Raw genomic sequence first — 144179 nt, forward strand, 5'->3', positions numbered from 1 at the left:
AGACCTCCAAGATGCAGGCCAGCCCTTAAAAAGTGCAGGTTAACCGTTAAAAGAAACTCAGTAAGTCGAAGGCGACGTAAAGTCAGTAGGTCTGGACCAAAAACGACAAAAAGAATACTCAGAAGTATTTTCTAAAAGAACAAGCAACATGTCTCTTTTGCACCGCATGTCCTCTGAAGCTATAAAGACAGAGCTCGATCTTTTCACGGCCCCCTTAACCCAACATTCAATAGATAGCCCCATTCTTGGCCATTACAGACAACGGTCCTACAGAATTTTTCATACCAGGCCACGGTGACAACTACCTGGACCTCAACAACACCTTGGTGCATTTACAAATCAAATCAAATCAAATTGTATTTGTCACATACACATGGTTAACAGATGTTAATGCGAGTGTAGCGAAATGCTTGTGCTTCTAGTTCCGACAATGCAGTAATAACCAACAAGTAATCTATCTAACAATTCCAAAACTACTGTCTTATACACACAAGTGTAAGGGGATAAAGAATATGTACATAAAGATATATGAATGAGTGATGGTACAGAGCGGCATAGGCAAGATACAGTAGATGGTATCGAGTACAGTATATACATATGAGATGAGTATGTAAACAAAGTGGCATAGTTAAAGTGGCTAGTGATACATGTATTACATAAAGATGCAGTAGATTATATAGAGTACAGTATATACGTATACATATGAGATTAATAATGTAGGGTATGTAAACATTATATTAGGTAGCATTGTTTAAAGTGGCTAGTGATATATTTTACATCATTTCCCATCAATTCCCATTATTAAATTGGCTGGAGTTGAGTCAGTGTGTTGGCAGCAGCCACTCAATGTTAGTGGTGGCTGTTTAACAGTCTGATGTTCTTGAGATAGAAGCTGTTTTTCAGTCCCTCGGTCCCAGCTTTGATGCACCTGTACTGACCTCGCCTTCTGGATGATAGCGGGGTGAACAGGCAGTGGCTCGGGTGGTTATTGTCCTTGATGATCTTTATGGCCTTCCTGTAACATCGGGTGGTGTAGGTGTCCTGGAGGGCAGGTAGTTTACCCCCGGTGATGCGTTGTGCAGACCTCACTACCCTCTGGAGAGCCTTACGGTTGTGGGCGGAGCAGTTGCCTTACCAGGCGGTGATACAGCCCGCCAGGATGCTCTCGATTGTGCATCTGTAGAAGTTTGTGAGTGCTTTTGGTGACAAGCCGAATTTCTTCAGCCTCCTGAGGTTGAAGAGGCGCTGCTCCGCCTTCTTCACGATGCTGTCTGTGTGGGTGGACCAATTCAGTTTGTCTGTGATGTGTATGCCGAGGAACTTAAAACTTGCTACCCTCTCCACTACTGTTCCATCGATGTGGATAGGGGGTGTTCCCTCTGCTGTTTCCTGAAGTCCACAATCATCTCCTTAGTTTTGTTGAAGTTGAGTGTGAGGTTATTTTCCTGACACCACACTCCGAGGGCCCTCACCTCCTCCCTGTAGGCCGTCTCGTCGTTGTTGGTAATCAAGCCCACCACTGTTGTGTCGTCTGCAAACTTGATGATTGAGTTGGAGGTGTGCGTGGCCACGCAGTCGTGGGTGAACAGGGAGTACAGGAGAGGGCTCAGAACGCACCCTTGTGGGGCCCCAGTGTTGAGGATCAGCAGGGTGGAGATGTTGTTGCCTACCCTCACCACCTGGGGACGGCCCGTCAGGAAGTCCAGTACCCAGTTGCACAGGGCGGGGTCGAGACCCAGGGTCTCGAGCTTGATGACGAGCTTGGAGGGTACTATGGTGTTAAATGCCGAGCTGTAGTCGATGAACAGCATTCTCACATAGGTATTCCTCTTGTCCAGATGGGTTAGGGCAGTGTGCAGTGTGGTTGAGATTGCATCGTCTGTGGACCTATTTGGGTGGTAAGCAAATTGGAGTGGGTCTAGGGTGTCAGGTAGGGTGGAGGTGATATGGTCCTTGACTAGTCTCTCAAAGCACTTCATGATGACGGAAGTGAGTGCTACGGGGCAGTAGTCGTTTAGCTCAGTTACCTTAGCTTTCTTGGGAACAGGAACAATGGTGGCCCTCTTGAAGCATGTGGGAACAGCAGACTGGGATAGGGATTGATTGAATATGTCCGTAAACACACCAGCCAGCTGGTCTGCGCATGCTCTGAGGGCGCGGCTGGGGATGCCGTCTGGGCCTGCAGCCTTGCGAGGCTTAACACGTTTAAATGTTTTACTCACCTCGGCTGCAGTGAAGGAGAGGCCGCATGTTTTGGTTGCCGGCCGTGTCAGTGGCACTGTATTGTCCTCAAAGTGGGCAAAAAAGTTATTTAGTCTGCCTGGGAGCAAGACATCCTGGTCCGTGACGGGGCTGGTTTTCTTTTTGTAATCCGTGATTGACTGTAGACCCTGCCACATACCTCTTGTGTCTGAGCCGTTGAATTGAGATTCTACTTTGTCTCTATACTGACGCTTAGCTTGTTTGATTGCCTTGCGGAGGGAATAGCTACACTGTTTGTATTCGGTCATGTTACCAGTCACCTTGCCCTGATTAAAAGCAGTGGTTCGCGCTTTCAATTTCACACGAATGCTGCCATCAATCCACGGTTTCTGGTTTGGGAATGTTTTAATCGTTGCTATGGGAACGACATCTTCAACGCACGTTCTAATGAACTCGCACACCGAATCAGCGTATTCGTCAATGTTGTTGTCTGACGCAATACGAAACATATCCCAGTCCACGTGATGGAAGCAGTCTTGGAGCGTGGAATCAGATTGGTCGGACCAGCGTTGAACAGACCTCAGCGTGGGAGCTTCTTGTTTTAGTTTCTGTCTGTAGGCAGGGATCAACAAAATGGAGTCGTGGTCAGCTTTTCCGAAAGGCGGGCGGGGCAGGGCCTTATATGCGTCGCGGAAGTTAGAATAGCAGTGATCCAAGGTTTTGCCAGCCCTGGTTGCGCAATCGATATGCTAATACAATTTAGGGAGTCTTGTTTTCAGATTAGCCTTGTTAAAATCCCCAGCTACAATGAATGCAGCCTCAGGATGTATGGATTCCAGTTTGCAAAGAGTTTAAATAAAGTTTGTTCAGAGCCATCGATGTGTCTGCTTGGGGGTGAATATATACAGCTGTGATTATAATCAAAGAGAATTCCCTTGGTAGATAATGCGGTCGACATTTGTTTGTGAGGAATTCTAAATCAAGTGAACAGAAGGACTTGAGTTCCTGTATGCTTTCGTGACCACACCACGTCTCGTTAGCCATAAGGCATACACACCCGCCCCTCTTCTTACCAGAAAGATGTTTGTTTCTGTCGGCGCGATGCGTGGAGAAACCAGCTGGCTGCACCGACTCCGATAGCGTCTCTCCAGTGAGCCATGTTTCCGTGAAGCAAAGAACGTTACAGTCTCTGATGTCCCTCTGGAATGCTACCCTTGCTCGGATTTCATCAACCTTGTTGTCAAGAGACTGGACATTGGCGAGAAGTATACTGGGGAGTGGTGCACGATGTGCCCGTCTCCGGAGTCTGACCAGAAGACCGCTACGTTTCCCTCTTTTACGAAGTCGTTTTTTTTGGGTCGACGGCTGGGATCCATTCCGTTGTCCTGGGTGAAAGGCAGAACACAGGATCCGCTTCGGGAAAGTCATATTCTTGGTCGTACTGATGGTGAGTTGACGCTGCTCTTATATTCAGTAGTTCTTCTCGACTGTATGTAATGAAACCTAAGATGACCTGGGGTACTAATGTAGGAAATAACACGTAAAAAAAAAAAAAAAAAAAAAAACTGCATAGTTTTCTAGGAACGCGAAGCGAGGCGGCCATCTCTGTCGGCGCCGGTCTCAAAGTCACCAAAAGAGATGGTACTAATATTGCAAACGATGCCAAAGTGTGTCTCATTAATTACCCCTTGGCGCCCATCTTCTCCCAAGTGGATGTGACTTTGGGTGAACGCCTAATCAGTCAAATCAGTGCCACCTATCCTTATAGGGCTATCCTGGAATGTTTACTAAACTACTCCGAAGACACTCTGAAGACACAGTTCAGCCCCGGGCTGTTTAGCAAGGATACTGCAGGAGCATCTATGGAAGACATAGACCCCAGCACAGGTGAAAACAAAGGACTGGAGGCATGTGCTCGCTACTGTGCTGAATCTCGAGAGTTTCATCTGAACGTTTACTCTTAAATTCGGTTGATTTAATGCTAAAATTAACCAGGGCCAAGGATGAGTTTTGTCTGATGTCTGCCCAAGACGGTAACTTTAGAGTAAAAGTGTTGGGGGCTACGCTTTTTATTAAAAAAGTGTCTGTATCTCTGGCCGTTCGTCTGGGTCATTCACAGGCTTTGATGAAAGGAAATTCCCTTTCCCCTCTCCAGAGAATTACCATGAAAATATTTAGCATACCAGTGGGAAGTAGAATCTGTAGTCAAGAATCTGTTTCTAGGCCCTTTACCCCACTACATCGTTATAGGCTTGATTGATCATGACTCTAATACGGGCAGCTTACATAAAAAAAACTTTTCATTTTCAACATTTCAATGCAGAGTATGTAGGTCTCTGTCAGGACGGTCGGCAGGTCCCTGCTAAGGGACATATCATGTGAGAATTTTACAATCTATTCCTGGCTACCGCGAGGCATCTAAAAGATCTCTCTTTACCTATTGTCAGAAATTATTTTGCAGAGGGTTACACATTGTATGTGTTCAATTTCTCACCTGATGACACCTCAGGATATCTGTCTGTGGTGTCCCAAGGTAACCTCAGGCTGGAAATAAGTTTCTGTACACCTTTAGCTTGTACAGTTAGTATGATTGTTTATGCATGCTCTGATTCAATCTTGGAAGTGAATACCCAAATACAAGTCTTAGTGGATTATTATTAAGGATTGTTGAGCAAAGACATGAATACCCAAGAGTTAGAAGGTCTAATGAGCCGCTTGATTGGAAAACAATTTTGTGGAGTATGGGCTTGTGATGAACTACCTATTGAGAAATGGAAGGAGCGACCCGGCCATGTTTATTGTCAGTACCCATCCTAAACACATGCCGGGTGAACATTGGCTAGCTGTGACATTGGAAGACGAAGGAGGAAGACAAATCTAAACTTTTTTTGATTCCTACGGCTTTCCCCCCGGTTTTTCACATTTCCCCAAATCTATTAAACAGTTTTTGACCAAAAACGGCTCAAAGATCTACTACAGCATCAAACAAGTACAAGATAACCTTTCCACTACATGTGGTCAACACTGTGTTTTCTTCCTATGCCATTGAGCCCGTGGAGTTTTGAAGATGATATGTCTCTTTATAATGATAATTTATGAAGTAATGATAGCGTCGTAGATTGTTTTGTTAGAAAATATCAAGTATGTTCAAGTATGTGTCCTTTAAGACCCTGTAATCAAGGCGTATGCTCACGTCAAATGTTTCAAGAATGTCACAAATGTTAAATTCAACTAAAATGTATTGAATTTGATCAAAAGTCATTCAAAAGTCATTCAAAAGTCTAACCACCCTGAGAGATCAGGAAAAGGTCCGGAGACGTTCAGGGGTGAGGACTCATCCATAAATGAGTTATCATCAGTCCTTTCAAAGGGGGGAGGGGTTGCTAGAACATCATTAGGGGTGCTGTAGCTCTTTGAAGGGTTTTGTTTTAACCTCTTATGGCTGCGATCAACATCAGGGGAAATTTCATTGTGACAACTAAAAATACAACGTTGTAACATTAAACATTCTTGAAAATGCAAGTGTCTTACATCCTTCAAAAGATTAGGATCTTGGTAATCAAACTACATTTTCCGATTTAACATAGCTATTACAGAGAACAAATACCATGCTTTTGTTTGAGAAGAGCAATCAACAACAAATACATTTTCCACCATGACAGTTTTTACACATTCACATCTGAAGGTAAAATTATGACTTACATTCTGATATCTTGCTCTTATTTCTCTTCCTGAGGGTCCCAGTGATCAAATTAAGTGCCGTTTTCTTTGATAGAATCCATTTTTATAGCCTAAATCGAAACATTTTGTAACCCTTTTGTGCCGTGATGGGTTAGATGGAATGATATATGTGTAAATGTATCTGTAGCAGGAGGCGAGGTACACAAGGCCTGTGGTTGAGACAGAATGTTTAGATAAGGCTGTTAAGTGGTATGGAATGTGACTGGGGTGGAGATCTGTGGGGGCTCATAAATTAAGGTTGTGGTGAATGAGTGGTATCATTCCCAGAGACTATGTATATTGTTACAGGAGTAGGAGAGGGAGGACAGCTAACTGTGCACAATATAGGGACAATTATGATATTGGGGCGGCAGGGTAGCCTAGTGGTTAGAGCGTTGGACTAGTAACCGAAAGGTTGCAAGTTCTAATCCCCGAGCTGACAAGGTACAAATCTGTCGTTCTGCCCCTGAACAGGCAGTTAACCCACTGTTCCTAGGCTGTCATTGAAAATAAGAATTTGTTCTTAACTGACTTGCCTAGTAAAATAAATTAAAAAAATTAAATTGAATGTTACACATGCCCAGACCATGGTGAAAGTAGCAGAGATAGTGTTGGCATTTCAGACACTATTGTCAACTTTCAAGAAACCTGTGACTCAGAGTTTTGTTAGGTTGGATATTATTTCAATGTCATTAATCTTTCCCAATTTCAAACAGCCAGTGAACCCTTTGACAGATTCCATACAGTAGTTAGTCACGGCAGTCGCTGTAGGGACAGTAATTAAAGGAGGCTATGGTAATAGCATGGAATTGGACTACGGCACAAATGAGGGAGTTTGAGGTATGTGTCATGGGCAGTGTCAGTGGTAGCAGGGGTTAATTTAGTGCCATTGTTGGGAAATCATTTTATGAGGACTTGTGCCACATGGCTTGGTAGCTGGTAATTAGGAGACCGATGGGAGTACAAGGGGCTGTTATTCACGTCACAAATTAGTAATCTGGCCATACTGGGAGTTTTTGTTGTACTGTTGTCAGGAAATGACCCATGCGTTGCAGTGTGTGTATATACCCAGGTGGAAGCAGCACATGAGGAGCAGGAGATAACTGAGGGCACAGGCTGAATTCTGGAGATTGAGTGTACATCCAGATACACCAGGCCGGGGTGTTGGGACAGCGTTGGTCTGGTCCACACACCGTACTCCTTACAGCACCTGCAGAGGTAAAGATCGTCATGTCTCTCCTTGGTGGGTTCACAGTTCTCACGTGAAGTGAGGTCCAGCTGCATAATGGGTGAGCTTGAAGACGCCATGACAGAGGAAGCAGAGCTAAAGAGTGAAAGGAAGACTAGATTCCACTGTAGACATGCAGATGGGGTTGGGTCTAGGAGCTACTTTAACCACCATAGTTGTGTTGGGTTAGCTGCTTTATTGGTTAATGCATCATATGAAAGGATAGATGTTGGGGTAATTGTGCTCTAAACATTTTGGTGGCATTGATGTGAAAGTCTATACCTTGCTGGGTTACCTCATGAGTATGTAGCGTTGATTAGGGATATGCACTTGCTTATCAGGTGACGTGCCTAACAGGTGACAAAGAAGGAGATGTGGAGCAAAGTGATAATGCCATGGCTTGGGAACACCTCTTGGATCCTGTGGTCTGACGGGGAACTGGGCGAAAGCATGAGGAGGCTTTTTAGGGCTTCCATCTTTACCAAACTCAGTAGAAAAGTGTCCTGAAGGCATAGTAACGTGAATAGAGTGGGAATTGTCATGTTATCAAACTTTGGGTTTTCATGCATATATAATTATGCATAGCTTACCACATTGTTAATACTGTTATGTTTTGTGTTTCTCGTTGCTTTTCAAGTCTTGTGCTATCACTCTCTTAGGAACCAGAAGGAGAAAGGTGAAATGAAAGGAGTCAACGGCTCCAGCGGACATAATATCAGTGTTCTATGAGAAATGGAAATAAGATTGTGTGTGGTGTGATCATATAACAGAGGCCATAAGTCTCTGAGTTTGTAAACCTCATGGTGAAGGTTAATCATGTTTAGGTTAATTTTGTGTTTATATATTATAATCATTGTTTGTCCATTTTTAAGTACTTTCCAAGTGTATGTAACGTTGAACAGTATGATATCAGGTGTTCAAAAAGGGGGGACTGATAGGTTTGGATCTGAGGGGTGCCATAGCCGAGGGGCTACACCAGAGGTTAATGGTTATCTGTAGGAAGAAGGTATATGGGGGGTGCAATTAAGCTTGGAATGTACTGAGTGTAGAGAAAGCGATCACATGTGGCAGGCATTGATATGGGGGGAAGAGAGCCATGGATTAGTGATGAAGGGGGTCGAGGACAGGTCAGGTCACGTTAAGGGAGAAGAAAAGTTTATTACCAGTATCACTTAGTTTCCTGCCTACCAATAAAGATACAATGTTTAGTGAGGAGACTCCACCCAAAGTGGGGTACATATACCACAACTATTGTAAACATGTTTTTGTCTAATGTAGCTGTATTGACCCTTTGGGAAGAATAAACTTAGTTTAAAACCTCTCTGGGATATGTGGGACGCTAGTGTCCCACCTGGCCAAAAGCCAGAGAAAATGCAGAGCACCAAATTCAAATAAATTACTATAAAAATCAAACTTTCATGAAATCACACATGTAAGATACCAAATTAAAGCTACACGTGTTGTGAATCCAGCCAACATGTCAGATTTCAAAAAGGCTTTTCGTCGAAAGCAAACAAGGCTATTATCTGAGGATAGCACCATAGTAAACCAAGAGAGAAAACATATTTCAACCCTGCAGGCGTGACACAAAACGCAGAAATAAAAATATAAATCATGCCTTACCTTTGATGAGCTTCTTCTGTTGGCACTCCAATATGTCCCATAAACATCACAAATGGTCCTTTTGTTCGATTAATTCCGTCGATATATATCCAAAATGTCCTTTATTTGGCGCGTTTGATCCAGAAAAACACTGGTTCCAACTTGCGCAACTTGACTACAAAATATCTCAAAAGTTATCTGTAAACTTTGCCAAAACATTTCAAACTACTTTTGTAATACAACTTTAGGTATTTTTTAAAGTAAATAATTGATAAAATTGAAGACGGAATGATCTGTGTTCAATACAGGAAAAAAACAAACTGTAGCTAGCTTTCTGGGCATGCGCCTCTATCTAACAGTACACTTGAAGTAACCCTCGTTTTGAACAGGGCTACTTCTTCATTACACAAAGGAAAAAGCTCAACCAATTTCTAAAGACTGGTGACATCCAGTGGAAGTGGTAGGAACTGCAAGAAGGTCCCTTAGAAATCTGGATTCCCAATGAAAACCCATTGAAAAGAGAGTGACCTCAAAAAAACAAAAAAATCGGAATGGTTTTTCCTTGGGGTTTCGCCTGCTACATTCATTCTGTTATACTCACAGACATGATTCAAACAGTTTAAGAAACTTCAGTGTTTTCTATCCAAATCTACTAATAATATGCATATCTTATCTTCTAGGGATGAGTAGCAGGCAGTTGAATTTGGGCATGTATTTCATCCGGACGTGAAAATACTGCCCCATCACCAAGAAGTTATTAAGTTTTCATGGTTCTAATTCTCAGAGTAAAAACTTAACAGTTTTAAATTGGTTTATATGTAGGATAATGTTTTAATGGTTTGTCAGTCTATTTTTAAATCATATTTAATGATTTCATATATTTGACATGTGTTAAGGCCACACAGAGGGCCAGAGATGATTACAGACACCTGTGATAATCTGAAGTTCCAAAATGGGCCACTAGATGTTTTGTGACAGATTACATAAAACCCTTGAAAGATACAGTACCAAAACTATGGTATTCAAAAGGTAAACTTAAAAAGTTTCTAGTAATATACCCTCCCTTTGTAACCTTATATAAAACACAGGAAATCACATTTTTGACTGCACTGGGCCTTTAATGTCATTGCAACATTATATTATTTTGCGCCGTGAAGTGTGCTGTTACTTCAAAATGGATGTGCAATAGAGTTGCGTGTCGAGGTTGCCGACAACATGACATATTTCTTGTACACCCATCATCTCGCTGTCAGAAGCACGTTACAGCAGACGTAATAAACAGTCATGGCAGCTGATGTGAATAAACTATATTACATTCATGACACAAACCCTTATTTTACACTAAGCATATGGCTAGCCAGCTAGCATTACTACACTACTGCTTGTGTCATGACTGTGTAACGTCAGTCGTCGTAAGCCAATGCTGTTGTCGTTGTTGACGTCTGTAATGTCCGGCTTGACAGCTGTAAAACTTGGAACATACTTAACGCGTTAAGACGTCTAGTGACATCATCAAGAGCTGACAGTTGGTGAACCTAAAAAAACAAGAACATGGGAGCTTGTTTGCTGCAAATTGTGATGCCAAATGGATCGGTAACATTTCTTCACGTGAGCCTATGCTTAACAAAGTTCGGGAAGCACGTAGAACTTGGTTGCTTTTGTTCATGTTCACCAACTGTATACTTTTTATCATGTCACTAGACATATTTGCATTGAGTATGTTCCTGGCTTTAGCCTTCAGATGGTGGGTTCCAGGAGGTTCTCTGCATCACAAGCCTATGATGGACTCATCCCATAGCTTTTCCTCCTCTGTCCTGGTGTCCACTTTCTCCTTGGTCTTCTTCTTGTCTTTCCTGTGTTTGGCCTTGGTCTCCTTGGCCTGCTCCCTCTCTTCTATCTCTTCCTGAATCTCAGCCTGAATATGCACCTCCTTCTCCTCTCCTCTTCCCACCCTTTCCTCTGTACTCTCTTCTTTCTCCTCCTTCCTTCCTTCTTTTTCTTCATCCTCTTCCCGGCGTTTCTTTGCTCTGTGTCCCTCCCTGTGACTCCTGCTACTATAGTGCAGTCTTTTTCTCTTCCTCTTACTCTCTTCCTCCGCTTCTTCGTCATGCTCTCTTCCTCTTCTCCCTTCTGTGTCATCATCTCTTAGACTCTTCCCCCTCCTCCTCCTCTTCCTCTCCTCTGAGTCCTCCTCTCTCGCCCTCCTCCCTCTCTCCTTCCTCATCTTCCTCTTCCTCCTCTTCCTCTCTCTGTGCCTGTAGTCACTGTCACTGCTGTCACTGCTGCTGCTGTAGGAAGAGGAGGAGCTTGTGTAGGAAGAGGAGGAGCTTGAACATTCATTGTCCCTCCCCCTGGCTTTAGGCCAGCCAATAAAGCCTGCCGGAGCAGATCCTGGGGGGAAGGGCTGAGGGAAAGTGTGGCCCCAGGCCGTTTGCTCATAGGTGCCTCCCTTGAACCCAAAGTGAGTGGGAGGAGCCTGATAGGGCGGGCACCAAAGTGGAGGAGGATAAAAGGCAGCAGCAGGATGCAGAGGAAGAGAGGTGAGAGGAAGAGGAGGGCGGGAAGAAGGAGGAAGGCCCAAGGTGGTTTTATTTTGGCCGTCAACCTTGCTGAGGTTCGCTTCTCCTTCTCCCTCTTCCTCCTCCTCTTCCCCGGTAGCCCCGAAGCTGGTTTTTGGGGCTATACCACGGGCCTTCTGCACGTGGATGTAGTCGGCCAATTCATCTGCGAACGAATCATACACCTTCTTCTGAGACTTGCATAGGTCAACAACCTTCTTCTCTCTGATGGGACACAGGGTGAGAGCCAAAGGGTTACATACTTTGACATAGTGCAGAGCTGGGAACTTAGTGAAAATGATCTGTTTTGGGGAAACAAAGTGTGTTCTTCATGAAATGTATGAGGTCAAAATGAATGTGGCTGTCCTCTTACTTGATCTGGTGCTTGTTTCCTTGCATGTGAGCGTGGTACATTTCCACAGAGTCAAGCTTAATGTTACACACCGGACATGTGAAGGAGTTGGCTGCAAACAGGAATAGTGGACAGAATATTATAATTACTCCTCAGAGGAGACAGAAACCTTGTTTTTGCATTTTGGGAGAAGATGGAGCTATTTGAGGGATTAAAAACCTTGGCCAATTACTTCCTTTCCTCTCCAGGCATGCTTTCCTTTCCACCCATTTCACTGACCGGTCTATTACCACAGACAGACAGACAGCGTAGGGCATGGGTACCTTGTGCAGGGTCCTCTCCTAGGTCTTTGAGCAGCTGCTGGCGGGAGTGGTTCCTCTGGTGCTTGCGGCCGGCGTAGTGCTGCTGGGCCATGTGGGGGTTGTTGAAGGAGGCGGCACACAGGCGGCATTGCTTGTTAGGGTCACTCAGGTCCACAGTCTCTGAGGTGTTCTGGGGTCCCTTCCCCCCCTCCTCGACCATTCCCTGGTCAATGCCAGAGGCCTGGAGTGGGCCTGGTATGGCCAACCCGGGGCCCCTTTGAGGGAGAATGTCTGATAGCGAAAGAGAGATGTGTGGGTTCAGTTTTAACCACTGACTATAATAGTATTAGATTAATTGTATTAACCTGCCTTTAGGCAGAGTGAAATAAACTTAAACACAATGAACACACTACAGTCATATAAGCAGTACTTACCTGTCTATTAAACAGAGTGAAATAGGCTGTAATTACCTGTCTATTAGACAGTGTGATATAGGCTCAACCAACCTGTCAATTAGACAGAGTGATATAGGCAGTACTAACATGTCTATTAGACACGAGTGATATAGGCAGTACTAACCTATCTATTAGACAGTGTGATATTAGCTGTACTAACCTGGCTATTACAGTGTGATATAGGCTGTACTAACCTGTCTATTACAGTGTGATATAGGCAGTACTAACCTGTCTATAAGACAGAGTGATATAGGCTGTACTAACCTGGCTATTACAGTGTGATATAGGCTGTACTAACCTGTCTATTACAGTGTGATATAGGCTGTACTAACCAGCCTATTAGAAAGTGTGATTAGGCAGCACTAACCTGTCTATTACATTGTCATATAGGCTGTAATTACCTGTCTATTAGACAGAGTGATATAGGCTGTACTAACCTGTCTATTAGACAGTGATATAGGCTGTACTAACCTGTCTATTAGACAGTGTGATATAGGCTTTACTAACTTTCCTATTAGACAGTGTGATTAGGCTGTACTAACCTGTCTATTACAGTGTGATATAGGCTGTACTAACCTGTCTATTAGACATAATGATATAGTCTGTACTAACCTGTCTATTACAGTGTGATATAGGCTGTACTAAACTGTCTATTAGACAGTGTGATATAGGCAGTACTAACCTGTCTATTAGACAAAGGGAAATAGGCAGTACTAACATTTATATTAGACAGTGTGATATAGGCTTTACTAACTTTCCTATTAGACAGTGTGCTGTACTAACCTGTCTATTACAGTGTGATAGGCTGTACTAACCTGTCAATAAGACAGTGTGATAGGCTGTACTAACCTGTCTATTCCAGTGTCATATAGGCTGTACTAACCTGTCTATTAGACAGTGTGATATAGGCAGTACTAACCTGTGTATTAGACAGTGTGATATAGGCAGTACTAACCTGTCTATTAGACAGAGTGATATAGGCTGTACTAACCAGTCTATTAGACAGTGTGATTAGGCTATACTAACCTGTCTATTAGACAGTGTGATTAGGCTATACTAACCTATCAATAAGACAGTGTGATATAGGCAGTACTAACCTGTCTATTAGACAAGAGTGATATAGGCCGTACTAACCTGTCTATTAGACAGTGTGATTAGGCTGTACTAACCTGTCTATTACAGTGTTATTTTGGCTGTACTAACCTGTCTATTAGACAGTGCGATATAGGCTGTACTAACCTGTCTATTAGACAGAGTGATATAGGCTATACTAACCTGTCTATTAGACAGTGTGATTTAGGCTATACTAACCTGTCTATTAGACAGAGTGATATAGGCTATATTAACCTGTCTATTAGACAGAGTGATATAGGCTATACTAACCTGTCTATTAGACAGTGTGATATAGGCTATAGTAACCTGTGTATAAGACAGTGTGATATAGGCTGTACTAACCTGTCTATTACAGTGTGATATAGGCTGTGCTAACCTGTCTATTAGACAGAGTGATACAGGCAGTACTAACCTGTCTATTAGACAGAGGGAACTAGGCCGTACTAACATGTCTATTAGACAGTGTGATACAGGCAGTACTAACCTGTCTATTAGACAGTGTGATATAGGCTGTACTAACCTGTCTATTAGACAGTGTGATATAGGCAGTACTAGAGTGTCTATTAGACAGAGTGATATAGGCTGTACTAACCTGTCTATTAGACAGTGTGATATAGGCAGTACTAACCTGTCTATTAGACAGAGGGAAATAGGCAGTACTAACCTGTCTATTAGACAGTGTGATACAGGCCGTACTAACCTGTGTATTACACAGTGTGATAGGCTGTACTAACCTGTCTATTAGACAGTGTGATATAGGCTATACTAACCTGTCTATTAGACAGTGTGATTAGGCTGTACTAACCTGTCTATTACAGTGTGATATTGGCTGTACTAACCTGTCTATTAGACAGTGCGATATAGGCTGTACTAACCTGTCTATTAGACAGTGTGATATAGGCTGTACTAACCTGTCTATTAGACAGTGTGATATAGGCTATAGTAACCTGTGTATAAGACAGTGTGATATAGGCTGTACTAACCTGTCTATTAGACAGTGTGATATAGGCTGTACTAACCTGTATATTACAGTGTGATATAGGCTGTACTAACCTGTCAGACAGTGTGATATAGACCGTACTAACCTGCTGGCTGGGTGGTGGGATAGAGGGCCTGTTTTCTCAGGTTCTTGGCATGGACCTTGCCGTCGTAGTGGGAGCGGGCCACCACCGGAGAACTGAACACCATGCTGCACAGCTCACAGAAGCGGTCCTTGTCCATAGTGATTCCTCTCTGCTCAACACAACATCAGACACCCATACTCATAACGGTAACAATAACATGATAGTCTACAACCTTTCAGAGGTTAATGCTCTCTAGAAGCTTATTGATTTCACCTGGATCGGGTTGGAACGCATTGGACCATGTCGGACCCATTACAACAACACTTTAGGGATGTGATCATGGCATTCACTGCAGGTAGCCTAGTGTTTAGAGCGTTGGGCAAGTAACCGAAAGGTTGCTGGATCAAATCCCCGAGCTGACAAGGTAAAAATCTGTCGTTCTGCCCTTGAGCAAGCCAGTTAACCCACTGTTCCCTGGGCGCCGAAGACGTGGATGTTGATTAAGGCAGCCCTCCGCCCCTCTCTGACTCAGAGGGGTTGGGTTAAATGCGGAAGACACATTTCAGTTGAAGGCATTCAGTTGTACAACAGACTAGGTATCCCCCCTTTCCCCTTCTGATGGTTGGAATGTCAACACGTCTAATTTTGATTTCATCGGGATTGGGTTCATACAATTGCTACAGAAGCTGGATTTACACACACACACACACACACACACACACACACACACACACACACACACACACACACACACACACACACACACACACACACACACACACACACACACACACACACACACACACACACACACACACACACACACACACACACACACACACACACACACACACAACTTGCCTAGTTAAATAAAAATAAATAAATAAATGCAAATAACATTTTGTCCAGGCATCTGTTCCATCAAAGTCTTACCTGGAAGTCTTTACTTCGTTTCTCATCTTTCTTGGTCTGCACGTAGAGTCTCACTTTCTGAGCATGCTTCTTTCCCTGCAGTCAGAGGGCATTATCAGTTTTTTTCTCTAGCTTCTTTGCAGAGCTCAAACTGTACAGTTGGCTAACATTAAGACATTCAGCTCGTAAAATGAACACACTAAAATATGATGAGGAAGATGGTATCTGTTGAATTAAACTTGGGTTGGTGGGTAGACAGACACATTGGTGGTGGGTGGAGCGAGTTACCCCCAAACAATGTCAAGTGCGTTGAGACCTAAAGGAATGTACTGTTTAAATGTTATTGGTTATCATAATTACAACACAAGTGTTGAGACGTGGAAGACGGACACACACTCACATACCTCGTAGTGTGCGATCCTCTGGGACTCGAACAGCAGAGAAGCCTCACACACATGGCAGTGGCTGTCTGTGAAGAGACCCTTCAGGTCACTTTCTCCCAAGTCTGCTGGGAACAGGGAACGCTCCTTTAACATTTTTGAATGTTCAGAGAACGTTCTGAACAAAAGACTGCCTGGATGAAAGACAAAATACACAATACAAATGAAATCCTCAAAACAGAAGATAAATACTTGCACCATGCTGTGAAAAATAGAGTACATCTGTTGTTGTTGTGATTGCATGAATCCCTGTGTGAAATGGATAATAAAGTTGAAAGAAAACACAAAAGAGAGAACCTGGGACATCGACCCACATGTGTACTGTACATAACCAAGACAAAAATAAAATAACTATGAAACATTGAGCTTATTGAAAGCAGCATCTGAGTTAAGAGCGACCATAGGTCTTCACTCAAGTCAACATCTTAGTCCACGTGTGCAGATGAATGAGAAAATGTTTGGACATTTGACAAAATGGAGAGGGCAAGTTGTAAGAGTAAGGAAATGTGACCATTTCGTTGGAAGAAACAATATGAAGTACAACTATAAAGAACCAACCTCACTACTCAGATTCAATTTTCTCGACCCAATGACTGCCAAACCTGAGTCTTGCAATAAATCAATGTCAGTCTTTGTTGCAAGTGAATTTCCCCACTGATGTTTAAAATGTTTATATGTGATCTACAGTAACACTAATGCACTATTTTGATTCATATTAGATTGATAAGATGTAATCTAATTTGGGGGTCATTAGGACCTTTTCTACTGATCATTTTGACAACAGAACAGACAAATCACTGTTCGCACATAATGTAGACACTGATATGATGCTGGAGATCATGAATGTGAGGTTAGAAAGTGCCCCTTTAATGTGATAAACTGGTATGAAAATCACTGATTCTAACCTACTGTGTCGATTGTGTAGGGTGAAAGCTCAGTTCATTACATGTACACTATCTACTTCACTACATAATGTATTCCAAGTATCAGATGTCTGAAGCCATAACACACTTACTATCACTTTTACTGAATTGATCATTCCAAATACTGTCAAGGCTCATTCTGAAATATAATAACAGAAAGCAACACATACTGTAATCTCTTGCATGCAGACGGTGTATCATGTACACTACCATCTTTCTGTAGAAGGAAGGACTAAAATTGAATTCACAGATGTGGCTGAAACTTTGGGTGAGGACAATGCACTGCTCCTCTGCCTAATCACAAATACTTTTAACTGCACCCCAATCATAAACCGTAAAGTAGGCCTTAAAAACACTACTCAATGTTACTGATAACTTATCTGTCTTGATTATAAAGTGCCCATATTTTGCCTTGACTACACCCTGTAATATTAATTTAGAAATCAACTGTTTCCTTTCCCACTTGTTTGCTCTCGTAATTTTGAGAGGACTCCATGGAGAATAATTCACCGGCAGGCTACATACTAGGTTCATTGATGCATGCCCATGCTTGAATCTTGGGTGTTATAAATCATTGTTTCAAAACCATCTACAATTGAGAATGCACTTCGTGCTATTGCTAGAACTCAAAATGGCTATTGCTTCCACCTTTACTTTCAAAATGTCCCATAAAGAAACTGGATTTCTACACACATATACTACTTTAAAGTACAGTACTTACCAAATGTTAACCGCACCCTTTAGTGATGGTAAACAAGATAGCAGAAATAGAACTGAACTTGATGTTCAGAAGGTTTGAACACCAGTGTGTGGGCATTTTCAATATGGCTGATGTGAATTGACAGAATTGGCATACAAGTCCCTTACTACTACACAAGTTATAGTTATATTAAGTATAGCAATGAACTGAAAACAACTGTTTGTTGATGTTGACAACCTATTGGTATTGCATACTCTCTCCAGACAGTCATGTTGAGCACTGTGTAGAGATAGCCTATGCCTAATAATGGAATTGAATGTAATACTAGACAAGTCAAAAAGTTTCACAAGAGGTAACACACTGTAACAATGTTTAGCTAGTTAGGCAGCAGTTTTGAATAAATTAGCAAAGACCCTATTTCAAGACTGGTGACCCAGGTAAGACAAAAACAATGTGCCTTGCTGTGTATAGCTAGTTTCTTAACCCAGGCACCGGTTCTGATTGAATAGGAGTTGAATAACTAGTCAATAATTTCGTGCTAACCCATCCAATGTGACAGCAACTGTAGTGGGGGGATTGTGCTAGCAAATTGGCTTCAATGCAATGGCAGCTACTTTAGGGCCTCCCAGTCAAGTGTTTATACGTATTAGCTAACGTATAGCTAATAGTTAGCTAGCTGGCAGTGATTACAAGGATATGCGAAAACGACGTTCACATGGGAAAGACACGATTGTTAACCGACAGAAAGTGGTCATATCGGATAACTAGCTCGCTAAAGTTGATCCTATCATAGGCAAAAGTGCCTAATTCGACATTTAACAGTTAGCTAACTTGCTAACTTTGAGAACGCCCTTGGCTAACGTCAGCATTGCTAGCTAGCTTGCTACGAACTGGGCATCCATTCACCAGACGCTGTAATTTCGCGTTCTTAATGAACTCACCTTCAATCTGTGAACTATTGGTATTATTAGTGTTTATTACTGTGTCAGCATCTGATACAGAAGCCACGTTATGAGTAGAAATAATGTTATTTTCAGTATCTGACTCCGCTAGCAGCGGAGCACAGATACTTCCCTTCTCCATCTTTCTTCCTATCTGAGCAACGCAGGCGCAATGTGTCGACACATGTTAGCAGAACATGATTACTAAGATTACGTATTTAACCACGGTTATGTGAGCTATATCGATCACTCCAATCCAATATAGTGAAACATAACAAAATTTACTCTCTGTAAAGTTAAAGTTTTGTTTTGACTTGGTTGGGAATTCTGTGTGCTCAACTTGCATATAATAACGGAGAACCTTTTACTGTATTGTTTATGTTTTTCTGCTCAATTGTATTTTCAAATCTGAACAAAAATATAAAGGCAACATGCAACAATTTCCAAATGTTTACTGAGTTATAGTTCATATAAGGAAATCGGTCAATTTAAATAAATTGGATTTCACGGTGGCGCAGCCATGGATGGGCCTGGGAGGGCATAGGCCCACCCACTTGGCAGCCAGGTCGATCCACGGGGAGCCAGGCCCAGCCAATCAGGATGAGTTTGTCCCCACAAAAGGGCTTTATTACAGACAGAAATACTCCTCAGCACCTCAAAATAGTGGAGATATGAACATGACATTTTCTGGGAACAGCTCTGGTGGACCTTCAGCATGCCAATTACATGTCTAGCATTGTGTTGTGTAACAAAACGGCACATTTTGGAGTGGACTTTTATTTTTCCAAGCACAAGGTGCACCTGTGTAACACTGTTTAATCAGCTTCATGATATGCCACACCTGTCAGGTGGATGGATTATGTTGGCAAAGGAGAAACTCTCACGAACAGGGATGTAAACAAATGTGTGCACAACATTTTAGAGAAATAACATTTTTGTGCGTGTGGAAAATGTATGGTATTTCAGCTCATGAAACATGGGACCAACACTTTGCATTATACGTTTATATTTTTGTTCAGTATATTTCTATACCTATTCTTTCTTTGGATCAAATTAAATGAAGAGGACAAAGATGAAGACATGAATAACAAAATAGATACTTTATTACAGGAAATGGCATGTGCATGATGCTACATCTGTAATTGAGTCTAAAGGGACAATAAAGGGGGTGCAAGGGTGAGTGATGGAGGGATGTGACATATTATCAAAATTGATAAACAATCAAATTGGATCAAAGGACACAAGATTAGAATAGCGGTCATTTGAAATAAACAGATAGACAAGGAAGGATTTAAGTCAGCTTCAGTTGTAAGGTTACTTTATCTTCTCGAATTCTTTGGCCAGGGCATCCAACTGCAAAGAGAGTAACACCATATGAATTACAGGTGCAATCCCCCCCCAGTGCTGCATTCAGCAGGGCACAACAATAAAGGGTGGCAGGTAGCCTATCGGTTAGTTAGAGCATTGGACCAGTAACTGTAAGTTCACTGGTTAAAATACCTGAGCAGTTAAGGTGAAAATATGTCCATATGCCCTTGAAAACAACACATTTAACTGCACCTATCTGGTGTATGTGACAATGAAACATTATTATGGAACGTTCATATAAAAATACATTATGTACAACAAACAATCCTCTCTGACACATTGAATGAGGATTAGAATATGCAATGTTCCACAACGGTTGGCTACGGAATATGGCTCTCAGGCTCTGAGTGGCCAATCAGTGAAAATTAAACTAGCAGTATTCCAGCCTCCCAGGCTCAGATTTGAGGTACTGAATCCCTGGCCTATGTGAATGCCACCTGATACATTGACTGTGTTATTTTGGATGCAGCATAACTGCAGTATTATATTGCACTCTAACTGCAGTTACACTGCAAATTTACTGCTGTTATTTACAGTTATTTTGGATGTAGTATTTGCTGCATAAGGCAGTTATACTGCACTCTGACTGCAATATTTTTCATAAGGGTGCCCCTGCACTCACAAGAATGTTCCTAAGGATGTTCCTTCGCTGTGGTCTCAGGTAGCTGCATTCTCCTGCCTCACAGAGTTTAATCTCCTCTGAAATCTGAGAGAGAGAGAGAGAGATAGATAGATAGATAGATAGATAGATAGATAGATAGATAGATAGATAGATAGATAGATAGATAGATAGATAGATAGATAGATAGATAGATAGATAGATAGATAGATAATAGAATGATGGTGACACAAATGGCTACTGTGTATTTTACACATGCATCATATCCATTTGAGTCATTGTGATTGTAGTACTGTGACCCACCTCAGAGGTGGTAAATGAGTCCAGTTCCCGCTTGCCTCCTGGGTACCAGCCATGGGACCAGTGTTGGGAGGAGGACAGCTGGGCTCCCAGACACAGCAGCAGCCCCAGCATCAACACCAGCCTAGCCACACTCACCATCACTGGAGCTGGAGAGATGTAAGGAGAGGGAGGGTGTGGGTAAGAGAGCATGAGACACCTGTCAGGCTTGCACACCTTTCACAAGGAAAGAAAGGGTGGGATGGGGGATCGTTATACAATTCACGCCACGGGAATGAGAGAAAGTGCGAGAAGGGGGAGAATACTGTGATGACCCTAGAGCTCTCAAGGGAGTACATTCTCTTGGGATTGCATGCTTGCCTTAGTCTCGTAAACCCGACCCTAGGCAACAGTAGCATTGGATACATTGTGGGAGGCAACCGACTGCCTAGGAAGACTATGCTTGCCTTGGGGTTAGACAACTGGGGTTGAACATCCCCATGTGGCCATACCTACTGCTACATGGTCGCTACATTGGTGTTAGAAGTGTGATGGCGGCGTCTGATCTGCCAGGCAAATGAAGGTAATTATTCAAATATTGGTGAGGAGGCACAATTGGAGAAACAAAAAGCTATAAGCCTGAAAGTTTTTTTGTGTTCAGCTCATAACTTAATTTTATGCAGGATAAATATTTAATACAATACATTAATAATATTTATACACAGGGAAAAATCTCCACAAACAGAAACAGTACGTTTACAGTGGGTTTCAAAGATCCGTTTCTCATAGGCAATTGTTGTGGAAATTTCTTCTCAAGATTCCACTTAGAAAGGCAGGATTGAAAATAAAGAGCATATTAAACGTAATTTTAGGTTGTTAATTCCAAAATATATACTGGTACTGCCACCATTGATTCACCATACAATGGAACCAAAAAATGTAGCTATCTATGGGTTTAATGTATACTTCATAGAAAGCATAAAACCTAAAGCAAATGCAAAAATTCTCTCAGAGCTCACTTTTTAACCCATTGATATCCAATAGCAAAAATCATAGCAATTCTTACCTTAGATCCTTAGTCTGATAATACTTGTTGTATGGAATCGGTTATCACTGTTGATGTCCACCAAGTCAGTCTATGTGCGCTGCTCACTTCTATTACTTTCAAACCTGTTGGTATACAGCAACTCAGTGTCAAATCACTTTCCCAAGGCGACGATGAGTGTTGTAGAGCTGCTTTCTGATGATATCTCTGAAGCCTCCTCTATTTATGTCCCCACCTCAAATGCCCCCCGCCACCTCCCTCCCTCACCCTACCCCACCTCGTCCTCATTGCTCCTTTCCCTCCCAGCGGTCAGCTCAGAGGTGTTTAGGGACGCGGGGTGTGCGTAAGATCCACTCAATTCCAATTATCATCTCTAAATAGTCCTGACCTCCCCTGGGATGTTCATCCTGTCTGTACCTAATACCCACCCCCTTCCATTACACTCCCCAGCCACCCTGCTCCCAGCCACCAAAATCAATAGGTTGACATGGTTTACTATAAACATCCTGTGGCTGGATGAATCCAGTTCTGTCACTTCATGATGTTCTTACATTTCTTCACACATCACGTTCATGGAAAAATGTACTGGACGGGTTCAGATTTTGTCAGTTGCGTTGAGATTTCAGAACTGTGGAGGACACATAGACAACCTGACAAAACCTGAAACTAACAAAGATTGAACACATTGAATCTTCAATGTTTCTCAACCTTGTAATATCAGGGACCGGCATGCTACGGTCCTTACTTTACCAAGGACTGGCAACCGGTTGTCCTTCCCGCTTAGACACCTACAACTAGCACTTGAGAACTGTAATTTCGCTAACAGTCTGTGGGTCAACAACATTCCAGGATCCTGTGTTGGTCTTCAGACCGGGGTTGAGGATCACTGACCTAGGCAAAATCTAATTTCCTCTGTATTTTCCCCTGCTTAAAGTGGTGCAGTGGCCTGTCTCAAACCCTCCATCACACCCGAGTGACCGCCAGAACACTTTGACCATGGGGACACTGGATGACAAGCAAACACGAGCACGGGCAAACACACCAGCTGCCAACATCTCTCTTAATTCCAGTCTGACAGGCCTTTTGGCTTGGGTGAGGGGGTATCAATTGGGGACTGGCAAATGTTCATGTTTAAAATGCATAGGGGGAGTTCCTATCTGGCGGTTGATTGACAGCATGTCTTCTCGCTGTTGACTTAGTTAATCTGCTGACTGACACGGGGCTACCAGCGCGAGGAGGGCGCAGGAAGCAGGAGGACATGACGGAACGCTGCATGAGTCACCGAGGAGAATTCATCTCGCCTGCCAAACCTTCCTGAGACACGGCCCGCGAACGGAAGCAGAGAACTTGGGCCGTATCCACAAAACGTCTTAGAGTAGAATGTAGGATCAGTTCATCTAGGATCAATTTAGCCTTTTAAACCATAATGAAGAGGTGGGACCTGATCCTAGATCAGCACTCCTACTCTTAGACGATGTGAATAGGGGCCTTGGATCTTATCAAGGGTGTGGGACCGTCGATTTGGATCTCGCAGAGATGGAAAATTGCAGTCCTGGAGAGAGCTATAGCAGATTGTGCAGGCTTTTGTTCCAGCCCAGCACTAACACACCTGATTTAGCTAATCACTAATCCTGATCTTCAGATTAGACCATGATTAGTTGGATCAGGTGTGTTAGTGCCGGAACAAAATCCTGCACTGAGTGGACTTCCCAGGAAGGGGCGTCATGAACCCCAAATAATGTATGGGTGTACAAAGTACGTTCGGATAGCTGGGTGGTGGAAGTTGGACAATTTGGAAATTTTCTAACACCTGAATTTTTTTCTTCTTCCTGCAACCTAGAGCCATAATCATTATGCTTATGTTTATTTTTCTGCATATCTAGGCATATCTCATGCTGTCTATCTTACTGACTGGTTATTTTTTTAAGGAAAAGAAAAATGATTCTTTGCATCTCTGCTAAAATCTGGGTAAGAGATGGAAAGGAATGCATGTCTTATTCAATACATGTAACAATTGCTTGCCAGCAGGCATGCCAGCTAAAATAGACAAGCTAGCTACTCTAACTTGATAGCATGAAATGGCTGCTTGGTAGCTAGTTATGAGGTTATAAGATTGGGAACCTATCTGGGCTCGCTAAAGCCAACATCATAAAATTGCTAGGTGGCTAGTAGTATTAAAGAGAAACAAAATCAAAACATAGATTTGTCCTGTTTAAAAATATGATGGGGCACCTGCCCCTGTGGGCATGACACTCTGCTTCCAGGTCCAGAATCCTCCCATTCCTGCAGGAGTAGCTTCAATCAAGTGCTTACTCCAAGCTGTAGATTCTAGATAATGTATTATCTGGTTATGGACCACAGGAGGTTGGTGGAATCTTCATTTGGGAGGATGGGCTCGTGGTAATGGCTTGAGCGGAATTAGTGGAATGGTATCAAATACATCAAACACATGGTTTCCATGTGTTTGGTGCCATTCCATTCACTCTGTTCCAGCCATTATTAGGTGAAGTCTTCCCCTCAGCAGCCTCAACTATTATGGACTACTATAATGTTCAAATACAAATAAACATATTGCTTCACACACATTTCACCACAACCCCTGCTGCAGTGTGTAATGTAATGTGTGTTTTGTCCTATATTTTTAATCCCAGCCCCCGTCCCTGCAGGAGGCCTTTTGCCTTTTGGTAGGCCGTCATTGTAAATAAGAATTTGTTCTTAACTGACTTGCCTAGTTAAATAAAGGTTAAATAAAAACATATATAAAAAAAGAAAAATTTGAACTCTTTTAAACTCTTAACTGAAAAGCCAGTCCAGACAAACTCAATAACAGTGCATGACCTGGATGTGCATTGGGGCACATAATCATCATCATGCAGTGTAAATAGTCTCAGAAGAGGGTTATGTTCAGTGGGGAGAAAACGTTTCGAAATGGAATTAAAAAGGAGAGGCCTGTAATGTTACTTATCAAAACACAGATTTCCATTTTCCATTATAAAAAGTTTAGCTGTGGATTGCCCTACTGAACAGAATGCAGGTTAGAGAACTTGGTTCAATTCCAGTATTGAAGATTATAGTATTGATGTTGGGATTGGTGTTAACACTGAACATTTGTAACAATTGCAAATTTCATCAGATAATGCTGTAGCTAACAAACAAATAACACAAAATCTCAAGCCTTTTATTAGGTTTAAACATCTTGCTTAGAAAGGCCATTTGGCATTATATAATTATATATCATTTTATCATATATATATAATTATATATACATATATTCAACATTTTAATAAAACACTAGAAAACAAAACAGATGCAAATAAAAAATATGATTTTCTTAAGACAATAATAATAACAAATAAAAACAATAGCAAGAAAAACCAAATATCTAATATATTTCTAAATTGTCCCAGTACAGCTCATGTACATTTTCTTAAAAAAGGCAAAGAAAAAAAAGCAAGGCAGCAGACAGGAATTAAATATAAATAACCCTACATTATGTACAGAAGGGAATGGGGCAGTGACCGGTTATCGATGAGACAAATCCAGCCCAAGGGGCAAATTGAACAAGAAAGGAAGGAAATATGAGTTAATTAAGGGAAGGAAGGAAAGAAAGAAAGAAAGGAGAGAGAGGAGAGAGAAAGTGACAGACCTACAGAGTGAAATAGACAGACCGACAGAGAGAGAGACAGACATCCAAGGGACAGCTAAACAGGATCAGGAGGAGAGAGACAGGTTAAAGAGGTGGGATCGCTAGAGAGAGACAGGTTAAAGAGGTGGGGTCGCCAGAGAGAGACAGGTTTAAGAGGTGGGGTCGCTAGAGAGAGACAGGTTAAAGAGGTGGGGTCGCCAGAGAGAGACAGGTTAAAGAGGTGGGGTCGCCAGAGAGAGAGGTGGGGTCGCCAGAGAGACAGGTTAAAGAGGTGGGGTCGCTAGAGAGAGACAGGTTAAAGAGGTGGGGTTCGCCAGAGAGAGAGACAGGTTTAAGAGGTGGGGTCGCCAGAGAGAGACAGGTTTAAGAGGTGGGGTCGCCAGAGAGAGACAGGTTTAGGGGTGAGAGAGTTTTAGGCGTGGGCAAGAGAGACTTGTTTAAGGCTGGGAGAGACAGGTTTAGAGGTGGGAGAGACAGAGAGACTGGTTGAACCCTAAGAAGCCCCACTCTGTCTAGCTCTCTTTCTCCATCTCTGAAGGAAGGTGTGCCCTGTTGCTCAGACAGGGACATTACATTACTGGGATGTTGCATCACATTTCTATCGGCAGCCAGCAGGGGTGTGGAACAAGGGCCCGGATGCACCTGGCTGTCCTCTGTAATAATCAGTAAACAATGTCATTGTGATTTGTGGTTGGAATAACTCAGGGCAATGTATTTTACCCACTATAGTAGGTGAAGGTTAGGTAGAGGACCTGCCTAGGGGACATAATGAAGGAATAGTCAAGGGTCCAGCACTTCAGTGGAATGGAATGAAGACATGGAGCCAAGACAAAGCTAGTTCAAAACAAAGCATGGAGTTTGATTGGAATGGAACCCGGCGTTACAGCATGAAATGGAAAGGAGGCTGGTGGATTATGAACTTGAACAGGATAATAAAAGGCCCTGATCTTGGTCTCAGTGTTACAAAGCCAAGGGTCAGCTACAGCTTTGGGGCTTTGTACAGAGGTGCTTTGTCGATAAAGTTATCTACAATGGCTCAAAAATAGTAGTGGGAAGGGGCCAAATAGATGTACTAATCTGTAGGATGATACTGGTTTACCAAGAGTCTATACACCTACACTCAATCAACTCACTGAGGGAGAGGTGCAGTGAACATATTTTCTATATAAATCAACCTGTGAGGCACTTTCTAGAGTAAAGCCTTAAGTCACTAGGGTTGGGGGTTGGCACAGTGTTGTTGGGGACAGGTGATTACATTCAGCAAACCTTCTGGCTCAAAAGAAGACTTAAAGCCTCTCCTCACCAACGCCCACCCTGACGATTACTAAGATCCAACACAACCAAACATCCGTAAGGAAAATAAAATGGCACCAATTGTAACACACAGGCCTTTGAGATGCTTTGGAATGGAACACGGTCTGAAATGACATTGACAGTATTTTTTAAAGTGACTGGTCTAAGTGAGACATCCGGTTTGAAGATCTCTACCTAGCTATCTATGTCCTGTGGTTTAACCTAATAGAACTAGTCAGAACTAGAGGCCATAACCAGTCTTTAAAAAGGCCTCTTCAATGCTGACATCAGGGTTGCAAAATATTTTTTTTAAAGACTAAAATCTTTTTTTCCCACCAGAAATCCTGTAATCAGAAGGGAATAAACTGTGAGGGAAGCCTCACATTTACTATCTCAGGGTCATGTTACTCATCTGGCCTTTGCATCACCGGTTCTGATTTTTATTTTGGCGCAATTTTTTAAAATTTAAAATTTGATTTGATTTTCAAATAGTACAAGCATTCGAACAATCAACGATAGCAACAATTTGTCAATACTGGTGCTTTTTTTGGTAGAGTTTCAGATACTATTTCTAATTTCCTGATCCCATATGATTCAATCATGACGGAGTTGAATTGTGCTCCTTCCTTTCGACCTATAAAAATATAGAAAAGGGAGAAGCTAAAGCAATCCATTCTAACTCCTAAACAGTATAGGTTGTGCAGGTATTTTTCTACAGACTGTGGGCTTTCCTTATATCCTAATGACAAAACAACGGTTCACCTTTATGACCGGACAAATAGGGCCATCTGTGTATAAGAGAATGCGTTTGGCATCAACTAGGCTTGGCAGATCTTCATGGCTGTCTAGCATACACATCAACCACAGGAGGTTGGTGGCACCTAAATTGGGAGGGACGGGCTCGTGGGAATGGCTGGAGCGGAATTGGGGGAATGCTATTTAATACATGGTTTCCAGGTGTTTGATGCCATTCCATTTGCTCCATTCCGGCCATTATTATGAGCCATCCTCCCATCAGCAGCCCCCTGTGCTGTCAACTCCACAGACCAATGAAGAAACTGGGATCAAAATGGCAGCTCTTATAATTGACCAATAATCCCCGATCACAATTGACAGCTAAAACCTCATGTCAGTTACCCCTCATACACTCAAACCTTGCAGATATCAAGTGAGTGGGGTGGTTGGGTTTGTGGCGAAGTGGGTGAGAATCTCTTACGCACACGCTGTTTATTATAATCCTTTGAGGGCAATTAGTAGCTGTGATTGGCTATCGGACCAGGGGTGGGGTCAATTCCATTTGCACTCAACCAACTAAGTAGACAAACTGAAATTAACTGTATATACATTGAAAGAACCCGTACAGGACCCCCCCAAACTTTAAGTCATTTCCTGAGTTGACCAAGCAGAGATGGAATTGACCTCAACCTTGTTGCTAGCTAACTGACATCATTTATCTTGCATTACAATCTCTATTGAAGACTGAGGTACGCCCGAGGGTGGCCTCATCCACAAACCCATAGCGTGTGTTTCTAGACAAACTGTCCTTATAGGCAGCCATTCTGAAGAGAGAAAAAAATCACTGCAAACATTCCATCATGTCACACATTTCAACATTAAAATGAACAATTTATCCATTTGAGGGTGGGAGTATCAAAGCAACAGCATTAAAGTATAACAAATTCTCAGTATGTGACATCGGAGTTGAATTCTATTTCAATAAAACAGAAAGACATTCTAAATGGTGCAGATAGAAATATAATGAAGAGCTGACAATTTCTATTCTATATGACAACCATATATGTTCTACACAATACATTTCTATCTGAACATTCTGTAATGTTTCATCACCCTGAACAGGCCACAGTTGAAAAACAGAGAGGGATCTTCACATTTTGACGCCATCTTCTCAACCAACCTATACCGAAAAAAAATATACAAACAAGTAAATGGACAAACAAGTAAATGGAATGACACGTAAATAATAGATAGGAAATGTTTTCCCCCATTCCAACTGTAAGCAATTAAATATGAAAACAAACATAAGAATTGGTTCATTTCCATGATGCAACAAAGTATAGGAAATGCACAGTAATTGCATGGTTACTATATGTTGAGATATATGGACATACACCCAAAATCAACTGTTTTATACAGGGTAATTCTGAAATAATCATTATATTGTGGCAACATATCGACCTCATACTCATCATTATTATGCAAAGGCTATTTTGAATGCATTGCTGGCCAAATCTTCAACACGCTCCTTACATTTCAATATATTTGACGTTTGATATTTGATTTATTTTCAGTATGGGAAACTTCCCTAAACGTTCTACACACATATAATCCACTGTGACACCCAGCATGTGCAAGACCACCTAAATTACAGCGTTTCCTAGGTCCTTAAACACAAACACAGCAAAGCCACAATATGTTGGAGATATGTGGCTAGCTACGCCCTTAGTTCTGCCATGATTCATTGACCTCTGTGTGAACTGTGAACTCAATGGGAAACTAGTCAAAAGAGTTTGGACCATGTGATTAGCAAAGCCATCGTGGCCAATTCTGGATGTGCTCCTGGCCAGCTGTAGCGTGTGTGCGTTCGTGTGAACAGAAGAATTCTGATTGGCTGTGTAAATCTATTCCTCTGAGGTCGACCTATCAGCTTTAAGCTGCAGCCTGAATCAGATGAAGCCATCAACCACGTAAGTCTCAGTCACTGAACCGTAAAAAACAAAAGACAAGAGAAATAAAAAAACACCAACATCATTCCCTCAATTCTCAACTTTTGACATAAGCCTCTAAAGTGTCCGATTTATATTCATATATATTTATATAAACCAATAAAATACATTATAAATGTCACCCTAAAATTGCAGCAAAAAAGGTCTTAAAAACAAAACAACAAAATGTGACAGGCTAAGTATATGTACATGATTGGGGGATGTCTGGATGGGGCAAGATTGGGACAAAGGGGCCGTATTAACAAGATCAATATTACAAAATATTCAAGAAGGCATCTCTGATATTCACTCCCTCCCTCCGGTACACTGCAGCGCTGCACTTTGCTCTGTCACAAGACTTCCCTTCCATTTTCCTTCTTGCACACAGGCTGTCCAGTCATCTAAGCCGTGACCAGTTTCTTTGCTTCCGTCAGGTACACGTGTGTTTGCTTTGTTTTTATGACTGTATATGGATGTCCGTCCCCTGTGTGGGTCTGTCCCTACTTGAAGTTGGCATAGTCAGAAAAGGCATCAATATACTCCTGGACCACTTTGTAGCAGAACTCGTACTGCTCCTAAAACAGAGAGGAGAACATCACAATAATGATTCAAAAGGATACTACTAAATACACAACCAAGATCAATTCATTTGCACACAAATGGAATTGCAAAACTATTCTGAGTCACTGAATAAGTTGTGTTTTAAATGCTGTCCAAAAAGACAGTAGAGAAAATTGTGTATGTGAAGTATCTTATATGGCGGCGGTCACATAAAGAGGAAAGAAGTATGGGGGAAAAAGAAAACGTGGACAGAGGTGAGTTTCTGACGTGGTGAGTCAAGAGCTCGTTGATGAGCTCATATAATCTTGTTTGTGTTTACATTTGTTGTTGACAACAAAGCTGGTATGGTAGAAATGGAGTCAAACCTATATTGTTGGTCGATATTGGCCGTTTACTGCTATATCGGTATCGGCCCATAATTCAACCGATATTCAATGAATAAGATGAATAAAGGGAATCTCATGCTTATCTGAACATTTGCGACATTCATGATGTGTCATTATTGGGCTCCCGAGTGCTAGAGGTGTGCTAGAGGCGTCACTACAGATCCTGGTTCGATTCCAGGCTGTATCACAACCGGCCGTGATTTGGAGTCTCATAGGGCGGCGCACAATTGGCCCAGTGTCATCCGGGTTTGGCCGGGGGTAGGCCACCCTTTTAATTAAGAATTGCCTAGTTAAATAAAAGGTTAAATAAAAAATATTGCAGGTAGCCTAGCACTTAAGAGCGTTGGGCCAGTAACTGAAAGGCCGCTGGTTCGAATCCCCAAGGCGACTAGGTGAAAAAACTGCCGATATCGCTCTGGATAAGAGTGTCTGCCAATTTTTTTTATAAACACCACAATGTATGAAATCAACATTTGAAGCATAGTTATTGGACAATTGCTCTTTTCAAATCAAATGTTATTTGTTACATGCGCCGAATACAACCTTACCGTTAAATGCTTACTTACAATCCTGTAACCAACAATGCAGTTCAAGAAAGGGAAAATATTTACTAAATAAACTAAAGTAAAAAAAAGTAACAATAAAATAAGGCTTTTTACAGGGGGTACCAGTACCAAGTCAATGTGTGGGGGTAGAGGTTAGTCGAGATAATATGTACATGTAGGTAGGGTTAAAGTGATTGTGCATAGATAATAAACAGCGAGTCCAAAAACAAAGGGGAGGGGGGTAGGGGGGGCAATTTAAATAGTCCAGGTCGCCATTTGATTAATTGTTCTGCAGTCTTATGACTTGGGGCTAGAAGCTGTTAAGGTGCCTTTTGGACCTAGACTTGGCAGTCTAGAACCGCTTGCTGTGCGGTAGCAGAGAGATGTCTGACATTTTTTGGGGCCTTCCTCTGACACCGCCTAGTATATAGGTCCTAGATGGCAGGTAGCTTGGCCCCAGTGATGTACTAGGTCATATGCACTGCCCTCTGTAGCGCCTTATGGTCGGATGCCGAGGAGTTGCCATACCAGGTGGTGATGCAACCAGTTAGGATGCTCTCGATGGTGCAGCTGTAGAACTTGAGGATCTGGGGACCCATGCCAAATCTTTTCAGTCTCCTAAGGGGGAAAAGATGTTGTTGTGCCCTCTTCACGACTGTCTTGGTGTGTTTGAACAATCATAGTTTGTTGGTGATGTGGACACCAAGGATCTTGAACTCTCGACCCGCTCCACTACAGCCCCGTCGATGTGAATGGGGGTGTGTTCGGCCCTCTTTTTCCTGTAGGGCATGATCAGCTCCTTTGTCTTGCTCACGTTGAGGGAGAGGTTGTTGTCCTGGCACCACACTGCCAGTTATGGGTGAACAGGGAGTACAGGAGGGGACTAAGAACGCACCCCTGAGGGGCCCCTGTCTTGAGGATCAGCATGGCAGATGTGTTGTAGCCTACCCTTACCACCTGGGGGTGGCCCGTCAGGAAGTCCAGGATCCAGTTGCAGAGGGAAGTGTTAAGTCCCAAGGTCCTCAGCTTAGTGATGAGCTTTTTGGGCACTATGGTGCTGAACGCTGAGCTGTAGTCAATGAACAGCATTCTCACATAGGTGTTCCTTTTGTCCAGGTGGGAAGGTGATTGAGTCATTGTGGATCTGTTGGGGTGCTATGCGAATTGGAGTGGGTCTAGGGTTTCCAGGATGATGGTGTTGATGTGAGCCATGAACAGCCTTTCAAAGCACTTCATGGTTACCAAATTTCCAAAATACAGGAAGGCATATTTATTCAATGCAAGTTCTTAAGCTTGCAACTCGCAATTGCATCACGTGCATCCCATGCATTGTACAGTTGGCTAAACTCAGGTTGAATAATTGCATTATTATAAAGCATATCATTAAAGCTGGAATCCTTAAATGGTGAAACTGCAACATCCATTTGAGATAGTGTAACAAACAGTCTGCATCATGTATGTCGGTGTCGTGTAACATAGCATGTCCTCACCAGTGTCTGCACCATGTGGGGTCTCTGCAGCCGGAGGCTCTTGACGGTCTGGAAGACGTCAAGGATGGCCTCAGCTTTCACCCGCTCCAGGACCGTGCTCAGGGCACAGAAGGTCCCCGTCCGCCCCGCGCCCGCACTGACACACACACACACACACACACAGGTTAGCTGTGGTTAGGCACACACACAAGATATGATAAATTGTTAAAACATTAGATGTAGGTTACCTGCAGTGGACAGTGATTGGGTGGTTGCCAGATTGTTGCTGCTGTTTCTGGACAGCAGCAATGATGTTGATCATTCCCTTCCCGTCACTGGGAATGCCCACTTCTGGCCAGCCATGGAAATGAAACTGTCTCACCGTACGAGCCTTGTTCTCCTAAAGAGTGAGAAAGGAAAGAGTAAGACAGGAAGAGACACGCCCAACACCAGTGTTTCCCAAAGGGATATTTTCAGCAGCGGTGGCAAAGTTAGCCTAGCGGGGTAGTGGCAGTCTTATGCTATCTGAGTGACTCAAATATTATTAGAAATCTATGACGGCCCCATGCCATGCTGAACATTTTTCCAATTCTCCCGGTCTGTCTAGTTTTTATTTTGGCAGTATTGGTTCTTAAAGATGATGTAAAATTATGATTTTTGGGTGAAGGGGTAAACACTGCCCACACATACAAACACACACTGAAGACCCATAGACGTGACTAATCAAATCTTGTTGACATTTGCTTGGGGTGTGCGTGTGCGTGTAGATTTTTGAATGGGTTATGTTGACTGCTAGTGTTTTTTGAGGCGGCCTCTGTCCTCACCCTGTTGTTGGTGACCAGGAGGTCTCTAACAGTGTAGCTCTCACTCTCCTCCTCCTTCTTCAGCTCGATGGAGATGTCCCCACACACCATCACCCCATCACTGGGCCAGTACTGGGCACACTTCTCCTACAGAGAGAGGGGGGAAGAAAGCGAGAGAGAGGTAGATAGAGGGAGATATTAGCAAGAGACAGACACTCACAGACAGACAGACAAAGGTAGCCTGGCGGGTTGGAGTGTTGGGCCAGTATCAAAGGCTGATGGATCGAATCCCTGAGCTGACAAGGTAAATATCTGTCCTTCTGCCCCTGAGCAAAGCAGTTAACCCACTGTTCCCTGGGTGCCGAAGACGGGGATGTCGATTAAGGCAGCCCACCGCACCTCTCTGATTCAGAGGTATTGGGTAAAATGCGGAAGACACATTTCAGTTGAATGCATTCAGTTGTACAACTGACTAGGTATCCCCTTTCCCAAAGATAAACAAAGAGAGAGAGAGAGAGAGAGAGGCAGACAAAGATCTGATGGCACTCTGCAATCAGCTCCAGGAAGTATTTAAACTAACAGAGAACGATCCTCTAATCACGAGACAGAACCAGGAAACAGACCAATAAGGAGACATTTCTCTTCCAATCATTGTTCTCAGTAATAACATACTTTACTGGAATGACTGAGCTTAGCGAACACACTGTCATCAGATTAGTTCAATGGCCCCCATCCTTCACTGTGCTCTCTCCTTTCTGCCCATCTCCTCCTTCCTATGGCCTCCATGCTCCCTCTCACACTGCTCCATCCCTCTCTACATGTTGTCTCTCTGTTGTGTCCTCCCTCCATACCTGTCCTCTCTCCTCCAGCTCAGTGAGCATGACTATGGAGCAGCTCCTCCACTCCCAGATCATCCTCCAGAAGTCTTCGATGGTGTGCTGCAGCGGGCCCTGGCTGGCCATGTACGAGTCCTTCTGACGGTACCCCTGGGCCAGACACAGGTAGAGATACGCAGAAGTTAGATGTGTACGCACACGCACACACACACACACACGGGTTTGTCTTTATTTGTACTATTATTTTCTACATTGTACAATACTAGTGAAGACATCAAAACTATTAAATAACACATATGGAATATTGTAGTTACCAAAAAAACGTTAAACAAATCAAAATGTATTTTATATTTGAGATACTTCAAAGTAGCCACCCTTTGCCTCGATGACAGCTTTGCACATGGCATTCTCTCAAACAGCTTTGTGAGGTAGTCACCTGGAATGCATTTCAATTAACAATTAAATGTTACTTTGTGGAATTTTTTTCCTTCTCAATGCGTTTGAGCCAATCTGTTGTGTTGTGAGATGGTAGGGGTGATATACAGAAGATATCCATATCATGGCAAGAACAGCTCAAATAAGCAAAGAAAAACAACAGTTTATCATTAATTTAAGAACTTTGAAAGTTTCTTCAAGTGCAGTTGAAAAATCATCAAGTGCTATGATGAAACTGACTCTCATGAGGACCGCCACAGGAAAGGAAGACCCAGAGTTACCTCTGCTGCAGAGGATAAGTTCATTAGAGTTACTAGCCTCAGAAATTGCAGCCCAAATAAATGCTTCAGAGTTCAGGTAACATACACATCTCAACATCAACCGTTCAGAGGAGTGAATCAGGCCTTCAGAGTCAAATTGCTGCAAATAAATTACTAATAAAGGACACCAATAATAATAAGAGACTTGCTTGGGCCAAGAAACACGAGCAATGGACATTAGACCGGTGGAAATCTCACCTTTGGTCTGAGGAGTCCAAATGTGAGATTTTTGGTTCCAACCGCAGTGTTTTTGTGAGATGCATAGTAGGTGAATGGATAATCTCCGCATGTGTGGTTCCCACCGTGAAGTGTGGAGGAGGTGGTGTGATGGTGACACTGTCAGTGATTTATTTAGAATTCAAGGCATACTTAACCAGCATGGCTACCACAGCATTCTGCAGCGATACGCCATCCCATCTGGTTTGCGCTTAGTGGGACTATCATTTGTTTTTCAACAGGACAATGCCCCGAAACACCTCCTTGCTGTGTAAGGGCTATTTGACCAAGAAGGAGAGTGATGGTGTGCTGCATCAGATGACCTGGCCTCCACAACCATCCGACATCAACCCAATTGAGATGATTTGGGATGAGTTGGACCGAAGAGTGAAGGAAAAGCAGCCAACAAGTGCTCAGCATATGTGGGAACTCCTTCAAGACTGTTGAGAAAGCATTCCAGGTGATGCTGGTTGATAGAATGCCAAGCATTTCTCTACACCCGCAACAACATCTGCTAAACACATTTTTGGTCACTACATGATTCCATGTGTTATTTCATAGTTATGATATCTTCACTATTATTCTACAATGTAGAAAATAGTAAAATGAAGATAAACCCTTGAATAAGTAGGTGTGTCCAAACTTTTGACTGGGACTGTACATAGGCACACACACACGGCAGCTTAGACATACACACAACAACCACTATAGGATCCATTTCTGCCCGTCTTAGACTAATCTCCTGTGTTGTGTAGATGTCTGTATTTGGATGTTTCTGTACACTAGGGGTCTACCCTTCCCAAAGGTCTCTACTGTATCATCACTATCATATCTCTTGATAGGCATCTCCTTACATTCACATTTGAGTTATTTAGCAGACACTCTTATCCAGAGCAACTTACAATAGTGAGTGCATACATCTTCGTACTGGTCCCCCATGGGAATCAAACCCACAACCCTGGCATTGCAAGCGCCACGCTGTACCAACTGAGACACACGGGACCATCTTGTCACCTTTTATGTGAAGACGAACTTGTATCTGTGCTAATGTTTTGTTAATTTGTCTCATTTTAAAAACACTCGTAACACAGGTGAAGTGAGCCATAATATGGTGTCGGTTTCACAGTTGTTTCGTCTACTCACGTCAATGAAGGAGGCGTTGACATAGTCCGTGTTCTCCTCCCCTCTCTTGACTGGGATGATCACTCTGTTGAACTCATCTACGAGACACCAACAAACAGGTTACATTACATGGAGTTATGTGACCGACGAGGTTTGAATACCAGACTGCATTAATCTGTGGAGCTAAAGCCTAGGAATTAGCTCAGGGAGGTTTGGAGCCATGACTCACATGGGATGATCTGGAGAACTCGGTTCTTCTTCATGTTAGCTGGCAGGTTGCCTGTTCTCATCTTGTCGTTCTGGATCTTGATGGAAGTCAGCTTCTGTGTGGGGAGACAAAACCACTGGCTTGGCTCTCATACTCAGGGGAAAAAACACAACTAACAATTTAGCTCTCAGAGTGCTACTTCAATGGTTTAGATCTGGGTCATATTCATTGGTCAACACCAAAGCAAAACATGTGGCAAGGAAAACAAAAACAAGCATTTTCAGGTAGTCCCTCCCTGTTTCAATTTCAATGTATCAATTTCTTCCGCTTGGTGCTAAATAAATATGATCCAGAGTCAAACGGATAGGCTGTCAAACATTTAAGCGTAGCTGAAGTGAGCTTGCTTAAGCTTTGTACTTTTGGGACTATTCCATTAGTTCCATTGTACCAGGCAAACTAAATCACCTTGAACTCCGCTTCCATGCCCCCACAGCCGGCGGCGGAGGGGGCGTAGAGCTTGGCCAGGTGGGACTCCAGGGAGGTCACCTCCAGCTCGGTGTCCCCATACAGATAGTGCTCCAGCATGGCCTGGAAGATGAACACGTACTGCATCTGTGGAGAGGGAGGGGGAATAGAGAGAGGGTGGAGAAGAGATAAAGAGAGAGGGGGAGGAGAGAGGGGGTGGGAGAGAAAGGGGGGGGTAGGGGGGATAGAGAGTGGGTGAAAGAGAAATCGCTAAGACTTTTAGTGCACTTGTTATGCCCATATCATACATCCAGAAGAGGAGTCAGATGACAACACAACATAAATGGGAAATAACCACATACCCTGAACACTGCCAGTATTGAGATTTGAATGGAAACCTGTTCATATGGTATATTGATATGAGTGTGTGATCTATTTCAGGTCAAGGTAATGTGGTCTTAGTCAGGTCAGGGTAATCATGTTATGTGATCTTGTTGTGATCTTGTGTTAGTCAGGGTTATAATGTTATGCGATTTTGTTGCAGTCTGAGTACTTTGTGGTCTTGTGTTGGTCAGGGTACTAATGAGTAATGGTTTGGGTCAAGGGTAAAAATGTGTACTGATTTGAGTCAGGGTACTAATGAGTACTGGTTTGGGTCAGGATAATAATGAGTACTGGTTTGGGTCAGGATAATAATGAGTACTGGTTTGGGTCATGATAATAATGAGTACTGGTTTGGGTCATGATAATAATGAGTACTGGTTTGGGTCATGATAATAATGAGTACTGGTTTGGGTCAGGGTAATAATGAGTACTGGTTTGGGTCAGGGTAATAATGAGTACTGGTTTGGGTCAGGGTAATAATGAGTACTGGTTTGGGTCAGGGTAATAATGAGTACTGGTGTGGGTCAGGGTAATAATGAGTACTGGTGTGGGTCAGGGTAATAATGAATACTGGTTTGGGTCAGGGTAATAATGAGTACTGGTTTGGGTCAGGGTAATAATGAGTACTGGTTTGGGTCAGGGTAATAATGAGTACTGGTTTGGGTCAGGGTAATAATGAGTACTGGTTTGGGTCAGGGTAATAATGAGTACTGGTTTGGGTCAGGGTAATGCTGTGGTTAGTGCTTGTTGCGGTCAGTTCAACTTACGTCTGTCTGGACCATTTGGCAGCGCTGGGCTCTGATACGTGTGACAAAGCCAAAGACGTCCACCTTTCTCTCGGTGTTCATCATGTCCAACATGGCATCTATCACTATGAAGGTACCTGTCCTCCCCACCCCCGCACTGAGAGAGAGGGAGAGACAGACAGGCAGACGGAGAGAGAGAGAGAGAGAGAGAGAGAGAGAGAGAGAGAGAGAGAGTCAGAAAAGAGCACGCACTTAAAGATAGTATGTGGTATGGGACTGAACCTAGGGCGTGTTAGCCCACCAAGCTTAAGCCTAGGCATTAGCTTGGCATCTAAGCATCACAGAACCACCTACACCAATAACACACTCACCTGCAGTGGACCACGATGGGGCCAGCGTACTGGGGGTTGCAGGTTTTGACCTTCTTGAGGAACTTGAGCATGCCGATGGGCGTGAAGGGGACGCCAAAGTCTGGCCAGCTGGTGAAGTGGAACTGGGTCACCAGCCGCTGAGGCTTCTTACCCCCCACATCCCCCACCTAGAGAGAGCGAGAGGTAGAGAAGGAGGGGTGTAGATGTAGAGACAGAGACACCATTAGTTTAACTGTTTTGGAGCATTATTCAAGACTAATGTTATCTTCAAATAATTTTTTGTTTTTACATTTTCACATGCTTTGCCATCAGTGTACCTGCTTGGTGTACATCCATATCACATGGGTTTGATAGATGGTGTTGTGAGAGGAGAAAACAAAACAAGAAAAAGAGAGGGGAAAGAGAACAGTCCCCGAGGAGAAAGAGGTGAGAAGACAAGTCCAGAGAAGACAGGAGAAGGAGAGAGGAAAAGGGAAGAGCAGGGTACCTGTTGGATGCAGAACTTGCGGATGGTGTAGTCCACCAGCACCATCATGTCCTCCACAGAGACCCGGATGTTGCCGTAGGTCCAGCAGCCCTGGTCTGGCCAGTACTGGGCACACTTACACTGAGACACACAGAGAGATTGCCGCTGTATGGATTTCTTTCAAATGAAAAGAAACAAACACTCATAGTCGTACATTCATATGCCTTTTCACATTGCAAATTTGACATGCTTAACATACCCAATCTTTGTCATATAGCAAGGTCTGTTCAGAAGGGTGGAACATTACACAACAGTTCCAATAGATTTTGTACTGTGAAGAACATATTTTAAATGCATTTCATGTTGAGTAGGCAGTTTTGTCAATTGTTTTAATGAACTTTCTATCTGCAAAATTCTGAACCTTCCACCTTCCTGAACACACCTGTTGTCACCCCTCCCCCGCTCTTCCCTCCTTCTCCCCTACCTCTTTTCTTTCCTTCAGGTTGGTCACCATGACAATGGTGGCTGTGTTCTGTTCCCAGATCATTCTCCAGAAGTCGTTCACCGTCTCCTCCTTTGGCCCTGAGAGAGAGGGAGACAGAAGATATTATAATCCACTGTTTATTATCATCATTGATTTAATAAGTTCCTATATGTTTGCACAGGCAATGATATATGTGGTAATATTAACATGGCAATCACCACATTAGACTATCCCAGTGGCTAGAGTAGCCTCTTTACCTTGAGCTGCAATGAACTTGTTCTTCTCTTGGTAACCCTGTGAACAAGAGGAAGGCAGAAGAGGAAGAGTGTGAGAAAAATGTTTGATCGCTGAATAGGTGTAATGACTGTGTCTGTAATGTTAGGTAATGTTCTGCTGTATCATCGATGTTTAATGACCAGGTCTTGCATTGTTAGGTAATGTTCTGCTGTATCATCGATGTTTAATGACCAGGTCTTGCATTGTTAGGTAATGTTCTGCTGTATCATCGATGTTTAATGACCAGGTCTTGCATTGTTAGGTAATGTTCTGCTGTATCATCGATGTTTAATGACCTTGTCTTGCATTGTTAGGTAATGTTCTGATGTATCATCAATGTTTAATGACCAGGTCTTGCATTGTTAGGTAATGTTCTGCTGTATCATCGATGTTTAATGACCTTGTCTTGCATTGTTAGGTAATGTTCTGCTGTATCATCGATGTTTAATGACCAGGTCTTGCATTGTTAGGTAATGTTCTGCTGTATCATCGATGTTTAATGACCAGGTCTTGCATTGTTAGGTAATGTTCTGCTGTATCATCGATGTTTAATGACCTTGTCTTGCATTGTTAGGTAATGTTCTGCTGTATCATCGATGTTTAATGACCAGGTCTTGCATTGTTAGGTAATGTTCTGCTGTATCATCAATGTTTAATGACCAGGTCTTGCATTGTTATTGTTAGGTAATGTTCTGCTGTAGGTAATGTTCTGCTGTATCATCGATGTTTAATGACCAGGTCTTGCATTGTTAGGTAATGTTCTGCTGTATCATCGATGTTTAATGACCAGGTCTTGCATTGTTAGGTAATGTTCTGCTGTATCATCGATGTTTAATGACCAGGTCTTGCATTGTTAGGTAATGTTCTGCTGTATCATCGATGTTTAATGACCAGGTCTTGCATTGTTAGGTAATGTTCTGCTGTATCATCGATGTTTAATGACCTTGTCTTGCATTGTTAGGTAATGTTCTGCTGTATCATCGATGTTTAATGACCAGGTCTTGCATTGTTAGGTAATGTTCTGCTGTATCATCGATGTTTAATGACCAGGTCTTGCATTGTTAGGTAATGTTCTGCTGTATCATCGATGTTTAATGACCAGGTCTTGCATTGTTAGGTAATGTTCTGCTGTATCATCGATGTTTAATGACCAGGTCTTGCATTGTTAGGTAATGTTCTGCTGTATCATCGATGTTTAATGACCAGGTCTTGCATTGTTAGGTAATGTTCTGCTGTATCATCGATGTTTAATGACCAGGTCTTGCATTGTTAGGTAATGTTCTGCTGTATCATCAATGTTTAATGACCAGGTCTTGCATTGTTAGGTAATGTTCTTGCTGTATCATCATCGATGTTTAATGACCAGGTCTTGCATTGTTAGGTAATGTTCTGCTGTATCATCGATGTTTAATGACCAGGTCTTGCATTGTTAGGTAATGTTCTGCTGTATCATCGATGTTTAATGACCAGGTCTTGCATTGTTAGGTAATGTTCTGCTGTATCATCGATGTTTAATGACCAGGTCTTGCATTGTTAGGTAATGTTCTGCTGTATCATCGATGTTTAATGACCAGGTCTTGCATTGTTAGGTAATGTTCTGCTGTATCATCGATGTTTAATGACCAGGTCTTGCATTGTTAGGTAATGTTCTGCTGTATCATCGATGTTAGTCTACTTTTTGATGTATTGATGTTGTTTCTACTTCATGTGCATTTAGCGTGGGACCTGCGTTCTACAAATGAATTATTTTTATTTTGTAAAAAAAGAGAGAAAGAACAAAGGAGAGAGAGGGACGGAGAGCGAGAGTGATGAAAAAGACTATTCTAAGGCAACCTTTTATTTATTTATTTTACCAGGAAGTTAAATTAAGGTCAAAATACCTCTTTTACAAGGGAGACCTGGCCAAGGAGTAGCTAAAAAAAACAATTCAGAGCCTGTCATTGATGCCAATGGCTTGTGGCGTCACTCACGTTGATGAAGGATGCGTTAATGAAGTCGGAGTCTGGAACTCCCTCTAGTGATGACAAATGCACCCTGGAGTGATCATCTGAAACAACAGAATCTTGATTAGCTGAATGGCCAGCATGTTTTAAAGGAGCTACATGTAACATTTACACTACCGTTCAAAAGTTTGGGGTCACTTAGAAATGTCCTTGTTTTTTTAAAAGAAAAGCACATTTTTTGTCCATTAAAATAACATCAAATTGATCAGAAATACAGTGTAGACATTGCTAATGTCCATTAGAAGCCCATTATCAGCAACCGTCACTCCTGTGTTCCAATGGCACGTTGTGTTAGCTCATCCAAGTTTAGCATTTTAAAAAGGCTAATTGATCATTCGAAAACCCTTTAGCAATTATGTTAGCTTAGCTGAACACTGTTGTTCTGATTAAAGAATAAATAAAACTGGCCTTCTTTAGACTAGTTGAGTATCTGGAGCATCAGCATTTGTGGGTTCGATTACAGGCTCAAAATGGACAGAAACAAATAACTTTCTTCTGAAAGTATTACGTCTTTGCAAATGGTAAGAAGCCACCATGAGATGTTAGGCATTATTAAGCAGTGTCCTTAAAAAAAAGAATTATGGCTAAAACATTAAATGTAGCTCATTTAAAGTCTGTTCCAGGAAGAGTAATATGACAGACTAGTGCCCGATTCAGACTATTGGGCCGAACTGATCCAAGCTATACTGGCGGTGTTACGCATCCGCCATAGATGCTGGAACAGTGCTGGAAAGGAAACATACAAGCCAGCACAGTACGCTTCCAAAGGTTGAATCAGGCTTTAGCGCCATGTTGAGGACTCACATGGCAGGATGTTGACGTAGCGGTTTTTATCCTTGTTCTCCTCTTTAGAGGCCGCGTCGCACGACGCCTGAATGGGACACACCGGCAACGCCTGGACACAGAGCATTAGACACACAGACAGGTAACAGTGATATTAGCTGAATTCCCAGTGATGCGTTTCTATGGGTGATATTCTTATTCCCAAAACCAGCCCTGCTGGACACCAAAATAAAGCAAACAAGGGAAGAACGGGAAAGGGAATTAGGAAGTATTGGAACACAGCCATAGGCTCTGTGTAAGTTAGTACCTCTCCAATCTGAGTCAGTAGCTAGAATCACAAACATAGAGGGTTCTAGTTGCAAGTACGATCTGCCCATTGTCCTGATATGGCCCATAGACGACTAAAATGTGTGTGTATAAATGTAAATGTGTGAGTATGTGTGAGAGTATGAGAATATGTATATATGTGTGTGCGTGCATAAGGACTTCATACGTTGAACTCCTCCCGGAAGAGCTTGTTGTCGTCAGCCATGCGACGATTCATCTCCTCCTCCAGCTTGTCGACAACAAGGGGAGGGTACTTCCTGTTGGTGCTGGGTGAACGGGCCAATAGTGGCACACTCTGGAGCTCTGCGAGAGCAGGAAGCAGGAAGGGAGGGAAGAGGGAGAGGAAAGAGAGGAGGGAAGGAATGGGTTGAGAGAGTTCCACAGGAGATAGACAGAGACAGAAAGATAGAGACATAAACCCTTTGTTGTGACACTGCCAACAATAAATTATACAAATACAATTAATTATATACACTATACATAGTATTTCAATAACTTTTACAGTAAAATACAATAACAAAAACCTGTTGTAAGAGCCAGATAGTGACACATTCACCAACCAATGATTATAAACTAAATCAATACACTGTAGAAAAATATATTATATATTACATGTCCTAAACATTACATTCCAATCTGCACACGCAATGTCTCCAAACTGACTGTCTGTTCTGTAACAAAAGCCCACAAGGGGGCGCTGTAAACCAATCCAACGCTGCTACTGAACCACAAGTGGAACAACAGCATAGGCCGAGAACCAGTAAATGACTACAAAACCAATGTGATCTTATCCAAACAGAGAACAATGCAGAAAGTTGGCGATGATATAGATTACAAGTCCCTGTATTTGTGCTACCACAGGTAAAACGTGTGTTCACACAACTACAGTGATTTTACCTGTATCGTCTGATCTACCGTTGGTCAGCCTGAAGGAGTTGGAATGGCTGCCGGCCTGCTTGTACTTCTTAAACCTGTCAATCACACGACATGCATGAATAGATATATCCAGAATGACACACACTGCCATTGCCATGGTAACGTCTGTAACACTTAGTTCATCAATAGTCCTCAATAGGGTGTGAGTGTATGAAAGGTGACAAGAAAGCCATTTCCTGCTCTGCCCTTTAAAAACGGTAATGAATTGTGTGAGTAGGTTTGTGTGTACAAGACAGTTAGCGTTTTACGTGGGTCTCATGTCTCAATATTGTAATGCTCTACACACTTTTCTTTTCAGTTTAAATATGCCAGCCTAAGATGAGGCTGAAGACACTTCTGTCAGGCAGAAAACCAGGGATGTATTCATTATGGCGCACCATAGCAAAACATAGTACTTGTTTATTTTTGGACAAAACAAGCATTTTTTATTGGACAAGTTCGGGGAGCCCTCCTGGTGTTAGTACGTTTTTTTCTCTTTGGCGCCTCATGAACAGGACCCAGGGGCAAGTCCCCGTAAAGCTTCGTAGCTAATGCGGCACTATTTTCACCCTGACTTAGAGTATAGACCCAGGCCCCTTGCAGAACAGCAAAAGGCTTAATTTTGAGAACTTTGCTCGCTTCAAACGAAGAAGATGGATTGTCAAACATAAGATTGAACCATTCTGACTCTCTCACTGCTGTGGGGCATGGTCGTCATTTTAGCCACAAAGCTTTCAGGGAACCCACCCCATGGTTGTGTTCAGCATGGAGACAACATTTGAAAAGGACAGGTACAAGCTGAACTCAGCCAAGGTACAAGCTGAACTCAGCCAAGGTACAAGCTGAACTCAGCCAAGGTACTAGCTGAACTCAGCCAAGGTACTAGCTGAACTCAGCCAAGGTACTAGCTGAACTCAGCCAAGGTACTAGCTGAACTCAGCCAAGGTACTAGCTGAACTCAGCCAAGGTACTAGCTGAACTCAGCCAAGGTACTAGCTGAACTCAGCCAAGGTACAAGCTGAACTCAGCCAAGGTACAAGCTGAACTCAGCCAAGGTACTAGCTGAACTCAGCCAAGGTACTAGCTGAACTCAGCCAAGGTACTAGCTGAACTCAGCCAAGGTACTAGCTGAACTCAGCCAAGGTACTAGCTGAACTCAGCCAAGGTACTAGCTGAACTCTCTCTCACTTTGTTGAAAATTGTTTTGTTACCGTGTGCTCTAATGAACAGGAACCAGGTGAGCAGTGTGGGTCCGAGTTAGCGGTGTGTGTCAGGGTTAGCAGCGTGGGTGGTTTTTACCTGAGTGAGTGACTGACCTGAGCATGTAGAGGATGATGATGATGAAGACAATGACGAGCAGGGACGACAGAGCCACCATCACCGCAATGATGGGTGTGTCATCTGAGAGAGACAGGAGAGAGATAATTCACAACATATTTTTAAAAAGTGTATCTATCCATTGTACAATGACTACTTGTCTTATGTTGGTCACATTACAAGACTCAACACACAAACACACGACAGGCTGGGAGCAGCACAGGGTCAGCCTCAGAGCAGCGCCCCTGGAGCACATTGCCTCGCACAAGGGCACAACGGTAGTAGGTGGCGGCCCGGGCACAAGAGACACCAGAAACCCCCTGGTTGCCGGTTCACTAGCCTACATTTTCATGTCAGCACTGGGATTCCCTTTGGCAAGGCAACTTCTTTCATTCCCAGTACCTACAAAAGCAAGATGGTGAAGGTGGCTGGTGTGGTAATATTTGGTTTGCTCTCTATGAAAAATAACCGTGCTGAGCGTACACGTGGACACTGTCCTTGAGAGTGTAGATACATCACTATTTAATTGGCAGGCAGAGTAAACCTTTCACATGATAGGCTACAAAACAGGAGGCTGGCGTCAGGCTTGTGTTCAAACTGTATTTGACTGATTTGACAAATGATTGAGCCTGTCTGGAGTGACAAATTGGGTTTGGGTTGGCACTTTGCGCTAAGCAAGCTTGATCAAGTGCACAAATTAAGTATTTGAAAAGAAAAACAATTATGTTTAATATGGTTAATGGTAAACATGTTAGACAGGCTATATGCAACTCTGGCTGCTTTGTGACTTCTACACTGATTACAGGAGCTCCTAACTAAGGACATCATGGTGACAGTTAAACTGGGCAGCTTCGTTATGTCTTACGTAAAATTTTCATCCCAGTGACATGAGAGGTCCTTAACCGTCATTACAGAGACGTCATTAACCATCGTTATAGAGACGTCATTAACCGTTGTTATAGAGACGTTATTAACTATTAAGAGTCTAAGCCAGGGGGAAGGGGGATCTACTAAGCTATATTAAATTGTATGAATAAGGTCATACTAAGGATCATTTAGCTATTTGATTTTGAATTTCAAGACCCCTTGAAGGATACATTTTCTAAATAATAATTTAAAGAAATTATTTTTGGCCTTACTGCTATTAGCCAATACAAACGCATAGAATAACAGATTCACTACCAAAAGACAAGTCATGTGAGGTCTGTGGGTGTCCTAGAGCAAAAAACAACCAACATTTACATTTTATTGTCCATTAAAATAACATCAAATTGATCAGAAATACAGTGTAGATATTGCTAATGTTGTAAATGACTATTGTAGCTGGAAACGGCAGATTTTTAATGGAATATCTACATAGGCGTACAGAGGAGAACTTTGCTTGCTTACAGAGGCCAATTATCAGCAACCATAACTCCTGTGTTCCAATGACACGTTGTGTTAGCTAATCCAAGTTTATCATTTTAAAAAGGCTAATTGATCATTTGAAAACCCTTTTGCAATTATGTTAGCACAGCTGAAAACTGTGGTGCTGATTAAAGAAGCAATAAAACTGACCTTCTTTAGACTAGTTGAGTATCTGGAGCATCAGCATTTGTGAGTTTGATTACAGGCTCAAAATGGCCAGAAACAAAGGACTTTCTTCTGAAACTCATCAGTTTATTCCTGTTCTGCGAAATTAAGGCTATTCCATGTAACCAGAATAGGAAGAGGAGTGGGAGGCCCCAGTGCACAACTGAGCAAGAGGACAAGTACATTAGTGTCTTGTTTGAGAAACAGATGCCTCACAAGTCCTCAACTGGCAGTTTCACTGGCAGACTCAACGTCAACAGCGAAGAGGCGACTCCGGGATGCTGGCCTTCTAGGCAGAGTTCCTCTGTCCAGTGTCTGTGTTATTTTTCCCATCTTAATCTTTTTTTTGGGCCAGTCTGAGACATGGCTTTTTCTTTGCAATTCTGCCTAGAAGGCCAGCATCCCGGAGTCGCCTCTTCACTGTTGAAGTTGAGACTGGTGTTTTGCAGGTTGGATAAAATCAACAGTAAGTGATAGTGATCCCAGTGGGAATCGAACCCAAAACCCTGGCATTGCTAGCACTAAGCTACTCTTACCAACTGAGCCACACGGGCCACATTTGATTTCATGTGGTTCAAACTGCCATCTTGGCTATTTCAGCTAATTGTTGTTCATTTTTCATTATTCTGTGGAATTTTCAGTGTTCTCTGAGGGACAATGTACACATTGAATGGTGCTGCACCACGTTGTTAGGAAGGTAATTGAAACTGAGAAGAGGGACTATTCGGTCCATTTAATTTCAATGTCTCATACCATGGGCATAGAGGATGGACAGAAACCACAGACAGAGGAGAGATACTGGAGGGCTTGAATACTGCGTGTGTTCGACAGGCCAGTTAAATTATTGGCACATCGCTACCACGACTGCCTATGACATCTGTCATGCTATCATAAATTGTCAGCGCGGTTGTATGACCGCTTGGCATGCCATTGTAATGAGACATCAAAACCTCACACACAGTCTTACCGGTGTCTTCTTCTCCACCACCTGAGGAGGATAAAACAAGAGTCATTATTATCAAACCTAAAAAAACCATACAACAACCCCCCCCGCACTTAAATTCTCGACTTTCACTCTCACACACTCCACTATCAATCAAATGTCAATCAAATGTAATTATAAAGCCCTTATTACATCAGCAGATGTCACAAAGTGCTGCAACCAACATACAGTTAACACACAGACACACACCTGGAACAGTAGCACCGCTAGTGGCCGACGTGGCTTCCACCGTTGGTTTTGTGTCTGTGTTGGTGGCGGTGTCTGGTGACTGAGTCTCTGGAACAGAGGTCCCATTCTCCCCACCCCCTACCTGACTGATTGTGGTTGGAGCAGGGGGTGGCTGCGGAGTGGAGTTCACCCCTGTGGGGATTTTGGGGGCTTCAGTTGGGCCAGGGGGTGGTGGAGGGGGGACGGGTGCAGGGGTGGCACCACTGGGGCCTGCAGTCAATATGACACCATCCACGGTTGTGGTAGTTGTCATTGTTGTCACGGCAACCTTCGGGGCTGTGGTTGTTTGAGGGGGAGGAGGGGGGGCGATGGTTGTTGTCAAGGGAACATTGGGGAGGGTGGTGGCGGGAGGGTCCTTGGATTTGGCAGTGGGGACTGGACCTCCTAGGGATGAAAGGTAAGGTGTGAGAGAGGAGAGAGAAGAAAGACAGAGAGAGAGGAGCGAGAGAGAGCGAGATATTCAGTTTATTTAGGCTATTTCTGTTGAGTCAATTTGCAGCTTCATGAGAGGTGCAGTAAACAATAGCGTTGAATATGTCAAATGGTGTCAGAGGTGGGATCCGGCTGTTCAGGTGATGATGTCATGTGGGTCCTTCTTACCTGTGGGGGTGGGAGGTGGTACCTGGGCCGAGATGGAGACCCCGAGGGCCACACTGAGCAACAGGAGCAGGACACACACACCCATACTGCCCTGGGAGAATCGGGGCACATGCCTTATTACCCTTTCACAGTGCAAACAGATGATTGGATTATTAATCCAGATGTGTTGTAGTTGTAACTGGAGGCTAATCCTGGGTGATTACTTTTACATAATAATCCAACTAAATGTAGGTACTTACAATTTTTTTTTTTTGGGGGTGGGGGGTGATATATATATATTTTTACAAGTGAATATAAAACTTCTTAAATGCATTTATTATCATGATTTGAGTGGAACAAGGAGTTGACCTCTTACCTTAAGAAGCGAAGTTGGCATCAATCACTCATTCGCACAGTGTGGTCCTGGATCCAAACAGAAAGGAACTGTTAGAACCGCACACTGCTCTTGATAGTATCACTGATCTTTAATAAGCTTACGTATCGGCCTCACGGCCTTCGTCAGAGCATTTGCGAGTTTAAAAAAAATGAGCACCCTTATGTAGACCTAGCCCCACCCACATCCGTTCCACTTATCGAAATGGGTTGGAGGCAAAGGAAAAATAAATAAGTGCTACCAAATATAACAATATGCATTTCATAAATATTAGAATAAAGTGTGTAAATAAGACATATAAAACACACCTGTAAAACCACAATGAGACCAATGAGACCTATCATTAATCATTGGGTACATTGCACGAAAAACATCAGAGTGATCTTAAATGGGGGTATAATTCATGTTCAAATTCACAACATAACATACATAGGCATTTCATCCTTAAGACCGTTAGGAAATAATGTCTGTAGGGTGAAAATCCCAAAACATTCTCTTTTACTCAGAGTATTATTAATATCACCTCCCCTGTCTGATATCTTAACTTTCTCTATGCCACAAAATCTAAAAGGTAGAAATGTTATGCTTTAGGTCATTAAAATGTACTGCGACTGGATAATCCCTGTCGTTTCTCCTGATTGAACTTTTATGTTCCCTGATTCTCTGTTTGAGAGAACGTGAGGTTTTATCTACACAGCACAGCCCAAAGTGGACATGATATAATGAAGATAACATGGGTGGTGGAACACGTAATAATGTCATTTATTTGGAACCGTTTTCCTGTATGTGGGTGGCAGAAATATTCACACTTCATCACATTGTTGTACTGTGCGCATCCTCTGCCTTTTTAATTAGGGACGGTCAAGGTCAAATATTTTTCCCAGGAGGATTGACTGATCCCAAACTTGCTAGGTGTGATTTATCCCCAAAATATCTGACCATCTCCTCAGTTTAAAAAAAACAATACTGAATGCACTACATATTCTGCAGTTAGGTTATCAAACAATGCCTGCATAATTTATTTGATCTGCTTACTTAGCAGCAGCTTTTAAATGATGTGATTTACAGTTAGTTTAACACATACAAGCTCACAGAACGGGACCGCCGAGTACTGAAGCACGTAAAAATCGTCTGTCCTGGGTTGCAACACTCACTACCGACTTCCGAACTGCCTCTGGAAGCAACATCAGCACAAGAACTGTTAGTTGGGAGCTTCATGAAATGTGTTTCTATGGCCGCGCAGCCGCACACATGCCTAAGATCACCAGTCGCAATGCTAAGCGTTAGCTGGAGTGGCGTGAAGCTCGCCGCCATTAGACTCTGGAGCAGTGGAAATGGGTTCTCTGGAGTGATAAATCATGCTTCACCATCTGGCAGTCCGACGGACGAATCTGGGTTTGGTGGATGTCAGGAGAACGCTACCTGCCCGAATGCATAGTGCCAACTGAGAAGTTTGGTGGAGGAGGAATAATGGTCTGGGGCTGTTTGTCATGGTTCGGGCTAGACCCCTTAGTTCCAGTGAAGGGAAATCTTAATGCTACAGCATACAATGACATTCTAGACAATTCTGTGCTTCCAACTTTGTGGCAACAGTTTGATGAAGCCCCTTCCCTGCTTCAGCATGACAATGCCCCCGTGCACAAAGTGAGGTACATACAGAAATAGTTTGTTGGGATAGGTGTGGAAGAAGTTGACTGGCCTGCAGAGCCCTGACCTCAATCCTATGGAACACCTTTGGGCTGAATAGGGACGCCGACTGCGAGCCAGTCCTAATCGCCCAACATCAGTGCCCGACCTCACTAATGCTCGTGGCTGAATGGAAGCAAGTTCTCGCTGCTGTGTTCCAGCATCAGGTGGAAAGCCTTTTCCAGAAGAGTGGAGGCTGTTACAGCAGCAAAGGGGGGACCAACTCCATATTAATTTTGGAATGAGATGTTCGACGAGCAGCACATACTTATGCCATGTCGTGTATATATCGTAAATAGCCCACCAATAAATAAATACATTAAAAATATGATTTTTTTTAGGCCATATCGCCCAAACCTACTATGACCCATGCGGGCATCGAACCCACAACCCCATTTTTGCAAGCTCCGTGCTCCAACCAACTGAGCCATCGGACGCACATAGAAGCCCACCATTCTGTGTGCTAAATCCCCGTCACTCTCTCCCTCTTGTTCTGGATGTGTCTTGTATCCAGGTGGTGCATCGTAACATGAATAATAAACGACCACATAGTGGGACACGGTGAAGGAAACGGAATCTGGGAAAAAAGCATGTTATGTATGCATTTCAGCTTGGGCCTAGCCCTATGTGCAAGATGGGACATAGTTAACCTACTTTTGGAAATAAATCGAGAAGTTAGGGACTGCGAAGGACCCACGAGTCGGGATTGAGACAATTTTTTCAGATTTTGAATTTGGACATGGCAAAATTGCTTGTATTGTGTAATAGCTTTCTGCATTGACTGCAGTGGGGCTCACCTCAAACAACAATGAAGGGGATTCAGTTGAAATGTGTGTGTAGGGAAGGGCCTAGAGAGCGCCGGCATGGTGGGCTGACTGTCTAATGTTATCCCACCAGTCCTCTGGGTGCGGTTTTACTGACTGAGCTGTGATAATCCCTGGCCTAATCCCATGGTTCTGACCCAGGAATAATCCAGCCCGTCTGGCTCTCTTTATTGCAATCTAGCCACACACACACGCACAGGGATGACTGCAGACAGACACACAAATCCTGGTTATCAGGAATTTGCTGCTAGAACCTCCGAATTGGGTGCAAAAAACAGCTACTGTGCCACTTCTATCTAGGGGGAAAGGCTGTGATTCTTACAGTTTAGAGCAGTATTTCCCAGCCCTGGTCTTCAATCAGTTGGACACTTCCAAATGGGGACCTGTTGGCCTACTCATCCACTATCAAATGTATGATATTAAATGCCCACACCGGTAGAAATGCACTTTTTTGAGCTGATAGACGACGGCCAGAGCTTACCCATTATGTTGCACATCGACGCAAGTCAATAAATCATCATCAGTAAGTCAAAGTATGATATTTGGGCTTGAAGTGCCAGATCCGAATGTGTGACTTCGGATGTTACCATGAGTCTTAAATGTCTTTTCCTATGAGATGACAAGCACATTTATTTCAGCCTACGTTTTGTTTCAGGGTGGGTTTTATTTAAAATGGTACCAGCCACCAGCAAGGCAATGTTTATTAATCAGAAACACCTGCTGCAAATGTCTTCCTATTCGTGAGTAGTCTGAGCCAAACAGCTTTTCTCTGTAGCCTACACTTGGATTTCCACTAGATAAAAACAGCCACAAAGTCAAAATTGGCTATATCATACAAATTGAACAAAAATTAGCGCGTTGGTCTTAATTAAAAGGTTAGGGTAGGGCTAAGGCTAGCGGTGTGGTTAAGGTGACAGTAAGGTTTAAAATATGATTTTAAGAAGAGAAAATGTATTAATAGTTGCCCTTACAAAAAATATGACAGTTTTGAAACTGCAGTAAATGTGCAGTAACTGCAGTCGACTGGTATTTTGGACGCAGTATTTGCAGCATACTGTAGTTATACTGCACTCTGACTGCTATCTTTTTCAAATGGGTGGTTTTATGACTTTGCGGCAGGTAGCCTAGCGGTTAAGAGTGTTGGGCCAGTAACCAAAAGGTTGCTAGTTCGAATCCCTGAGACGACTAGGTGAATAATATGCCGATGTGCCCTTAACTTCTTATGGCTGCAGGGGCAGTATTGAGTAGCTTGGATGAAAGGTGCCCAGAGTAAACTGCCTGCTCCTCAGTCCCAGTTGCTAATATATGCATATTATTAGTAGTATTGGATAGAAAACACTCTGACATTTCTAAAACTGTTTGAATAATGGCTGTGAATATAACAGAACTCGTATGGCAGGCAAAAACCTGAGAAGAAATCCAAACACAAGAAGTGGGAAATCTGAGTTTGGTTGATTTTCAACCCAGCCCCTATTGAATACACAGTGTGATATTGGTTATGTTGCACTTCCTAAGGCTTCCACTAGATGTCAACCGTCTTTAGAAACTTGTTTGAGGATTCTACTGTGAAGTGAGACCAAATGAGAGAGGAATGAGTCAGAGGTCTGCCAGCAGTCACGCGCTGGTCACGCGCATTTCACATGAGAGGTAGCCGCATTCCTTTGCTTTTCTGAAGACAAAGGAATTCTCCGGGTGGAATATTATTGAAGTTATGTTAAAAACATCCTAAAGATTGATTCCATACATCGTTTGACATGTTTCTACGGACAATAACAGAATTTTTGGACATTTCGTCTGCAACTAGGGAACACGCTTCATGACTTTGGATTTGTTTACCAAATGTGCTAACAAAAGTAGCTCTTTGGACAAAAATTATGGACATTATCGAACAAATCAAACATTTAATGTGGAACTGGTATTCCTGGGAGTGTATTCTGATGAAGATCATTAAAAGGTAAGTGAATATTTATAATGCTATTTATGACTAATGTTGACTACCCAATATGGCGGATATCTTTTTGGCTGCTTTGGTGTCAAAGCTGTACTCAGATTATTGCATGTTTGCTTCCGTAAAGCTTTTTTAAATCTGACACAGTGGTTGCATTAAGGAGAAGTGTATCTATATTTTCATGTCTAACACTTGTATTTTCATCGCCATTTATAATGAGTATTTCTGTAAAATGATGGGGCTCTCTGCAATATCACCGGATGTTTTTGGAACTAGTGAACATAACGCGCCAATGTATACTGAGATTTTTTTATATAAATATGCACTTTATCGAACAAAACATATACAGTGGGGCAAAAAAGTATTTAGTCAGCCACCAATTGTGCAAGTTCTCTCACTTAAAAAGATGAGAGGTCTGTAATTTTCATCATAGGTACACTTCAACTATGACAGACAAAATGAGAAGAAAAAAAATCCAGAAAATCACATGGTAGGATTTTTAATGAATTTATTTGCAAATTATGGTGGAAAATAAGTATTTGGTCACCTACAAACAAGCAAGATTTCTGGCTCTCACAGACCTGTAACTTCTTCTTTAAGAGGCTCCTCTGTCCTCCACTCTTTACCTGTATTAATGGCACCTGTTTGAACTTGTTATCAGTATAAAAGACACCTGTCCACAACTTCAAACAGTCACACTCCAAATTCCACTATGGCCAAGACCAAAGAGCTGACAAAGGACACCAGAAACAAAATTGTAGACCTGCACCAGGCTGGGAAGACTGAATCTGCAATAGGTAAGCAGCTTGGTTTGAAGAAATCAACTGTGGGAGTAATTATTAGGAAATGGAAGACATACAAGACCACTGATAATCTCCCTCGATCTGGGGCTCCACGCAAGATCTCACCTCGTGGGGTCAAAATGATCACAAGAACGGTGAGCAAAAATCCCAGAACCACACGGGGGGACCTAGTGAATGACCTGCAGAGAGCTGGGACCAAGCTGGGACCAAAGTAACAAAGCCTACCATCAGTAACACACTACACCGCCAGGGACTCAAATACTGCAGTGCCAGTACATGTCCAGGCCCGTCTGAAGTTTGCTAGAGAGCATTTGGATGATCCAGAAGAAGATTGCGAGAATGTCATATGGTCAGATCAAACCAAAATATACGTTTTTGGTAAAAACGCAACTCGTCGTGTTTGGAGGACAAAGAATGCTGAGTTGCATCCAAAGAACACCATACCTACTGTGAAGCATGGGGGTGGAAACATCATGCTTTGGGGCTGTTTTTCTGCAAAGGGACCAGGACGACTGATCCGTGTAAAGGAAAGAATGAATGGGGCCATGTATCGTGAGATTTTGAGTGAAAACCTCCTTCCATCAGCAAGGGCATTGAAGATGAAACATGGCTGGGTCTTTCAGCATGACACTGATCCCAAACACACCGCCCGGGCAACGAAGGAGTGGCTTCGTAAGAAGCATTTCAAGGTCCTGGAGTGGCCTAGCCAGTCTCCAGATCTCAACCCCATAGAAAATCTTTGGAGGGAGTTGAAAGTCCGTGTTGCCCAGCAACAGCCCCAAAACATCACTGCTCTAGAGGAGATCTGCATGGAGGAATGGGCCAAAATACCAGCAACAGTGTGTGAAAACCTTGTGAAGACTTACAGTTAACGTTTGACCTCTGTTATATACCTTTGTTGGCAATGACAAAGTGTTGAGATAAACTTTTGTTATTGACCAAATACTTATTTTCCACCATAATTTGAAAATAAATTCATTAAAAATCCTACAATGTGATTTTCTGGATTTTTTTTCTCATTTTGTATGTCATAGTTGAAGTGTACCTATGATGAAAATTACAGGCCTCTCTCATCTTTTAAGTGGGAGAACTTGCACAATTGGTGGCTGACTAAATACTTTTTTGCCCCACTGTATTTATTGTGTAACATGAAGTCCTACGAGTGTCATCTGACGAAGATCATCAAAGGTCAGTGATTAATTTTCTCTATTTGTGCTTTTTGTGACTCCTCTCTTTGGCTGGAAAAATGGCAGAGTTTTTCTGTGGCTTGGCTCTGACCTAACATAATCATTTGTGGTGCTTTCGCTGTAAAGCCTATTTGAAAACAGACACTTTAGGTGGGATTAACAACAATATTACCTTTTAAATGGTAAAAGATACATGTATGTTTGAGGAATCTTAATTCTGAGATTTCTGTTGTTTGAATTTGGCGCTCTGCACTTTCACTGGCTGTTGTCATATCAATCCCGTTAACGGGATTGCAGCCCTAAGAAGTTTTAAGGAAGGCACTTAACCCTAACCGTTCCTAAAATGTAAACATAAATGTTTGACTTTGCCGTTTTCTATCCCTAAACAAGTACAGAGAATGAGGGTTCATCCCTGTGCTAAATTTAGAAGAGGTGTTTCTAAATTTAAATAGTGGCCTTGTGCATTGTGAGTGTTTCACTTGACTTTGCTCTTAAAGCAGACTAATCACTGCAGAGCTGAATCCAGGATAGAACTAAAAGGAAAACAAGCAACATACCGACAAAGAGGCCTACACACTAAACACACTTAATATAGTAGATTATGCATTTCATACTAAAATTTTATTGAGCAAATTTCCTTCCTTCTTAAAATGGCGTTTTGCTTCATTTAAAAGTTGCCACAATAACTTAACGAGCAGAAACAAAGCATGGAAAGCAGACAAAAAAATGTATCGCCTTTTATCTGCTTTTCTCCCTCCCAGGTAGACCATCTCTCTTGCTGATTCAGACTCCAGGAAAGTCGTAAAACAGCAAGAGCCTAGACCATTGCTTCCTTCCCCTGCAGTCTGTCTGCCTGCTAGTCCCCTAAACCCCATGCTCATCCAAAACCAGCCTCTGACCCTTTAACTCTTCCTGTCGAATGCCCCAGCCTCCCCTCACCTGACCCACAGAACAACCATCCTCACAACCAATGATTTAGCTATGACACCACCATCCCCATTAACATTAGCGACTATAAATTAATGTTAGACCGATTGAAAGAGCAGCATCCTCTTTAAATTTGGCATGGTTGCATCAGCTGTCTTGTATGAATCAGCCTTTGCACTTGAAATCGGCTTGCAACACTGGGAGCCTAAATGACCTTTTTGGACACCATATGATTGGGCGTGTTTATGGTGGTGAGGTGAAGCACACCGATGCTAACCGGAGCTAGTAGCTCCGTAACTGATAGTAAACTGATGCAGTTAGTGAGTGTAGTGTACAAGTGTAGCCTACCAGTCTGATCTATAGGTCTGAGTGCATTAGTCTATGGGGATCCAGATAGATGTATTTTGTCCACCTAAGCAGTCCCCAAACCCTTTCTCTGAGTGTGTGTGTGTGTCCACAGAGAGGTGTGGGTGCTGTGAGAGGCATGTCCCAGTGACTTAAGTGTAGAGAGGAAATTATTAATTCAAGAGGCACTAGTCAAGTGTTTCTACTTCATAGGCCTACCTAGGCTACACTCACTCAACACAACAACAAAGTGCTTTCTTTGCTCTCTTTTATAGTCAAGTAAGAGAACAAAACACCCTTTGGAGTGATGGCTCTTATAGGCCTATTTGTAGCAGAGACCGTAGAGAAAGCTTACTGAACAATCTCTGGTTGTAGTAGCAGTAGAATGTGAGGGACTCGGAATCATGCACATCCATCCATATGAGAATATTCAGCCTCATCACTCAAAGCTTATAGTAAATATAGCCTAGCACCCCCCATAAAATCTATGTTTGACAACACAAACATCTTCTAACCCTAGTATGCCATGATACTCTGTACTATACAGCAAACGTACAATGTTCTCCTCTTGCTCAGTTTCCTGTTGCGAAAGCTTTGTTGACAGCTATACCTGATCAAGATATTCTGCTACCCCAGAGAACAAAGACGTGGTCCAGTGGCTTCCTCTCAATGCTTCATTTCGGATCGCAATCTTCCGATATCTAATGCTTAGTTCCAAACAGGCAAATCCAATTGATTAAGGCCATGTCTATAATGTTCTAGCCAGCTCATGAGAACTAAAAACATTTTTATCAATGTTAGTCCACCTGGTTCTGCTTGGCCCAGAACGTGCATAACTTTTCCAAAAGTGCCCCATTTCTCACTTCCTATGTTTTGATATCTTGCTGCATTATCCTCCATTTTCATCACAGCAACCCCCTGAGATGAGCTGTCTCATCAAACGCCCTATTTCCAGGGAGATAAACAATTCAGGCAGAGATATGTTGTTGTTCTACTACAGGACTGACTAATAAGGTGTTCAACAGGGCTAATGTTTTATTGTTTTGACTCCGAACCACAAATCAGGGACGAACCACAAACGTGGTAATAGTAAGTATTGTGGCAAGGAAACAAAATACAAAAGAGGATTTCTCTTCTTTAGGATAACAGTCCTAATATCGGAAACAAACATCATTATGTTATCATCGAGTGACATTTATTTATTTTCCAAGCACACAATATTTTCCATATATCAGGTTAACGGACCGACGAGTTAAGTCTACATCGTGTTTTCATTTTTGCCTTGGGGGAAAATAAAAGTGATACTGGGATCATCCCGGCCCTAACATGACTGGAACCAATTGCAAAAATCGCTGAAGTTGGAGACTTATCTCCCTCACCAACTTTAAACATCTGCTATCTGAGCAGCTAACCGATCGCTGCAGCTGTACATAGTCCATCGGTAAATAGCCCACCCAATTTACCTACCTCATCCCCATTCTGTTTTTATTTATTTACTTTTCTGCTCTTTTGCACACCAGTATCTCTACCTGCACATGACCATCTGATCATTTATCACTCCAGTCTTAATCTGCTAAATTGTAATTATTCGCCTACCTCCTCATGCCTTTTGCACACAATGTATATAGACTCTCTTTTTCTACTGTGTTATTGACTTGTTTATTGTTTACTCCATGTGTAACTCTGTGTTGTTGTCTGTTCACACTGCTATGCTTTATCTTGGCCAGGTCGCAGTTGTAAATGAGAACTTGTTCTCAACTAGCCTACCTGGTTAAATAAAGGTGAAATAAAAAATACAAATAAAACATAAGTGTAGACTTAGACGACATTGGAGAAAATGTTTTATAACTAGCCTAACCTTCATGTCACTGCATTAATAGCCACACAGGGCTCTGCATGCGACCATTATACTCACGTATGCACCCAAACATTTCGCTGTGTGACCTGGTTTCTCTTTTTTTTTTAGCACTAGTGCACCTAGAAAAATAAATAAGGATTCTAGCTTTAATATCTCAATTATTTCTCATTGTGCTCCTAAATTTCTTTGTGTACGCCTACATTTTTCAACTTATGCACACGTGCTCCTTATAAAAAAGGTCTTCGTTAAAGCCCCTTCACAATTGCTATAATGCAGCAGTTCACAAAACACATTCAGTTCGATACTGCGAAGGCCTGTTTTTCAGTATTTTTCCTCACGCTTTGTTTAGTTGCCATCTGATCTCAAATGGATCAAAATAGGTGAACAATTTAAAAGAAAGGCCTTAATTTCAACGTCGCCATTTGTCGGTAAGACAGGTAAGGTATTTAAGTGCAGAAGGGCGCGGGCTCAAACGTCATAATGTTCATGTGCCTCCTTATAAACAGCAACAGTGGTGCATACATACACAACCTATTCAGAACAGCGAATCCAGTGCAAACGCTGCATTCTATCTGATTGCCAAGATATTCCAAAAGCATCATGCATGTTAGTCACTGGTGTTGACTGTTGCCTCATGAACAATACACTCCTGTCCAACACAAGGCTCAATCTTACAGGGAAAATGTCTTCCAAGCCTGAACTCAAATCGGCAAAAGTCTTGCTGGATTTAGGCTTCTTGAGATCAGGACGCTGCAGGATAACGATGCCAATGTGCATTAGGCCTAACCGTATAAGCAAAGACCCAAAAAGCACACAAGATCCTGTCCAAGTGTGACAGTGGTTCAGTTCATTATAAAAGATACATTCCTCACACACGATTACCTTTGCATGTTGTTTAGCCTATTGTAATTGTGTGTGATGGATATTTTATAATCCGTTACATTTTGGGTTTATAATTCCCTGCGCCACATAGGCCTATATAAAACAGTGGTGGCGTTAACGTTCATATTTAAAAGCATGAAGTGTGACAGAACATAGGTTAACCACTGCACTTACGCTGCTTTTTTTGTGCAAAACAGTGAGTTTTCTACCTGACCCCTTAGCTGTGGCTGGTGGTTTATCAAGCCTCTGATCCTTTTCTTTCGCACCAACTATGCCTAGGCTAATACTTATTATAAAACAACAACACAGAGTTACACATGGCATAAACAAATGTACAGTCAATAACACAATAGAAGAAGTCTATATACAGTGTGTGCAAATGAAGTAAAATTAGGGAGGTAAGGCAATAAATAGGCTGTAGTGGCGAAATAATTACAATTTAGCATTAACACTGGAGTGATAGATGTGCAGAAGATGAATGTGCAAGTAGAGATGAAAAGTAGAGATGAAAAATGGTAATTTAACAAATTTGTCACACATAATATGCACGCAGGTCTCGCTCCTATACTCTCCTTTTTTCTTGATCTCCTTCTTATTGTTATTACAATTATTATTATGATCATTATAAAAAGTAATGTCATTATCATTATCATGCTTTGTATAGTGTCCTATAACCACCTTTGAGCTGTAGGCCTAAGAGCGTATCCTGTTTAGTCTTAATACCATAACTTACATTAGCCTGTATATTGAAATATAGAGCTAAGTTGCATCATTCCTTCATGCCATTACACGAGACATGCATGCTCTGAAATTCAAACAAGCATTTTAGTTTTAAAATTAAATAACAAAAGGGAGCTTTGAATAGTTAGGCCCAAAAAATAAATAAACCACTATTCACCAATGCATGCAACTGTTTAAGTCTTATACACACACACAACCAGTCAAAAGTTTGGACACCTACTCATGCAAGGCTTTTCCTTTATTTTTTACCATTTGTATAAAGAAATATATATAATATTTGTACGATAATAGTGAAGACCTGTAGTAACCAAATTTGTTAAGCAAATCAAAATATATTTTATATTTGAGATTCTTCAAAGTAGCCACCCTTTGCCTTGATGACAGCTTTGCATACTCTTGGCATTCTCTCAACCAGCTTCATGAGGTAGTCACCTGGAATGCTTTCCCAACCATCTTGAAGGAATTGCCAGATATGCTGAGCACTTGTTGGCTGCTTTTCCTTCACTCTGCGGTCCAACTCATCCCAATTGGGTTGAGGTCGGGTGATTGTGGAGGCCAGGTCATCTGATGCAGCACTCCATTACTCTCCTTCTTGGTCAGCCTGGAGGTGTGTTTTGGGTCATTGTCCTGTTGAAAAACAAATGATAGTCAGACTAAGCGCAAACCAGATGGGATGGCATATCACTGCAGAATGCTGTGGTAGTCATGCTGGTTAAGTGTGCCTTGAATTAAAAATAAAAATCTCAGACCATCACACCTCCTCCATGCTTCACATGGGAACTACACATGTGGGGATCAGCCGTTGACCTACTCGGCGGTTGGAACCAATAATCTCAAATTTGAACTCATCAGACCAAAGGACAGATTTCACTGGTCTAATGTCCATTGCTCGTATTTCTTGGCCAAAGCAAGTCTCTTCTTCTTATTGGTGTCATTTAGTAGTGGTTTCTTCGCAGCAATTCGACCATGAAGGCCTGATTCACGCAGTCTGCTGATGTTGAGATGTGTCTGTTACTTGAACTCTGAAGCATTTATTTGGGCTGCAATTTCTGAGGCTGGTAACTCTAATGAACTTATCCTCTGCAGCAGAGGTAACTCTGGGTCTTACTTTCCGGTGGCAGATTTCATGAGAGCCAGTTTCATCATAGCGCTTGGTGGTTTTTGTGACTGCACTTGAAGAAACTTTAAAAGTTCTTGAAATGTTACGCATTGACTGACCTTCATGTCTTAAGGTAATGATGTAATGTCGTTTCTCTGCATATATGAGCTGTTCTTGCCATTATATGGACTTGTTCTTTTACCAAATAGGGTTATCTTTTGGATACCACCCCTACCTTGTCACAACACAACTGATTGGCTCAAACACATTAAGGAAAGAAGTTAAACAAATTAACTTTTAACAAGGCACACCTGTTATTTGAAACGCATTCCAGGTGACTACCTGATGAAGCTGGTTGGGAGAATGTCAAGCGTATGCAAAACTGTCATTAAGGCAAAGTGTGGCTACGTCGAAGAATCTCAAATATATATTTTGATGTGTTGAACACTTTTGTGGTTACTACATAATTCCATATGTGTAATTTCATAGTTGATGACTTCACGATTATTCTAATAGTAAAAATAAAGAAAAACCCTTGAATGAGTAGGTGTGTCCAAACTTGACTGGTACTGAGTGTGTGTATATATATATATATATATATATATATATATATATATATAGACGTATGTACAGTTGAAGTCAGAAGTTTACATACACCTTAGCCAAATACATTTAAACTCAGTTTTTCACAATTCCTGACATTTAATACTAGTAAAAATGTCCTGTCTTAGGTCAGTTAGGATCACCACTTTATTGTAAGGATGTGAAATACCAGACTAATAGTAGAGAGAATGATTTATTTCAGCTTTTATTTCTTTCATCACATTCCCTGTGGGTCAGAAGAATACATACACTCAATTAGTATTTGGTAGCATTGCATTTAAAATGGTTTAAAACTTCTTGCGTCTAGCCATCCCGGATCCAGGATCGTGAATACAGCCTCAAGCTCATTACCATAACGCAACGTTAACTATTCACGAAAATTGCAAATGAAATGAAATAAATATGCTAGCTCTCAAGCTTAGCCTTTTGTTAACAACACTGTCATCTCAGATTTTCAAAATATGCTTCTCAACCATAGGAAAACAAGCATTTGTGTAACAGTATTCATAGCTATTCATAGCTAGCGTAGCATTTAGCGTTAGCAATTCGGCAGGCAACATTTTCACAAAAACCAGAAAAGCATTCAAATAAAATCATTTACCTTTGAAGAACTTCAGATGTTTTCAATGAGGAGACTCTGTTAGATAGCAAATGTTCAGTTTTTCCAAAAATATTATTTGTTTAGGAGAAATCACTCCGTTTGGTGCGTCACGTTTGGCTACCAAAAACCCCCGAAAATTCAGTCATCTAAACGTCAAACTTTTTTCCAAATTAACTCCATAATATCGACTGAAACATGGCAAACGTTGTTTAGAACCAATCTTCCAATGATATGCCTACAAATACGTCACAATGCTGCAGACACCTTGGACAAATGGCACAAAGCTTAAGCTCGTTCATGGCACATTCACAGCCATATAAGGAGACAATGGAAAACATAGCCTCAGAAATTCTGCTCATTTCCTGTTTGAGGTTTCATCTTGGTTTCGCCTGTAACATGAGTTCTGTGGCACTCACAGATAATATCTTTGCAGTTCTGGAAACGTAAGAGTGTTTTCTTTCCAAAGCTGTCAATTATATGCATAGTCGAGCATCTTTTTGTGACAAAATATTGCGCTTAAAACGGGCACGTTTTTTCATCCAATAATGAAATAGCACCCCCATAGATTCAAGAGGTTAACGTGGGTCAAATGTTTCAGGTAGCCTTCCACAAGCTTCCCACAATAAGTTGGGTTAATTTTGGCCCATTCCTCCTGACAGAGCTGGTGTAACTGGGTCAGGTTTGTAGGCCTCCTTGCTCACACACACGTTTTCAGTTTTGCCCACATTTTCTATAGGATTGAGGTCAGGGCTTTGTGAGGGCCACTCCAAGACCTTGACGTTGTTGTCCATTTGGAAGACCCATTTGCGACCAAGCTTTAACTTCCTGACTGATGTCTTGAGATGTTGCTTCAACATATCCACAATTTTCTCACCTCATGATGCCATCTAATTTGTGAAGTGCACCAGTCTCTCATGCAGCAAAGCACCCCAACAACATGATGCTGCCACCCCCATTCTTCACAGTTGGGATGGTGTTCTTTGGCTTGCAAGCCTCCCCCTTTTCCCTACAAACATAACAATGGTCATTATGGCCAAACAGATCTATTTTTGTTTCATCAGACCAGAGGACGTGTCTCCAAAATGTACGATTTTTGTCCCCATGTGCAGTTGCAAACCATAGTCTGGCTTTTTTATGGCGGTTTTGAAGCAGTGGCTTCTTCCTTGCTGAGCGGCCTTTCAGGTTATGTCGATATAGGACTCGTTTTACTGTGGATATAGTTACTTTTGTACCTGTTTCCTCCAGCATCTACACAAGGTCCTTTGCTGTTGTTCTGGGATTGATTTGAACTTTTCACACCAAAGTACATTCATCTCTAGGAGACAGAACGTGTCTCTTTCCTGAGCGGTATGACAGCAGCGTAGTCCTATGGTGTTTATACTTGCGTACTATTGTTTGTACAGATGAGCGTGCTAACTTCAGGCGTTTGGAAATTGCTCCCAAGGATGAACCAGACTTGTGGAGGTCTACAATTTATTTTCTGGGGTCATGACTGATTCCTTTTGATTTTCCAATGATGTCAAGCAAAGAGGCCCTGAGTTTGAAGGTAGGCCTTGAAATACATCCACAGGTACTCCTCCATTTGACAAAAATTACATCAATTAGCCTATAAGAAGCTTCTAAAGCCATAACATCACTTTCTGGAATTTTCCAAGCTGTTTAAAGGCAGAGTCAACTTAGTGTATGTAAACTTCTGACTCACTGGAATTGTGATACAGTGAATTAAAATCAGTCTGTAAACAATTGTTGGAAAAATTACTTAGGACATCTACTTTGTGCATGACACAACAGACTTGTCAAAATTATAGTTTGTTAACAAGACATTTGTGGAGTGGTTGAAAAACGAGTCTTAATGACTCCAACTGAAGTGTATGTAAACTTACGACTTCAACTGTATGTATGTATGTATGCATGTATGCATGTACAGTGGGGAGAACAAGTATTTGATACACTGCCGATTTTGCAAGTTTTCCTACTTACAAAGCATGTAGAGGTCTGTCATTTTAATCATAGGTACACTTCAACTGTGAGAGACGGAATCTAAAACCAAAATCCAGATAATCACATTGTGTGATTTTTAAATAATTTATTTGCATTTTATTGCATGACATAAGTATTTGATACATCAGAAAAGCAGAACTTAATATTTGGTACAGAAACCTTTGTTTGCAATTACAGAGATCATAGGTTTCCTGTAGTTCTTGACCAGGTTTGCACCTACTGCAGCAGGGATTTTGGCCCACTCCTCCATACAGACCTTCTCCAGATCCTTCAGGTTTCGGGGCTGTCGCTGGGCAATACGGACTTTCAGCTCCCTCCAAAGATTTTCTATTGGGTTCAGGTCTGGAGACTGGCTAGGCCACTCCAGGACCTTGAGATGCTTCTTACGGAGCCACTCCTTAGTAGCCCTGGCTGTGTGTTTCGGGTCGTTGTCATGCTGGAAGACCCAGCCACAACCCATCTTCAATGCTCTTACTGAGGGAAGGAGGTTGTTGGCCAAGATCTCGCGATACATGGCCCCATCCATCCTCCCCTCAATACAGTGCAGTCGTCCTGTCCCCTTTGCAGAAAAGCATCCCCAAAGAATGATGATCCCACCTCCATGCTTCACGGTTGGGATGGTGTTCTTGGGGTTCTACTCATCCTTCTTCTTCCTCCAAACACGGCGAGTGGAGTTTAGACCAACAAGCTCTATTTTTGTCTCATCAGCCTACATGACCTTCTCCCATTCCTCCTCTGGATCATCCAGATGGTCATCGGCAAACTTCAGACGGGCCTGGACATGCGCTGGCTTGAGCAGGGGGACCTTGCGTGGCCTGCAGGATTTTAATCCATGACGGCATAGTGTGTTACTAATGGTTTTCTTTGAGACTGTGGTCCCAGATCTCTTCAGGTCATTGACCAGGTCCTGCCGTGTAGTTCTGAGCTGATCCCACAACTTCTTCATGATCATTGATGCCCCACGAGGTGAGATCTTGCATGGAGCCCCAGACCGAGGGTGATTGACCGTCATCTTGAACTTCTTCCATTTTCTAATAATTGCACCAACAGTTGCCTTCTCACCAAGCTGCTTACCTATTGTCCTGTAGCCCATCTCAGCCTTGTGCACGTCTACAATTTTATCCCTGATGTCCTTACACAGGTCTCTGGTCTTGGCCATTGTGGAGAGGTTGGAGTCTGTTTGATTGAGTGTGTGGACAGGTGTCTTTTATACAGGTAACGAGTTCAAACAGGTGCAGTTAATACAGGTAATGAGTGGAGAACAGGAGGGCTTCTTTACGAAAAATGAACAGGTCTGTGAGAGCCGGAATTCTTACTGGTTGGTAGGTGATCAAATACTTATGTCATGCAATAAAATGCAAATTAATTACTTAAAAATCATACAATGTGATTTTCTCAATTTTTGTTTTAGATTCCGTCTCTCACAGTTGAAGTGTACCTATGATAAAAAAATTACAGACCTCTACATGCTTTGTAAGTAGGAAAACCTGCAAAATCGACAGTGTATCAAATACTTGTTCTCCCCACTGTATATAGTTAGAACAGACTGTCTGGTAAACATATTTATTCAGTGTTGTTTACACTGTTCCAAATGGTCAGAAAAAGTAATAAATATTGTAATCTAACAGCAACTGTTTGGCACACACAATACTTACGCAATGCTTGCTCCTATACCCTCTTTTTCTTGAGCTTTAGTAGTTTCCACAACTAAGTCAAATGTTTTCCACAGATCTGACTTCCCCTTTCCCTCCTGAGCAACCAGTAAACATTTGCCTGTTTCAAGGTTATTTTTCACATCCTACGCATCCATTTTGCTTTCACGAGTTACTGTGTCCGGAGTTTGTAATAACCAATTTATTGATATGATTATGATGGGCTGTATATCAGGCCCTATTGGTCACATGCATGCTACGTGTTACACGTAAAGAGAGCAAGGGTTGAGGGAAAGGGGAATATTTTTCCTTAACAAATGAGGGATTTTGGTAACAGAACTACTCAGTCAGAAGAAAGTAAGAAACTAAATGGCTGAAATGATGTTGCAGCTTTAGCACAGGGATGCAAACTGGTGAGGGCCCAAAAAGATGACACTTTTTTTGTTGCACTGAAACAATATTTGGGCTACACTGCACATTATTACATTGTACATGTTCTAGCTGTGGACATCTGTTCTACAATATGCCAGCAAAAGTGACGAAGAGGGAAAGCGTGTGGTGTTCCTTTCACCTCTATAGTGGCATCCAGCTTAAGGCAGGCCCAGCTCCAGCAACACTTGATCCCTGAATTCACTTGTTTAAGAAGCAACGTTTCATTTTCCCTTAATTCTCATACTGTAGAGGGATAACATTAGTTAGTGGTTAGTTTGTTAGCTAGTTAACATTTCACACAGATTGCCAGGGTCCAGTAAGCAACTAACGAGTTATAACTTGAGGAACGGCAAGGAGTCGTACACCAGTTAATATTATAGTGAATTGGTGAGGTTGCTAATGTCAGCTCATCTGATGTTGTAACGTTAGTTAGCTAACGTTGGCTGTCTGACTTTATTAGCAAGCTAATTTTCACACCATAAACTCAATTATTTGATCAGATGAGTTGGTCAATGTTGCTCAACATTTCTCTAGCTAGCTAACAGAGAATTTTATCCAGCTAGCAAGATACTTAACAATGCTAACAATTCTTGTTCCACCACACTTGCTCCCTCACCTCAAACTTTCCAAATGCCAGTTGTTTTTCGTTTACAACTCATGAAGTACAGTTCTTCACCTTCTCACCCGTCTCCATGGTCAGGCTTCTCACCTACCTCTTCATTATCATTCAGGGGACGTGCCGCTGTAACTGGTAAGCTGCCTTTCCAGAGCACGCGCTGAGGCTGGAACTAGTAAATTGGTTGTCTCTTCTTTCCTCAGTCGCGTACTGCGCTGCATTCTGTTTTGTGAACGATTGACTGAGCCTTGGATAGAGCCAGCAGTGGTTTGTGGTGGTAAATAGACAGTTACAAAAAATATGAAAACTCTTGGTAAATAAAATAGCTCATGATAAACTGTAGACCACACTAACTCAGGCAAGCAGAACCTTGAGACTTCCTCAATATTAGAGATCACTCACCAGTTGTTGTTAACAAAGAGAAACCACCCCCCCTCAGCTTCCATGACACAGATGTTTTGTCCTGCCGGTCGGTGTATAGAAAAACCAGCTAGATTTATATCTACCAATATAACACAGGATATTACAGTTATTCAGAAAAGCTTAATAGGATAATCTCAAACAGCGCTCATCCAGTTTATTCTCCAGTGGTTGTACATTTGCCAATAGAACGGTGGGTAAAAGAGATTTATCCACTCTCCGACGTAGTCTCTTTAGGTGGATATCCCACACACAGGCCTCTATAGCGGCCTCTGTCCCTCCTCGTGGTATTTGATTCATAGTGTGAGAGATTTAGGCTACTTAAAGCTGCAATATGTAACTTTTTGGTACGACCTGACAAAATCCTATAGAAATGTGAGTTATGGATCTGTCATCTCATTGAAAGCAAGTCTAAGAAGTGGTAGATCTAGAAATCCAAAATGGATGGTGTTAAGAGATGAAAAAATATATATTTTACACACACACACACACACACACACACACACACACACACACACACACACATACACACACACACATACACACATACACACACACACACACACACACACACATACACACACACACATACATACACTAACACACGTGTATGTATGGAAGTTGTTTTGTCTGAAACGTTGTTCCCCCGTGGCTATTGGACCAGGTCTCTCTTGGAAAAGAGATTAAATCTCAATGAGAAAAAACCTGTATAAATAAAAGGTAAAATATATATATATTTTTGAAATGTATGCATATGGAAATAGATATTTACCCCAAAAATATATAGGGGATTGGAAATGATGCAGACAATTACATTGATGGAAGCAAGAATCTTTCCGCAATATTAAAGCTGACACACACCTTAAAAAAAGTGGTAGATCTGTTATATGTGCGTAATTTCTACGCTTCACATTAAGTCTTGTTTTTGTGTCTTTTACTCTTTGAACTATTAGAATTTTAGTCAACAGTGCATCTTTAAAGGGGCATTTTACAATTGGTTTCATATTTGTCCATCCACCCTCAAAATATCATCATAAAATTAAAGCAGCTAAACCACAATGCATTTTAGTGGTGCGCTAGATCCTCCCACTTGTTCCCATCGGCTTTGGGTTTAATCTATGCTCATAACAAGCAGGCCCACATTGATCGCCGATTGCCGATCCTCTTCTTCCTGTCACGTTTGCACCTTATAACATCAATCTGAGCAGAGCTGTCATTCTCAGTGGATTTCACCTAATTCTCTAACGTCATGTTTCATTCTCTGCAGTTGTAAAAGATACCGAATTACAATTACATTTGACTGAGTCACCCTCTACAGCTCCAGCAAACCAGCTCATAAGGGTACATGCGCGCCAAATGCCATCAACTCTACTTCATCAAGGGTGGGTAGCTCAGACTGTCGGAACAACTTGCCAGGAGCCTCAGTGATAAGAAGCCCAACGTCCTTGATGGAATGACGCCAGCAAGGCAAGCAAATACGTGAGGAGGATGTCTGGGTATTCTCCCATTCCACAGATTGAGTAAGGAGAAGTTTGCGCTCTCACTTGAGGGTGCACTGCTTCACGAGTCATCGCGGGGAGAGATAAGGACAGTCTGTCTGTCCCCATTCATGGAATATTAATACTCTGCCTGTGTCCTGAGGGAGTCCGCTGTGACAAGAATACTCTGAATGCCCCTCTTCATGGTGGCTAAAGTAGGCCATGCCAAGGGCTGAGAGGACTACTCTCCCTCACCCCCAACACAGACCACGGATTATACATCCTCAACACCACATGCGTCACCCACAATCCTCTGGATTTCCCTTTGTAGGGCTAATACGGCTCCTAGTATGCTCTGTGACTGTGTTCACTCACCTCATTCACATGAGACAGTAAATCGCCCAAATGGAGGGGAGGATCCAGGACTAGCGCCAAGGCAAAATGTGCAGAGCAACCTTAGTGTCCGTCAGCCGAAGCTTGCGTGAGCTCGATCATGTCCGGTTCGAAGGATCAAGCACAAACTCATCCCAGTGAGTGAATGAACATGTTGACTCAGTCAGGCTGTGTAGGCAGGCTGCTCCTTCTTTGTTGTGAGGTTTCACACAAAGCTCACCAGGGGCCAACACAGTCTGCCCACATCACACAGAGGAGAGGATGTGGTGGCACTAGGCAGCGGCCTTCCTCCAAAGCCACTGTGACCCATGAGTGTGGTGTAGGGCCAAGAGGAGAGCTGAAGGCCGCACAACCCACACTCACTCACTCTACCAGCCCAATGTAGAGGCAGCGGGCTGCCATGCATTGCCCTGCACACAAAACTATAACAGAAGGTTCAGTAGAGTAGAGTGAACTTGGCTGCTGTTGTGTTTGGCTTTGAAACAAGATTCCAACAACCATGTTTTCCACTCAGTTTAAACCTGTGTGATGTGGGCAGACTAGAGGCCCCTGGTGAGCTCTGTGAGAAGCCTCACAACAAAGAAGGAGCAGCCTGCCTGCACAGCCTGATAGTCAACATGTTGTCGAACTTCTTTAAATTGATTGATCACAGTGACGTAAAACAATGTAACGGTGAGTTTTAAAAGTATGATACTTCCGACATTGATTTAAAAAAAAAAAGACAATCCCAATTATCCTCATCATTCAGATGAGAAACCCACTGTTCCCTGAAGACGTGGATGTCGATTATGGCAGCCCTCCGCACCTATCTGATTCAGAGGGGTTGGGTTAAATGCAGAAGACACATTTCAGTTGAATGCATTAGCGACCTGAGTGCCGTTAGCAAGTTGGAAATATTTTTGAAATATTTCACCTGTCTACCCAGTGCGCCAAATCAAGTATTCATTATATTTTCAAAGAACTAGCCCCAACCCGTAAGCTCCAGGCCTATGTGACTGGGAAAACTGACCAACCTCTGCTAAGACCATGACACTCCCTTAGCTATGCAAGATAAGAAACCCATCCCAGGCTCATTAAAGAACCAGAGCTGCTCTACACCCTCTCTGTTACATCAGTTTTTTTGTATTTTCACTGAAGAGATGACACCAAATAACTTTTCCACTGAAATCATGAGGCCTAGCCTAACTTGGCGGCAATCAACTGACCTAGGTGAGATGGGCGACCCACCATAAATAATGGTTGAAGAACACTGTAGACATAAACCTACATACCATACTAGAACCCCTCCCCCCCCCTAGTCAGTTATTGTGTGACTTAAGACTCAACATGCTTCAGTTCGGGCTTGCGCTTAGCTGAACACGGCTAGCCGAACGAGCATGCTCACATCATTAGTACCAGTTGTCAATTTTGAACACCTTTAGTCCATAAGCGAGTTCATGTCAGTGATTTGGGTCCCCAGAAAAAAAAGTGCTACTGTCAATGAGACCATCACTATTTCATAACCTTTAAATAGGCCTCAATTCTGGAGCAAACATGCAAGTTGACAGTACATGTTGGAGCAGTGAAGATGGGCCTAATGAATGAAAATAGCTCCACTGTAGTGTCAAACTGTCACTCAAGGTGCACTTTTTTAATTAGCTGCTACGGGCAATTCCACGATAACGGAACTCTGCTAAGAACAGGTATTTGACAAACGGACATTTTTTTTTTAGGTTTTCCGTTAAAACGATGAGTAAAATGAATAAAATTCCACATTAATTCACAATGCCGCTGCAAGCAACGGTTTGGGTGTCATAGTACATCCCTTTCAGATAGTTAAGCATTGCACATGTACTACCATTACTGTACCTCAATTCCACCTCCCAAAGTTTGCATTTCCTTCTCACTAGGCTTGGGAGGTATACCGTAGACCGTCGTATTTGGAAAAAGCCTTGGGACCGTTGAAACGATTTCTTTTAATTTGTTTTATTTATACATTTAAGTAAATACCTGCAGTCAACTTGTGCAATACATTAGGATATAAAGAAAATGTATATCCTAATGTATTGCACAAGTTGGTCCCCAGTCACATGGTGTTTGTTTACAAGCACACAAAGATGACAGGAGCCTTGTGAATCACTCACTGTCGTGCAGCAGGTACACCTTACAGTGAAATGTTTGTTTACTTAAACAACACAGGTAAGAAAAAAGTAGAGAAGTAAAAAATCTAAATAACAAATAGTTAAAGAGCAGCAGTAAAATAAAAAATAAAAATGTTTTCCCTTTATTTAACAAGTCAGTCAAGAACAAATTCTTATTTACAATGATGGCCTAGGAACAGTGTGTTAACTGCCTTGTTCAGGGGCAGAACAACAGATTTTTACCTTCTCAGCTCAGGGATTCGATCTAGTAACCTTCCGGTTACTGGCCCAACGCTCTAACCACTAGGCTACCTGCCGTATACAGGGGGGGGTACCGGTACAGAGTCAATGTGCGGGGGCACTGGTTAGTCGAGATAATATGTACATGTAGGTAGAGTTAAAGTGACTATGCATAGATAATAGCCAGAGAGTAGTGTAAAAGAGGGAGTGGGGGACGACGACGACAATGCAAATAGTCTGGGTAGCCATTTGATGAGCTGTTCAGGAGTCTTATGGCTTGGGGGTAGAAGCTGTTAAGAAGCCTTTTGGACCTAGACTTGGCGCCCCGGTACCACTCGCCGTGTGGCAGCAGAGAGAACAGTCTATGACTAAGGTGGCTGGAGTCTGACAATTTTTAGGGCCTCCCTCTGACACCGCCTTGTATAGGAGGTCCTGGATGGCAGGAAGCCTGGCCCCGGTGATGCCAAATCTAAGTACAGTATGGAACTAACAATTAATAGTTATAAGATATCTAGCTGGCAAACATTTAAGTTAAAAATCTGCAGTTGTGCATTTGGTTTGCTAATTTAGTAGCTAGTTCGCTGTCTAGCTAAGGTTCTTCCAAAATCAAGCATTCGCTTGGTAACAGCAGAGAATATCAGCAAACTGTGAGTATCATTTTTTTTTGTTACTTTTATACTTGTATAGTTTAGTTCAGAAACTGTACAAGATGTTCACAATGCGTTCATTAGCATTCTCTATGAGGATTCCTTAGTACTTGTTAACATTTGGTTGGCAATCTGGTAAGTGACGTTTTTTGGGGCTTTGAATATTAGTACATTTTAAATAAATACCTGCAGTCAACTTGTGCAATAGATAAATCGATAAAGCAGATCGTGTTCATCATTTCGCCCATTAGATCATTTGTAATAATGAAGCTTATTGGTACTAGTTTCCCAAAACAATGGTTTGAGAGCAAGTCACGTGTGTTTGTTTACAAAAGAAGCACAACGAGCTAAATGGGAGGTAGTCATCTCTGCAGCACAATTTAAGTGAGGTGATCAAGTTACACTTGTATGAAATTCATTACTAAATGTTTATCAGCTATTTATACACAGTTGAAGTCAGAAGTTTACATACACCTTAGCCAAATACATTTAAACTCAGTTTTTCACAATTCCTGACATTTAATCCTAGTAAAAATTCCCTGTCTTAGGTCAGTTAGGATCACCACTTTATTTTAAGAATGTGATATGTCAGAATAATAGTAGAGAATGATTTATTTCAGCTTTTATTTTTCATTACATTCCCAGTGGGTCAGAAGTGTACATACACTCAAATTAGTATTTGGTAGAATTGCCTTTAAATTGTTTAACTTGGGTGTCACGTTCTGACCTTTATTTCCGTTGTGTTGTCATTATTTAGTATGGTCAGGGCGTGAGTTAGGGTGGGCAGTCTGTTTGTTTTTCTATGATTTGGGGATTTCTATGTTTCGGCCTAGTATGGTTCTCAATCAGAGGCAGGTGTCATTAGTTGTCTCTGATTGAGAATCATACTTAGGTAGCCTGGGTTTCACTGCTTGTTTGTGGGTGTTTGTGTTTTTCACCACACGGTACTGTTTTGGGTTTCGTTTGTTGCACGTTTATTGTTTTTGTATTCAGTTGTGTTCATGTTAAGTATTTCTTATTAAAAGAACCATGGACACTTACCAAGCCGGATATTGGTCCTCCGATCCTTCTCACCTCTCCTCTTCAGACGAAGAGGAGAAAATCCCTTATGTTTCAGGTAGCCTTCCACAAGCTTCCCACAATAAGTTGGGTGCATTTTGGCCCATTCCTCCTGACAGAGCTGGTGTAACTGAGTCAGGTTTGTAGGCCTCCTTACTCACACACACTTTTTCAGTTCTGCCCACACATTTTCTATAGGATTGAGGTCAGGACTTTGTGAGGGCCATTCCAACACCTTGACTTTGTTGTCCTTAAGCCATTTTGCCACAACTTCAGAAGTATGCTTGGGGTTATTGTCCATTTGGAAGACCCATTTGAAACCAAGTTTGAACTTCCTGACTGATGTCTTGAGATGTTGCTTCAATATATCCACATAATTTTCCAACCTCATGATGTCATCTATTTTGTGAAGTGCACCAGTCTCTCATGCAGCAAAGCACCCCCACAACATGATGCTGCCACCCCCGTGCTTCACGGCTGGGATGGTGTTCTTCGGCTTGCAAGCCTCCCCCTTTTCCCTACAAACATAACAATGGTCATTATGGCCAAACAGTTCTATTTTTGTTTCATCAGACCAGAGGACGTGTCTCCAAAAAGTACGATCTTTGTCCCCATGTGCAGTTGCAAACCATAGTCTGGCTTTATGGCAGTTTTGAAGGAGTGGCTTCTTCCTTGCTGAGCGACCTTTCAGGTTATGCCGATATAGGACTCGTTTTGGTGTGTTTATAGATACTTTTGTACCTGTTTCCTCCAGCATCTACACAAGGTCCTTTGCTGTTGTTCTGGGATTTATTTGCACTTTTCACACCAAAGTACGTTCATCTCTAGGAGACAGAACTAGTCTCCTTCCTGAGCGGTATGGCGGCTGTGTGGTCCCATGGTATTTATACTTGCGTGCTATTGTTTGTACAGATGAACGTGGTACCTTTAGACGTTTGGAAATTGCTCCCAAGGATGAACCAGACAGGCCTACATTTTTTTTTAGGTTATGGCTGATTTCTTTTGATTTTCCTATGATGTCAAGCAAAGAGGAACTGAGTTTGAAGGTAGGCCTTGAAATACATCCACAGGTACACCTCCAATTGACTCCAATGATGTCAGGGTAGCCTAGTGGTTAGTGTTGGACTAGTAATCGGAAGGTTGCAAGTTCAAACCCCCGAGCTGACAAATCTGTTTTTCTGCCCCTGAACAGGCAGTTAATTAACCCACTGATCCTAGGCTGTCATTGACAGCCTAAAGCCATGACATAATTTTCTGGATTTTTCCAAGCTGTTTAAAAGGCACAGTCAACTTAGTGTATGTACACTTCTGACCCACTGGAATTGTGATACAGTGAATTATAAGTGAAATAATCTGTCTGTAAATAATTGTTGGGAAAATTACTTGTGTCATGTACAAAGTAGATAACCTAGCCGACTTGCCAAAACTATAGTTTGTTAACAAGAAATTTGTGGAGTGGTTGAAAAACAAGTTTTAATGACCCCAACCTAAGTGTATCTAAACTTCTGACTTCAACTGTAAAATATATATATATATATCTATTACGCTAACTATATATCTAAGATGTGCCAACTAAACTCTTTCCACCTATGTTTTGCTAACTTTAGCTTGCAAGCTCAAACTCATTGGTAACAGCAGACAATCCCCTCCTGGATAGTATTTGTTTTGTGCGTGCTGCAAACTGCGTTTTGAGATAGTTGCCTAACTTCATGAGCTGGGTTGTCTGTCCTAGTAGTAAATGTTTGCATGCACTTGTTAGCATTTACCTATAGCCGCTATGAGAATTGTGCACTACCAGTAATACCGTATATACCCGGGATGGCACAGGCACGATATGAAGGTATGGAAATCTGGATATCGCCCAACCCTACTTCTCACTCTAGACACAATTACTACTTTTATCAATTTACACTGAACATTTTACAAAAACACATTTACTGGAAGAACTATGCCGATGCAAAGTATGGTAATATAATTTCTGTAAAATCTCACAATTTTTTGTGTGAACATCTGCTTCAAAAGATGTCTGCAGAAAGAATGAGGTTTCAATCATGGAAAAAAAAGCTTGATTGTTGAACTACATTAAGTTAATTGTATTCACACTAACAGAATTGCTGTAATGGAATTTCATCATGGGTCCCTGATCTGTACTACACAGAAATGCATAATTACGGATATAAATGTCATTCTCGTCATGGTTATGTATCCTAAATAGGTACACAAAGGTAGGAAAATACAATATGCTCCTTCGCAAATTGTGGTACAATTTACTTTATTTTACCCCCCCCCCTTTTCGTGATATCCAATTACGATCGTCTCATTGCTGCAACTCCCCAACGGGCTCGGAGAGGTGAAGGTCGAGTCATGACTCCGAAACATGACCCGCCAAACTGTGCTTCTTAACACCCGCCAGCTTAACCTGGAAGCCAGCTGCACCAACGTGTCAGAGGAAACACTATTCAACTGACGACCGTAGTCAGCCTGCAGGCTCCCGGCCTGCCACAAGGAGTCGCTAGAGCGCGATGAGGAAAAGTAAAGCCCCACGGCCAAACCCTGTTGTTTGGACATAAAGTACAGCACAGTAGAGCTCAGTGGAGGACAGTAGAGTACATTACAGAACAGTAGAGTATAGTTCAATACAATAGAGTATAGTTCAGTACATTATAGTGTATTCTAATGTGCTCTGTGTATTGTATTGAACTCAATGTACTATACTCTAGTTGTATTTACTGTACTCTACTGTGCTGTCCAAACTTGTGAAACATAGAAGTCTATGACTGGTTAAGATTTGGTTCGTTCCAGGACAAATCTTAACCAATCATGGACGTCTATGTTTGGGCCAAAGGAAGGTCAGGCCAGACGTCTGTGGTCGTTGAAATCACGGCTGGTCCGGACAGAACAAAAAACAACGTCTATGGACGTTGAAATTTAGGCCAGGGCGGACTGACCAAATGTTAACTTTTTATCAACGTCCATGGTTGTCAGGTGTCGGTCGGTGCTTAGTGGGTGAGGATGCTGGTTACAGTAAATGGAAAGACGTGGCTCATTGGTAGGTGTCAGTTAGAGCTGGGAAAGGTGACATTAATTGGAGAGAGAGGGGGGGGTTATCTAGACTTTACACACTAGCTTAAAACCACCAGATGATAGAAAGAAAACAGTTATCAGCTGATCCTAACAGTATGCAGGTGGAAGGGAGGACAGTAGCTGGTGACCCAACTGTGGTTTGTGACTACTATGATTTCTCATTGTAGCCAATTCAATTGCAGAAATTCAGTTACAGATTTTTGGGAAATTCTGTTACCGATTTGGAAACAGAATTTTGGGCTTTAATCAATTAATAATTCAAACAAAATGTATATCAGTAAAAACAAACTAATTGATAGGTCTACCTTTACTTGTTACTTCTGTGAACTTGTATTATCCTCCCTCATGAGGGAGAGAAATGTGAAAATATCTTAAATATTTTTGGTGACGGAATTTCAAGGCTCAAGGCAACATTTTCTTAAACTTACAGAAGGCAGAAAACATTATTCCAAACGAAATATAAGTATTGGTATTAGCCGGCAGAGGTCTTAGATTTCAACATTATTGTGTTTTGATGCATTTCTAACACCTTTCAAGACTTTTCTGCTAGATGTTTTCTAAGACCCCTTTTCCATCCGTTAAATCAAAGCTTTTGCTATTCTTCATTTTTAGGATGGAAAATGGTTGAATAATGTATACACTGAGTATACATTAGGAACACTTTCCTAATATTGAGTTTCTACAAAATATAGCCTCTTCACGTGTTGGTGCTCATGGGTCCTTTCACATGGAAATGAACCTACTCCTGTGTCTACACTCTGGGGCAATAGAAATGGTCCTAGGACTGTAAAGACAACACTCATCCCAAGTTGTTAGATAAAGATTTACTGAAGGATCTGATGTTATTTGCTTCACTAGCTAGGCCTATGCCAGCATACCGTGTTATCCTACACATATTTAGGGGAAAGTGGGAGGCAAGAAAGATTCTCTTGTTTCTCCAAGTAGGCAATTGTTTATCTTTCCACCACTTTCAATCACTATAGTACTGAAATATAGGCCACAACTGCACTGACAAAAGAACATAAAAAGAATACATTAGCCTACATCTACAGTATAGCACAACTTCTTAAAACATCTCTGAACACGTTTGCTGCAGCATTCAGCAATGCAGTAACACTGAGAAATTGTATTCCATGTGTTACATTGGTGGAAACAGATTATCGGTCTGTCTGCCTCCCACCCCGCCAATGCCCACCCCGCCAATGCCCACCCCACCAATGCCCACCCCACCAAACCTACCAATGCCCAGCCCCAACCTAAAGTATTTTTTTTTTTTTTAAACTGTATTGTGTCAGGATTGTGAAATTTCACAGCATACTATATCCGATAGTTTCTAACACCCACCAAACAAAACATTGTACAGGCTGTCCTTTATAAAGTAGCCTAGCCTACATCTTCAGTGTTCTCATGGAAATACTAAGCTAAATTAACAAAGTTATGAGAGCCACCTCTAATACATTCAGACATGGTAGAACCAAATTGCTTTCCCTAAATATTGACATGAATCTCCCAACTGTTGCAAAGACTCTAGATGAGGCCCAGTTACTCTTACACCTAGACACCACTTTGTGAGGAGCAGTGACAAGCCCAGACATGACCACCTGATGTCAGGGCAGGCCTGTTGGCAAGTCCAGGTATGACGAGTCAATGTCAGAGCGAAGTGAGCAGCTTCTGCTTTGCACTTGAATAATCAAAAAAACATGACAAGCTGAACTTGGTGAAGAGGTGAGACCGGTGCAACCACTAACTAGGGATAGGCATGAGTAATCAAGTACTCGAACGGACGTCAAAACTCGATCTTTAACCAGAGATCTTTTTTTATTTGGTCACTAGAATCAAATTTGCTCTGATTCTAGTGTTCCATTTGTACATGTGTATTTGTGGGGCACAACAAAAAGGAAACCAAGCCAACAATCAAACAGTTCTTCTCCATAAATTCCCTTTCCCCTACGTCTCATACTCAAATTGCATTCCGACTTCTTTCTCTACACATGCTTGCTGAGCTCCCGTTAAAGTCTACAGAAATGAATGCCTATAAAAACGTATCTACAGTGCCTTCAGAAAGTATTCACACCCCTTGACGTTTCCACATTTTTATTGTGTTACAGCCATTTAATATGGATTAAATTTTGATTTTGTGTCACTGGCCTACACACAACAGCCCATAACTTCAAAGTGGAATGATTTTTCCGATTAATGTTTACCAATTAATTATAAGTTAAAAGCTGAAATGTCTTATGTCAAAAAGTATTCAACCCCTTTGTTATGGCAAGCCTAAATAAGTTCCGGAGTAAAAAGTCTCATAATAAGTTGCATGTGTGCAATAAGTGTTTAACCTGTCTCGGAACCCCTCGCCAACAGCCAATGAAATTACAAGGCGCCAAATTCAATCAACAGAAATCTCATAATTCAAATTTCTCAAACATACAAGTATTAGACACCATTTTAAAGATTAAATTAATGTTAATCCAACCACAGTGTCTGATTTCAAATAAGCTTTTCGGCGAAAGCAGAACATATCATTATGTTAGGTCAGCAACTAGTCACAGAAAGCATACAGCGATTTTCCAACCAAAGAGAGGAGTCACAAAAAGCAGAAAGAGATAAAATGAATCACTAACCTTTGATATTCTTCATCAGATGACACTCCCGGGACATGTTACACAAACATGTTACACAATACATGTATGTTTTGTTTGATCAAGTTCATATTTATATCCAAAAACCTCAGTTTACATTTGGCTTTGCCTACAAAACATCCCATGAATTTGCACAGAGACACATCAATTTACAGAAATACTAATAATAAACATTGATAAGACAAGTGTTATTCACAGATTTAAAGATAAGCTTCTCCTTAATGCAACAGCTGTGTCAGATTTCAAAAACAATTTACGGAAAAAGCAAACCATGCAATAATCTGAGTACGGCGCTCAGAGACCAACACAATCCCAAAAGATATCCGTCATGTTGGAATCAACAGAAGTCAGAAATAGCATTATAAATATTCACTTACGTTTGATGAGCTTCATCCGAATACACTCCCAGGAATCCCAGTTCCACAATAAATTATGGACTTTATGGAACAAATTTATGTCCAAATAACTCCTTTTGGTTCGCGCGTTCAGTACACAATCTAAACTCACGACACGCGGGCAGGTCCAGGCAAATATTCAGCCGAAAAGTCATATTACAGTTCGTAGAAACATGTCAAACGAAGTATACAATCAATCTTTAGGATGTTTTTAACATAAATCTTCAATAATGTTCCAACCGGAGAATTCCTTTGTCTTCAGAAATGCAATGGAACGCAAGCTACCTCTCATGTGAATGCGCATGACCAGCTCGTGGCACTCTGCCAGACCTCTGACTCAATCCTCTCTCATTCCCCCCTCCTTTAAAGTAGAAGCATCAAACAAGGTTCTAAAGACTGTTGACATCTAGTGGAAGCCGTAGGAAGTGCAAAATGACCCCATAGACACTGTGTATTCGATATGCCAAGAGTTGAAAAACTACAAATCTCAGATTTCCCACTTCCTGGTTGGATTTTTCTCAGGTTTTCTCCTGCCATATGAGTTATGTTATTACTCACAGACATCATTCAAACAGTTTTAGAAATTCCAGAGTGTTTTCTATCCAAATCTACTAATGATATGCATATATTGGATGCATAAACTAGCAGGCAGTTTACTTTGGGCACGCTTTTCATCCAAATGTGAAAATGCTGCCCCCTAGCCATAAGAAGTTAACGTGATTTTTGAATGACTACCTCATCTCTGTATCTCATAAATACAGATAAATTGTAAGGTCCCTCAGTTGAGCAGTGAATTTCAAAACACAGATTCAACCACAAAGATTTCCCAATGCCTCGCAAATTGGTAGATCGGTAAAAAATAAAAACAGATATTGAATATCCCTTTGAACATGGTGACGTTATGAATTACACTTTGGATGGTGTACCAATACAACCAGGCACTACAGGCCCCCTTCCTAATTAAGTTACCAGAGAGGAAGGAAACCTCTCAGGGATTTCACTATGAGGTAAATGGTGGAACAGTTAAGAGTTCAATGGCTCTGATAGGAGAAAACAAAGGATGAATCAACATTGTAGTTACTCCACAATACTAACCTAAATGACAGAGTGAAAAGAAAGAAGCCCATACATAATTAAAATATTGTTTCATTAAGGCACTAAAGTCAAACTGCAAAAAATGTGGCAAAGAAATTAACTTTGTTCTGAACACAAAGTGTTATGTTTGGGCAAATCCAACAACATATTACTGAGTACCACTCTTCATATTTTCAAGCATGGTGGTGGCTGCATGTTATGGGTATGCTTGTCATCGGCAAGAGTTTTTTGTTGTTGATAAAAAGAAACTGAATAGAGCTAAGCACAGGCTAAATCCTAGAGAAAAACTTGGTTCAGTCTGCTTTCCAACAAACACTGAGACAAATTCACCTTTCAGCAGGACAATACCCTAAAACACAAGGCCAAATCTACACGAGTTGATTACCAAGACAACATTAAATGTTCCTGAGTGGTCTTATTAACCCAGGGGTATGAATACTTATGTAAATGAGATTGTATTGAAAATGAAATACTTTTGCAAACATTTCTACAAACATTTTCATTTTGTCATTATGGGGTATAGTGTGGAGATGGGTGAAAAATGTTTTTTTTTAATCAATTCTGAATTCAGGCTGTAACAACAAAATGTGGAATAAGTCAAGGGGTATGAATACTTTCTGAAGGCACTGTAACTGATCGGACACACAAGTGACATTCTTTGCCAAATGACGACAGCTTTATCACAAATTCAAAATGGACTGGTTGATTGAAGTAGGGAAATATGTATTCCAACAAAGAGCTGCACGTTTGGAATAATTGTGTCCGTTTACTTTCAGCTTATGCTACTTTACGGTTGTAACTAGTTACCACAAACACAAAGTCAAAATTGCCAGTGTGGTTAGTGTGTGTTAGGTTTAAAATCTGATTTTAAGATGATAAATTGTAGGAATAGACAGGGTTTATGACTTTGTGCAAACTAGTGACGACCCTACTATGCAAACTGCCATTTAGAATTGGTTAGCATAGGTTATAACCCCCTAAACAGACAAGTTCAAACTGAAAATATACAAAAAGACAAAAAGACAAAGAGCGTATTTTCCTCAATCATTAAGCCTAGTCCTACTCACCAAATTGGTGTCATGGATGTAATTCATCCCCATACAGTGTTCAATGTGGAATTGTTAACCCATTTAGAAAATTCCAAAGAACAGGCAGAAGGAACTAAATCAAACATCTGTATATCGAAAACATGACAGATTTAGGTTTATAACCCTGAAGAAAATTGCAATTCAACTCACTAAATTGACCCAAGTTTCAAATGATAACAATGAGAATAACTGTTCCAGATGCAAGATGCGCTTCACTTCGCACTGTTACATTTTATTCTGTTCTATTATAGCATGTTTTTAAACTTTAAAATAGATGTGTCTTGACTGTGATAAGGGCTTGGGAAATAAGAGCATCTTGTCTATTAAATTAACAAAACAAGGCGATGCAATTGCACAGCCATAGTAGGGCTTTCCAGTGCGTGGGGGGGAATAATGGATTCTGGCTCTAATGCCTCAAAAAGTTAGGAGTTCAACGATTTAAAAAAAATCTTAGGCACACACATGCTCCATGTAAAAAAGGTTAGCGCAGAGCCCTGAGCCATAGGCTTCTTCTACGAGAAAGTGCCACTGCTGAGGTTCCACAAAATATATTATAACCAGTTTGATATTACGATTTCAATAAATTAAATCTTAAAATGGAACTTATTTTTTTATTGCCATACAAGGGGCAATTTAGCTATTTGGATTTGTTAAGATAAATTAGGCATTGTTTCACACCCCCTGTATATAGCCTCATTATTGTGTTAATTTATTATTTTTTACTTTAGTTTATTTGGTAAATATTTTCTTAACTCTTATTGAACTGCACTGTTGGTTAAGGGCTTGTAAGTAAGCATTTTACGGTAGTCTACACATGTTGTATTCAGTACATGTGACAAATAAAGTTTGATTTGGCATATCGATAAATGTGCAGAGAATTATTTTCTAATATGGGCCTTATTCTAAATAAAAATAGTTTTTGGAGGGTGTGTTCCTCTGCCCAGGTGTTGCTAATGCATGCCAGATCTTCCAATGTCTGGATAGGTATTTTAAGGATTAGCTAACCACGTCATGTTATAGCAAACTGTCAGTCGATGATGTGGCACGCAACCATTGGTTGATGGACGAAACCTCTGAGCAGGGGAATGCAACCTGAAGCAGTCCAGAGACATGACGAGTCACGCTCCAGGTGGACACAGCTGCACACGCCAAACACTGCCATAGGCCTACTTCCATCTTGACCCAAATACTAGTTTCTTCCCTTGTGCAAGCTGTTGAGAATGTTATCCATGTTCCCGGCTGAGGCTGACAGTGAGCATACATGTAGCTTTGATAATAAAAGGTCCAGGCTAGGCTATGTGCAGCAGGCCATATTTTATGTGTCGGACATAGGCCTATACATAGAATGTGCCTCTACTTGAAAATACATGATCTAAGTGACTGATAGTTGGTATTCAGCAGTCATAAAAGTATGCCTTATTTACTTTGAAGAACTACTAAAATAGTGATTTGTCAGACAGCATAGGCAGCAGCTCTATAGGGATGAGATGATGACTAGGAATTAAATAAAGTTAACAAATAAAGCAAAAGTAATATACACAACAAAACATTAATAAAACCTTCCTAATATTTAGTTGCCCTCAGGACAGCCTCAATTTGTTGGGGCAAGGACTCTATAAGGTGTCAAAAGCATTCCACAAGGATGCTGGTTCATGTTGACTCCAATGCTTCCCACAGTTGTCAAGTTGGCTGGATGTCCTTTGGGTGGTGGACCATTCTTGATACACATGGGAAACGGTTGAGCATAAAACCCCAGCTGCATTGCAGTTCTTGACACGAACCGGTGTGACTTACTACCATAACACGTTTAAAGGCACATGCATTTTTTGTCTTTCCCATTCACCCTTTGTATGGCATACATACACAATCCATGTCTCAATTGTCTCAAGGCTTAGAAATCCTTCTTTAACACGTCTCATACCCTTCATCTAAACTGATTGAAGTGTATTTAACAAGTGACATCAATAAGGGATCATCACTTTCACCTGGCCAGTCTATGTCATGGAAGAGCAGGTGTTCTTAATGTTTTATACACTCAGTGTATTATATTAAAGTGAATAAATTATGGTTAATAAGTGATAAGCATAATGGGCAGTCACTACCGTCACATGGCACTACAGAGGGGGGTGCGGACAGCCCAGTACATCATTGGGGCCGAGCTCCTCGCCATCCAGGACCTTGCACGGTCTCTATGCACACGCACAGGACTCTACAAACTCACGCACACTCCAACACAAACAATTATACTGACTCTACACACATACAATCTTCATTTACACTGCCGCTACTCTGGTTATCGTACATCATGATGCCTAGTCACCTTACCCCAATACATATCTACCTCTATCACTCCAGTATCCCTGCAAATTGTAAATATGGTATTGGAACTGACCCTGTACATAGCTTACTTTCTCGTGTTCTTATTTCTTGTGTTTTTGTTCTACCTTATGTTATTTTTTAGTAAAACATTGATTACTGCATCCTTGGGTTTAAAGCTTGCAAGAAAGGCATTCACTGTACTTGTACACATGACATTAAAACTTGAAACTCATGGGACTTTAATTAATTGTGTTATTCTGTGTTACACCATTCAACCCACATAATGCACTTAATGTAATAAAAAATGTGGAACCAAAACCGATCTCAAAAAGTACTCATCGCTCAGCACTACAAGACAATTAAATATACACTCAAGTTGCACTAGGGCCTCAAGCCTTTTTTACAGTCATGCCTAATGATGCATCAAAAACGGCATCAAATGAAAGTGGCCTCCACCTTCATGAAATCAATGGTTTCAAAAGGTCAGCAGACAAAATGTGGAACATATTCCTTGATGACTCCTGCATTGCCAAATGTATTTTTCATGCTAATGAACTTGTATTGATTAGAATCATTGAGGGAGTTGTCACAGCACACCAACTATACAGTGTGCGGCATGTAAACACTGAGGGCTTGCACTGAAACAAACTTTTTTAAACCAGCCTGCCTGGGACACAAGCCATGTTTATACATTACATTATAGTTATTACCAGGGTTAAGGGGGTCACCAGCTGTGACACCAGTGCACAATTAGTTAAGATTCATATTGCGTAACTACATTTAGGCTAGACTAAGTAACCTCAAGGTCCAGTCAAGCCAGAATAATTAGTATCAGAAGAGGAAATGGAGAGCGAGGCAGAGTAAAGCAGTATACTTGATATACAAAAATGTAAATGTGTGCTGTGATTTGAAGGCCTGTCTGTCTAAAGCGACCTAATTCCTGGGCTGTGTTCCCACTAAACTCCCTACCCCCCCCACCCCAGCCCCGGGTTACTCCCCCACCATCTCTAAACATTTAGCAACAAAGCGTTGATCAATATGTACTTTTCAGTTAGAACGCACTGGCCCCCGGATTGTAACAATGCGACATGGAAACAATGTAACGTTATGCGTTCCCAGAACACGCTCACACTCTGGAAATCTAAAATGTATGTTGTGGCATATTCTCCCCCTTCGCAAAATGTTTCCTCCCTTACTCCAAGCTCATTCTGTAAATGTTCGTGTCGCTACAAACATATAATTGGGTGCGCTCCCATGATACCCATGGAACGTTATACAAAAACAACCTCTTCCCTCTCCGCCGTATCTCTCTCATCACCGAAACGATGTTAGCCGTGGAATATACTAAACTGTGATCATGATAAGGGACAATCCAAAAGTGCTTATTTGTGTGACAAGTAGCCAGACATTATTACAACTTAATGAAACACGCTTCACCGTAACTAGTGACAATTTACAGCAGAATAAAAACAAAACTCACCACGACTCCCGTTTGGTGTAATACAATCCTGAATATCTACAGTAGTGAAATTCCTTTCTTCCTTTTCACACGTTCTCAACACCGGCCCGTCTCCACACTCCAGTAACCAAGAGTGTGTGCAGGGGAGGGAGGGGGGGCTGTGTCAGTGATAGGAACGATCTGGGACAGACAATTTGGAGGCAAAAGATCGCAAGTCTGTTTATCCTAACGAGTGACTAGAACGATCCCAAACATTCCTCAATGTTACCGAAGGTCTCTATAACACATTTGTATCTCTCCGTCTTCCTCGAGGCATAGGGGGACGTGAATCCCAGTTTATTCCTTGCATCCAGGGGAGTCGCCGCCTCTTCTAGTCCGCCATGTTGCGTCTGCAATAGGAGGAATGGGAAGCAGAGAATTCCCAGGCCAGGCCAGGCCCCTCCTCCCCCTACCTCCACGGTGCCACTGCGACATCTGGCGGACCATCACGAGACGGAGTAAACAGCATCCCTATCCAGGAGAGCACGAGTCAACCATCTGGTCATTTCTGTCACATACACAAAGTCGAATATTGGACGGGTTTATTAATTTCCCATAGGCTGCCGGGGCACACGATCCAATTTAGTTGGCCCTCTGTCAACATTGGCCAGTGGTGGTCACCAACCCTGGTCCTGGGTTAAAGGCTTTTGTTCCAGCCCACTGAGCCCAGCAGTAGCACACCCGATTCAACTGATCAATGCATATATTTTTTTATTTAACGAGTCAAGTCAGTTAAGAACAAATTGTTATTTACAACGATGGCCTTACACCGGACAAACACGGACGACACTGGGCCAATTGCGCTCCGCCTTATTGGACTCCAAATCACTGCCAGTTGTGATAGTGTTGAGACTTGATGTTTTATTGATTAGTTGAATCAGGTCAGGTATAGTGCTAGAACAAAAGCCTGCACAGTACAGTACACATTGTTTTTGCAGTCCCAGACAGGCACACCCGATTCAACTTGTCACCTACTCATCAGGCCCTCAATGAGTTGAGTCAGTTGGTTGTCCAGCGCTACAACAACAAAAAACATGTGCTGTTGGGGGTACTCGAGGACCGGAGTTAGGAACCACTGGTCTAGGACTCGGGAGGCCCAACCAACCATTGGTTGACCAAACGCTGCAAGAGGCTTTACCAAAGCCACTAGTTACAAATATTTCTCTGCCAAACTTACAAGTTCTAAGATCTAAAAAAAGCAATGTCCCAATCAGCTTTTTCCCTTTCTCTAATAAGGTGTCATTTCTGGAACTCACTTCCAGATCACCAGATTTATATTGATTTTACTAGAGGTTCAGAACTATTTTAAACCCAGCGTCACACTGTTGCAATTCAATATTTATGCAATACAAATTACATTACTGTCTACACTAACATCACTCAAATACAACACTTATGTTAAGACCGATTTTCTATACAGCAGAGTTTCAGATATAGTAATATGTTTATTACAGTTAATGAATTAACAAGTCAATAATGCATGTTGAGAATACATAAAAAAATAAATACTGATATAGTACATGGTCCAGTCATTGAAGAAGTTAAGTAGAAAGAACATTGCTACAGAATATGGAATGTGACTTACAAGTGTTATAGCACTACTGTCACATAGGAAAACATTCTTATTTTGGTACTGCTTATAAGACTGAATGTGTGGTCCCTATATTGGTTTCTCAATTATGTAGCAGTTCCTCTATTTAAACTGTACATATTTTACATATATTTGAGTAAACTCCCATGGGTGTAAGCTGTCATTTCACACGGTCTGGAGAATTTAATTTGTAGTGTGGGTGTCAATACAGCGAGATTAGTTGGACAGAAGGTAAATAAAGTATGTGTTTACAAGCAGCCAGTATGAGGATAGCTCAGATGGCTAGGTTGGCAATGACAGCTCTGGTGAACTCGTCACTTGTAGCATAGCCTCCCAGGTCTCCTGTGTGCACCTGCCAGAAATAATAGTGTCACACACACACACACACACGGTCCATTCACACAGGCAAATGGCCCTCACAAATACATACAAACATTACTAGTGTGTAAGAGAGCTTTATTCACCAAACTCAAACACAATACAGGTGAAGATTAGGTTATTTTGAAGCAACTTAAAGGAAAATTACACCCCAAGAATATATGTTTGTACTTGTTTCATAAATCCATTGTTGAGTCTCAAAATGCTTTGCTTGTCAGCAATCAAGTTTGATATGTAACTTTTAAAATAAGGAAATCATCCCAGTATGATTTAGAACATTACATCTGGGCCACCACTCATCCAAGCCATACATACATATTCACTCTAACCCTTTACAGAAACATAGGCCAACATGCATTTTTCCACATTTTATTCTTCTTTAGTATTTGACCATGATGATCGCTTTAAAAACAACAAAAGGTCCATCAGCCATTGTAACAGTTAGGGAACAATGGCAAGTTAAAAACAAATTATTATTTACAATGACTGCCTATCCCGGCCAATGCTGGGCCAATTGTGCGCCGCCCTATGGGACTCCCAATCACAGCCGGAAGTGATACAGCCTGGTGTTATCAAGTGCTAGTTCAAAGATCCAATATTATAACACCAGTACTATAGCCATAACCATTATAACAAGTTATACATAAACTTTTATGTCCCCAAAACAGCACTTTGAAGCATGCATATACACATATATATACACACACACGTATGTGGACTCCCCTTCAAATTAGTGGATTCGGCTATTTCAGCCACACCCGTTGCTGGCAAGTTTATAAAATCAAGCACACAGCCATGCAATCACAATAGACAAACATTGACAGTAGAATGGCCTTACTGAAGAGCTCAGTGGCTTTCAATGTGGCACCATCATAGGATGCCACCTTTCCAGCAAGTCAGTTCGTCAAATTTCTGCCCTGCTAAAGCTGCCCCGGGCAACTGTAAGTGCTGTTATTGTGAAGTGGAAACGTCTAAGAGGAACAACAGCTCAGCCGCAAAGTGGTAGGCCACAAAAGCTCACAGAGTGGGACCGCCGAGTGCTGAATCGTGCAAAAATTGCCTGTCCTCAGTTGTAACACTCACTACAGAGTTCCAGACTGCCCCTGGAAGCAACATCTGCACAAAAACTGTTAGTCGGGAGCTCCATGAAATGGGTTTCCATGGGCGAGCAGCCGCACCATGCGCAATGCCAAGCGTTGGTTGGAGTGGTGTAAAGCTCGCCGCCATTGGAATCTGGAGTAGCGGAAATGTGTTCTCAGGAGTGATAAATCAATGCTTCAACATCTGGCAGTCCGACAGACAAATCAGGGTTCGGCGAATGTTACCTGCCCCAATGCATAGCACCAACTATAAAGTTTGGTAGAGGAGGAATAATAGTCTGGGGCTGTTTTTCATGGTTCGGGCTAGACCCCTTAGTTCAATGAAGGGAAATCTAAACGCTACAGCATTAAACGCTACAGCATACAATTTAGACAATTCTGTGCTTCCAACTTTGGAAACAGTTTGGGGAAATCCCTTTCCTGTTTCAGCATGCTCGTGGCTGAATGGAAAAAAGTCCCTGCAGAAATGTTCCAAACATCCAGAGTAGAGGTTGTTATACCAGCAAAGGGGGACCAACTCCATATTAATGCCGCTGATTTTGGAATGAGATGTTCGACAAGCAGGTGTCCACATATACTTTTGGTCATGTAGTGTCTTGCCAAAAACCAATATATACCTGTCGAAGTCACCAGTAGCAATGCCACCACTCTGATATCATCATAACCAATATATAATGGAACGGACATATAGCACATACGGTACAAAAACAGAAAAGTCACTAGTCTGACATGATCAAATGGTTTCCCTTGTGAACTCAGGCCAAGCTGGTCATAGGCTCAGGTAACAATGGCTTGTTCGTTTGTGAAATGTAATGATGAAAAAGCTTTGACTGAATAGACAAACACAATGGATCCCCAAGGTCACAACTCCAGCAAAGGGCTCCCAAGATAGTGACCTCTACGATACACAGAATTTTACAGCATACACAGTGGACAGAATATTAAGACATTAGTTTTTAGTAACTCGTGATTATGAATTGAGTATGAGTCAATAGGGTTCAGTGAAGCTAGCCCATTTCACAGTTCAGCTTGTTAGCATCCCTGCTAACGCAACAATGTGAAAACATTGATTGTAAACACTGAAAATGGTCTCCCTTCACAGGAATGACCTCCGCATTCCACTGTTTTTACGAGTGGCGGTGTGTGTTTGTGAGAAACAGTCAGTTTTTTTTTTTTTTTTTTTTTTTTTTTTTTTTTTTAAATATAGTAACTACAGCAGGTTTTCTTGACGTGACTACGGCTGTTATTGCAAAAGGCCAGTTATCCTTTGTCCATGGACACACTGCACGTACAGTTATGAACAAGGCACTTTATAATGCCTGCCACAACTCATTGCTGTGAAATGGAAGACCCGAAGTCCACTTATGCAGTGATAAGATTTCACTTGCTTTGGTGTTGGTAAATTGTCATCGTGGCACAAAACCAGCTTGATCAATACTGCTGAACAACCTCCAGCACAACCAGTGTGAACTGCAAGGCTAGATTAGCAGTGATCAATTTAATATAAAATCACACGCATGTCCACAGCACAAACAAGGAAACAGTGTAGAGAGAAGGCAGAGTAGGAGAGTAAAGGGAAAGAGAGAAAAGGAGAGGTGGTGGTAGCCGACAGATACAGGGAACACTATAGAGGTAGTGGAGCTGATAGAAGACTGCATCCAACAGCAGAGGAACTACAAAAGAACTGGTTGACATGGAGTTGGAGAAAGTGTTCAGCAAGGAAAAGACTGGGAGAAAATAGAGAAGGTCACAGCAGCATAAATGGACAATTTGGTCAAACAATTCATTTAAAAGATGAATGCAGAAAATGAATTGCTTTGGCCAAATCGAGAAACAGAAACCCTCAGAGGATATGCAGAGCGTGTTATGAGGAATGTGAAAAGAGGAGAAGAGGAACAAGAGCTGCCAAGAGTGATGTAAGGAGAATTCATTTCGTGGGACAGGGAGCAAAACAGTTGTGGCTAAGTTATTAGGAGATATGGCGATTATGGGGTTCAATATATCCAGATTATATTTGGTTGGCCGTTCAGTTCAGGGGACCAGGACCTCTTTAGTACGCGGGTCGGTGGCGGAGGTTCCCCACAACAGCTTGCAGAGTCCCTGGTTGTGCTGTAACCGCCCAGGTCTCGGGTCCACATCTGGGACACACACACACACACGGTGCAAGGGAATAGGAGGAAGAGAGGAAAAAGTGGAGGGTACTTCAGACTGGTGCAGGAATAGGAAACTCCAGTTCTCAAGGCCTGATTAGTGTAACACTTTGGCCCCAGCTAAGACACCGCACCCCAATAAGTAGTCCTAATACGGGCTGGAGTGCAGACAACAGTTAGTCCATCTTTGTTACCAGTCAGTTTCTACAGTTACAAGAACAATGTACAGCAGGACACAGAGTGGTGTACAGGATTCCACCCACATCAACATGCACAATCAAAAGGCTCTCTCACACACCAGGATATGGGTTATTGCTTTTTAAGTGTATTTTCATTGACAAATGCAATTTGAGGGTCATTAAACTGTTTGGATCAGTTTGTTTTTCCACTTCATCCATGATTTGACGTACAAAATTCATATACATATTGCAAAGACCCAACCGTGTGCTCTCCCATCCAACTGTAGAATTAATACATGCACACAAACCAACAGGATTTAATAGTGTTGCTACTATATCGTCACACACAATTACCTTGCCTGTTTGATGACAATCCGGACAGCGTATGACAACATGTTGCAGTGGTATTCCAAGCTATCACAAAACAGTCAGTTGAGGTTAGTGCACACACACACCCACGCACAAATACCATTGGAAGCAGTGCCCACTCACTTGAGGTGATGGAGCATGTTGGCAGTGCTGAGCAGCATGGCCGTGGGGTTGCCAATGTTCCTGCCCACAGCCTGGGCAAAGGGGTTTCGAGCTCCCTGAGACGGAGGCCATTACATTTCTCAGGCCATTTTATCTATGCTTGGGTCTGCAATGTAATTAGTGTATGATTGCAGCAGACTGGTTAAGTTGGATCTCAGGCAGACTCCTGGACACTCAGTCTCAAACACGGCGTACTCTACACTATAGCTCTCTCCTGGGACCACTCCTGGCCCATCGACCAGCCCAGCTGCCAGGTTGTCAATGATGTTGCCATAGAGGTTGGGCATCACCAGCACGTCAAACTGGTATGGGTTCTGGACCAGCTAGAGAGAGAGAGAGAGAGAGAAGCAGTAAGTAAGTGAGAGTGAGGTGGGGCGTACCTGCATGCAACAGCTGTCTATAATAAGGTTGTTGTATTTGATCTTGGGATACAGCTCTGCCACCTCGGCACAGCACCTTAGGAACAGGCCATCTGCAAGATTCCTGTAGAAAGGCAGAAGGAGACTAAATCCTTGGCTGTAGTTGGATAGATGTGTAGAAGCCTTTAAAAAAGTTTTTTTCTGGCACCAAGACTCACATGATGTTGACCTTGTGGACTGCCGTGAACCTTCTTGGTGGCGTAGTCAAAGGCAAACTCCCTGGTGATAATCTTCAGACATTCGATCACTCCAGGCACACTCTGAGAGACAGAAAGCACAGAGTTCAGATCAGGTCAAACTTCCATCAGACCATGGTTTGACCATGTTGTTAGAGCGCTAACATATGTGGTCATACGTGGTCGTGTTCTTTCCAGTGTACAATGCCTCATGCATGATTTCAATGTGTATTAGTCATACAACAAACTAATCAAAAACATAGTAAGATTTCCATCAGGACCGGGTCAATCAACTTTAGCTAGCCAGACCCCACAGGGTGAGTGGAGATTTCCCTCGAAGTGCTGACCAATTAATGCTTTTTGAAGTCGGTTTGGTTTCGGGTAAATAATTAAAAAATATCAGTATGCATTATGTGGGTTGACTGCTGTAACACAGAATAAAAGTACAATGATGGTAGTGACTGCCCATTACTGCTTATCACTTATTAACCATTTACTCACATAACTTTAATAAAATATCAGTTGTGTCTATGACATGTTTTATTTGATGACTTATTTCATTCCATGTCATCATCTCCCCTCTATAGTGCTGCTGCCTATGCTGTCTGACAAAATCACAATTTTAGTAGTTCTTCAAAGTAAATAAGGCCCACTTTTATGACAGCTGAATACCAACTATCAAATCACTTAGAGGTATCTACCTGAAAATACATGATCTAAGCAACTGCTCTCTATCCCTCTTAATCGTGCATTCTTCTGTCTCCTCTCTGCATCTGTCCCACACTAACCTAACATAGCAGGCGTAAAAGAAACAGACCGGACAAGTAGGAGCGCAATGGATTATGGTCATTGCAGTTAATGACCATGTTTTCTGTACTAAACCATGTCAAATATTGGCCTGTTGGAAACAACAACTGTTTTGCGCTTGATCTGATTTATCTATAGAGAAACTGTGCAATGTGCACATTGTGCACAATGTGCACAATTATTATTATTATATTATAAAAAAACATTTTTTGGGGGGGGGGGTTAAATAATTTAGTCCATTAGTTGTTTAAAAAACAAAAAATAACAGATTTCAGTTAATCGCTCAGCACTACCAATGAAATGTCCTAAAATTGGAAGAAAAATAAACCCACCTAACTGGCACCCTAGCTGAGCTAAAATAAAAACACACCCATTGTTTGGTTGCATGGCAATATGTGATGCATCTCGTGATCCAGATAGCTGTACTCTCCCTCGGTCTGCTCTCGGATAATGACAAGGTTGTTGTGGCGGGTGCTATAGCCAGGAAGGCTGTTCACATGAACCACATTGGCAAACAGCCACGCTCAAGGTACTAAACGATATCATAACCGCCATCGATAAAAGACAGTACTGTGCAGCCGTCTTCATCGACCTTGCCAAGGCATTTGACTCTGTCAATCACCATATTCTTATCGGCAGACTCAGTAGCCTCGGTTTTTCGGATGACTGCCTTGCCTGGTTCACCAATTACTTTGCAGACAGAGTTCAGTGTGTCAAATCGGAGGGCATGCTGTCCGGTCCTCTGGCAGTCTCTATGGGGGTGCCACAGGGTTCAATCCTCGGGCCGACTCTTTTCTCTGTATATATCAATGATGTTGCTCTTGCTGCGGGCGATTCCCTGATCCACCTCTACGTAGACGACACCATTCTATATACTTCCGGCCCGTCCTTGGACACTGTGCTATCTAACCTCCAAACGAGCTTCAATGCCATACAACACTCCTTCCGTGGCCTCCAACTGCTCTTAAAAGCTAGTAAAACCAAATGCATGCTTTTCAACCGTTCGCTGCCTGCACCCGCACGCCTGACCAGCATCACCACCCTGGATGGTTCCGACCTTGAATATGTGGACATCTATAAGTACCTAGGTGTCTGGCTAGACTGTAAATTCTCCTTCCAGACTCATATTAAACATCTCCAATCGAAAATCAAATCAAGAATCAGCTTTCTATTCCGCAACAAAGCCTCCTTCACTCACGCCGCCAAACATACCCTAGTAAAACTGACTATCCTACCGATCCTCGACTTCGTCGATGTCATCTACAAAATTGCTTCCAACACTCTACTCAGCAAACTGGATGCAGTTTATCACAGTGCCATCCGTTTTGTCACTAAAGCACCTTATACCACCCACCACTGCGACTTGTATGCTCTAGTCGGCTGGCCCTCGCTACATATTCGTCGCCAGACCCACTGGCTCCAGGTCATCTACAAGTCCATGCTAGGTAAAGCTCCGCCTTATCTCAGTTCACTGGTCACGATGGCAACACCCATCCGTAGCACATGCTCCAGCAGGTGTATCTCACTGATCATCCCTAAAGCCAACACCTCATTTGGCCGCCTTTCGTTCCAGTTCTCTGCTGCCTGTGACTGGAACGAATTGCAAAATCGCTGAAGTTGGAGACTTATCTCCCTCACCAACTTCAAACATCTGCTGTCTGAGCAGTTAACCGATCGCTGCAGCTGTACATAGTCTATCGGTAAATAGCCCACCCATTTTTACCTACCTCATCCCCATACTGTTTTTATTTATTTACTTTTCTGCTCTTTTGCACACCAATATCTCTACCTGTACATGACCATCTGATCATTTATCACTCCAGTGTTATTAATCTGCAAAATTGTAATTATTCGCCTACCTCCTCATGCCTTTTGCACACAATGTATATAGACTCCCCTTTTTTTTCTACTGTGTTATTGACTTGTTAATTGTTTACTCCATGTGTAACTCTGTGTTGACTGTTCACACTGCTATGCTTTATCTTGGCCAGGTCGAAGTTGCAAATGAGAACTTGTTCAAAACTAGCCTACCTGGTTAAATAAAGGTGAAATAAAAATAAAATAAAAAACAGGTCCAGTCTACGCCTGAGGAGAGCTTCATTAATGAGATCAGCCAACCAGCCAGCCACAGTCAGGCTTCAAATGAATATGGTTGAAAGATGTAATAGAATGCACAAGATGCAATTTCAAAATGGGTTAGTGCATGGGCAGTTTTCCTCGTGTTATTAACGGAGACCTGGCCGGGTGGTGCCAGAATAACAACCTGTCCCTCAACGTAACTAAGACTAAAGGAGATGATTGTGGACTACAGGAAAAGGAGGACCGAGCACGCCCCCATTCTCATCAACGGGGCTGTAGAGGAGCAGGTTGAGAGCTTCAAGATCCTTGGTGTCCACATCACCAACAAACTAGAATGGTCCAAACACACCAAGACAGTAGTGAAGAGGGCACGACAAAGCCTATTCCCCCTCAGGAAACTAAAAATATTTGGCATGGGTCCTCAGATCCTCAAAAGGTTCTACAGCTGCAACATCTAGAGCATCCTGGCTGGTAATTACTCGGCCTCCGACCGCAAGGCACTACAGAGGGTAGTGCGTACGGCCCAGTACATCACTGGGGCTAAGCTGCCTGCCATCTAGAACCTTTACACCAGGAAGTGTCAGAGGAAGGCCCTAAAAATTGTCAAAGACCCCAGCCATAGACTGTTCTCTCTACTACCGCATGGCAAGCGGTACCAGAGTGCCAAGTCTAGGACAAAAAGGCTTCTCAACAGTTCTTACCCCCAAGCCATAAGACTCCTGACCAGGTAAATCAAATGGCTACCTGGACTATTTGCATTGTGTGCCCCCCCCCAACCCCTCTTTTACACTGTTGCTACTCTGTTTAACATGTATGCATAGTCACTTTAACTATACAGTCATGTACATACTACCTCAATTGGCCCGACCAACCCGCACATTGGCTAACCGAGCTATCTGCATTGTGTCCCGCCGTCTCCCACCAACCCCTCTTTTACACTACTGCTACTCTCTCTGTTCATCATATATGCATAGTCACTTTAACCATATCTACATACTACCTCAATCAGCCTGACTAACCGGTGTCAGTATGTAGCCTCCCAACTGTTTTTCACTGTTGTTTTTATTTCTTTACTTACCTATTGTTCACCTAACACCTTTTTTGCACTTGATTAGAGCCTGTAAGTAAGCATTTCACTGTTGAATTCGGTGCACGTGACAAATAAACTTTGATTTGAACTGACAGACCTTAGAGAGCTATATCCTGTCAGAAACTCCCAGTTGATAAACAAATCCCATGTTACCTAGGTATGCAAGATATCTGTAATATAGTTATCACACCCAGATTATGTGCCCACATTGATTTTGTGTACTCAGGTATCTTATAACACACATAAGACATGGCAAAATGTGTAGAATTGCAGGAAATTCGCTTTGAACTGCACATTTTTCATTCCAACAAAAGGGGGTGTGAACAATTTGGGGTAGCGAAAGGGGGGTTGTTGCTCTGTCAATAAAGACAATATCCATCCGGACCTTTGCCACCTAGGAAATTTGTGTGACTAGACTTTCTCAAATAGTGGTTGAGGACCCCATGCACTAGTTCCCATAACCTTACAATATTCATTGATTGTGTTGGCTTGCTCCAGTAAGAATTGTGGCGGCGTTAGATCTAATATTGCCTTACCCGATTTTCATCTCAAAGCCAGCCAGCTCCCCTTTAAACTCCACGGGGGTGTTAATCTTTCCTACACACAGACACAGAAAATAAAACCCGGTCAGAACACACTGATCTGATAAAAGCATTCAAGTGGAAGCAAATCTCCTGCATAGGAAATGAGAGGAGACAAGTCGGTTACCTTTCATGGCCACCCTGTTGGTCTTCATGGAGGCTAACAGCTGCTGCAGCTTCTCGTTGCTGTCCATGTGCTGCACCTCACTCAGGTGAAACTCCTCAAACTCCACTGGGAGGTCAGCCGCCTGGAGGGGGATGGAAAGGCAGGTTTAAGGCTAGAAACAAGGAGATAAGACAAAGGGATGAGAAACAGGATGGACATATTGCAGATGAATGAATAAAGGAGTGAGCGAATGGGCTACAATAACTGAATATACAAGACTAATTTTTAAGTTACCAATGAACACAGAAAATATTGGATTGAGCTCAGAGCAAGCTTGAAGCATGGTGCAGGCAATATCAAGACAGTGGGCTCCGTTCCCACATGGGCAACATACTGTGTGTGTTTACCGTGTGCAGAAAAGTGACAATCCGGTCTTGAGTGTTTGGGTGGGGGGCACCAAGAGAGGTTCATGAGCTTGGGGGTAAGGTGTGGTGAAAGCAAAGTAATTGGATATTTGGAGTGGAATGTGCCAAGGAGATGAGTTAGTTAGGTAAATGTCAACAGAGGGACCAGACACCCACACCAATGCACTCTTAAGGCGCTTTCACATATCTCTGTGTGATCTCGATTCTGGTACCTTAATACATGCTATAAAGCACATGTGAAACACAAACAAAGCCTGGCTGAAACAAATAATTGACCTGGTGAGTAGCGGGTTCAAGGTCCAGGACCAGAGTACAAGGTATTGTGACACAGCAGCGCAAGTCACGTGGGACTTTTTGCCCATTGTAAACCAGCTAGCTTGATAATGCCATGTAGAATATACATTGTCACTAATGCTGCAGGAAAACAAATTTCATATTTGAAAAACACATCACCTCTCCTGATCAGACTTGAGAAAAGGAGCCACCATAATGTACATACCTTGAAAACCTCCTTGACAGCAGTCATCAGCTCAGGTCCCACTCCATCCCCGGGCACCACGGTGACCGTGAAGGTGGCATCGGCGCCTCGGGCACACCCAGACAGGTGGTCATACTGTGGGGCCGGGCAGCCAGCTGCTGCCACCGCGGGCCAGTGCCAGTCAGGCCCTAGAACAGGACACAATAGTAAATTAGGCCTACCATAGAAAGTATGCATTATCTGAATGTCTCATCTGATGGCATCACCGTGTCAATACAACTTAAAGACAATGGGGGTTGCTTAGACCAGAGGCATGCCTGCCCCCCCATTACACTGCTACTTAATATAATGTTTACATACCCTACATTATTCATCTCATATGTCTACGTATATACTGTACTCTATATCATCTACTGCATCTTTATGTAATACATGTATCACTAGCCACTTTGAACTATGCCACTTTGTTTACATACTAATCTCATATGTATATACTGTACTCGATACCATCTACTGAATCTTGCCTATGCCGCTCTGTACCATCACTCATTCATATATCTTTATGTACATATTCTTTATCCCCTTACACTTGTGTGTGTATAAGGTAGTAGTTTTGGAATTGTTAGTTAGATTACTCGTTGGTTATTACTGCATTGTCGGAACTAGAAGCACAAGCATTTCGCTACACTCGCATTAACATCTGCTAACCATGTGTATGTGACAAATAACATTTGATTTTTTAAAATAAAACTGGACCGTGTTCAGACATGAAGAACATTCTGAATAAGTGTCATGTACCTTGATGATAGGATAAGGGGGACATAATTCAGAACGTTTTACACTATGAAGCGACAGGCTATAATAATCCATTTGAGCTAACTTTACGCCAGTCTCTCGTATCAGAAGACAGCCCAATTGGTTTATCAGGCTGCAAAAATTAGGTTTAGGCTAGCTGACACTGTGTATTTCTGAAGCTGATAACACACAATCACAGATAACGTTAGTGTCAAAGATTTGTATTGTTATATCAGTAGCTACTAGCTAGCCAAGTTAGCTAACGTCAGCTATCTTCATCCTCCTATCGCATTGGTGATTAAATGAATGTATGTCAAGCAGTTTCTAATAAAACGGCTGTCCCCAATAGCAACAACGAAGGGTTTTACACGAAACAATTTGTCCACAATTTGATGGTTGTAAACATTATCTACCGACTAACCTTGATCAAAGTTATAAGGTTCCCTCTTAAGGCAGCAGCCATCGTGATCACCAAACCAAAGAAAATGTGGAGGAAATTAACTTTGTCTTTACAGGCTAGAAACGTTGATTATTCTTTGGTGGAATAGTTGGACTGAGCAACCATGTGAGCGAGATACAGACGCCATCTAGTGGATTGGAGTTGCAGTTCGTCCTAATATTGTCAACTTCAGCAGAGTAGACAGTTCAGTCAAATTAGTAGGGCCAAGGAGACCTCTTTAGAAGGGGCAAATATTTGTCATTTTTCACAGAAATTTGAGACCAAGGTGGATGTGGTTACAGAAACCCTACCACTAATCCCGGAGGGTTGATGATTGCCCCCCATCTATCTTCAGAGCTCGTGCTGCTAGGCGACCTAAACTGGAACATGCTTAACACCCCAGCCATCCTACAATCTAAACTTGATGCCCTCAATCTCACACAAATTATCAATGAACCTACCAGGTACCTCCCCAAAGCCTTAAACACGGGCACCCTCATAGATATCATCCTAACCAACTTGCCCTCTAAATACACCTCTGCTGTCTTCAACCAAGATCTCAGCGATCACTGCCTCATTGCCTGCATCCGTAATGGGTCAGCGGTCAAACGACCTCCACTCATCACTGTAAAACGCTCCCTGAAACACTTCAGCGAGCAGGCCTTTCTAATCGACCTGGCCGGGGTATCCTGGAAGGATATTGATCTCATCCCGTCAGCAGAGGATGCCTGGATATTTTTAAAAAATGCCTTCCTAACCATCTTAAATAAACATGCCCCATTCAAGAAATTTAGAACCAGGAACAGATATAGCCCTTGGTTCTCCCCAGACCTGACTGCCCTTAACCAACACAAAAACATCCTATGGCGTTCTGCATTAGCATCGAACAGCCCCCGTGATATGCAGCTGTTCAGGGAAGCTAGAAACCATTATACACAGGCAGTTAGAAAAGCCAAGGCTAGCTTTTTCAAGCAGAAATTTGCTTCCTGCAACACTCAAAAAAGTTCTGGGACACTGTAAAGTCCATGGAGAATAAGAACACCTCCTCCCAGCTGCCCACTGCACTGAAGATAGGAAACACTGTCACCACTGATAAATTCACCATAATTGAGAATTTCAATAAGCATTTTTTCTACGGCTGGCCATGCTTTCCACCTGGCTACTCCTACCCCGGTCAACAGCACTGCACCCCCCACAGCAACTCGCCCAAGCCTTTCCCACTTCTCCTTCTCCCAAATCCGTTCAGCTGATGTTCTGAAAGAGCTGCAAAATCTGGACCCCTACAAATCAGCCGGGCTAGACAATCTGGACCCTTTCTTTCTAAAATTATCTGCCGAAATTGTTGCCACCCCTATTACTAGCCTGTTCAACCTCTCTTTCGTGTCGTCTGAGATTCCCAAAGATTGGAAAGCAGCTGCGGTCATCCCCCTCTTCAAAGGGGGGGACACTCTTGACCCAAACTGCTACAGACCTATATCTATCCTACCATGCCTTTCTAAGGTCTTCGAAAGCCAAGTCAACAAACAGATTACTGACCATTTTGAATCTCACCATACCTTCTCTGCTATGCAATCTGGTTTCAGAGCTGGTCATGGGTGCACCTCAGCGACGTTCAAGGTCCTAAACGATATCTTAACCGCCATCGATAAGAAACATTACTGTGCAGCCGTATTCATTGACCTGGCCAAGGCTTTCGACTCTGTCAATCACCACATCCTCATCGGCAGACTCGACAGCCTTGGTTTCTCAAATGATTGCCTCGCCTGGTTCACCAACTACTTCTCTGAAAGAGTTCAGTGTGTCAAATCGGAGGGTCTGCTGTGCAGTCTCTATGGGGGTGCCACAGGGTTCAATTCTTGGACCGACTCTCTTCTCTGTATACATCAATGAGGTCGCTCTTGCTGCTGGTGAGTCTCTGATCCACCTCTATGCAGCCAACACCATTCTGTATACTTCTGGCCCTTCTTTGGACACTGTGTTAACAACCCTCCAGGCAAGCTTCAATGCCATACAACTCTCCTTCCGTGGCCTCCAATTGCTCTTAAATACAAGTAAAACTAAATGCATGCTCTTCAACCGATCGCTACCTGCACCTACCCGCCTGTCCAACATCACTACTCTGGACGGCTCTGACTTAGAATACGTGGACAACTACAAATACTTAGGTGTCTGGTTAGACTGTAAGCTCTCCTTCAAGACCCATATCAAACATCTCCAATTCAAAGTTAAATCTAGAATTGGCTTCCTATTTCGCAACAAAGCATCCTTCACTCATGCTGCCAAACATACCCTTGTAAAACTGACCATCCTACCAATCCTCGACTTTGGCGATGTAATTTACAAAATAGCCTCCAATACCCTACTCAACAAATTGGATGCAGTCTATCACAATGCAATCCGTTTTGTCACCAAAGCCCCATATACTACCCACCATTGCGACCTGTACGCTTTCGTTGGCTGGCCCTCGCTTCATACAAGACCCTGCTTGGTAAATTCCCCCCTTATCTCAGCTCGCTGGTCACCATAGCATCTCCCACCTGTAGCACACGCTACAGCAGGTATATCTCTCTAGTCACCCCCAAAACCAATTCCTTCTTTGGCCGCCTCTCCTTCCAGTTCTCTGCTGCCAATGACTGGAACGAACTACAAAAATCTCTGAAACTGGAAACACTTATCTCCCTCACTAGCTTTAAGCACCAACTGTCAGAGCAGCTCACAGATTACTGCACCTGTACATAGCCCACCTATAATTTAGCCCAAACAACTACCCTCTTTCCCTACTGTATTTAATTTATTTATTTTGCTCCTTTGCACCCCATTATTTTTATTTCCTACTTTGCACATTCTTCCATTGCAAATCTACCATTCCAGTGTTTTACTTGCTATAATGTATTTACTTTGCCACCATGGCCTTTTTTGCCTTTACCTCCCTTATCTCACCTCATTTGCTCACATCGTATATAGACTTGTTTATACTGTATTATTGACTGTATGTTTGTTTTACTCCATGTGTAACTCTGTGTCGTTGTATGTGTCGAACTGCTTTGCTTTATCTTGGCCAGGTCGCAATTGTAAATGAGAACTTGTTCTCAACTTGCCTACCTGGTTAAATAAATAAAATGGTTGCAATAATGCATGATGTAGTACCCGTGTAAGATTCTGAGACGGGAGGCGTGATTTGAACCTGCCACATTAGGGTCCAACAGAGCCTGATTTATTGCACAGCTCCAAGAAAGCTAACAAGCAGGAATCTGTTTTTATCGGTCTGCGTGTAAAGAAAGTCACGCTGCTTGCTTGGCTAGAACCACTTCCCCCCGATCCAATCCAGCTCACACCTAGCTCGAACTTCCGACATCTGCCTGGCAAACACATGTGACCGCCCTCCTAAAGTATTACAACACATTGCGCCACCGAACAAAGCCTTCGTCAAAGGTGCAAGGGGCGACATTTCAGGCGGAGGAATGAGTTTTTAAAATCTCCATCGGCTACATTCACCCCCCAAACTCGCGGTTGATCTGAACGCTACTGCAGATCCGGGTCACAGAACAATTGCCAGGGACATCACGCTGCTTGTTTAGCGAGTACCACTTCCCCCAAATCCGGCTCATCATACCTGGCTCGAACTCGGGACATCTGCCTTGCAAACACACGTGACCGCTCTGCACTCCAGCACTTTGGATTTGAAATGATACAATGACTATGAGTTTAAAGCTGTAATTTGAGGGCATTTTCGTCCATATCAGGTGAACCGTTTAGAAATTAAAGCACTCTTTGTACATAGCCCCCCCATTTTAAGGGGACAAATTCACGTATTTAAAGTAGGTCAAAAGTTTAGTATATTCCTAACACGCAATGATTACATCAAACTAAACTCCCGTGTTATTGTAATGGTGCGAGGTTAGCATGTTTTGGGGGTATGATATTTGTGCATCTGTAACTTTCTCACTCAACATGATTCACGATTCATTCAGGACTATCCGTAATCATGGTAGCATCATGGTAGTGTTTATGCAACAGTATAACTTTAGACCGTCCCCTCGCCCATACCCGGGCGCGAACCAGGGACCCTCTACACACATCAACAACAGTCACCCACGAAGCATCGTTCCCCATCGCGATTCAGCGCGCACCACCGCTAACTACGCTAGCCGTTTCACATCCGTTACATTTAGAAACAGGACTCGCGGCCCAGGACTGAGTTTGGGAAACCCTGTGCTAAATGATTCAAATGTAAAACATAGAAACCATGTGTTTGATACGTTTCATTAATTCCGTTCCAGTCATAACAATGAGCCTGTCCTACCCAATTAAGGTGCCACCAGCCGCCTGTGCTGGGGATCCCCCATCCCCACACCCAGTGTTGATGCTTGCATAGCTGTATAAGTGTGTTAGGTTTTAAAATAGTTATTTTTACCTATTTGTCATCACATCGATTCCATAACCTCTGGGGCAAAGTGTCCTTTATTTACCTTGTTGGGTATCTTCTTGAATTACTTGACTATTCAAGGTAACGTCATTTCCTCGACAGGCAAGTAAGCGCAAGTCTAGTGGGTGACAGCTGCTCGCGTCGAAGCTGAGTTTACTATATATGGGCAAAGCCAGGCATACGGAGAGTGCCGTTCGCTTCCGTGTTTGTGCGATTAGCAGAGTCCAGAACTGCCGGTGGATAAGGGAGGTTTGGTGTTTCATTCATCGGAGGAATTAATACAAAATCTGCGAATATGACCTATGATTTGAGTAAGTAGTTTTATTAGTTTCATTTTTGAAATAATATACATTAAAGATGGACCTTTAATCGTTCCCTTAGTACAAATAGTGCTTCACCACATAGAAACAGCTAACGTTAGCTAGCTAGCTACTGTAACTACGTGTGTAAGCACTAACCTCGCCCATTCTGCATTTTCAATCACATTTCTTGTCTTGAGACATCACACCCCTGCCAAAGTTCTTCTGTAACTAGGTAAATAGCCACGTATTCATAATTGAGTTTCCTCTCATTGGATGGATCTTGAAAGGGAACCTACTCTGTTTTGAAATTGTTTGAAGGAAATATGGCACTCGATTTCTGCACGAAATATGCAACGCAGTGTTGACATGTCACTGAGTGTGGGTGATTTTAGTAACACTACACAGTCGTATGCATATTTTACACTTATCTGCTAACGTGTAGTTAATGTATCAGCTAAAAGCAGAGGTACATGAAGACCTATTTATTGTCTTTGTGACAGACGGCTATTACAGGTCGTCTGCTATGCATTTCAGAGGCCTGGCATCATACATAATACAAGCAACAGTGTCATTTAGTTTGTATTAATTGATTGAAGTGTAGTTTTGATTTGTCTGTTTTTACAGCTGCTGTAGGCTGATCTTAATGTGTATGTTTTTTTTACCAACCAAATAGGTCAATGCCTAGACTAACTTAGATGTTGTTGTTATTAATAATACACATTTCCTTGCCGTTCACACAGAGCATGTATTTGCCAGCCTCCCGCAGATGGAGCGAGGAGTTGCCAAAGTCCTTGGTGGAGATCCCAAAGGCAACAACTTCCTCTACACCAATGGGAAGAGTGTCATCATCAGGAACATGGATGTAATTCTTTAAATCTAATGGACATATCACTTGACACATTGTTGGCAGCTGATAACCTGAAACTCACAGACCTATATTTGGGTGTGTTCATGTACAGTAAAACGTGTGAACTGGGCGGGTCAGATTTTATTCAAGGATTTAACCTCTTCCCCAGTCTATATTGTGTGAGAACCTGTACTAATGTTCAATTTTTGCCTTCATCTCTGACAGAACCCTGCCATAGCTGACATCTACACCGAGCACCCTCATCAAGTTACTGTTGCCAAGTATGCTCCCAGTGGCTTCTACATTGCGTCTGGAGGTAGCTAGATAGTTATGACCTACTTGTGTGTATGTACTGACATGTATGTGTAACTGATAGATGCACACACATACACTACATGTTAATGGAGTTTACTCCGGCGCCGACAGATGGCCGCCTCGCTTCGCGTTCCTAGGAAACTATGCCTTTTTAAAAAAAAAATTTACGTGTTATTTCTTACATTAGTACCCCAGGTCATCTTAGGTTTCATTACATACAGTCGAGAAGAACTACTGAATATAAGATCAGCGTCAACTCACCATCAGTACGACCAAGAATATGATTTTCACGAAGCAGATCCTGTGTTCTGCCTTTCAACCAGGACAACGCAATGGATCCCAGCCGGCGACCCCAAAAAACGACTCCGTAAAAGAGGGAAACGAGGCGGTCTTCTGGTCAGACTCCGGAGACGGGCACATCGTGCACCACTCCCTAGCATTCTTCTCGCCAATGTCCAGTCTCTTGACAACAAGGTTGATGAAATCTGAGCAAGGGTAGCATTCCAGAGGGACATCAGAGACTGTAACGTTCTTTGCTTCACGGAAACATGGCTCACTGGAGAGACGCTATCGGAGGCGGTGCAGCCAGCTGGTTTCTCCACGCATCGCGCTGACAGAAACAAACATCTTTCTGGTAAGAAGAGGGGCGGGGGCGTTTGCCTTATGGCTAACGAGACGTGGTGTGATCACAGAAATATACAGGAAGTCAAATCCTTCTGTTCACCTGATTTAGAATTCCTCACAATCAAATGTCGACCTCATTATCTACCAAGAGAATTCTCTTCGATTATAATCACAGCCGTATATATTCCCCCCCAAGCAGACACATCGATGGCTCTGAACGAACTTTATTTGACTCTTTGCAAACTGGAATCCATACATCCTGAGGCTGCATTCATTGTAGCTGGGGATTTTAACAAGGCTAATCTGAAAACAAGACTCCCTAAATTGTATCAGCATATCGATTGCGCAACTAGGGCTGAAAAAACCTTGGATCATTGTTACTCTAACTTCCGCGACGCATATAAGGCCCTGCCCCGCCCTCCTTTCGGAAAAGCTGACCACGACTCCATTTTGCTGATCCCTGCCTACAGACAGAAACTAAAATAAGAAGCTCCCACGCTGAGGTCTGTCCGACCAAGCTGATTCCACACTCCAAGACTGCTTCCATCACGTGGACTGGGATATGTTTCATATTGCGTCAGATAACAACATTGACGAATACGCTGATTCGGTGTGCGAGTTCATTAGAACGTGCGTTGAAGATGTCGTTCCAATAGCAACGATTAAAACATTCCCTAACCAGAAACTGTGGATTGATGGCAGCATTCGCATGAAACTGAAAGCGCGAACCACTGCTTTTAATCAGGGCAAGGTGACTGGTAACATGACCGAATACAAACAGTGCAGCTATTCCCTCCGCAAGGCTATCAAACAAGCTAAGCGTCGGTATAGAGACAAAGTAGAATCTCAATTCAACGGCTCAGACACAAGAGGTATGTGGCAGGGTCTACAGTCAATCACGGACTACAAGAAGAAAACCAGCCCAGTCACGGACCAGGATGTCTTGCTCCCAGGCAGACTAAATCACTTTTTTGCCTGCTTTGAGGACAATACAGTGCCACTGACACGGCCTGCAACGAAAACATGCGGACTCTCCTTCACTGCAGCCGAGGTGAGTAAAACATTTAAACGTGTTAACCCTCGCAAGGCTGCAGGCCCAGACGGCATCCCCAGCCGCGCCCTCAGAGCATGCGCAGACCAGCTGGCCGGTGTGTTCACGGACATATTCAATCAATCCCTATACCAGTCTGCTGTTCCCACATGCTTCAATAGGGCCACCATTGTTCCTGTTCCCAAGAAAGCTAAGGTAACTGAGCTAAACGACTACCGCCCCGTAGCACTCACTTCCGTCATCATGAAGTGCTTTGAGAGACTAGTCAAGGACCATATCACCTCCACCCTACCTGACACCCTAGACCCACTCTAATATGCTTACCGCCCAAATGGGTCCACAGACGATGCAATCTCAACCACACTGCACACTGCCCTAACCCATCTGGACAAGAGGAATACCTATGTGAGAATGCTGTTCATCGACTACAGCTCGGCATTTAACACCATAGTACCCTCCAAGCTCGTCATCAAGCTCGAGACCCTGGGTCTCGACCCCGCCCTGTGCAACTGGGTACTGGACTTCCTGACGGGCTGCCCCCAGGTGGTGAGGGTAGGCAACATCTCCACCCCGCTGATCCTCAACACTGGGGCCCCACAAGGGTGCGTTCTGAGCCCTCCTGTACTCCCTGTTCACCCACGACTGCGTGGCCACGCACGCCTCCAACTCAATCATCAAGTTTGCGGACGACACAACAGTGGTAGGCTTGATTACCAACAACGACGAGACGGCCTACAGGGAGGAGGTGAGGGCCCTCGGAGTGTGGTGTCAGGAAAATAACCTCACACTCAACGTCAACAAAACTAAGGAGATGATTGTGGACTTCAGGAAACAGGAGAGGGAACACCCCCCTATCCACATTGATGGAACAGTAGTGGAGAGGGTAGTAAGTTTTATGTTCCTCGGGATACACATCACAGACAAACTGAATTGGTCCACTCACACAGACCGCATCGTGAAGAAGGCGCAGCAGCGCCTCTTCAACCTCAGGAGGCTGAAGAAATTCGGCTTGTCACCAAAAGCACTCTCAAACTTCTACAGATGCACAATCGAGAGCATCCTGGCGGGCTGTATCACCGCCTGGTACGGCAACTGCTCCGCCCACAACCGTAAGTCTCTCCAGAGGGTAGTGAGGTCTGCACAACGCATCACCGGGGGCAAACTACTGCCCTCCAGGACACCTACACCACCCGATGTTACAGGAAGGCCATAAAGATCATCAAGGACAACAACCACCCGAGCCACTGCCTGTTCACCCCGCTATCATCCAGAAGGTGAGGTCAGTACAGGTGCATCAAAGCTGGGACCGAGAGACTGAAAAACAGCTTCTATCTCAAGGCCATCAGACTGTTAAACAGCCACCACTAACATTGAGTGGCTGCTGCCAACACACTGACTCAACTCCAGCCACTTTAATAATGGGAATTGATGGGAAATGATGTAAAATATATCACTAGCCACTTTAAACAATGCCACCTAATATAATGTTTACATACCCTACATTATTCATCTCATATGCATACGTATATACTGTACTCTATATTATCTACTGCATCCTTATGTAATACATGTATCACTAGCCACTTTAAACTATGCCACTTTGTTTACATACTCATCTCATATGTATATACTGTACTCGATACCATCTACTGTATCTTGCCTAAGCTGCTCTGTACCATCACTCATTCATATATCTTTATGTACATATTCTTTATCCTCTTACACTGTGTATAAGACAGTATTTTTTTTGGGAGTTGTTAGTTAGATTACTTGTTGGATTATTACTGCATTGTCGGAACTAGAAGCACAAGCATTTCGCTACACTCTCATTAACATCTGCTAACCATGTGTATGTGACAAATAAAATTTGATTTAATGTATTTTAATTGTAGTATTTTTGTTTTTTTTGTCCTGACTTTTTTGTTGTAGTCGGACTCCAGTAAGACTAGCTATTGGCGTTGGCTAATGGGATCCTAATAAATCATGTCTTATCATAAAACATACCAAGAAACGTGAATGCTTTTTCAAATTCACTCGGATCTCGTCTGTCAATGGATTTGTCTTATTTGTGAATAGTGACAATACCTGTACCTGGTCTTCTCATGCATGTGGTTTCTGTGGAGAACATCTCTTTTGCACAAAGCCAAATGGACAGAGATCATTTTTATGATAGTGATGCCAAATCTACAACATTCAAATATGTTTCCTACAGATGTGTCTGGTAAGATCCGTATCTGGGACACTACCCAGAAGGAGCACCTTCTGAAGTACGAGTACCAGCCTTTTGGGGGAAAAATCAAGGACATCGCCTGGACTGAGGACAGCAAAAGGATTGCTTGTGTGGGAGAGGGACGTGAGAAGTAAGTCTGTAGGGCCTAGTTCAGACCACATGCAGGACCGGGACATGGTGCCTGTACCGTTATCTTCCAAATAAGAGCTCGGGTCCTGCTAACAGTGCAGCATTTACACTTTGAACAATGGTTGTACGTCATAGAGGATTGCATAAGCTTTATGTCCGCTGTTAACGCGTTATGGGGTGTGCAGGTTTTTGTTCCACATCAGCAATAACATGTCCATGAATTATAGAATCATGATCAGCTGAATCAGGGTTGTGTTCAGTTAGGCATATGCCAAACTCTTTTGAAACTAAAATTAACATCCTTAGTGGGTATGTTCAGGTGATGCCTCCTTTTGTTCAATTGCTTCCTCCCGTTTTGTCTTCTGAACATGTTCCCAGCATGTTGGGGCAACAGCTCTCAACTCTAGTGACTAACCCTGTTGTAAACATTCCAGTATCTGACATGAATTGAATATTAAATTACTAGACATTGCTTGAACCCCTTTAAAATGAGATTTCCGGACGTCAGAAGATGAATTCAAAAACACCCTTCACCCAAGACTTTCATAACTCTCCTAAAACTTGGATAAGGTTTTCTCTTTCATCTATGCACTTATGAATTATGAATGATTTGCTTCTATCTAGTGAATCGCTGCACATTTGGCATTGCATCATGTCTTGTCCCACTTTGTAAATGTGTGTGTTCTTCCTTACAGGTTTGGGGCTGTGTTCCTGTGGGACACTGGCTCCTCAGTGGGTGAGATCTCGGGCCACTCCAAAATCATCAACAGCGTGGACATCAAGCAGACTCGCCCCTACCGCCTCATCACCGGCAGTGATGACAACTGTGGGGCCTTCTTTGAGGGACCCCCTTTCAAGTTCAAGTTCTCAAGCACAGTGAGTGGCTTTTTCTCAATGAGTCTCAACTTGTGTCTCTGGCCTCCCTTTTTAGAAAAAGGTAATCGAGCAGAGGCGGAGAGGGGAAGTGGACAAATGTGCTTGTATGAAATTACTACTCCAATTGTGCATCAGGCAAATTATGTTTACAGGGTGTAATCTCAAAATGTATGAAGTGATATCACATTTTGCTAGTTGCGCAAGACATTTTGTAGATAAAAGGATACATAGCATATCGTTTTTAAATGTTTGCAAGCTTTTCTCCTACAAGAAAGCAATTAGCTGATTCAAGGGGGGTGGGAGATTTCATAACTCTTCGGTAAAAGGACTCTGGTAGGATATACTTGTTTCCTTGCCAAAAGGAGGCTATTGGAGGACAGTTTTCCATTTGCCTACTAACTAATTGACACTCCACTTGACCACTTATCAGTTTGTGAGTTACAGAGAGAGGGCAGAGTACAGACTTTTCCCCAAATTAGAAAAGGCCAATGTGTCTGACATTTCTGAAGAAATTTGGGAATTGGTTCTGGATTTTTACAAAAAAGAAAATGAGTATTTCCTTTTGGTACTATAGACCTTTTCATTCGGTTAGCCCTGTCGTGAGCACGGACGGAAGTCACGGTGGGAAAAGTACTCACTTGTCATACTTGAGTAAAACATGAAAGATACCTTAATAGAAAGTTACTAAAGTAAAAGTGAGTCACCCAGTAAATAACTACTTGAGTAAGTCAAAGTATTTGGTTTATAATATACTTAAGTATATAAACCATTTCAAATTCGCAATATAAACAAACCATACGGCACCATTTTGATTTACGGATAGCCAGGGGACACCCCAGTGCCTTACAAATTAAGCATTTTTGTTTAGTGAGTCCGCCAGATCAAAGGCAGTAGGGATGACCAAAGATCTTGTCTTGATGAGTCTGAATTGGACCATTTTCATGTCTTGCTAAGCTTTCAAAATATAATGTACTTTAGAGTGTCATGGCAAATGTATGGAGTAAAAAGTACCTTTTTTAAAATTTTTTTTTTAAAGAATATAGTAAAGTACAGACCCCCAAAAATGACTTAAGTAGTAATTTACACCACTGGGAAGCCATACATTTGTTGACCATGGAACGTATCAGTGTGTGTAGGAGTCAAGCCAACTTTGGTTTCTTTTAAAGTGCGAAAGGAGATTTTGACATTGTCTCAGTCACTTAGCTCATGGTGCTGAGCTGCTGATGACATTAGTCTGGTTAACATGCTGCTGAATCCCCCCAAAAGCGGAGTATTTCTGATGAGGCTTTAAAGTAGGGCTGGGAATTACCAGGGACCCCATGATATTACCACGATACTTTGGTGCTGATACGATATGTATTGCGGCTCACGATTCTCACAAGTCTATGTATTGCAATTCGATACTGCACACTGACTTGATGTTATTGCTTGATGTTATTGCTCACCATATGTCTGCTGCTGAGTGACGAGCGAGCCATGAGAAAGTGAGTTTTGATTAGTCATGGAAATAAAGTGCTGAAAACAAATTAGCTCACTGTTTAAAAATAAGATGGAGGGCAAACTATCAAGGACAAATACTGGAATTTTGGTGCGGGTACATCCAACTAATATTCTACTGTATGTCCCCCCCCCCCCATCTAATTTAAAGAGGGTTCCAGGACCACAAAGAACACTCTGTAGTGAACATATTGACAATATTGTAGTCAAGGTGAACTACCTCTGCTCTTGGGCCTATGCATTTACAGTTTATTTGGACCACTTGACCTTTTCCATGTTGTATCTTCTAACCTTATTCTAAAAAGGATTCAATGGATTTCTTCCTCATAAATCTATACACAATGACAACTTTTTTAATTTTGCAAAAAAGAAATAAAACTGACACTTTGCTATGAGACTTGAAATTGAGCTCAGGTGCATCCTGTTTCCATTGATCATCCTTGATGTTTCTACAACTTGACTGGAGTCCACCTCTGGTAAATTCAATTGATTTGGACATGGTTTGGTAAGTCTCTATATAAGCTCCACAGTTGACAGTGCATGTCAGAGCAAAAACCAAGCCATGGTAGAGCTCCGAGACAGGATGGTGTCAAGGCACAGATCTGAGGAAGGGTAACAAAAAATGTGTGCAGCATTGACGGTCGTCAAGAACACCGTGACCTCCATCATTCTTAAATGTGAGCAGTTCAGGAACCACCAAGACTCTTCCTAGAGCTGGCTGCTCGGCTAAACTGAGCAGTTCAGGGGAGAACGGCCTTGGTGAGGGAGGTGCCCAAGAACCGGATGGTCACTTTGACAGGGCTCCAGAGTTCCTCTGTGGAGATGGTTGTCCTTCTGGACGGTTCTCCCATCTCTGCCAATCAGGCCTTTCTAGTAGTGGCCAGACGGAAGCCACTCTTCAGTAAAAGGCACATTGCAGCCCGCTTGGATTTTGCCAAAAAGTAATTAAAGTTCTCTCCGACCATGAGAAACAAGATTCTCTGGTCTGATGAAACCAAGATTGATCTCTTTGGCCTGAATGCCAACCATCACGTCTGGAGGAAACCTTGCACCATCCCTATGGTGAAGCATGGTGGTAGTAGCATCATGCTGTGGGGATGTTTTTCAGAGACTGGGAGACTAGTCAGGATTGAGGGAAAGATGAACAGAGCAAAGTAAAGGGAGATACTTGCTGAACCTGCTCAGGACATCAGACTGGGGCGAGGTTCACGTCAAGTCTCGGCCAAGTCTCGGAATGTCCTTGAGTGGCCAAGCCAGAGCCCGGACTTGAACTTGATCGAACAGCTCTTGAGAGACCTGAAAATAGCTGTGCAGCAGTGCTCCCCATCCAACCTGACAGAGCTTGAGAGGATCTGCAGATAAGAATGGGAGGAACTCTCCAAATACAGGTTTGCCAAGCTTGTAGCGTCGTACCCAAGAAGACTCACTGCCAAGGTGCTTCAACAAAGTACTGAGTAAAAGGTCTGAATAGTTATGTAAATGTAATATTTCAGTTAATTTTACATTTGCATACTTTTGATAAAAATCAGTTTTTGCTTTGTCATCTAATTTAGTAAGTCTAATGTAACAAAATGCTTGAAAAGTTGAGGGGTTTGAATACTTTCCAAACGCACTGTACATTCTTGACTACTTTTTTGAGTGGTTCTCAGTTTCTCAGGATCAGTGTTTTATGTACTTTCACATGTTGTCAACTGCAAGTTGAGGTTAGTACAGACCGACCTCAACTTATTCAATAAGTATCCTTTTCAAAAAATGTTTTTGTGCATTATGCTTAGCAAACTACCTGCCTTGGAGCAGTCAGCTTTTTTGCAGTTTTGGGATGATTTGTCTGGACTAGGGTTTGCTACAGGCTGCCACCAGTCACTGTTTGTGGTCTTGGGCCAAGTCCATACACATTTAGTGCTTATAAATTCACATTTTAGGCCCATTAGGCTAATTTAGCAAAATATATTGGGTGGGGGTGGAGAAACAACAATCAATACATTACAGAATTAAAACCTACAATTCAATGTGATCCAGCCTAAAAAGAAAATAATTTGTACTCTTCTGTAACAGATACTTTATTAAGCACATGACCTCACTCCGCAATAATTGAGACTTATGAGATCTACTATATGGGTGTTGAAAAGGGAACCTTCTGTATCGAAACAACTGAAATTCCTCTGAAGAATTTCTGCTCAGGGTCTCCAGAAATAGGTTGTCCCTTCTGTATTTTTAAAGATTATTTTTAAATTGTACCTTTTTATTTAACCAGGTAGGCTAGTTGAGAACAAGTTCTCATTTGCAACTGCGACCTGGCCAAGAAAGCAAAGCAGTGTGACAGTTACACATGGCGTAAAAAATAAACAAGTCAATGACACAGTAGAAAAAATAAAGTCTATATACAGTGTGTGCAAAAGGCATGAGAAGGTAGGCAATAAATAGGCCTTAGGAGGGAATAATTACAATTCAGCAGATTAACACTGGAGTGATAAATGAGCAGATTATGATGTGCAAGTAGAGCTACTACTTGTTATCCGGACAACATTCCCTCCGATTTGACACACTGAACTCTGTCTGCAAAGTAGTTGGTGAACCAGGCAAGGCAGTCATTAGAAAAATCAAGGCTATTGAGTCTGCCGATAAGAATACGGTGATTGACCGAGTCGAAGGCCTTGGCCAGGTCGATGAAGACTGCTGCACAGTACTGTCTTTTATCGATGGCGGTTATGATATCGTTTAGTACCTTGCGCGTGGCTGAGGTGCACCTGTGACCGGCTCAGAAGCCGCATTGCACAGCGTAGAAGGTACGGTGGGATTCGACGTGGTCAGTGATCTGTTTTAACTTGGCTTTCGAAGACTTTAGATAGGCAGGGCATGATGGGTATAGGTCTGTAACAGTTTGGATCTAGGGTGTCACCCCCTTTGAAGAGCGGGATGACCGCGGCAGCTTTCCAGTCTTTATGGATCTTGGACGATATGAAAGAGGTTCAACAGACTGGTAATAGGGGTTGCAACAATGTCGGCGGATAGTTTTAGAAAGAGCGGGTCCAGATTGTCTAGCCCAGCTGATTTGTACGGGTCCAGGTTTTGCAGCTCTTTCAGAACATCTGCTGTCTGGATTTGGGTGAATGAGAAGCTGGGGAGGCTTGGGAGAGTAGCTGCGGGTGAGGCGGAGCTGTTGGCCGGGGTAGAAGTAGCCAGGAGGAAGGCATGGCCAGTCGTTGAAATGCTTATTGAAATGTTTGATTATCATGGATTTATCAGTGGTGACCGTGTTACCTAGACTCAGTGCAGTGGGCAGCTGGGAGGAGGTGCTCTTGTTCTTCATGGACTTTAGTGTCCCAAAACTTTTTGGAGTTAGAGCTTCCAGATGTGAATTTCTGCTTGAAAAAGCTAGCCTTTGCTTTCCTGACTGCGTGTATTGGTTCCTGACTTCCCTGAACAGTTGCATATCGTAGGGACTATTCGATGCTATTGCAGTCCGCCACAGGATGTTTTTGTGCTGGTCAAGGGCAGTCAGGTGTGGAGTGAACCATATCTGTTCTTGGTTCTGCATTTTCTTTTGAATGGGGCATGGTTCTGTATATTCTATTTTTTTTTTTCCAAAGAAGGGGTTTGTAGAAAGCTGGCTAAATGAGTTAGTCAGGTAACTGTCAAATTACTTGCAATATTTTCAAGAGACTTAAACTTGACAGTATAATTGATAGACAACAACCAATATACAAATGTTGCTTTCTTAAATTAACCAGAAAATCAATAGTTAATAGTCCTTTTTGGTAAAGCTCAAGTCTCTAACAATCCCCTACCCCATCCTAGGACCACAGCCGGTTTGTCAACTGCGTGCGTTTCTCTCCAGACGGGAACCGCTTCTGTACGGCTGGCGCTGACGGTCAGGTGAGTCCGCTAGCTACCAGAGCTGTTCCATGGTCAGGGACCCAGCATCACTAAGATGGTCTTAGAACCCACCACAGTTGGTAGAACATTGACAGCCTGTCTTAATTCTTCTAGAATTGTATTTTATACTGAACAAAAATATACATGCAACATGTAAAGTGTTGGTCCCATGTTTCATGAGCTGAATTAAAAGATTTCAGACATTTTCCATACGGTCAAAAAGCTTATTCTATCAAATTTGGTGCGCATTTCTTCTTTTGCCAAGATAATCCATACACCTGACAGGTGTGGCATATCAATAAGCATGATCATTACACAGGTGCACCTTGTGCTGGGGACAAAAGGCCACTCCAAGGTTGTCACACAATGCCACAGATGTCTCAAGTTGAGGGAGTGTGCAATTTGGCATGCTGACTGCAGGAATGTCCAACAGAGCTGTTGCCAGAATTTAATGTTAATTTCTCTACCATAAGCAGTCTCCAACGTCATTTTAGAGATAATGGCAGTACACCTGACCGGCCTCAACCGCAGACCACGTGTAACCACGCAAGCCCAGGACCTCCACATCTGGCTTCTTCACCTGCGGGATCGTCTGAGAACAGCCACCCGGACAGCTGGTGAAACTGAGGAGTACTTTTGTCTGTAATTAAGCCCTTTTGTGGGGAAAACAAATTCTGATTGGCTGTGCCTATGCCCACCCATGGCTGTGCCCCTGTCCAGTCATGAAATCCATAGATTAGGGCCTTATTTATTTCAATTGAGTTCCTTATATAAACTAACTCATAATTTTTTAATGTTGCGTTTATATTTTTGTTCAGTATATTTTAGTGAATGTGTGTGGTGGAGGGGGATTAGAAGTATAGTAGAAAACAGCTGTAACTCAGCACATTAATGTCAGATACTTTCCAGTGAACTGACAATAATTGCTGACTGGAGGGCAGTAGTAGACAGATGGGTGTTTCTACGTGGCTGTTGAAATTCAATTTTACCCTACAGTACTGGTTCTTACTAGAATTGTCAAATTGCCCTGTTTTCCTAGATCTTTCTATACGACGGAAAGACTGGCGAGAAGCTTGGGGCTCTGGGCGGAGCGAAGGCCCACGAAGGAGGAGTCTATGCCGTAAGTATCTCGACGGAGTTTCTCTTATTGTTCAACTTTGCCTGGTGGTTTGAGACATGTAGGCATTGGGTTTTTACTTTAGCCTGCTGAGAATGGAAACGTCAGACTTTTTCCTCTTCAGCATAACTTGTCAGGCTTCACTGCTGAGGGGTGAACACCCAGTCAAGATTAAAGCTGCCATGCAGTTGCTAGAGGGGCTTGAACGTAAACAAACTAAATTAATGCTTTCCTTTTCAAATTAGAAGTGCAATGTGTTCCTATGAAAACAAATTCAAACTTTCTTGTACCCACTGCATTTTAAAACACTTTCACTTTGCATGCCCCCAACAATATTTGATTTCTAGGAATTTGAATTGGTGATTGAGTGTAACAACATTATTAGACTGTATCTAATGTATTCTATCACTGGCATATCTGAACTGGGATTCTAACCCACAACATGACATACACTGCAATGCAGTGTTGGAATGTCTAGTTCCAGTGTGACTACTTCAGGTCTCAGGAAGACTGTAGTGATTAACTTAGCCATCTGCTTAATAAAATGCTTGGGACTGTACATTTTGCATTACCAAAGAGAAACTATAGCGGCACAGGTTTCCTCTGAAAGCATTGTGATAACCGACAGTGATGTGATGCCTATTTGTCACCCTGGGTCCACTCCTTCCCTCTGTTCTCCTTCAGGTAAGCTGGAGCCCTGACAGCTCCCAGCTCATCTCTGCCTCGGGTGACAAGACTGTGAAGCTGTGGGATGTGGGCACCAGCATGGCCCTCACCACCTTCAACATGGGTGCCGACGTCATGGACCAGCAGCTGGGCTGCCTGTGGCAGAAGGACCACCTGCTCAGCATATCCCTGTCGGGCTACATAAACTACCTGGATAAGAGCAACCCCGACCGGCCGCTCCGCACCATCAAGGTAAGCCTAAACCTTCTTTCTCATTACAGGGTTTTCAGAATGCAGTATGGTGTAGTGTGAACACATCTTAGATTTGGGGAATGAGCTTCAGGGCTTGAGGGTGTTTTAATATTTTTTTACAATTTGGACACAACTGGCAGGCTTAATATCCTGATATTGATGCTCTGCCTAGAAACGGTCCCTAGCTGACTTAGCTTGTTTACAAACATTATCTTTATCACAATCTTCCTTTTAAAGTTGTCTTCAAGTCACTTGTTACTCAACACAAGCACATAGTTCAGTAACAGGAAAGGAGATGGCATACAAGTGGTTGTCAGCATTCCTCAAAATTAAATAGTTAATTTTGACAGTTTGCTAGAGTCCCATGAAATTGCACAATGATTGGAAATGCTGAATTCGTGCCAAAACCGAAAGTATCACAACTGCGACACTTGAGTCAAATAGAATGAATGTTCTTAACTGACTGTGCTAAACAATTCTCTCACATTATGTGCCTTACAGGGTCACAGCAAATCCATTCAGTCCTTGACTGTTCACAAAAACAAGGGGAGGGCTTACATCTACTCTGGCAGCCATGACGGGCACATCAATATCCTTTCACTGGGAAAATGAAGGCATGCTGTGTCAACACTGAGGCATATTAATGAACTGTGCTTTCTGCACAGGCCATTTCCCCTGAATGAATGGGGCTTATCTAGGTGGTTGGCATTTGGAACACAAGGAGCCTAATACATTCCCCCAAGTGCTAATAGTCAAGGCTTTGTGTATTCATAATCCAGTAGCAACATTGGCACCTAATGAAGACTCACATAAAATGTAATGGCCATGTCTGCTTATATTCCATTACATAAATGTACTGCACAACTGTTGCGAATGTCCCTGTTAAACTAACAGATGGATACAAGAGGCCCACACCACCAATGTTATGGTCCCTTGTGTTAGTTAAGATCTGCTCTGCTGCCCTCTCCTGGTGTCAGTCAGACAATCCTTAACTGTGGCTTCCACATTACTGGGATGCCGAGACCGGGGAGAACAACTGCTTCTCAGGGAAGGGCCACAGCAACCTTGTCACCAAGATGGTGGTGGACGAGGCCGACCAGCTGGTGACTTGCAGCATGGATGACACGGTCCGCTTCACCAGCGTGACAAAGAAAGAATACAGGTGGGTCCAGAAGTGTTCTATACTGAAGGTAGAAGATGAGATTAAAATACAGATTTCGCTGAAATATTTATCAGTTCTCTCTTATCTCTAGTGAGGGTAGCTTTGTAATAATACTGCTTCCTTATGATGAGATTCACTTTTTGTCATTGGACAAGATAGCTGTTGTGATGTCGTACTTTTGGTGTGTTCATTCATAAACCAATAGTGACGTATATTTGACACCTGTTCACTGGACATGCTACCTTGTCCTGGACCTGCTGTTTCAACCCTCTTGCTCTCACCTGACCTCTGAATGCTCGCCTATGAAAAGCCAACTAACATTTACTCTGGAGGTGCTGACGCGTTGCACCCTCTATAACCACTGATTATTTGAGCTTGCTGATCATCTATGACCGTTTGAATGTCCTTAACGATCTGGCCTTAATGGTTATGTACTGTTATCTCTACCTGGCACAGCCAGAAGAGTGTGGTTCCTGCCTTTCTAGGTATAAATGCTTCAGCTGTGTTACTTTGCTCTTTGGGGTTTTAGACTGGGTTGCTGTGTAGCACTTTTTGACTTCTGATGTAAAAAGTGCTTTATAAATCCATTTGATTGAACACTATTAATGATATTGGAAAGGGCAGATGTGTTAAAGTCGTGTTGCAAGTCATCATATTTGTGACTCGAGCCCACACCTCTGGGAAAGGGTATGTTCAGTTAATAGTGAATCTATTGACATGTTGATTTCTACCCCCCCCCCACCAAACTGAGTTGTTGCAGAGAAAAAACTGCATGATGACGTAGTGCACACAATGTACTTTTTCCCTTAAGTTTTCATGTACTGAATAAAAATCTGAAGTGTGTTTCCATCACATTTTCAACTCTACTATTGCATTAAATAGCAAATGTTCCCACTGATCTTGCCTTGTGCACTCTAGCCAACAGTTTGCAGGTAGACTGTGCTGATAGGCTAGTCTACATAAGATTATGGATCAATTCAATATTTTATTTTGTCCAACGGCAGTCGAGCATTGATCATAATGGCAACAAAATAAGACCCTAGATATTTTTTGGACAGCTGCATCAAGCTCATTACCATGCACTTTCACCACCCTGTGAAGTTCATAACTTATTTCAGCTGTAGCCTAAAACTGCGTGGTTTCCTGAGTCGTAGTGGGAGGACCACACACCATATCGTATGACTCCAAGTTTGCGTTGATATAATGGTTATTATATCAATGTTTGCACATAACGACGTCTACCGCCATTTCACGTGTAATTGCCAACACAAAGTTCTGACCATGTCGAACTAACAAATTCTGTTGGCATTTATAAAATTGCACCGTAACTTCATGTCTTGTTTTTGTAGGGTAGAACTTTACTCGCATACTTGTGACTGGAAATGTGGTTACTAACAGTTTGTTTTTGCAGTGCTTCCAACCTGGTAAAGATGGACGTCCAGCCTAAACATGTTTCCGTAGCAACAGGGGGGCTCACATTGGCCGTGTGCATTGGACAGGTAACAAAATCCTCTCCTAATGTGTGCCAACTCATGTCACTCAGGCATCATAGTATGGTAGACAGTGTTGTCAACACAAATAAGTATTTTGTGTCATTCATATATGGGTGACACCATTAAATTGTCTGTTCTGGATAGTGTTAATATTGACTGAATCTGTGGTTGTCAGGTGGTGTTGCTGAAGGACCAGAAGAAGGTGTTCATGCTGGACAGTCTGGACTACGAGCCTGAAGCAGGAGCCATCCACCCAGGAGGCAGCACTGCGGCAGTGGGCGGCGCAGTAAGTCTACATTAGCAACTTCATTTGAACTGGAACTATTATAGCTTAGCGTTGGATCAGAAGTAGTACGATCTATCTTAGTGTGGGATCAATGACAGTTTTCCTGAATAGGCTGATTATACACATGCACTTCATGTGATACTCAGAAGCTCCAGATCTTTTGGTGCAGCTGACTAAAGATCCCAAGAAGTTGGATCCACAGCCACTCTGCACTATTAACCAGTGCTATGAAACTCTGAGGGAATGACACTGTTGTTCAACTGATTGCTGATTTTATTTAGGTGTGGGTTGGATCTAACTACTCAATATTCCTCCCCTTGTCCATAGTATTTCTTTGACACTTCTCTCCCTCCTCCCGGCAGGATGGGAAGGTCCACTTGTATTCTGTCCAAGGCAACACTCTGAAGGATGAGGGGAAGAGCATGGAGGCCAAAGGGCCAGTCACAGACATGGCCTACTCCAAAGACGGAGCCTACCTGGCCGTCACTGATGAGAAGAAGGTCGTCACAGTTTTCACCGTGGCGGATGATTACGCGGTATGCAGTCTCCCACACATCCATCTCAAGCAAAATTTGCAAAAATAACCTATTAACATGTCCCATATTGATTGTCCTGAATGCTCAAATTATGTACAATAAATATATTCCTAAAGCCCAATGAACAGCAAATGCAATTTGGGTTTGTGAATATCAGTCGGGGGTAGGGTAATGCATACAATCATCCCATCAATTTGAGTGAGTGGAGACTTAATGTTACATGTTGGATTCGGTATCCATTTCTGTTTATCCCCCTCCTACAGGTCAAAAATGATTTTTATGGACACCACGCTAAAGTAGTTACCTTGGCCTGGTCCCCCGACAATGAGCACTTTGCCAGCGGTGGAATGGACATGATTGTCTACGTTTGGACAGTGAATGATGCAGATAAGAGGCTGAAGATCCCAGGTGAGGGCCAAAATAGCTGTCAGAGAAGGTGGCACACACACACCCACAGAGAGAAGTGTCTGGAGTTATTTAAATCCTCTTTGTTATCGTATTCAGATATTTGAAGTCATGGAAACTGAAGATGTTGCTCGGATAATGTGTCGCCACTCTCGACAGGGGTGGGGTTTTAAACTGCTGATCTTTCTGCAGCAACCATTTTGAGCTGGTAGTTTGATTTGTCAGGACAACAAATGTTAACATTACAAAAAATACGGGGGGGGGGGTGTTGGGATAATTTTTTTTTAAATCACATTTTCAGTGTGTGCTAACTGGCGAGGGAGGTATCTTGTAGTACCATTGCTGCAGAATTTCCCCAATGTTCCCAAATGTAATTATTTTCACCACCGCTAGATGGCAGTATCTTCCTTAGACACCATCATTCTAGGGCAGCCTTAAAGTATGTATGTACCTGTTAATGGTGGGTCATGATGTGTCAGAGTAAATTTATAACTATTTCATTAATTATTGGAATTGATTTGGCCAAGTGCAACTACGGTCTCTGCTCAGTTTGGCAGCTGCGCGAGTGTGAGAGGGGGATGCCCGTGTGCTTTGTGGTTTATCACATTTTTTCCCCTGCAGTTTTCTTGATCACTCCGCGACACACACTGCAGCGCCGTCAGCCATGACTTGTCATTCCCACTCGCCATCACTCACCGCTGTTATCAAATGGACTCATGCTAGCCACAAGTTCTGACTGAGCTCAATCGTTATGAAACGGATATACAGCGATGAGTTTCTCTCCCTTTCATACAAACTTAGAACGAGGAGCGCCCACAATGTGTTTTGAGCGGTGAAGTGCTTAGTAATGGCTCTCAAAACGAACAAATGAATAAAACGACACGTCCTGACCAAACATCCACAGCATGATGATAAACCCAGGGAGTTCTTTGTGAACCCGGCAGAATGCTTCAAGAAACAGTGCTTCGACAGTGGAAAATTTAAGTCTGCTAGCAAGGCATTGTTGTAATTTTATAACAGGTGATGATGAGCAGAAATAAGGGAGTACTAACTCATCGTAGCTGTGAGTTTCTCTTTTCAAACAATCCCCTGGCCTTGTACACAGGTAGTAGCTAACATTCACCAAAGCAAGCTAGTTGCTCATAGTGCAACCCTAGTAACAGTACGGAAGAAAAATGATCAGGCCTACTGTACATCTACCGTAGAAATTATTTTCAACTAGTCTAGGTTGGAACTGTTGCTGTTAAAATACAATAATGTGTATTCTTAACTGGAATAAACTGAGGCAAGATGCTTTTTGAGGCAAACACCCAATCGTGGATTGTTCATCTACAGCAGGAAGCAGTCTTCTTGACTAAGAAAGCAGGACATGTTCTGGTCCAGTTTGGCACCACATACCTATGTGAGTCAGGGTTCACAACTCTGACATACTTAAAAACCAGTACAGGAAGAGTATGACCTCAGTGTTGCACTTGCAAAAACAGAGCCCAGAATATACATGCTTTTTGAAAACTTCAACCAGCCACACCTCTCATTAGGACTCAGTGTGTTGTCTATATCTGTGTGATGTGATCAATCAGTTTATTCCAGTTCAGAATAGAAATATGTATTGTATTTTAACAGCAACAGTTCCAACCTAGACTTTCAACATTTTCTACAGTAAGATGTACAAGAGGCCTGGTCATTTTTCATCTGTACTGTTACTTAGTGCAACCCTATCAAACTGAGCCTGTGTGTTCTGTTGTAGATCTGATGTGATCGATCTCTTTATTCCAGTTCAGAATGAAAAGGATTTATTTGAGCAGCAACAGTTCCAACCTAGACAATGTGTAAGAGTGTTTTTAATGGTGGATAATACCTATGTAAATATCTATTCATGTTTATTTAACTTCATTGTTATTTTTGTTTATATTCCATTTGTTTTAGGCATAAGGGCAATGAAATGGACTGACTTTTATTTATAGTTGCATATTTTCCTAAGCTTGGGTCCCAGGAAAACACAAAATTTCTCATTTGGGTCCCAGGCTAAAAAGGTTTAAGAACCCCTGTTCAAGGGATACATTAAAATGCTCACACTTTCCAGTGGAAAACCACATGCTCAAGTTTTTAGCAGCAACACATACTGTATATTCACTCCCAATGTTTTAAATGTTAGCCATATGACATCACTTATGTTCTCTCATCCCTTTCCACAGATGCCCACAGGTTGCACCATGTCAGTGGCCTGGCCTGGATAGATGAACACACGCTAGTGACCACCTCTCATGACGCCAGCATCAAGCAGTGGACTCTTAAATTCTGATCTGTACAAGAATGGATCATTAGGGACAAGGACTACTGTAGACCGCTCTCTTACTCATATAATATTGTATGTATCTAATTGGTCTCTTGTCAGCAACCCCTGAAATTGTCAGTCACTGCAGAGAAAAGCTTATCTAAAGCAAGAATCCCAACGCAGTCTTTTTCTTTGACTCTTTTAAACGGTTCACTAATGCACGAACAAAGAAAAATAACCCAAATATCTGCATTGATAAAGCTTTTCTGGTCAAGGAAACAAATTTGTAAGCTCAACATTCCAGAGGCAACAGCCTTATGTCAGTTCAAACTGAAATGCCTGTGCGTGGTTGGAGAGTTGTTTCATCCGAACTCTGTTAACTGGGAATGACAACATTTATGGGGGAAAAATTATCCTTATTGACAATGGAGGTATATTTCAGTTACATTCCTGAATGGGATTGAGTTGCGAATGAATGGCCCTCCGATTGTGCTTGCCTGTTAGTTCATGTTTTCAGCCGAGGTTGATGTTACCATTTTTATGGGAGTGGGTATTTAGCTTTTTTTGCCTCTTCTTTGACTCCATAACGTCAATGTCTTTCAGAACGATTTCTAGTTGGAACAAATGTGATTGGGGGAGCAATAGTAGGAACTTAAAACAAGAAAGAAATGAATCATGTGTACAATCAAAATGCTGTCTTCAATGAAGCTCCTGTACTGTTGCCATTTTTTTTATTTTTGGCTCACGATGTTCCCATCTCACACTTTTTACTTATTTTTTCTTTTTGTGATGCTTCCACTTTTTCCTAAGGGTGGATATTAATGACAATAAAACAAACGTTACTAATTTCTAGCAACTCATGTCCATTTCGTGCTACTCATGTTTAAATTAATACTGTGAGTTTCTGTCAATTAATTGTTGATACCATTTCTATGTCGCTGCGTACAGCTGACTGAATATTTAGGATTTTTATTTAATTTTCCTCCCCAATTTTGTGGTATCCAATTGGTAGTTAGTCTGGTCCTATCACTGCAACTCCAGTATGGAGGCGAAGGTCGAGAGTCCCGGCCGGTCATACTTTTCCCTAAACCGGACAACGCTGGGCCAATTGTGCACCGCCCCATGGGTCTCCCGGCTGCGACAGCCTGGTCTCAAACCAGGATCTCGAGTGGCACAGCTAGCACTGTGATGAAGTGCCTTACACCACTGTGCCACTCGAGAGGCCTGAGTAACTACAATGTTGATCCATCTTCCGTTGTCTCCTATCATAGCCATTTAACTCTAACTGGTTTAAAATCACCTGGTTTTAAAACTCCTCTCCGGCAACTGAGTTTATGAAGGATGACTGTTTCTTTGTAGAGTATCGGTATTAAAAAACAAACAATTCAATAGGGTTGTGCTTTACCTTGTTGGACTTGTTCTGGGCTTCGGTTTTTCCATTTATAGTTCGAGGTTGGACGCCTCCTTAGTATGTGTTACACCTGTGCCGGTATGTCATCTTGTTAGTGGGAAGGTGTTTCACCTGGGCTGGGCCAGTGCTAAAGTTGTCTTGAGAGATGTGAAGGGTTAACCTTTATCTGATTTTCCCTGTTTTTGTTTTGCTCCACTTTTTGGTTTGCTTCCTGTCTTGAAGTTTGGTGTGGGTTTTTATTTTGTTTGCCTCTTCTTGGACAACATTAGTGGGTGTCTTTTAGGTCCCAGTTGTTGCTAGTCAACTTTCAGTTGACGCCCACATGAGTGTCTTGCAGAACCCCACCTGTTAAGTTTTGGTTGTTGTCACAGACTCTTTGTTAGTGTCCCCTTCTGTTTGACAATTTGGGTTTTCTTGCTGGGGAAGTAAGACTCCAAGCTGCCACACCAAGATACAAACCACAAATTACTTTAATAAATACCTTAAAGCGGTAGTCCAGTCATGTGATTTACCAGTTTTTTTTGTAATGATATTTACACACTGATGTTAAACTCAAATTGTGAAAAGGATGCTTATGCCCTTCAAGTGTAAGAGCATTTGGAGAGAAAAAAAAACATACACCTGTTCAGGTGGGTGGAGTTTTTGGCCCACAGCATGACATCACAATCTGATCCGATTATTCCGACCAATGACCAGTCATCTTTTATTTGCATATGTATCCTCCTTTTGAAGGGGTAAGCGGGGTAGGCTCTAGAGCCCTCAAACTCTACGCTGGACCTCAAAGCCAGTTCCACTGTTTGTTTTCATTGTTCCCTTCTAATCAGGGACTGATGTAGACCTGGCACACCACGTGGGTACAATTTAATTATCAGGTAGAACAGAAAACCAGCAGGCTCTGAACCTTGTGGGCAGGGTTACTCAACTCGTACCCTATGAGGTCTTCAGGCTGCTGGTTTTCTGTTCTACCTTATAATTAACTGCACCCACGTGGTGTGCCAGGTCTACATCACTCTTCGAAGTCCAGAGTTGAGTTTGAGGGATCTAGCGCCTACCAAGCTAACCCCTTCAAATAAAAGATGATTGGACATTGAAAAAATGCAATGGAACTGGCTTTGAGGTCCAGAGTTGAGTTTGAGTGTCGTAGAGTAATAGTTGAATACCCCTGCTCTAGAGTATAGATGATCCTACCTGCCTATCAGGGCTGTGTATGTAAGTATATTTACATTTGTATCAACATACCCACATGATCAGACTGAGCATTGTGATGGCAAACTGAGGCTCAGGGAAATAAATAATTAAACATATATTTTAAGTTATTTAAATGAAATAAACATTGATTTATTAGAGTGATGATTTAAAAATATAATTAAAAGGACTGCATGGGGGCTTTAACAATGATGCTCGACAAACAATTCTAAATCAAATCAAATTTTATTTGTCACATACATGGTTAGCAGATGTTAATGCGAGTGTAGCGAAATGCTTGTGCTTCTAGTTCCGACAATGCAGTAATAACCAACAAGTAATCTAACTAACAATTTCAAAACTACTGTCTTATACACAATGGAAGCGAATAAAGAATATGTACATAAAGATATGAATGAGTGATGGTACAGAGCAGCATAGGCAAGATACAGTAGATGGTATCGAGTACAGTATATACATATGAGATGAGTATGTAAACAAAGTGGCATAGTTTAAAGTGGCTAGTGATACATGTATTACATAAGGATGCAGTAGATGATAGAGAGTACAGTATATACGTATGCATATGAGATGAATAATGTAGGGTATGTAACATTATATTAGGTAGCATTGTTTAAAGTGGCTAGTGATATATTTTACATCATTTCCCATCAATTCCCATTATTAGTGGCTGGAGTTGAGTCAGTGTCAGTGTCAGTGTGTCGGCAGCAGCCACTCAATGTTAGTGGTGGCTGTTTAACAGTCTGATGGCCTTGAGATAGAAGCTGTTTTTCAGTCTCTCGGTCCCAGCTTTGATGCACCTGTACTGACCTCGTCTTCTGGATGATAGCGGGGTGAACAGGCAGTGGCTCGGGTGGTTGTTGTCCTTGATGATCTTTATGGCCTTCCTGTAACATCGGGTGGTGTAGGTGTCCTGGAGGGCAGGTAGTTTGCCCCCGGTGATGCATTGTGCAGACCTCACTACCCTCTGGAGAGACTTACGGTTGTGGGCGGAGCAGTTGCCGTACCAGGCGGTGATGCAGCCCGCCAGGATGCTCTCGATTGTGCATCTGTAGAAGTTTGTGAGTGCTTTTGGTGACAAGCTGAATTTCTTCAGCCTCCTGAGGTTGAAGAGGCGCTGTTGCGCCTTCTTCACGATGCTGTCTGTGTGAGTGGACCAATTCAGTTTGTCTGTGATGTGTATGCCGAGGAACTTAACTTGCTACCCTCTCCACTACTGTTCCATCAATGTGGATAGGGGGGTGTTCCCTCTGCTGTTTCCTGAAGTCCACAATCATCTCCTTAGTTTTGTTGAGTGTGAGGTTATTTTCCTGACACCACACTCCGAGGGCCCTCACCTCCTCCCTGTAGGCCGTCTCGTCGTTGTTGGTAATCAAGCCTACCACTGTTGTGTCGTCCGCAAACTTGATGATTGAGTTGGAGGCGTGCGTGGCCACGCAGTCGTGGGGTGAACAGGGAGTACAGGAGAGGGCTCAGAACGCACCCTTGTAGGGCCCCAGTGTTGAGGATCAGCGGGGTGGAGATGTTGTTGCCTACCCTCACCACCTGGGGGCGGCCCGTCAGGAAGTCGAGTACCCAGTTGCACAGGGCGGGGTCGAGACCCAGGGTCTCGAGCTTGATGACGAGCTTGGAGGGTACTATGGTGTTGAATGCCGAGCTGTAGTCGATGAACAGCATTCTCACATAGGTATTCCTCTTGTCCAGATGGGTTAGGGCAGTGTGCAGTGTGGTTGAGATTGCATCGTCTGTGGACCTATTTGGGCGGTAAGCAAATTGGAGTGGGTCTAGGGTGTCAGGTAGGGTGGAGGTGATATGGTCCTTGACTAGTCTCTCAAAGCACTTCATGATGACGGAAGTGAGTGCTACGGGGCGGTAGTCGTTTAGCTCAGTTACCTTAGCTTTCTTGGGAACAGGAACAATGGTGGCCCTCTTGAAGCATGTGGGAACAGCAGACTGGTATAGGGATTGATTGAATATGTCCGTAAACACACCGGCCAGCTGGTCTGCGCATGCTCTAAGGGCACGGCTGGGGATGCCGTCTGGGCCTGCAGCCTTGCGAGGGTTAACACGTTTAAATGTCTTACTCACCTCGGCTGCAGTGAAGGAGAGTCCGCATGTTTTCGTTGCAGGCCGTGTCAGTGGCACTGTAATGTCCTCAAAGCGGGCAAAAAAAGTTATTTAGTCTGCCTGGGAGCAAGACATCCTGGTCCGTGACTGGGCTGGTTTTCTTCTTGTAGTCCGTGATTGACTGTAGACCCTGCCACATACCTCTTGTGTCTGAGCCGTTGAATTGAGGTTCTACTTTGTCTCTGTACTGACGCTTAGCTTGTTTGATAGCCTTGCGGAGGGAATAGCTGCACTGTTTTTATTCGGTCATGTTACCAGTCACCTTGCCCTGATTAAAAGCAGTGGTTCGCGCTTTCAGTTTCACGCGAATGCTGCCATCAATCCACGGTTTCTGGTTAGGGAATGTTTTAATCGTTGCTATGGGAACGACATCTTCAACACACGTTCTAATGAACTCGCTCACCGAATCAGCGTATTCGTCAATGTTGTTATCTGACGCAATACGAAACATCTCCCAGTCCACGTGATGGAAGCAGTCTTGGAGTGTGGAGTCAGCTTGGTCAGACCAGCGTTGAACAGACCTCAGCGTGGGAGCTTCTTTTTTTAGTTTCTGTCTGTAGGCAGGGATCAACAAAATGGAGTCGTGGTCAGCTTTTCCGAAAGGAGGGCGGGGCAGGGCCTTATATGCGTCGCGGAAGTTAGAGTAACAATGATCCAATGTTTTTTACACCCCTGGTTGCGCAATCAATATGCTGATAAAATTTAGGGAGTCTTGTTTTCAGATTAGCCTTGTTAAAATCCTCAGCTACAATGAATGCAGCCTCTGGATAAATGGATTCCAGTTTGCAAAGAGTCAAATAAAGTTCGTTCAGAGCCATAGATGTGTCTGCTTGGTGGGGATATAAACGGCTGTGATTATAATCGAAGAGAATTCTCTTGGTAGATAATGTGGTCGACATTTGATTGTGAGGAATTCTAAATCAGGTGAACAAAAGGATTTCAGTTCCTGTATGTTTCTTTCATCACACCATGTCTCGTTAGCCATAAGGCATACGCCCCCGCCCCTCTTCTTACCAGAAAGATGTTTGTTTCTGTCGGCGCGATGCGTGGAGAAACCAGCTGGCTGCACCGCCTCCGATAGCGTCTCTCCAGTGAGCCATGTTTCCGTGAAGCAAAGAACGTTACAGTCTCTGATGTCCCTCTGGAATGCTACCCTTGCTCGGATTTCATCAACCTTGTTGTCAAGAGACTGGACATTGGCGAGAAGAATGCTAGGGAGTGGTGCACGATGTGCCCGTCTCCGGAGTCTGACCAGAAGACCGCCTCGTTTCCCTCTTTTACGGAGTCATTTTTTGGGTCGCCGCATAGGATCCATTCCATTGTCCTGGTTGAAAGGCAGAACACAGGATCCACTTTGTGAAAATCATATTCTTGGTCGTACTGATGGTGAGTTGACGCTGATCTTATATTCAGTAGTTCTTCTCGACTGTATGTAATGAAACCTAAGATGACCTGGGGTACTAATGTAAGAAATAAAACGTAAAAAAACAAAGAACTGCATAGTTTCCTAGGAACGCGAAGCGAGGCGGCCATCTCTGTCGGCGCCGAAAGCGTGATAAAACACTGACAGCAAACTTGCGAACTTGCGCTCAGAGCACACGATGTGCCCCTCATTTACAGGGAGGTGCACAGGTGTGCTCAATCAGATTATTAATCTACAAACATAATGGAATACCGATCACATTCAACACAGAATGGCTGTCCTAACAAATACTTAAACAGGCTATCAGTAACAGGGATTATCCACCCTGTTACACTGGTATGTGTTATGACAATTTACATAAGTGGATTTGACACGGTTACAAAATAACATTTCTTATTTGCAATCACATCGATATATTTAATGTATATTCAGAATTACTACAGTAATTGCAATTGATTTCAGATGAAAGTAGTATGTTTTAAAAAAAATATATTTTTATAAATGTCACCTTTTATGTAACCAGGTAGGCTAGTTGAGAACAAGTTCTCATTTGCAACTGCGACCTGGCCAAGATAAAGCATAGCAATTCGACACATACAACAACAGAGTTACACATGGAATAAACAAAACATAGTCAATAATACAGCAGAACAAAAGAAAACAAAAAGTCTATGTACAGTGAGTGCAAATGAGGTAAGATAACTAGTCAAGGCAATAAATAGGCCATGGTGGCGAAGTAATTACAATATACCAATTTAAACACTGGAATGGTAGATGAGCAGAAGATGAATGTGTGTAATAGTATAACTTTAGACAGTCCCCTCGCCCATACCCGGGTGCGAACCAGGGACCCTCTGCACGCATTAACAACTGACACCCACGAAGCATCGTTACCCATCGCTCCACAAAAGCCGCGGCCCTTGCAGAGCAAGGGGAACCACTACTTCAAGGTCTCAGAGCAAGTGACGTCACCGATTGAAACGCTATTTAGCGCGCACCGCTAACTAAGCTAGCCGTTTCACATCCGTTACATGTGCAAGTAGAGATACTGGGGTGCAAATGGGCGAGATAAATAAATAAATACTGTATGGGGATGAGGTAGGTAGATATATGGGCTGTTTACAGATGAGCTATGTACAGGTGCAGTGATCTGTGAGCTGCTCTGACAGCTGGTGCTTAAAGCTAGTGAGGGAGATATGAGTCTCCAGCTTCAGAGATTTTTGCAGTTCGTTCCAGTCATTGGCAGCAGAGAACTGGAAGGAAATATGACCAAAGGAGGAATTGGCTTTGGGGGTGACCAGTGAGATAAACCTGCTGGAGCACGTGCTACGAGTGGGTGCTGCTATGGTGACCAGTGAGCTGAGATAAGGCGGGGCTTTACCTAGCAGAGACTTGTAGATAACCTGTAGCCAATGGGTTCGGCGACGAGAATGAAGTGAGGGCCAACCAACGAGAGAGTACAGGTCGCAATGGTGGGTAGTGTTTGGGGCTTTGGTGACAAAATGGATGGCACTGTGATAGACTGCATCCTGTTTGTTGAGTAGAGTGTTGGAGGCTATTTTATATATGACATCACCGAAGTTGAGCATCGGTAGGATGGTCAGTTTTACAAGGGTATGTTTGGCAGCATGAGTGAAGGATGCTTTGTTGCGATATAGGAAGCCAATTCTAGATTTAATTTTGGATTGGAGATGCTTAATGTGAGTCTGGAAGGAGAGTTTACAGTCTAACCAGACACCTAGGTATTTGTAGTTGTCCATGTATTCTAAGTCAGAGCCGTCCAGAGTAGTGATGCTGGACGGGTGAGCAGGTGCGGGCAGGGTTCGGTTGAATAGCATGCATTTAGTTTTCCCTGCTTTTAAGAGCAATTGGAGGCCACGGAAGGAGAGTTGTATGGCATTGAAGCTCGTCTGGAGGTTAGATAACACCGTGTCCAAAGAGGGGCCAGAAGTATACAGAATGGTGTCGTCTGCGTAGAGGTGTACCAGAGAATCACCAGCAGCAAGAACAACATCATTGATGTATACAGAGAAGAGAGTCGGCCCGAGGATTGAACCCTGTGGCACCCCCATAGAGACTGCCAGAGGTCCGGACAACAGGCCCTCCGATTTGACACACTGAACTCTATCAAAGAAGTAGTTGGTAAACCAGGCGAGGCAATCATTTGACAAACCAAGGCTGTTGAGTCTGCCAATAAGAATGTGGTGATTGACAGAGTAGAAAGCCTTGGCCAGGTCGATGAATATGGCTGCACAGTAATGTCTCTTATCGATGGTGGTTATGATGTCGTTTAGGACCTTGAGCGTGGCTGAGGTGCACCCATGACCAGCTCTGAAACCAGATTGCATAGTGGAGAAGGTACGGTGGGATTCGAAATGGTCGGTAATCTGTTTGTTAACTTGGCTTTTGAAGACCTTAGAAAGACAGGGTAGGATAGATAAGGTTATGAAAATAGTACTGTAAGTTATATTATACACTGCTCAAAAAAATAAAGGAAACACTAAAATAACACATCCTAGATCTGAATTAATTAAATATTCTTATTAAATACTTTTTTCTTTACATAGTTGAATGTGCTGACCACAAAATCACACAAAAATGATCAATGGAAATCAAATTTATCAACCCATGGAGGTCTGGATTTGGAGTCACACTCAAAATTAAAGTGGAAATCCACACTACAGGCTGATCCAAGTTTGATGTAATGTCCTTAAAACAAGTCAAAATGAGGCTCAGTAGTGTGTGTGGCTTCCACGTGCCTGTATGACCTCCCTACAACGCCTGGGCATGCTCCTGATGAGGTGGCAGATGGTATCTTGAGGGATTCCTCCCAGACCTGGACTAAAACATCCACCAACTCCTGGACAGTCTGTGGTGGATGGAGCGAGACATGATGTCCCAGATGTGCTCAATTGGATTCAGGTCTGGGGAACCGGCGGGCCAGTCCATAGCATCAATGCCTTCCTCTTGCAGGAACTGCTGACACACTCCAGCCACATGATGTCTAGCATTGTCTTGTATTAGGAGGAACCCAGGGCCAACCGCACCAGCATATGGTCTCACAAGGGGTCTGAGGATCTCATCTCAGTACCTAATGGCAGTCAGGCTACCTCTGGCGAGCACATGGAAGGCTGTGCGGCCCCCCAAAGAAATGCAGACAGCAGAACGTTCTCCACAGCGTCTCCAGACTCTGTCACATCTGTCACATCTGCTCAGTGTGAACCTGCTTTCAGTTGTGAAGAGCACAGGGCGCCAGTGGCGAATTTGCCAATCTTGGTGTTCTCTGGCAAATGCCAAACGTCCTGCACGGTGTTGGGCTGTAGGCACAATCCCCGCCTGTGGACGTCGGTTCCTCATACCACCTTCATGGAGTCTGTTTCTGACCGTTTGAGTCGACACATGCACATTTGTGGCCTGCTGGAGGTAATTTTGCAGGGCTCTGGCAGTGCTCCTCCTGCTCCTCCTTGAACAAAGGCGGAGATAGCGGTCCTGCTGCTGGGTTGTTGCCCTCCTACGGCCTCCTCCACGTCTCCTGATGTACTGGCCTGTCTCCTGGTAGCGCCTCCATGCTCTGGACACTACGCTGACAGACACAGCAAATCTTCTTGCCACAGCTCGCATTGATGTCCCATCCTGGATGAGCTGCACTACCTGAGCCACTTGTGTGGGTTGTAGACTCCGTCTCATGCTACCACTAGAGTGAAAGCACCGCCAGCATTCAAAAGTGACCAAAAAGTGACCAGGAAGCATAGGAACTGAGAAGTGGTCTGTGGTCACCACCTGCAGAACCACTCCTTTATTGGGGGTGTCTTGCTAATTGCCTATAATTTCCACCTGTTGTCTATTCCATTTGCACAACAGCATGTGAAATTTATTGTCAATCAGTGTTGCTTCCTAAGTGGACAGTTTGATGTCACAGAAGTGTGATTGACTTGGAGTTACATTGTGTTGTTTAAGTGTTCCCTTTATTTTTTTGAGCAGTGTATGACATATTGTGGGGAGGGAGCCACATGCAGTCAAACCTATCGGCCAATGTGTGTCTGTGACGGCCATGTAACACACAGCTAAATATCCCTGTCCTTTGCACTTTCACATTTCATTTGCATGGCTTTCATTTCATTTATTAAATTGTTGCATATTACCTGACATTACCTGACTATTTACCTGACAAACTGTTTTCTATGATTTACTATTTGAGTTTCTGTTAGGAATATTATGAATAAATGACTAAACAATAGACTCATTTTAAATAGAACTGCAACTAAGTAAATTTATACTCTGATTTATTATATCTGTTTAACAATATGAGTTCATAAGAAGGGATTATGTGACACGGACAAGGAGTAATTCAAGTTAATGAACACCATTCCAACTAGGCAGGGAGGAATGGGTTGTGGATTAAGTAAGCAGATAGGGTCGTTAACCTATGGTTGAACCGACGGAACTTAGCTCTGGGGTGTTTTAGATAAGGCAGTGAGTGCATTCTTAGGTTTTCTGTTAATTAGAACTGTCAGCTAAGTGGTGATCGATAATGGTGAGGGGACAAGAGTTCATTCAGTTACGTTGTGTGAGTGTGTTAGTGAGTTGGAATGAACTTTTAAACTCATTTAATTCTAGGTCGGGTGGAGGGGATTCATTCTAGAAGCAATGAAATTACATCATGTTATTGTATATAAATTGTTGCTCGTGGTAATGTGGCAGCGCGCTCCGAGAATAAATTCTGTTACCTATTATTGATAAGACTGGTCTCCGTCTATTTTATGCAAACAAGAATCTTACAAATTCTCATAAAATAGATTAAGGGACTTCAATTAATGAAAACATATTGGAATAATTCAATTACAGTAACAGTTTCTTGCAGCTCTTTCCTGGTGCCTGATGGGCTCCAGTCTCTTTGGAGGCGTTAGTTCAAATCCCACCACTGCCATCATATGTAAGGGATGACCTAGCAGGCAACGAGAGACAACTGAGTTGGGTGCAAATATTAGGAGTTTTATTTACCCAAAGAGAGAGAAAAAAGCATAGTAAAAAAAGTACTTACAATTCTGTAAATCAATAAAAGTACAAATGTTCTAAAACCTCAAACATAGATAAATGTATAACTGAGGTCTACATAGCAGAACCAGCACTACTCCAAGGGTTAATTGAAGTCATAAAGTTAGCACACAGAAAATAAAGGGAGTGGCCAGTCCCACATCTGAGGCAGGTGGACTACAAAGATGCACATCATTTTTTATTGAGGATATATTCTTTTTCATCAGAAACAAGATTTTAAGCATAAATATTACCATTATCATGATTAGTTTGAAATATAATTATTTTAAAAATAGAATTATAGCATAACATTTTAAACTGGGGAAATCCCCCCCCATCACGTCCCCACATTTCAGGATGAGAGGACATGCCAATTAGCAGCTAGCCCTCTAACAATCACATCTGGCCACCATGCTGCACACAAGACACCAGGAAAGCTGCTAGAAACTGAAATGGTTTGTCTGATTTAAGATAATGTTGCAAACATAAATCTAAGAGCGTGCACACATCGTAGAATTAATATGTGCAACAATTTTATAAAGATGTCTTTATTTAAAATTAATGCTATGTGTAGTCATTATTTGTTTGGTCACAATGTTTGGTGTAAATGATTGTTAAAGTGCAAAGAATAGGGATATTTGGTAACAGAATTACTCATTTTAATAAAACATAAACCCAATTCTTTGCAGTAAAACACTAATTGGTAGGTCTACCTTTACTTGTTACTTCTGTGAACTGTCATTATCCTCCCTCATGAGGGAGAGAAATTAGAAAATATCTAGGATCTGAGTTTTTTTTTGGTAACATAATGACAAGACACTTTCTTACAGAACATACAGAAAGCAAATAATTTTTGTAAAACTGTTGCAGGAATTAAATTGCTCTATGTTTTAACACCCAATTAAAATGTAACACTCTGTCAATTCATAAGGATTTGTAAGACCCTTATTTTATAAAAATGGACAGAGCCCAGTCTTAAAGTCAAACAGAAGATTTTATTCACGAGAGTACTGCTCCTTACACATTTTACCACAGGTTATAAGCTGAAAATGACGTCAGCGGTTTCTAAATGTTCCATCTCTTCTTGACACTGGTAGAAAGGCTCTATAGTTCTCAAGCCTTCCCACCTCGCCTTGAGCCAAGGTTAGCCAGTGTAGATAAGCATTCTAGCCAGTCTGGCGATATAGTTAATTCATTTCTACCAAGGAACAGACAGTCATTGTTCTAATTCTTGATTATATTTACACACATTATATTCAGTACTAGGATTAAAAAGAAAATTCATACATATACAGTAACATAATACTATTCTGATTAGTACATATACAGTAACATAATAGTATTCTGATTAGTACATATACAGTAACATAATAGCATTCTGATTAGTCAGTCCTGATTGAAATGTATACATAATTAGTCATTATTGAGAAAAATTCCCTTAACAAAAACTAATATTGATATTAGTTGGCAGGAGTCTTTACGTCAACACTCTCTTTTTCTGCTAGATGTTTTCTAAGAACACTTTTCCATCCATTTGACCAGAAACATCAAAGCCTTTGCTTATGTATACCATCATTTCTCAAATATAGACTCTTAGATTTCATTTGACACCAAATTTGATGTGCTCCTATGAACTTCACATTAGTGCTTATGGGGCTTTTTACATGGAAATGTCCAACTTTTTATTTTCAAACTTCCATACTGTGCGTTTGTGTTTAATCATTTACAGGACCTCACGTGCTACACTAATTTTTTTCAGTCAGTGCCTGTTAAATCACTTCTAAGGTTTTCAAATGTATTTCAAATACTGTTATTGCAAGGAGGATAGTTTTAAGGGTCAGTATTAGGTTCCCTCCTTGTGTATATGCCCCCGGGGAAGAGCCTTTTAACCCGGTGACATCACATTCCTTCTCTGCTAATATAGAGAATGCATTTATAATCTGATTCTTGAAAATTGCATGGGGATTTTAGAGGCTGTATTTGTATTCAGTTGGATTTTCTGTTTCTTAACCTTTGACTATGGCTTTGATTGTTTGGCTGGTAACACTGGCAAAAGTGGTTTAGTAGAGGGTATTCATCTGAATATCTCCATGAAGGACGGCAGGTAGCCTAGCGGTAAGTGCTGGGATGGTAACCGAAAGGTCGCTAGTTTGAATCCCTGAGCCGAAAGCACCTAACCCTAATTGCGCCAGGGTCGCCGTTGATAATGGAAGACCCTGTTCGCGACCCCACTCTCAGATATGGTATATGGAAAAAAACTATTTCCAATTCAAGCATGCATATCAATACACACTCGTGCATGTAAAATAGGACAGATATAAGCACCCACCAAATTATGAATGTATTTCAGGTGGTTTGGTCTCTGAAAAGTCTTGTTTTCGAGACGTATCTTTATTGATTTGGTTGTAGGATATTTGACTACTGCAGAGGTTGTTTAAAACCTGTACTATGCAGTCCTTGATCAAATGCATAATATTTGGTAAACACTTTTGTAACGGTTTTCTTCCGTTGAAGGAGAGGAGGACAAAAATGCAGCGTGGTTAGTGTTCAACATCTTTAATATAGACGATAAATGAGAACACTACAAAATACAAAACAATAAATGTGAAAACCGAAACGGTCCTATCTGGTGCAAAGACACAAAGACAGAAGACAATCACCCACAAAGTACCCACAGAATATGGCTGCCTAAATATGGTTCCCAATCAGAGACAACAATAGACAGCTGCCTCTAATTGAGAACCAATCTAGGCAACCATAAACCTACAAACTACCTAGAAAGGAAACAGCCCCATAAACATACAAAAACCCCTAGACCAGACCAAAGACATAATTCCCCCATGTCACACCCTGGCCTAACCAAAATAATAAAGAAAACAAAGATAACTAAGGCCAGGGCGTGACAGTAGTACCCCCCCAAAGGTGCGGCCGCACACCTAAATCCATAGGGGAGGGTCTGGGTGGGCGTCTGTCCACGGTGGCGGCTCTGGCGCGGGACTTGGACCCCACCATAGTCTTTGTCCCCTTTAGTCTCTTCCTAGGAACGGCGACCCTCCCCGCCGACCTAGGATTGGCAACCCTACTAAAGGGCCCCACTCCACTAAACAAACTCCTCTGGACTGAGGGGCAGCTCCGAACTGAGAGGCAGCTCAGGCTGGCTGACTGGCGGATCCTGGCTGACTGGCAGCTCTGGACAGGCGGGAGACTCTGGCAGCTCTGGACAGGCGAGGCGCACTGTAGGCCTGGTACGTGGTGCCGGCACTGGTGGTACTGGGCCGAGGACACGCACCTCAGGGCGAGTGCGGGGAGGAGAAACAGGGAGTACTGGGCTCTGGACACGCACAGGAAGCCTGGTGCGTGGGGCTGCCACCGGAGGGCTGGTGCGTGTAGGTGGCACTGGATAGACCGGACCGTGCAGGTGCACTGGAGCTCTTGAGCACCGAGCCTGCCCAACCTTACCTGGCTCGATGCCTACTCTAGCCCGGCGATGATTGTTAGCTTTTGGTGGCTAAGGTTAGCTGAAGTTTGTGGTGGCTCTTTAAAGAACTGAAACATTAATTTGTTTCTCGGGGCCTATACTTTCAGGGTGAGAAACAATCTAACATCAAGATGTAAAAAACTACTCATTTAAATGCTATCTCAGACTGCCTTCAAAAACAAATATTTATATAAAATTATACCTTTTCAGACAGATGGAAAATGCCACCTAGGAAGAGCCTGAACTGCAGCTGTTTGTCGCTTCTGAATCTCCTTTGTGGGCAGGACTAATGTCCATCGCTATGCGTCTAGTGCACACATTAGCATTTCTAATAAATATTCTGTTAACCTGGACAAAGTAGATGTAGCGGATGGCTAAATTAGTATCATGTGGTGGTCACTGGTCCCCATTCCCTGAGCTGTTTGGCTAAAGAAAAATAAGAAATAAAAGTAACAAATAATTAAAGAGCAGCAGTAAAATAACAATAGCGAGGCTATATACAGGGGGACCGGTACAGAGTCAATGTCAGCGGGCACCGGTTAGTCAAGGTAATTGAGGTTATATATACATGTAGGTAGTGTTATTAAAGTGACTTATGCATAGATAATAACAGAGAGTAGCAGCAGTGTAAAAGGGTGGGGGGGCAATGCAAATAGTCTGGGTAGCCATTTGATTTGATGTTCAGTAGTCTTATGGCTTGGGGGTAGAAGCTGTTTAGAAGCCTCTTGGACCTAGACTTGCCTTGAGCACTGCATTATTGAAAAAGTGCCCTTGTTACCAACAAATCAGATTTCCTATAAAATAACCTCTTGTCTTAAATTGTATTTTGTGGCTTGCTGTGGTACAGTCTCTGTGCCAAATTACTTTTTGGTAACACTTTATTTGTGTTTTCTTAATGAAGTGTTACGGGCTTTTCCTTAGTCTAATTATTAGCCATAATAAAGGCATTTAATAAAGAACAAGCTACACATTACACCAACTTAGCAGTGGCGACCCATCATTTTAGCTTAAAAATCTATTTTTGTATTATTTTTTGTTGCCTGTTTTGCGCAAACAATGTAAAATAACTATTTGAGTTAATAAAGCCGCATACAAACATGGTCTCTTTTTTGTTTTCTTGAGTAAGACAGCTCCAAAATGAAGGTGTTTCAGCCTAGTTCAGTGTTTTCTGTGGTGGAGGGGTAGTCAGCGGAAAATACAGAGTGTAGGGGTTGGTAATTTTCTCTAGTTGTGCTGTGATTGGCTCAGTGTTCTGTCACTCATGAGGACACTACGTCACTGCAAAATCTACTGGCAAATCCTTTTCAATCCTTGTCATCTGAAGATAAATTATAGATAAAATGTATCGGTGCTTATCGGCCATTGGACATATGTTGGAAATCGCAAATTCAACAATGAGTGGTTTAGTTGGAATTAGTGCCCTAGTGCAAACTATGCAAAGCAGTCACTATTTTGCTTCCCATGCTATTCGGTAGAGAGGGTGTATGGTCCATTTCTGGGTTTAAGGGTGTCTTTTCTAAGCTTAAAAGGTTGAATAAATTGGCCATGCTGTCAATTCAGCATGACTTCTGCACGTTCAAAACGACTGGAAACTCAGAACTGGGAAATCTCAGAATTCAGTGAGTTCAAGACAACTGGGAGCTTGGAAAAAAATGATCTCAGACTGGGAAAATGTATTTTGAATGTTCATCCAACTTGGAATTCCAAGTTGGGAACTCGGCGCTCTTTCTATAGCTCCGACCTGAAGATCCCTGATGTCATTATTCGACCTTGTTTTTTCCGAGTTCCCAGTTGTCTTGAAAGCACTACAAATCCAGAGACTGACAGACTTTGATGACAAAGTTTCATGACAAAATTTTCCCACAAGAAGGACCGCCACGCCACCTTCCTGTTCAAGTGAGCAAAGCACAACGGTGAGTCCAGAAATGTTTTGTGTGCAGCTGCATAAATTATGTAATATGCCAGGGAGATATGTATGCTGTAGCTAAGAAAGTAATACTAAGTGTAAGTTATTTTTTAAGCTGATAGTAGCCAATGTGCCTCACCCTAATAATTTGGTCCCTGCCCCCTCATAACTTAGCCTACTGTTCTGAATTGGTGGTGCACATGTAGCTTATATTCTGTTTTAGAGCAATGTCATCATCGAATGTTGTAAGAGAGCTTTCATTGTCCTCTTATATTTATCATATGGTTCTGACTTGGTGTACAGGGAGAATACTGTAAGAGCGGTCCATGTTCTGAATTCTGTCGCTGTACATTTCAAAAGTGATGAACAAATAGTTATATTGACTACACCCATCATAGCTCTCTCGTTAATGTCAGACAAGGCTCCGCGTGTAGCGGTGGTAAGGATTCACTCCATGGTGCTGAAAATAATTATCTGCTGTTGGGACAGCTTTATGTACTGTAGGCCCTAACAGTTTGGGCAGCCTTTGTCATGATTATAGTGCAATTTATGTATTGTTTAGTATTGTGTTGTGTAGTGGCTTTGCTAGCATGCATAAACCATTTTTTTGTGAGACATGCTAAAATCACCACTGAGTAGAGGCTCCTGAGGGGTAGACGGCTCATAATAATTGCTGGAATGGAGTCAATGGAATGGTAACTCCACTCCATTGACTCCATTCCAGCCATTATTATGAGCCGTCCTCCCCTCAACAGTCTCCACTGTTTAAATCACAGTCCCCAGATCCTGAACAAATTCATGGAAACGTACAGTATTATACAGAGCCGTGATTGCACGGAATTCCCTTCCATTTCATATAGCGCAAGCGAACAGTAAACCTGCTTTCAAAAAAACAAATATAGCAACACCTCACGACACCTCTCCCCATATGACCTACTTTTTGTGTGTTTGTACTGACATGTATATGTAACTGATAGATACACACGCACACACACACACTGCATGTTAATGTTTTTAACTGTATGTAAATGGTAAAGTAATTTGCCTGTAATGTCTTTTTCGTTATGTGTCTGACCCCAGTAAGAATAGCTGTCGCCATTGGCGATGGCTAATGGGCATCCTAATAAAATAAAATAAATAAAAGATCCAAAGTATGGGCTTATTGAGTTAAAGTGAGGGCAGCCCTAACCAGATATGGGCTGCTGATACTGGGCCAATAATTCATCCCGCATTGCCCACATGAAAAAATACTACAGTTTACACACTGTAATATCCCTCGATCGGGTAGGGCTTAATATAGAATTTTGTAGTACACTGTAGAATACACTACACACTGTAGAATCCCTCGGTCATGTGTAGTACTTACTATCTAATTTTGTGGTATACTGTAGAATACTATAACAAATACTACAGTATTATCCTACAAAAAACCTCTGTAGTAAATACTACAGTAATGTCTGCAAAAACACTACATTAGCTCTTTTAGTATTTGTCCAGTAGGTGTCCTCAAGGAGAAAGCCCCCACTTCTATGTCAAAGCTAATAAAGCAAAAACACTATAGTAAATAATACAGTACATAAATATAGTAATACTACAGTATACTATAGTATTTTTTCATGTGGTTGTGCCCACATTGTGCCAATGTTTTGCATAGCCTAAAATTGGATGGATATAAGTCCAGCTGGTATCTTAACAGTAAAACAAACCAATACAGTTATATTCGATTGTATTTGACTGCAATTCTTGTTTATGTATATGTATATGCATAGACATGTTGAATTACAATAATGTTGAATTGTCCAATAGTGATGGTTTTCTAATACAGTTGATGGGCTGATTCCAAATTTGATACACCATGCATGTAACTCAACCTCCTGAGTGATTAAACATGGCTACCATTGGCTCTCATTCCCTCTATGTTTAAGGTAGGTCGGAGTCACTTCAAAGTAACTGCATAGTTATTTTCCTAGTCTTATCATATATTTAGACAGTGTTTCAGATATTGAAGTATTTCCTCTGTCGCTTATCTTAAATAATAGTCTTGTCAGGGTTTTGAAGACGGGACGTACAGTAGCCTACGTTATATCCAGTTAATAATTATTGTCTGAGTGTCAATGTAAAGCGATCTGCATTTAGAGTTGTAATAAACATGCAAGGCTGTTTATAAGCATGGGTGTTAAGACAGCTGTGGGCGTGCATCAAAATCCAACGTCCCACAAGATGGCAGTTTTTCAGGTTACAGTGAAGTAATATCAAATCAAATCAAATCCAATTTTATTTGTCACATACACATGGTTAGCAGATGTTAATGCGAGTGTAGTGAAATGCTTGTGCGTCTAGTTCCGACAATGCAGTAATATTCAACGAGTAATCTAACCTAACAATTTCACAACAACTACCTTATACACACAAGTATAAAGGAATGAATAAGAATATGTATATAAAAAAAATATATGAATGAGTGATGGTATAGAACGACATAGGCAAGATGCAGTGGATGGTATAGAGTACAGTATATACATATGAGATGAGTAATGTAGGGTATGTAAACATATAAAAGTGGCATTGTTTAAAGTGGCTAGTGATACACTTATTACATCAATTTTTCCATTATTAATTCATAGGAAGCAGGGTTGGAGGTGTGTCATCTTATACCTCCCATGGGAGGTGTGTCATATTATACCTCCCAATATCATGAATACATTCCACCCATAGTCTATCAGAAAGTAAGGAACTGTGAGAAGTGAAATATAATGTCAACCACCAGATGGCAGACTTACTTTACCTCTGTTTCTTCATCCTTTCCTTGTCAACCACCGAGTAACAGAGGACAGTGTGGTTCAGTTGGCTATTTTTAGAACTGTGTAATGCAGTTTAGATAGTGTGATATGGATCATCATCAGTCCACTACTACAGATCATGTTAAATCAAAAATGGCTTCTTGACGTTTCCAGGATGAGGGAAGCTAAATATTATTTATTCAGCCCATGCTGTGATCGATCATGTTTGTGTTAGTATCCAGTTGAGTTTCTTTTTGTTCCTCTTGCACATACTAATAATTTATTTTAGAAGAACATTGATAAAATTGTGCATGCTTGGAGCTTATCTTCACCTGGAAACTTCCAGCTTTGATTGAATAGAAACTTTTTGCACCTAATATTGCACTCATCCACCACATTTAAGCTCCCATGTTTAGTTTCCCTAAAATAAGTTTCCTTACCATACTGCTTGTCTCCGTACATACAGTAGGGTCTGAAATTATTGACAGCCTTGATAAAAATGAGAAAAATTGACTGTGTAAAATAAATAATTTAAATACTTAGCAATACTGTATGTAAAACAGTTTTGGGGTAAATTATAGAATTGTGAACTAATACAATTGCTCAGAGAAAGAGATTTTGTTTAACATGTAATATATATATATATATATATATATATATATATATATATATATATATATATATATATATATATATATATATATATATTTATATATTACCTTTCAATTCCCCACCTTGCGAGAATTACGACACTGAGCCTTTAAAAAATGATTTAAAAAAAGAGTTGGATAACATATTGGGAGAGATCTATACCATTCCTCCATACAGAATCCTTCCAGATCCTTGATATCCTTTGTCTGTGGTTATGGACTGCACACTTCAATTCAAACCACAGGTTTTCAATGTTCAGAGACTGAGATGACCATTGCAAAATGTTGATTTGGTGGCCAATTAACCCTTTCTTTGTGGATTTTGATGTGTGCTTGGGTTATTGTCTTGCTGGAAGATACGTTTTAGCCTCCTGGCAGAGACAACCTTGTTTTTGGTTAAAATATCATTGTACCGCGTAAAGTTCATGATGCTGTTGAAATTAACAAGAGCCCCCAGGACCAGGGGAAGCAAAATAGCCCTATAATATCAAATATCCAACACCATATTTTACAGTAGGGTTCTTTTCTGCTCATGCATTCTCATTTCAACACCAAACCCACCACTGGTGTGAGTGGCCAAAGAGCTCTATTTTAATTTCATCCAACAAGTCTGGAGTTTGCTAAACGCCATTGGCACTTGGATTGGATGGTCAGATTTGGTCAGATGAAATGAAAACAAAAGATATCAGACGAAGGATATCAAGGATCTGGAAGGATTACGTCTGGAGGAATTGTCTAAGATCCCTCCCAAGGTGTTCTCCAACTCATAAAACATTTTAGAAAAAGGCTCAGTGGTGTTATCCTCACAAGGTGAGGTATTAAAAATAGGGGTGCCAATAATTTTGACCTCTACCTTTTTGAGAAAAAGAGTAAACTCAGCAGCAAAAAAAACCGACTCTTGTCTTTCAAAGATAATTCGTAAAAATCCAAATAACTTCACAGATCTGCATTGTAAAGGGTTTAAACATCGATTTTGGAGATGGAGGGTCTGTCATGGTCTTGGGCGGTGTGTCACAGCATCATCGGACTGAGCTTGTTGCCATTGCAGGCAATGTCAATGCTGTGCGTTATAGGGAAGACATCCTCCTACCTCATG

General features: G+C 42.3%; 4 protein-coding genes, 1 non-coding gene and 1 pseudogene across 12 annotated transcripts; 2 read left to right on the forward strand and 4 right to left on the reverse strand.

Moving 5' to 3' along the window:
• Positions 1 to 9849: 9849 nt before the first annotated feature.
• zmat1 (zinc finger matrin-type 1) lies at positions 9850 to 18682 on the reverse strand. Of its 4 annotated transcripts, none has more exons than XM_042324747.1 (7): positions 18513 to 18682; positions 15913 to 16013; positions 15530 to 15604; positions 14618 to 14765; positions 11986 to 12255; positions 11684 to 11774; positions 9850 to 11535 (listed from the first exon to the last, which is right to left on the reverse strand). In XM_042324747.1, exons 1-7 carry the CDS (start codon positions 18652 to 18654, stop codon positions 10521 to 10523), a joined length of 1842 nt encoding a protein of 613 aa, XP_042180681.1. In that variant the 5' UTR covers positions 18655 to 18682; the 3' UTR covers positions 9850 to 10520. The 4 variants fall into 4 exon arrangements, with proteins under 4 accessions (XP_042180681.1, XP_042180680.1, XP_042180679.1 ...); XM_042324746.1 differs by having other exon boundaries at positions 15913 to 16016; XM_042324745.1 differs by having other exon boundaries at positions 15913 to 16082.
• Positions 18683 to 19597: 915 nt separating this feature from the next.
• Positions 19598 to 22058, reverse strand: LOC112255520 (progonadoliberin-2-like). The gene is made up of 4 exons (XM_024428504.2): positions 21845 to 22058; positions 20803 to 20948; positions 20503 to 20586; positions 19598 to 19865 (listed from the first exon to the last, which is right to left on the reverse strand). Exons 2-4 carry the CDS (start codon positions 20938 to 20940, stop codon positions 19827 to 19829), a joined length of 261 nt encoding a protein of 86 aa, XP_024284272.1. The 5' UTR covers positions 20941 to 20948; positions 21845 to 22058; the 3' UTR covers positions 19598 to 19826.
• Positions 22059 to 27943: 5885 nt separating this feature from the next.
• On the reverse strand, positions 27944 to 85744 carry LOC112254942 (receptor-type tyrosine-protein phosphatase alpha). 5 transcript variants are annotated; one of them, XM_042324750.1, is made up of 24 exons: positions 85362 to 85743; positions 60333 to 60527; positions 48682 to 48728; positions 48327 to 48417; positions 47688 to 48110; positions 47463 to 47483; positions 44923 to 45007; positions 43589 to 43662; positions 42858 to 42994; positions 42386 to 42476; positions 41549 to 41625; positions 39560 to 39596; positions 39303 to 39400; positions 38840 to 38995; positions 38353 to 38519; positions 38003 to 38138; positions 36852 to 36998; positions 36408 to 36501; positions 36200 to 36276; positions 34101 to 34235; positions 33271 to 33396; positions 32695 to 32846; positions 32468 to 32603; positions 27944 to 30060 (listed from the first exon to the last, which is right to left on the reverse strand). In XM_042324750.1, exons 3-24 carry the CDS (start codon positions 48700 to 48702, stop codon positions 29986 to 29988), a joined length of 2556 nt encoding a protein of 851 aa, XP_042180684.1. In that variant the 5' UTR covers positions 48703 to 48728; positions 60333 to 60527; positions 85362 to 85743; the 3' UTR covers positions 27944 to 29985. The 5 variants fall into 5 exon arrangements, with proteins under 5 accessions (XP_042180684.1, XP_042180685.1, XP_042180686.1 ...); XM_042324751.1 differs by lacking the exon at positions 60333 to 60527 and having other exon boundaries at positions 36408 to 36498; positions 85362 to 85744; XM_042324752.1 differs by lacking the exon at positions 60333 to 60527 and having other exon boundaries at positions 48327 to 48412.
• A 4058-nt stretch (positions 85745 to 89802) lies between these two features.
• On the reverse strand, positions 89803 to 98817 carry LOC112254945 (annotated as a pseudogene).
• A 4466-nt stretch (positions 98818 to 103283) lies between these two features.
• LOC112254944 (WD repeat-containing protein 1) lies at positions 103284 to 123918 on the forward strand. Its single transcript, XM_024427935.2, has 15 exons — positions 103284 to 103440; positions 104172 to 104293; positions 104504 to 104594; positions 108481 to 108628; positions 109323 to 109503; positions 114799 to 114876; positions 115916 to 115996; positions 116678 to 116911; positions 117413 to 117500; positions 117917 to 118073; positions 119485 to 119572; positions 119742 to 119852; positions 120215 to 120388; positions 120652 to 120796; positions 122989 to 123918. Exons 1-15 carry the CDS (start codon positions 103425 to 103427, stop codon positions 123093 to 123095), a joined length of 1821 nt encoding a protein of 606 aa, XP_024283703.1. The 5' UTR covers positions 103284 to 103424; the 3' UTR covers positions 123096 to 123918.
• Positions 123919 to 141119: 17201 nt separating this feature from the next.
• On the forward strand, positions 141120 to 141176 carry LOC112255603. The gene has a single exon (XR_002954324.1). It is a non-coding gene; the product is annotated as a U7 small nuclear RNA (small nuclear RNA).
• Positions 141177 to 144179: the final 3003 nt, after the last annotated feature.

Source organism: Oncorhynchus tshawytscha, linkage group LG07 (genome assembly GCF_018296145.1).
Source record: "Oncorhynchus tshawytscha isolate Ot180627B linkage group LG07, Otsh_v2.0, whole genome shotgun sequence".
Lineage (NCBI taxonomy): Eukaryota > Metazoa > Chordata > Actinopteri > Salmoniformes > Salmonidae > Oncorhynchus > Oncorhynchus tshawytscha.

What these genes read in the sequence shown, in the direction of transcription:
- zmat1 (XM_042324745.1), bottom strand. Translation starts at nt 18,654, where the DNA reads ATGGAGAAGGGAAGTATCTGTGCTCCGCTGCTAGCGGAGTCAGATACT. An exon ending in AACGAAGTAAAGACTTCCAG is followed by an intron (nt 14,766 to 15,529) that starts GTAAGACTTTGA and finishes TGTGTTGAGCAG; the next exon opens with AGAGGAATCACTATGGACAA. An exon ending in TCCCACCACCCAGCCAGCAG is followed by an intron (nt 12,256 to 14,617) that starts GTTAGTACGGTC and finishes TTTCGCTATCAG; the next exon opens with ACATTCTCCCTCAAAGGGGC.
- LOC112255520 (XM_024428504.2), bottom strand. Translation starts at nt 20,940, where the DNA reads ATGGTGAGTGTGGCTAGGCTGGTGTTGATGCTGGGGCTGCTGCTGTGT. An exon ending in ACTCATTTACCACCTCTGAG is followed by an intron (nt 20,587 to 20,802) that starts GTGGGTCACAGT and finishes TCTCTCTCTCAG; the next exon opens with ATTTCAGAGGAGATTAAACT. An exon ending in ACATCCTTAGGAACATTCTT is followed by an intron (nt 19,866 to 20,502) that starts GTGAGTGCAGGG and finishes CTCTCTTTGCAG; the next exon opens with TTGGATGCCCTGGCCAAAGA.
- LOC112254942 (XM_042324749.1), bottom strand. Translation starts at nt 48,702, where the DNA reads ATGCCAACTTCGCTTCTTAAG. An exon ending in CGGTAGATCAGACGATACAG is followed by an intron (nt 42,995 to 43,588) that starts GTAAAATCACTG and finishes CTGCTCTCGCAG; the next exon opens with AGCTCCAGAGTGTGCCACTA. An exon ending in CCCACATGGTGCAGACACTG is followed by an intron (nt 30,061 to 32,467) that starts GTGAGGACATGC and finishes TCTCTGTTTTAG; the next exon opens with GAGCAGTACGAGTTCTGCTA.
- LOC112254944 (XM_024427935.2), top strand. An exon ending in CGGCTGGCGCTGACGGTCAG is followed by an intron (nt 114,877 to 115,915) that starts GTGAGTCCGCTA and finishes CTGTTTTCCTAG; the next exon opens with ATCTTTCTATACGACGGAAA. An exon ending in ACGAAGGAGGAGTCTATGCC is followed by an intron (nt 115,997 to 116,677) that starts GTAAGTATCTCG and finishes GTTCTCCTTCAG; the next exon opens with GTAAGCTGGAGCCCTGACAG.